The 121,042-nt window shown below is 50.1% G+C and overlaps 4 protein-coding genes across 12 annotated transcripts; all 4 read right to left on the minus strand.

Annotated features, from left to right (window-relative positions):
* Positions 1-794: 794 nt before the first annotated feature.
* IFFO1 (intermediate filament family orphan 1) lies at positions 795-20,346 on the minus strand (the record flags this gene model as incomplete). 4 transcript variants are annotated; one of them, XM_080705348.1, is made up of 9 exons in its annotated part: positions 795-897; positions 4,042-4,172; positions 11,232-11,327; positions 11,524-11,644; positions 11,712-11,869; positions 12,790-12,930; positions 14,618-14,713; positions 14,800-14,860; positions 19,480-20,346. In XM_080705348.1, the coding sequence occupies 9 exons, from the start codon at positions 20,247-20,249 to the stop codon at positions 795-797; spliced, it is 1,677 nt and encodes a 558-aa protein (XP_080561474.1). The 4 variants fall into 4 exon arrangements, with proteins under 4 accessions (XP_080561474.1, XP_080561473.1, XP_080561472.1 ...); XM_080705347.1 differs by having other exon boundaries at positions 11,232-11,324; positions 19,480-20,249; XM_080705346.1 differs by having other exon boundaries at positions 11,232-11,324; positions 11,712-11,893; positions 19,480-20,249.
* Positions 20,347-20,837: 491 nt separating this feature from the next.
* NOP2 (NOP2 nucleolar protein) lies at positions 20,838-31,395 on the minus strand (the record flags this gene model as incomplete). Its single annotated transcript, XM_080704971.1, has 15 exons — positions 20,838-21,499; positions 22,247-22,475; positions 22,574-22,696; positions 22,809-22,898; positions 23,035-23,174; positions 24,861-25,001; positions 25,077-25,164; positions 26,393-26,482; positions 26,608-26,792; positions 26,882-27,063; positions 27,179-27,234; positions 29,471-29,712; positions 29,894-29,979; positions 30,136-30,181; positions 31,290-31,395. The coding sequence occupies 15 exons, from the start codon at positions 31,393-31,395 to the stop codon at positions 20,838-20,840; spliced, it is 2,466 nt and encodes an 821-aa protein (XP_080561097.1).
* Positions 31,396-33,527: 2,132 nt separating this feature from the next.
* Positions 33,528-80,327, minus strand: CHD4 (chromodomain helicase DNA binding protein 4; the record flags this gene model as incomplete). Of its 6 annotated transcripts, none has more annotated exons than XM_080705315.1 (39): positions 33,528-33,545; positions 33,702-33,865; positions 34,456-34,651; positions 45,354-45,486; positions 45,594-45,702; positions 47,601-47,738; positions 48,016-48,087; positions 48,538-48,667; positions 48,776-48,873; positions 49,126-49,291; positions 49,387-49,531; positions 49,804-49,937; positions 50,038-50,126; positions 50,216-50,302; positions 50,387-50,567; positions 57,943-58,118; positions 58,262-58,499; positions 60,098-60,222; positions 66,902-67,019; positions 67,132-67,263; positions 67,354-67,495; positions 67,788-67,961; positions 68,081-68,202; positions 68,649-68,786; positions 68,891-69,091; positions 69,481-69,672; positions 71,767-71,863; positions 71,944-72,075; positions 72,387-72,592; positions 72,710-72,913; positions 73,666-73,905; positions 74,053-74,192; positions 74,367-74,502; positions 74,759-74,886; positions 75,120-75,361; positions 75,479-75,597; positions 76,379-76,573; positions 76,777-76,898; positions 80,228-80,327. In XM_080705315.1, 39 exons carry the CDS (start codon positions 80,325-80,327, stop codon positions 33,528-33,530), a joined length of 5,679 nt encoding a protein of 1,892 aa, XP_080561441.1. The 6 variants fall into 6 exon arrangements, with proteins under 6 accessions (XP_080561441.1, XP_080561438.1, XP_080561437.1 ...); XM_080705312.1 differs by having other exon boundaries at positions 50,387-50,564; positions 74,053-74,231; XM_080705311.1 differs by having other exon boundaries at positions 74,053-74,231.
* A 20,470-nt stretch (positions 80,328-100,797) lies between these two features.
* On the minus strand, positions 100,798-101,934 carry LPAR5 (lysophosphatidic acid receptor 5; the record flags this gene model as incomplete). Its single annotated transcript, XM_080705357.1, has 1 exon — positions 100,798-101,934. The coding sequence occupies one exon, from the start codon at positions 101,932-101,934 to the stop codon at positions 100,798-100,800; it is 1,137 nt and encodes a 378-aa protein (XP_080561483.1).
* Between the last annotated feature and the right edge of the window lie 19,108 nt (positions 101,935-121,042).

Here is a 121,042-nt window from a genome sequence, read left to right on the forward strand (position 1 = left end):
ACTACCTGTGCCTGGCTTTGCATGTCTGCGCTTGTAAAATGGAGGTGGAGTGCAGTACATACCCCAGGGTTAAGATCCTATAGTTAAGATCAAAGTGCTTGAAACAGTGACACAAAAGTGCTCCATAAATAATCGCCTCTTTCATTATTGTTACACATCCCGCTCAGCACAGCCCCCCTCACTGAGGTATTCAGAATCCATCTTCCTACTTTCTCCAAGCTTCTCCAAGTCAGCGACAGCTCAGCCTGTTGGTTCCGGTGAACAACAGACATGGGAGGCACATCTTCAGCTGATACTGGAGGAAACTTGAGACCCTGAGCAGGCGCACACACGCACACGTAGGCGCAGCACGCAGGCGGCTTCACCTTCCGCTCCGCCATTCACTCAGCAGCGGCCAGCCAAGCAGCGCTCCCCTCCCCTCAGGGTTCTGCTCCCGGGCCAGGGCACGAGGGCCCTTCGCACGTGGCGCCTCTGTGAGGAGCCACAGTCCGCAGGTGCACGGCCGAGCGCCCTGCCCATCCTTCCAGGAAGGGCAGCCGGTCCAGCCCTGTGCGGTGCACAAACTACTGGAAGCTTCCAGCTCAACCACTTCATACCAGTGCCTGGGCCAGTTAGCACCAGTACAAAATCACAGAGAGCAGGCCTAGGCCCAGGGATGGAGGACAGGTCCCGCACAGTGGAGGAGGAGACGCAGGAGGCCGCCGAGCCACCCAGGAAGGGCGGGCAGCCCAGCCGGGTCGGGCTTGGCCGGGTGAGCCGGGCAGGGGGCGCGGGAGCCCAGGCGGAGCTGGCCCCTATCTCATGGAGCTGTCAGATGAGACGTCGCGATCGGAGTCCTCAGCCTCGCCCGGCGGCGGTGGGTCGCTAGGCGGGACCGCAGTGAAAGCAGGAGACTTTCTAGAAAAGAACACCAGTTGTCACGGGGCAGGAGGGGCCTGGTGACCCCATCACCACACCTTGCTAAGCCAGGGTAGGTTAAGGGCAAGGAAGTGGGGAGGGGAATGAAGAGTCCTTTTCTGCACTGCCCTACGGGGGATGGCCCTGTTGTTATCCTGGGGGCTCTGCAACGCTCAGCTTAGAAATATCTGAAGTCACAGTACAGGAGATTCCACAGAGCCCGAGTTCACAGACCACAGGAGCCCGGCTTTATAGCTAGCTGTATTTTTTTTTCCTTTTTTTTTTTTTTCTGGTACTATGGAACTGAATCCAGGAGCACTCATTCTGAGCGACATCACCAAGCCTTTACTTTTTATTTTGAAACAGGGTCTTGCTAAGTTGCTGAGGCCGGCCTCAAACTTGAGATCCTCGGAGCCTGCCGAGGAGTTAGGCCGGTGCCGGGGCCAATGGCCGGCATCGGAGCCTGCTGTGAGGCAAGGCCACTACTGCGGCCTCCGAGGCCGGGATCGGAGCCAGCTGAGGGGTTAGGCTGGTGTCGGGGCCAGTGAGACCAGAATCGGGGCCTCCCATGAGGCAAGGCCGCTGCTTGAGCCAGCGAGGTCTGGATCAGTCCATAGGGTAGCCAGGCCACTACTGGGGCCGTCAAGAGTGGGATCGGTACTTGCAACGCGGCATGCACAGAGAAATATCACAGAAAATAAAAATCAGATGCTTCCCCTAATCAGCAATAACTAGGAGGAAAGGGGCAACAGGAAGTGGTTGAGCTATAGAAAGGGCCCTATAGTGAAGCAACTAATGTGACCAATCAGAGGGTATGGAATAGTGGAGGACGGAGCCTCTTTAAAACACAGGAGGTACATAAACAAATGTATCAAAGTTAATCACCATACAAGCATGGGATGGAGGGAGGGGGAGGAAATGGGATGGGGGCTGGAGGAGGGCTAATTGGATGATGTGTGCTTGTATATCCTCTCAAGTCTTGTACTCCAATGTGATTGATATATGACTACAATGCACCAATTAAAAAATAAATAATTTTTAAAAAAACCTTGAGATCCTCCTGTCTCCGCCTCCCAATTACTGGGGCTCCAGGCAAGTGCCACTGCACCTAGCTTTTTTTTTGTTGTTTTTTTGAAACAGCGTCTCACTATGTTGCTTGAACTGGCCTCAACCTTCTGGGCTCAAGTGATCCTCCTGCCTTGGCCTCCCAAGGCCCTAGGTCAGAGGCAGAGGCCACCACACTTGGCTTGTCTGTAGATTTTATGATCTTTAAAAATGTACTCTTCTGTTGGGGTATAACTTATACAAGGTCAAATGCACAAATCATGAAATCACGGCTCAGACTTTAAGTAAAAATGTGCCCGCTGTCCCCTGCCAGTTTGTTTTGTTTTTTGTTTTTGATTTTTGGTTTTTTTTGGTACTGGGATGGAACCCAAGGGCATTCTACCTCTGAGCTACTATTTTTATCCAGCCTATTTTTACCAGCCCTATTTTTATCCTTTACTTTGATAAAGGGGTCTCACTAAGTTGCAGAGGGCCTCACTAAGCAACTAAGGCTGGCTGTGAATGTAGAAGCCTCCTGTCTCAGCCTCCCAAATACTGGGATTACAAGCGTGTACCACCACACCCTGCTTTTTTTTTTTTTTTTTTTCAGTACTAGAGATTGAACACCCAGGAACATTCTAACTCTGAGCTACACCTCAGCCCTATTTTTTTTTTTTTTTTTTTTTTTTTGGTGATACTGGGGTTCTTGGAAACCCTTCTACCTCCGGCTACACTCCCAGACCTATTTTATATATTTATTTGGAAACAGGGTCTTTTTATCTGGAAACCTGCATGATCCTCCTGTCTCAGCCTCCCAAGCGCAGGGATTACAAGCATGCGCCACCATGCCTGGCTTCTCAGCCCTATTTTTTATTCTTTCTTCCTTTATTTTATTGTTTACTTTTATTTATTTATTTTGCGGGTCTGGGTATGGAACCCAAGGAATTCGACCTTTGAGCTACACTCCCTGCCCTGTTTTTTATTCTTTAATTTTTTATTTATTTATTTTGTGTGTGTGTGGGTCTGGGGATGGAACCCAGAGGCATTTGACCTCCGAGCTATACTCCCTGCCCAATTTTTTTTTTTTTTTTTTTTTGGTGGTACTGGGGTGGAACCCAGAGGCTTTCTACCTCCGAGCTATACTCCCAGACCTATTTTATATTTTATTTGGAAACAGGGTCTCACTAAGTTGCTGAGAGCCTCACTAAGTAGCTGAGGCTGGCTTCGAACCTGTGTGATCCTCCTGTCTCAGCCTCCCAAGCTCGGGGATTACAAGCGTGCGCCACCACACCCGGCTCCAATTTATTATTATTTTGAAACAGGGTCTCACTGAGTTGCAGAGGGCCTCACTAAGTAGCTGAGGCTGGCTGCAAACTGCAATCCCAGTTTCAGCCTCCGGCATGCTCGGATTACAAGTGTGTGCCACCACGCCTGGGTCTATTTTGAAGAAAGGCAGACTGCCACGTGCAGCGCCTCATTTGGATATGCTGGAGTCTCGGAAGCTTGACTACCCTAGGTTTTCCTACAGATGGACCTTGAGAGCTTGTTTGGAGGTTCTAACAGGGGAGCGCAACTATTCGTAAACCCTTGACCAAAGCCCGGTCCTCCTCCATTCGGGGAAGGTCGTCCTCTTCAACTGAGCGCAGAGTGGTAGGGAGGAAGGGGACACCCGCCTACCAGCCAGATCAGCTGAAATCAACCCTGGGAATCAATGAGGTGACAGATGTCGCAGCCAGATGGCCCTCATATCCTTAATTCTCTATTTTGAAACAGGGTCTCACAGTTGCAGAGGGCCTCACTAAGTAGTTGAGGCTGGCTGCGAACCACAATCCTGTCTCGGCCTCCACATGCTGGGATTACAAGTGTGCGCCACCACGCCGGGCCCCCTGCCAGTTTTTGAGCCACTTCTAACCATGGAAGCCCCGGAGCAGAGGACACTGGGAGGTCTCCTCCAACAGACGGCCCAGGGAGGAAAAGCTGTGGGTCAGGCCTGGTGACCCCCGAGGGCAGCCCCACCGCAAGGAGGGGTCTGGCGGGCTGCTCCACCGGAGGGCGGGTGGGGTGCAGGCTGTGAGCAGCCCACCTCCAGGCTGCGCTTACCGGTCTCCCGACTGGGTGATGAGGCGGCGGCAGGTCTCCATCTGCACGTCCAGGCCCCGCTTCATGCTGCACATCTCCATGTACTCGTGCAGGTGCCGGTTCATGTCATTCTTGGCCGTGGCCAGCTCCAGCTGCAACGGGCAGGGACACTGGGGTCACAGGGCACACCTGGGCGGCCGGGTCCCGGGTCCCCTGGCCTGGAGGCTGCCACGCCCAGAGCCAGGTGGAGCCAGGCCGGCAGACTTAAAAAGAAACCTGAAGCCGGGCGTGGCGGCGCACGCTTGTAATCCCAACATCTGGGAGGCTGAGACAGGGGGATCGGGGTTCACAGCTGGCCTCAGCTACTTAGTGAGGCTCTTTGCAACTCAGTGAGACCCTGTTCCAAAATAAAGAATCAAAAATAGGGCTGGGGGTGGAGCTCGGAGGTCAAATGCTCCTGGGTTCCATCCCTAGTACTGCAAAAAAAGAAAAGAAAAAGGAAAAGGAAAAACAAAGAACCCGAAACCGGGCGCGGTGGTGCACACTAACAATCCCAGCATTCGGGAGGCTGAGACAGGAGCATCGCAGGTTCACGGCCAGCCTCGGCGATTTAGTGGGGCCCTGTTTCAAAATAAAGAATAAAAGATAGGGCTGGGGATGTAGCTTGGAGGTAGAATTCCCTGAGTTCCATCCGCAGGACCACACACAAAAAAAAAAGAACCAAAAAAATCTGATGGATGCAGAAAGCAACACACCTACTACAATATCCTCTGGGATTCCAGGTTTGTTTGGTTTTGTTTTTCAGGCTAGAGATAGAAATCAGGGCTTCATGCACGCCAGCCAAGTGCTCCACCACTGAGCCACGCTCCCAGGTTTCCTGGGAATCTGTCTACAGCAAGGACACTGCTGGTGGCCAGGATTCTTTGTTTGTGTGTGGGATGGGGGACTGGTGATTAAACCCAGGGGTGCTCTACCGCTGAGCTACACTCCCTGCCTTATTTTTTTCTTTTCTTTTTTTTTTTTTTTTTTGAATCCAGGGACATTCTTCCTCCAAACTGTACCTCAGCCTTATTTTACTTTTATTTATTTTATTTGATTGTGGTACTAGGGATGAATCCAGGGGCATTCTACCTCCAAAATACACCCCCAGCCCTATTTTTGATTCTTTATTTGGAAACAGGGTCTCACTGAGTTGCAAAGGGCCTCACGAAGTAGCTGAGGCTGTCCTCCAACCAGGATCCTCCCATTTCAACCTCCCAAATGCTGGGATTACAAGTGTATGCCACCACACCTGGCTTATTCTTTTTTTTTTTTTTTTTAAAGTTCTAGGGATAGAATCCAGGGGCATTCTACCTCTGAGCTACACACCCTGCCCTATTTTTTATTCTTTACTTTGAAACAGGGCCTCACTAAGTAGCTGAGGCAGTTCGCGAACCACGATTCTCCAGTCTCAAACTCCCAAATGCTGGGATTACAAGCATGTACCACCATATCCGGCTCCTATTTTTTATTTATTTATTTTTTTTGGTACTGGGGATGGAACCTAGGGGCATTCTACCTCCGAGCTACACCTCCAGCCCTATTTTTTATTCTTTTTTTTTTTTTTTTTTTTTTTGGTGGTACTGGGGTGGAACCCAGAGGATTTCTACCTCCGGGCTATACTCCCAGACCTATTTTCTATTTTATTTGGAAACAGGGTCTCACTAAGTTGCTGAGGGCCTCGCTAAGTAGCTCAGGCTGGCTTCGGACCTATGTGATCCTCCTGTCGCAGCCCCTCAAGCACAGGGATTACAAGCGTGTGCCACCACGCCCGGCCATTCTTTATTTTTTGAAACAGGGTCTCACTGAGTTGCAAAGGGCTTCACAAAGTGGTTGAGGCTGGCTTCGAACCTGTGTGTGTGATCCTCCTGTCTCAGCCTCTCAAATACTGAGAATACAAGCGTGCACCACCACGCCCAGCATATTCTTTATTTTGAAGCAGGGTCTAAGTTGTGGAGAGCCTCACTAAGGAGCTGAGGCTTGCTGTGAACCTGCGATCCTCCTGACTCAGCGTCCCAAGTACTGAGATGACAAGCGTGTGCCACCATGCCCAGCTCTATTTTTTGTTTTGAAACAAGGTCTTGCTATGTTGCTGAGGCTGGCTTTGAACCTGCAGATCCTCCTGTCTCGGCCTCCCAAGTAGGGGGATTACAAGTGTGTGCCACTACACTTAGCTTATTTCTTATTTTGAAACAAGGTCTCACAGCTGGGCCTAGTGGCACAGGCCTATTATGTAATCCCAGTACTCGGGAGGCCATTACAGGAAGATCACAGGTTCAAAGCCAGCCTCAGCAACTCAGTGAGGCTCAAATCAACTTAGCCAAACCTTTTTTCCAAATAAAAAATAAGAAAGGCTGGGGGTACAGCTTGGAAGTAGAACGCTCCTGGGTTTCATCCCTAGCACCACAAAAGAAAGAAGGAGGAGGAGGAAAAAGAGAAAAAGGAGAAAGAGAAAGAGGAGAAGAAGAAGAGAGCTGGGCATGGTGGCACACGCTTGTAATCCCAGGACTTGAGAGGCTGAGAGTCAGGAAGGGCACAGGCTCAAAGAGAGACTCAGCAAGTGGTGAGACTCATCACCCCAGCAAGTCCATTTAAAAAACAGAGCCGGCGGGCGCGGTGGGCACGCCTGTCATCCCCGCGCTCGGGAGGCGGAGACAGGAGGGTCACGCAGGTTCGGAGCCAGCCGCACTGGCGTAAGAGACCCTGTTTCCAAATAAAAATATAAAATAGGTCTGGGAGTGTAGCCCGGAGGTAGAAGGGCCCTAGGTTCCATCCCCAATACCACAAAATAAAATAATAAAAAATAAAAAAACAGAGCTATAGACTGAACGTGGTGGCGCACACTTGTAATCCCTGTGCTTGGGAGGTGGAGACAGGAGGATCGTGCAGGTTCAAAGCCAGCCTCGCTGGCTTAAGAAACCCTGTTTCCAAATAAAAAATGTAAAAATAGGTCTGGGAGTATAGCCCGGAGGTAGAAGGGTTTCCAGGAACCCCAGTACCACCAAAAAAAAAAAAATTTTTTTTAAATAAAGAATAAAAAATAAGGCTGGGGGTGTAGCTTAGAGGTAGAACAGCCCTGGGTTCCATCCCCAGTACCAAAAAAATAAATAAACAGCTATGTAGTGTGGAGGTAAAAAGCCTCTGGGTTCAATCCCCAGCACCACAAAAAGAAGGAGGAAGAGGAGAAGGAAGAGGAGGAGGAATAGAAGAAAAGAAACAGGTATTTACTATGTTGTTGAGGGACTTGCTAAGACACTGAGGCTGGCCTTAAACCTGCAATCCTCCTGTCTCAGCCTCCCAAGTACAGGAATTATAGGCATGCCCTACCACAGCCAGCAAGTGGTCAGTGTTCTAAACTGCACAGGGCAGTGCCCTGGGACGGCCCGGCTTCCTCTGGGGGCTCCCCAGGGCTCAGCTCACCCCCATTCCCCTACAGTACTGGTCCCAGGTGACCTCCTTTGCTAATTTGTGAGTGTTGAGGGCTCATTTGGGGCAGTGCTGGGGATTGAACCCAGGGGTCTGTGTGTGCTAGGCAAGAGCTCTGCCGCTGCGCCAACTCCCAGCACCTGTGAGCGCCTCTGAGGGCTGCCAAAGGGTCTTGTCTCTCTACAGCACTCCCTCAGTGGGAGTTAACCAACTCTGTGAAGTGTCTATGAAACTCCAATTTTTTTTTTTTTTTTTTTTGGTACTGGGGATGGAGCCCAAGGGCATTCTACCTCCAAGCTATAACCCCCAGGTCTATTTTATTTTTGGGTTTTTTTTTTTGTTGTTGTTGTTGTTGTTGTTTGTTTTACGGTACTCAGGATGGAACCTAAGGACATTGTACCTCCAAGCTACAACCCCAGCCCTATTTTTTTAGTTTTTCAAACAGGGTCTCACTGAGTTGCAAAGGGCCTAAGTGGCTGAGGCTGTCCACGAATTGCAATCCTCCGGTCTCTGCCTCCCAAATGCTGGGATTACAAGCCTGCACCACCACGCCCAGCTTTTTTTCTCACTTATAAGGCATTCCCATATGCTAAAAGAAAGATTACAATATTGTTTGGTTATGGTGGCACAGCTTGTAATCCCAGTACTAGGGAGGCTGAGACAGGAGGATCATAGTTCATAGCCAGCCTCAGCTACTTAGTGAGGCCCTCGACAACTCAGTAGTGACACCCTGTTTCAAAATAAAGAATAAAAAAATATATATAGGAATAGGGGTGTGGCTCGGAGGTAGAATGCCCCTGGGTTCCATCCCCATTACCACACAAAAAAAAAAAGAAAGGAAGAAAGGAAGGAAGGAAGGAAGGAAGGAAGGAAGAAAGAAAGAAAGAAAAGTAAGAAAGAAAGACCATACTGAATGTCCTACTTTTTTTTCTTTTTTGGGGGGTACTGGGGATGAAACCCAAGGGCATTCTACCACTGAGCTACACCCCCCCTGCCCTATTTTTTATTTTTTATTTGGAAACAGGGTCTCTCTGAGTTGCAAAGGGCCTCACTAAGTAGCTGAGGCTGTTCACAAACCCAGATCCTCCCATCTCAGCCTCCTGAATGCTGGGATTACAAGTGTGTGCCACCACGCCCGGCTTCTGGAAGTCCTATTGAGATAAGAGGGGCCCTGACTTTAGAGTGTTCTGTGTGGAAAAGCGAGGGGCTGGGAATCCAGGGAAGCGAGGCTTCTTCCCAGAAGACTCCGAGGCAGCAGAGAGGCGGCCAGGCAGAAACAGATCTGGGCCAGAGACACTCCGGGCCTTTGTTTTGGGTACAAAGGCCAGAGGCCAGAGAAGCCAGAATCAAACTGCCCCCAATGATCTGCCTGACTGCCCGAGAGCAAAAAGAAAGAGGAGGAAAGGGCCCATGAAGAACGTGGTTTAGACAGAGGAGGCCACCCGTTACTAATCTGCGTTGGATGCAGAGAGGATGGGAACTGAAGAAAAAAAGAAATAGGGCACAGAGCCCGGTGTGGTGGTGCACGCCTGTCATCCCAGTACTTGGGAGCCTGAGACAGGAGGATCACAGGTTTGAGGCCAGCCTCAACTACTTAGTGACACTCTCAGCAACCTGGAGAGACCCTGTTTCAAAACAAAAACTTAAAAAAAGGGCTGGAGGAGTATAGCTTGAAAGTAGAATGGTCCTGGGTTTGATCTCAGGTACCACAAAATTTAAATAAATAAAAATTTTAAAAGCTGGGCATGGTGGCGCACGCTTGTAATCCCAGCATTTGGGAGGCTGAGACAGGAGGATTGCGGTTCAAGGACAGCCTCAGCTACTTAGTGAGGCCCTTTGCAACTCAGTGAGGCCCTACTTGAAAATAAAGAATAAGAACTGGGCGTGGTGGCGCACGCTTGTAATCCCCGCGCTTGGGAGGCTGAGACAGGAGGATCGCACAGGCCCGAAGCCAGCCTCAGCTACTTAGTGAGGCTCTCAGCAACTTAGTGAGACCCTGTTTCCAACAAAAATATAAAAAATAGGTCTGGGAGGATAGCCCGGAGGTAGAAAGCCTCTGGGTTCCACCCCAGTACCACCAAAAAAAAAAAAAAAGAAAAGAAAAAAGAAAAGAGTAAAAAAATAGGGCTAGGGGTGTAGCTAAGAGGTAGAATGCCCCTGGGTTTCATTCCTAGTACCAAAAAAAATTTTTTTAAAGAGCTGGGGGTGTTGCTTGGAGGTAGAATGCCTGGGGTTCAATCCCCAGCACCACATACACACACACAAAAAAAAAAAAAAAAAAAAAAAGAAAGAAAGAAAGAAAAGAAAAAAATGCAGACAGGGTGAGCACAATAGGAGCCACGCACTGGAAGGCCTGGAGAGGTGGTCGCTGGAAGTCTGTCTGTCAAGGGCCACACACTCGGGCGGAGACTTACGGGAGCCCCCCCCACCCCGGCTCCCGGGGAGCATCTTTTCTGTGTCTGCATGATCCCCAGTCCTGAAGGCCTGGCGTCTGAGCGAACGCACCAGCCCACCTGCTCCTCCCCAAGGTGCCTGGGCTCGGGATGAGAAAGGAGGCCGTCCGTGAGCTCGCGGGCTGCGCCGAGGAGGCAGGACCACCTCTGAGCGTCACAACCCCGACCAGGCGAGGGGCAACCAAACTGTCCACTAGGGCGTCCTCCCCGGAGCGGCTGCCCCAAGCTCTCCCGCTGCCCACGGGGAGGGGCGCTCAGATCCCCTTTCCCTCAACAAGTAACAGGCTCAGAGAGGACAGCTGGGAGGTAGAAAGTGAGAGCTAAGGTGTTTTTTTTTTCTTCTTCCTGGTACTGGGGATGGAACCCAGGGCATTCTACCTCTGGGCAACACCCCAGCCCTATTTCTTTCTTTTTTTTTTTTTTTTTTGGTGGTACTAGGGGTAGAACCTAGAGGCTTTCAACCTCCGGGCTATACTCTCAGACCTGTTTTATATTTTTTTATTTGGAAACAGGGTTTCACTAAGTAGCTGAGGCTGGCTTCGAACCTGAGTGATCCTCCTGTCTCAGCCTCCTAAGCGCGGGGATTACAAGCGTGCGCCACCACACCCGGATGCCCTATTTCTTTTAATTTTTATTTATTTATTTATTTTTTGTGGGTCTGGGTATGGAATCCAAGAGCATTTGAGCTCTGAGCTACACCCCTTGCCCTGTTTTTTATTCTTTATTTGGAAACAGGGTCTCACTAAGTTGTGAAGGACCTCACTAAGTAGCTGAGGCTGGCTGCAAACCATGATCCTCCTGTCTCAACCTCCCAAATGCTGGAATTACATGCCCAGCGCAGCCCTATTTTCAATTCTTTATTTTGAAACAGGCTCTCACTGAGCTGAAAAGGGCCTCACTAAGTAGCTGAGGCTGTCTGCAAACCACGATCCTCCTGTCTCAGCCTCCCAAATGCCAGGATTACAAGCGCGGCCACCAACCCAGGGGCATTCAACCTCCAGCCTACGCCCCTAACCCTTTTTACTTTTATTGTGAACAGAGTACTGCTAAGTTGCTGAAGGCATACCCAGGTTGCTGGGGCTGGCTTTGAACCTGTGATCCTTCTGTCTCAGCCTCCCAAGTACTGGGATGGCGGGGTGCAGCGGCACAGCTGGCAGAGCTGAGGTCTGAGCCCACATGTCTGCCCCCAGAAGTCACCTCCCCAGGGAAAGAGCTGGCCCTGGTCTCCAGGGTCCCATGGAGGGGTAAGCGCAGCCCGCTGTGACCGGGGAACAGGGCCCCTGGGCGCCTTACCTCTATTTGGTCAATGGTTTCCTGATACTCTTTCTCGCGGGTTTTGAACAGGGACTCGGTGTCTTTAATCACCTTCTCCAGACTGTCCTCCTGCTGCTGGAGGAGAAAGGGGAGCCAGGGAGGCCAGCCAGGGAGGGCCACGGCGGGAGAGAGAGAGGCTGTTAGAGGGAACGAGCCGGGGAGGCTGGAGGAAGAGGACACAGAGCAAAGACGAGGCACACAGGGGCCGAAGCGAGGCAGGCGGCGGGGAGGGCGGAGGGAGGGAGCGGCCGAGGCCGGGAGGGGTGGTTACCTCTCCCTGGGCCTCTGCAGCTGCCAGGGCATAGCCCGAGAAATCCTCCCAAAGCAGCAGGGTCTCCTCGGTCTCCTCCCAAGTCAGGCTGTCACAGTCGTCCTCAAAATCATATTCCCTCCTAGAGACAGGAAGGCCGCGTCAGGCCGGGCCGGGCGGGTGGGGGGGGCTCCGGCCTCGGCACTCACAGCTGGTTGAGCATGCGCTGCATCTCCTCGCTGATGCCCAGGGCGCCGCTCTCCTCCTCATCCCCCTGGGGCTGGCGGGGCCCGTCACTCTCCGACAGGGAGGTGTCCTCCTCCACCACGGCCTTGCGCTCCCGCTTCCGCCCCCCCATGGATGGGACCTTAATGGGAGACAAGTGCAGAGACTAGAGAGACGAGGCCGGGTGCGTGAGGAGAGAGGGCGGCAGGCGGGGGGCAGCGAGCGGGCAGCGGGCAGCGGGCAGGGGAGGGCGGACAGAGAAAAGACACGTTACACGACAAGAACAGAGTCACCGACACACAGGCAGACACACACAGAGGGCAGGGCAGAAGGCTGAGAAAGAAGAAATAGAGAAAATAGAGCCGTAAGGCAAGAGAAGAAATAGCTCGCTGTGAACACTTAAGCTGTGTCTACTGGCTAAGGAGGAATTGTTTCTTCTAAAAAGAAGGGAACAAAAGCCTTTCTGGTGAATTACGTGAACTAGAAAGGAGGTTCTGGGCTGGGGACATAGCTCAGTGGTAGAGCACTCGCCTATCTAGCACGCGCCGGGCTTGGTCCCCAGCACCACCGAGTGGAATTAAATTATGACGAGGTCAGGCTGTAAGGATGAGGAGTCAGGAGTATTTACACAGGAGAACTTGACTTACACCCAGGTCTGGAAGGCCAGCGGGAGAGGGGAGGGGTAGAAACGAAGTAAAGATAAAAACAGGGCAAAGAGCAAAGAAACAGAAAGGGGAGAAGTGTGTGCGAGGCGCCCCTGGGAACGCCCGGTGGCCAAGGGCCGGGGGCTCGGGGTCTGGGGCCGTGACAGTAACAAGCATGTTTGAGATCAAACTAACCAGCTTCTTCTACGGAGAAAGCGAGAAAGATGAGAGGGAGAGAGGAGAGAAGCAGACAGGAGAGAGAGGGAGGGAGACGGCGTTAGAGACAGCGCCCGACACTCGTCCCGAGGCCGCTTCTCACCCCAGCCCAGCAGGTCCGAGGAGGCGGCAGGCCGTGCTCCAGGCCGCCGCGGCCTCTCTGCCTGCCCACCCTCGCCCAGGGCTGGGCCGCCGGCCTCACCTGGAACATCTGGAGCACGTCCTCGCAGTTGCGCTGCTGGGCCAGGTCGCACAGCTTGGCAGTGATGTCGATGCGGCGGCAGATGTCCATGTCCACCTTCATGGCCTTCTCCTGGATCTTGGTGTCCAGCTCCGACAGGTTCTGTGCGAGGACCACGGGGAGCCGTGAGGAGGCGCCTGGTACCCCACTGCCCCACCACCACCTCCCCCTCCAGGCAGTTCCTGGCCCTGCCAACAGCCCTTTTCTGGGGCCTCCCCACTCCAGTGACTGGCTCCCTGGACAGATGGGAGCCCTGTGGGCACAGCTGAAGCCCGGGACAGGCGGGCTCCCTGGAACCAACAGCAGTCTTTACCCTCCTAGAATCTCAGTTTCCAGAGAGGAAGGAGACCACCGGGCATTAGGAAGTGGAAAACGTGCTGGGCAGAGTGGGGCACACCTGTAACCCAGCAACCTGGAAGGCTGCAGGAGGACTGCAAGTTCAAGGCCAGCCTGTAAAACCTTTTCTTTTTCTTTTGCAGTACTGGGGATGGAACCCAGGGACATTCGACCTCTGAGCTACACCCTCAGCCCTATTTTTTATATTTTATTTTGAAACAAGGTCTCACTGAGTTGCAAAGGGCCTTACTAAGTAGCTGAGACTGTCCACAAACCGTAATGCTCCTGTCTCAGCCTCCCGGATGCTGTGATTACAATCGTGGGCCACCACGCCCCGCTATGTGAAAACTTTTCTCAAGTTAAAAATAAAAAAGGGTGGAGCCGGGCGTGGTGGCGCACGCTTGTAGTCCCCGCGCTTGGGAGGCTGAGACAGGAGAATTGCACAGGTTCAAAGCCAGCCTCAGCTACTTAGTGAGGCTTTCAGCAACTTAGTGAGACCCTGTTGCCAAATAAAATATTAAAAAAAGGCCTGGGAGCATAGCCTGGAGGTAGAAAGCCTCTGGGTTCCACCCCCAATACCACCAAAAAAAAAAAAAAAAAAAGGGTGGGAATGGGGCTGTAGCTCAGGGCAGAGCACTTGCCTAGCGTGTGTGAGGCCCTGAGTTTAATCCCCAGCACCACAAATAAGTAAATAAGAGTTGGTAGTATAGCTCAGTGACAGAGGGCTTGCCTAGCATGAGTAAGGCCTTGGGTTTTAGCCTTAGGACTGAAAAAAAAAAAGGGGAAAAGAAAGAAAAGAGTAGAGAAAGTACTGCAATACTGATGACAACGGCTCGGACTTACTTAGCACTAACCATGCACACTGCCCGGAGCACTATAATCCTCACGATGACCCTACGAAGGACGCGCCTTTATCTTCCCCTTCCTCAGATGGCACTACAGAGGCTGAAGAGGACATGGAGGGGGAGGGACTGGCCCCAGGCCACCCTGCTAGCAGGTGCACAGCCACCAGAAGCCAGGCGGCCGGGCCCCAGGGGCTGTGCTCACTGCCTAACAGACCAGACACGCGGAGGCCACGCTGCCTCCATGACAGGACACAGCCTTCTGTGCGTGCGTGCGTGCGTGCGCTGCGCTGCTGGCAACTGAGCCGGGGCATTCTACCTCTGTGCTACACCCCCTCCAGCTCTTTTTATTTTGCAACAGGCTCTTGGTAAATTGCTAAGGCTGGCCTTGAACCTGCAATCCTCCTCCTGTCTCAGCCTCCCAAGCACTGGGATTACAGATGTGTGCCACCATGTCCAGCTTCTCTGTCTCTTGAATTAGGAGGTGGCCAGGGGAAATATAAAATGCAGAGGGCCAGCAAGGGGCGAGGAGGCGGTCAACAGGGCAGAGGCAGGCGGAGCCAGGAAGGCCACGGGAGATCAGGGGCCCCAGCACGAGGGGCTGAACTCACGTTACTCATGAGCCCCTTGAAGACCACCAGCTCGGCTTTCAGCTGCTCCACCTTCATGGCCAGCTCCTCTTGGCAGGCGTCGGCCTCCTGGGCTTCCTACCGTAGGAGGAAATGTTGGCGTGAGTGCCCTGCCCACGCAAGGAGTGGAGCGACCGGAAGGCAGGGGGCGGGGCGGCCCTCACCTCCTGCAGCTCATTCACTCGCTCCTGCAGCTGGATCCGCGCCGTGTACTCCTCTTCCCACCTGACGGATGTCGGGAAGAGGGAGAGACCATGTCCAGGGCCCTCCCGCCCCTGCCGCTCCCTGGCGCACCTCTCTGGCTGGGGCCTCTGACCCCGGGTCTGGCTCCCTAGATGGGGGTTTGCTGGGGACAGGAATGCCTGCAGACAACTGGTGGCCAGCTGCAGCTGTCGGGTGGCTCCACGCTTCCTGGCAAAGGCCAAGTCCACCAGCTGCCTTCCCGGAACCCCCGGGCAGTGCACCAGGAACTATATTTAAGAGCAACTGCAGCCACGCTGGCCCTCGGCAGTGCCCGTCCCACTCCACCAGCTGTGCGGCGGCCTCATCGCCCCCCTCCTGCCCACACCAGACCACCAGGCCCACCCGGCCGGTCCCCCACCTTCAGCGGCACAGATCCGGTCTCCTGCTCCTGCCTGCACCCGAACAGAGCTCGACTAGCCTGCTCCCTGCCTCCTGGGGAACCATTTAAACCTGCGAAAGTATCTGCAGGACACAGGCCGTATCAGCAGAGATGCTCGGGAGCCTGGGGGACACCCAAGGCTTTCCCCACCCAGAGCCCTCGCAGGGACGTCAGAAGCTGGCGATTACTAGGCACCCAAACCAGGGCTCCTCACTAGCAGGGAGCCTGAGAGTCGACAGTCTTTCCTGTGACCCACACTCCAGAGAGAAGCCCCCGAGGAGCCAGCAAGACACTGAGGGCCACAGGGCTGGGCACGAGGGGCACCGCCCAGGGCCAGGCATATCCCACTGCATCACTGGGGGGGGGGGCGCTCAGGACTGGCCCCACAAGATTGGCTGGAAGGACAGCACATCTCAGACCCTGTTCATATAAGCTCCTGCCACTCTGGAACCCCAGAGAACTGCTCTGTAGCCAGGACCAAGCCCCTTTGCCCCTTCCCCCATCTCTGCGGCTCTCCTAGCCTCCCTGATCCCATGTCTTCTTGCTGGCCGAGTTCCTCCCTCACAGCCGCACTGCAGCACTCCTAATAATAACTCCTGCCTCACCTCGGCTGCCCCTCCCAGCTGGGCTGGCAGAGGAGACAGCCCGCCAGCTGCCACCCTGCGGGCTCCCACACAGCCCAGCTCCTGGCCCTCCTTGCGCCTGCCAGTCCCTTCCCAGCCAGCCCCCCGCAGGCCCCCTCTCTGCTCTGGCGCCCAAGGGCTCTCGTGGCATGAGGCTATGTATTCTCTCAGATAACACTCCCATCTTCTTTGGGCCTGGTTTCTTCCTCTGCAACATGAAGGCCTGGGATATGGCACACCATGTCCCAGGAGCCCAGGAGTCCCTGGAGGAAGCCAGCAAGAGACAGGGGCAGTCACCCTGGACAAAATGCATAGGGGAGGGCAGGAAGTCCTGTCTGACAGTGTGCTCAGCAAACTCAGGTGAAAACAAAGAAGTTAATTAAAGGTGAAGATGAATGAACTCTTACAGAGCAAATAATCTGAGAGCCGGGTGTGGTGGCACAGGCTTGTAATCCCAGCGCTTGGGAGGCTGAGACAGGAGGATTGCGGTTTGCAGACAGCCTCAGCTACTACTTAGTGAGGCCCTTTGCAACTCAGTGAGACCCTGTTTTAAAATAAAGAATAAGCCAGGCGTGGTGGCACACGCTTGTGATCCCCGCGCTGGGGAGGCTGAGGCAGGAGGATCACACAGGTTCGAAGCCAGCCTCAGCTACTTAGCGAGGCCCTCAGCAACTTAATGAGACCCTGTTTCCAAATAAAATATAAAAATAGGTCTGGGAGGATAGCCCGGAGGTAGAAAGCCCCTGGTTTCCACCCCAGGCACTACAAAAATAAAATAAAATAAAGAATAAAAAATAGGACTGGGGGTGTAGCTCAGTGGTAGAATGTCCCTCGGTTCCATACCCAGTATCGAAAATTAATAATAATAATAATAATAAGTCTGAAAACAAAGCACCAGAAAGCTCACTGGGACGCTGCTCGCTTCCCAGTCAGACTTTTTTGCCTCCATTCAAAATAGCATATGAGCAATTTCTGCGTGTCTTGCATTGAGCAAACACCTCTCCTGTGAATAAATTGTATCCTGGGACTGAAGAGACAGAGAAAGCAGGGTCATTCCTATAAGGGAAAAACCGAGGCTTTTACAGCGAAAGTGGGGCCTCATAACAGAAGGCAGGGAAGAGTTGAAACCAGAAGCCTCGGCTCCTTCCCGGTTCAGTACTCAAGCTAGCCTGGTTCAGTACTCAAGCTAGTCTGTTCAGTACTCAAGCTAGCCCGGTTCAGTACTCAAGCTAGTCCGGTTCAGTACTCAAGCTAGCCCGGTTCAGTACTCAAGCTAGCCCGGTTCAGTACTCAAGCTAGCCTGGTTCAGTACTCAAGCTAGTCTGTTCAGTACTCAAGCTAGCCCGGTTCAGTACTCAAGCTAGCCCGGTTCAGTACTCAAGCTAGCCCGGTTCAGTAATCAAGCTAGCCTGGTTCAGTACTCAAGCTAGTCTGTTCAGTACTCAAGCTAGCCCGGTTCAGTACTCAAGCTAGCCCGGTTCAGTACTCAAGCTAGCCCGGTTCAGTACTCAAGCTAGTCTGTTCAGTACTCAAGCTAGCCTGGTTCAGTACTCAAGCTAGTCTGTTCAGTACTCAAGCTAGCCCGGTTCAGTACTCAAGCTAGCCCGGTTCAGTACTCAAGCTAGTCTGTTCAGTACTCAAGCTAGCCCGGTTCAGTACTCAAGCTAGCCCGGTTCAGTACTCAAGCTAGTCTGTTCAGTACTCAAGCTAGCCCGGTTCAGTACTCAAGCTAGCCTGGTTCAGTACTCAAGCTAGTCTGTTCAGTACTCAAGCTAGCCCGGTTCAGTACTCAAGCTAGCCCGGTTCAGTACTCAAGCTAGCCTGGTTCAGTACTCAAGCTAGCCTGGTTCAGTACTCAAGCTAGTCTGTTCAGTACTCAAGCTAGCCCGGTTCAGTACTCAAGCTAGCCCGGTTCAGTACTCAAGCTAGCCCGGTTCAGTACTCAAGCTAGCCTGGTTCAGTACTCAAGCTAGTCTGTTCAGTACTCAAGCTAGCCCGGTTCAGTACTCAAGCTAGCCCGGTTCAGTACTCAAGCTAGCCCGGTTCAGTACTCAAGCTAGCCCGGTTCAGTACTCAAGCTAGCCTCGTGCCTTCCACATGGAAGCAGGAGAGGGGCGGTGTTGCTCTAAGAGACCAGAATCAGGGAGGGGACAGGGGACGGGGTGGAAGGATGAGCCCTGCGCTGTCACCATACTCGGCCCACTAGAGGCATGCACAGCAGCGAGATGAGCTAATCCATCGCCGCGGAATAACTCTTTGCTGCCCTGGACAGCTGGGCCAAGGACAAACACTCTTTCAGTTAAGAAAAAAAAAAAAGAAAGAAAGAAAAGAAAAGAAACAAACAAACCCGGGAGAGCAGTTGTTCCTGTGGTCAGGGGTTATTCCAGAACTGTGTCCTGCAGCTGACTCCACTAATTAGCTCCTACAGGGGCAGGCTGGTTTGGGGTGGCCCCTGGATGATGGTTTTAGGACAACTAAAACTCCCTAGGATAGTTATAACATGGGCCATAACTAAAGCCAGCTCAGGGACAGGCCAGCCTCAGAAAGCCTGCTGGAACGGAAGCTGGTAGCCTCTAGCAGGCTCCCTGAAGGTCGCCCCCCAACCCAGTGACCATCTCCAGGACATCTGGCCCATCCTCACCCACTGCTAAACCACACACCAGTTCCTGCTGCGCTGAGCTGCACAGGTGGACCGGGGTGGCCCACAGACCTGGATGCCACCTCCTTCCTTCCTCCTACCAGGGCGCTGCTCTGCCCGAGCTCTGGGTGGATCGGCCTGGCTACCAATCATCTGAGGAACCCACTTGGATCGCAGCCGAAACACTGGCATGGCGTCCTCCCCTGGCTCCCTATGGACCCCGCTGGGGCAGGTTCCTCTCAGAAAGCCAAATCTTCATCTGCAGAGCACACGGGCCACCCCGGGCTGCGTTACAGCCTTAGGGTGTGTCCATATTTCTAACTTTTTCTTTCTTGGTCCCGGTGCTGGCTCAGCTCAGGCTCCTGCCGGGGTCCCCTCCTCTTGTCCTAGGGAATCCCCTTTACTCTTTGTGCCCCCAACCTTTTCCAAACCTATTCCAAGCCAGGCCGCCTTGAGGACCTGGAGCCTTTCATGTGGGGGCCTGGCTCCCATGGGCCTTCTGTGGGGAAACTCTGGGCTGGGATGGGATCACTCAGTGCAACCCCTCGGCTCCCGCACTACCCTCCAGGTTCACTTAATTGAGCCTCTCTTCAAAGCCGTTTCCTTTACCTCCTCCTTTTGATCAGCTAGCGGAGCCTCTGTCCTCCACCCAAGGCCTGAGGCTGGTAGGACAACCAGTGCCCGCGCCACTCATGTCCCCGCCACACCTCGCAAACCCCACAGTTAACACTGCGGCCTGCAGGAGACAGGGAGGCAGTCGGAAGAACAGATGAATCCCCAGTGCTCTGCTCCCACTACGCTTCCCGTCATGGGGCTGACTTCTGCATTCTCTGGACTCCTGTATCCAATTTCTTCCAAGCTCCTCCTTACGCAGCAAGAACTTCCCTCTTTCTTCTCTTTACCCTAACCCTCGGGCCTCGCTGCCAACTCCCAGGCCTGTCCCCACCTTCCCGGGCCCTACCTCCGCTTGTATTCGTCCCGCTCCCGCTTCACTTTGGCCAGCACGTTGTAGAGGGCGCGGATCTCGGGGGTGATGGTGTCGATCTGAACGCCCACACCGTCAGGGTGCACCCACGACAGGCCCGGCCCTTGCACCAGCGTGGGCTCCAGTCCCGGCCCGAGCCGGCGGGCGTGCGAGAAGGACCAGATGGTGCCGGGCATGAAGCGGGCGGACGAGGAGAAGGCGGTGGAGGCGGAGGCGGAGGCGGAGGCGGAGGCGGACGAGGGCGCCAGGGCGCCGGCGGGCGAGCGCGCGGGCGAGCCCAGCACCCGCGCCGCCGGGGCGCAGACGGCGGCCGGCCGGGCGCTCAGCGGCAGCCCCAGGGGCCGGATGGGGCTCACGAAGCCGGTCTGCACGGCCTGGTCGCGGCGAGCCAGGCCCCGCCGGCCCTGCTTACCCTCCTCCAGCGCCTGCTGCAGCTGCTTCTCCAGCAGCCGGTTCCGGCGCTCCAGCTCGTGCACCTTCGCCAGGAAGCAGCGGAAGCGGAGGTTCAGGGTCTTGAGCACATTGATGTTGGAGCCCAGGTCGTTGCGCAGAGCCATGGCGGCAGGGGGCGCCGGGCCCGGCCCTGGCGGAGAGTAGGCGGCGGGGCCGGCCGGGGCGAGCGGCGCCGGGCCCAAGTCCCCGCCCCCAGTGAAGTGTTCGCCTCCCAGCGGGTCCCCCAGGGGCCCCGCCAGGCCCTGCTGCTCCTGCTGTAAGAGGAAGAGGTTGGGGCCGAATAACGGATTCATGGCTGCGCCTTCTGCTGGGAGATGGAGACGGCGCTGCAGCGGGGATGGAGGGCGAGCGAGGACAGCCAATGAGGCGCCCGCGGAACACGGGCGACCAATCAGACAGCGGAGCTGGGGTCAGGGGGGCGGGGAGAAAGCAAACCAATGAGAAGGCCTGGGCGGAGAGGCTGAGCCTGGGACCTCTGGAGGGATCGGAGGACCTGGGTCGCCCTCACCTGGCAGCTCCTCCCTCGCGGGCATTCAGGGGTGGGAATAAAACCCAGGACACCAAGTATTCTGTGGGTGCTGACGACAGAAAACCCAGCTTTCCTACCCCGTTGCCTTCCTATCCCCAAGTGCCCTCTGACTCTATAGCTCTCCTTCGCCGAGGATGACTATGGAATGGAGAACCCTGAGACTTCCCTTCAGGGGACCTCTGCCCCACAACCTCTCACCAGCTGCAAGTACCCAGTCCCCTCAAAAACACACACAATGGAAAGAGGTGGCAAAATGTGTATTAAACTCATGAGTATGCACAGAAGGGAAGACATCCTCGCAGAGGCAAGAGTTCCAGCCCGGTGGTAATGGCAGGGCGCATGCCCAGTCCATTTAAGGCAGCGGCGGCTGGCTGCTGCCCCTGGACGCAGATTTCCTCCTCTTTGCTGGTGGGGGCCAGCTGGAGCTGAGGGGAGACACAGTGGGGGTCTGAGGTGCCTTGGGGGCGCCATTCTCTTTCTGGAGGGCAGCTTTCTTGAAAGGCCGCTCTGGTAACTGCTGCTTTCCCTTCTCAGCCCCTTTGGCCTTCCGAAGGGGCTGATGGCTGTCCTTAGGCCTTGGAATGGCCCGAGTCTCAGAGGAAAACAGCACAGCAGGTATTTCTGCACCCACACCCTTGGGAGGGGTGTTGTGCTTCCGCAAAGCAACTTTCTTGGAGGCCTGCAATTTCCTCTCTCTCCGTTTGGGCTTCCCGGATGCCTCTGGTTCCCTGACCACTTCAGTGTTTCCAGTGGGCTGGGCCTGGGGCCTGGGGGGAGCCTGAGCCTTTGTGACAGAAGCTGCTGCACATGACCCTGGGTCTGCCCTCTTGGAGATGCCATTCAGCTTCTGGAAGGCGGCCCTCTTCGGATGTAGCTGTTTCTGCAACTTCTGCTTCACCTTTGCGGCCCCTTTGGCTTTCTTGGCTGGCTGGCTGCTGGCCTGAGACTTAGGGGTGACCTGATTTTTCATGTTAGGCAGGTCTGGGTCTGTAGGGGTGGCTGTTTCTGAATTTCCTGGGTAGAAATTAAACAGGTGGTTTGAGAAAACAGGCTTTATTTTATTTACTTATTTATGGAACTGGGAATCGAAACCAGAGGCATTCTCCAAGCTACACACCCAAGCCCCAGCCCTATTTTTATTTGAAAACAGAGTCTCAATGCTTGCTGAGGCTGGCTGTGACCCTGCGCGCCTCCTGTCTCAGCCTCCCAAGTACTGGGATGACAAGTGTGCGCCACCACACCCAGCTTCCTACAGTTTGTACTTAGAGAAGCTCTTCTGTCTTCCAACTAAACCCAGAGTCATATCCAGCATGCAGAGTTCTCAACCTGTCTGGGAAACCCCACCCCCCTTCAAGATCCAGGCAGCCTCCTCAGGATGGCTGAGAAAGCAAGCTGCAATAGTGGAGCAGGCTCAGAGAGCTGCTGCTGATTCTTAGAGCCCGGTGCAACCCAATGCTGAGCACACTGGAGCAGCAAAGATGCAGGAGTCAGTCAACCCTGGGCCAAGAAGGGAAAGATGCCCGACGTGCACCGGAATGCCTCAGTGCTAGGCCACCGCAGGTCCTTGGAGGACTAGGGCAGGGCCCAGGAACACTTTAGCCCATTCAAATGTGCTGCAGAGCTCAGGGACAGCTCTGCTGGGGTGAAAGGGAGCTCCTGTGCAAGCCTCGGTCCTCCACCTCCCACAGTCGCCCCACAAAGCCTCCAAGTGGCACAAAGAGCAAAGGTGGTGACACGTGGGCCAAAGAGCAGATCACGTACCTGTCTGGGCCTGGGGGATAGAATTGGAGAATTTCTTGAACTTGGCGATAAAGAAACCGTCCATATTGTGGGTGTGAGGGTAGAAGCGCCGGGTGGAACGAAGGGTGGGGTGGAAGCGCCTTTCTCGAAAGCGGGTAAAACCTTCCTGGCCAAAGTCCAGGCCTGTGGGCACCAGCCGCACATTCCTCTTTTTAAGGGCATAGTCTACCACCCACTCGTTCTCTTCCACCTGGACAGTGGACAAGACAGAACCGGCAGGAGGAATCAGCACAGCTGGACCAAGGGCCTTTGGGGGATGCCGCCCGCTGCCGCCCGCAGAGGCCTCACCGTGACGGAGCAGGTGCAGTAGACCAGGTAGCCCCCCGTCTTGGAAGCGGCATTGACAGAGTCAATGGCACTCAGAAGCAACTCTTTCTGAAGGTGAGCACAGCGCATGATGTCCTTCTCATCCTGTCCCAAAGAGACGAGGGGTGAGGGCGCCTCCCAGGGCAGCCTCAGGAGCGGTAGGCGCCTCCCAGGCCACTCCGACCTGGCTCCAGCCCTGGCCCCTCACCATCCTCACCTTGTTGGTCTTCACAGCCGGGTCCTTTGAGATGACCCCCGTGCCACTGCAGGGAGCATCCAGCAGCACTCGATCAAAGCCCCCGACCACCTGGGGGGGGGGGGACAGTCAGAGTCATAATTTTTATACTACAACATGCAGCGGACCCTTTTCTCCTAGAGGAAAGTCTAAACATTCTGGCAGGAAGAGGAAGGTAACCCTCAAGCAGACAGAGGGAGAGCCCCACCTTGGGGAACTGGCGCCCGTCGTAGTGGCTGATGATGGTGTTGGTGACTCCCAGCCGGTGCAGATTGCCCACAACACTCTTCAGCCGCTCAGCATTGGCGTCATTGGCAAGGATCACACCTGTGTTCTTCATGAGCTGAGCTACAGGAAGGAAGGCCCCATGCTAAGCAGCCAGCTCCTGCTCTGCCTCAGTAAGTACACAGCACCCGCCAGCCTTGGAAGCCACAGGTGAGGTCTCGTCGCTCCAAGGCAAACTCCACTCTCCACCACCTTAGTACAGGTCTACCTGGCCCGTGCTGGCCCGCCGATGGGCCAGCCTGCCAGTGTGCGTGTGCGCATGCGTGCCTGCAGGTGCGTGTTTTACTGGGAACTGAACCCAGGGGTATTCTATCTCTGAGCAGCACCCACAGTCCTATTTTTTTTAAATAGAGCTCACTAAGTTGGGAAGGCCTCACTTGTGATCCTGCCTAACTTCCCAGTGCTGGGATTACAGGCATGCTCCACCATGCCCTGCTTGCTTTTCCATTTTTACTTAAGGTTTTTCTGGCCCTACAGACTTTTTTGCTTGTTAAGTGGCAACAGCTTATTCAAATGGTTTTAGCTTAGTACATATTAAACATCTCCAAGGACGTCTAAACTCTAGCAACCCAAGAACAGTATTACCCCAGTTTACGATAAATTTTATTGTTTTTTGGTTTGTTTGTGTGTGGTATTGGAGATTGAAGCCAGGGGCATTTTCCCTCTGAGCTATAGCCCCAACCCTTTCATTTTTAATTTTTTTTGTGTGCGGTACTAGGGATACTAGAGGTAGATGTCCTCAGGGACATTCTACCTTCTTAGCTACACCCCCAAACCAATTTTTTTATTTTTTGCAGTACTGGGGATAGAACCCAGGGGCATTCTACCTCTGAATACACCCCCAGCCCTATTTTTTTATTCTTTACTATGTATGAAACAGAGTCTCACAGAGTTGGAAAGAGCCTCACTAAGTAGCTGAGGCTGGCCACAAACTGCAATCCTATCTCAGCCTCCCGAATGCTGGGATTACAAGCGTGTGCTACCATGCCTGGCTTATTCTTTATTTTGAAACAAGGTCTCACTAAGTTGCAGAGGGCCTCACTAAATAGCTGAGACTGGGCGTGAACCTGGATGCTCCTGTCTCAGCCTCCCAAGTACTGGGATTACAACCATGCACCACCATGCCCGGCTCAACCTTTTTTATTTTTAAACAGGGTCTTGCTAAGTTATAGAGGGCTTCGCTAAGTTGCTGCGGCTGGCCTTGAACCTTCAAGCCCCCCAAGTACTGGGATTACAAGTGTACACTACCATGCCCAGTTTTGCATATATATATAATTTTTTGTTTGTGTGGTACTGGGGGTGGAACCCAGGGGCTTTCTACCTCCGGGCTATAGTTCCAGACCTATTTTATACTTTATTTGGAAATAGGGCCTCACTAAGTAGCTGAGGCTGGCTTTGAACCTGTGCGGATTCCTCCTGTCTCAGCCTCCCAAGCACAGGGATTATAAGTGCATGTCACCAGGCCCAGCCCAGCTTGGGGGATCTCAGGTTCAGGAACAACCTCAGTAACCTAGCAAGAAATACCGTTTCAAAACAAAATAAAAGCAGGACTGGGGACATAGCTCAGAGGTAGAGTGTCCTGGGAGCCACTAGCAAAGCTGGCACGGGAGCCCAGGCCAACTCCAGAAACCACTCCTCCTCACCTCTGTGCTCGCTGTCCCTACCCCGAGTTCCCAGGCAGGGAGTCACCTATTCTGTCTACCCTCAAGAGCCAAGAGCCTCACAAAGCCCAGCCCGCCCGTCGCATACCTATGTAGCTGGTCTTTCCTCCAGGGGCACAACACATGTCCAGGATCCGCTCGTGCTCCTGGGGCGCCAAGGCCATGACGGGCAACATGCTGGAGGCTCCCTGCAGCATGTAGTGCCCCGCCAGGTACTCAGGAGTCGCACCTGTGGGGGAGAAACCACCTGTGACGTGCCGGGACATGGACAAGGACAGAAGGGCCACTGGCAGGGGACACTTACCAATGGGCACTGAAGAATCATATATCACCAGTCCCGTTTTTGACCATTTGCCTAAGGGATCCAGGTTAACCCCACGATTGATTAGAGCCTGAAGATAAGAAAGATGAAGAGGCTAAGACTTCACAGGCCCCTACTCAGAAAACAAGCACGAACAACTGGTCCCACCAGCAGACCCACGGCCCAGCAGCTCCAACGGGCTCCAGAGAGCCAACAAGGACTCGCTAGGTAGATCCTCCCACTCCACCCACCCAGGAGGCCACTGTTTCTTATTTTCTTTTTGTCCAGAGCTGTGTGTCCGCTCAGGATCTTGCACCTGCTGGACAAGTACTCTACCGCCGCGCTCCGTGCCCAGCCCCGCCCTTCTATCTTAACCTTGGGCTCCTACCTCAAGGTCTGAACTCTCTCCCAATGGAGCACAACAGTACCTCCTTTTCCTCTTTTTCTTTCACTTCCTAGAAATGGACTCTGATTTTATCTGTTTTTTTTTTTTTTGTGGTACAGGTGATTGAACCCAAGGATGTTCCACCATTAAGCTACACTCCCAGCCCATTTCATTTTTTAAATTTTGAAACAGGGTCTAAATTACCACACACACTGGCCTCAAATCTGCAATCCTGTCTCAGCCTCCCAAGTACTGATATTACAAGTGTGCGTCACCACCCCTGGCTAGACTCTGATGGGAGGCGTCGCCCCTCCCATCCCAGAATTCAATGCTGCTGGTTATCGCATATTAGTGAATTATGGGGTTGTCCTTCTATCAGAAAACACAAAATACACCAGACCAAGATGCTAATTTAGGAACAAGAGTCTTTAATCTGAGATCCCTGTCTCCTCAGAAATGAGCTTATTTATTTTTATTTTATTCATTTATTAGCTATTTGGGAGGCTGAGACAAGAGGATCACAATTCAAGGCTAGCCTGGGCAACCAAGCGAGACCGTCTCAGAGTTCTAAAGAAGGCTGGGGTGCAGCTCAGGACAGCGCCCTGGATTTACCCCAGCGCCGGGTGGAGGACACAGCTGTGCTGCATCTTTCTCAGTACAGGGATAGGCTTCCTCCACTTCTCAAAGTGATCTTCCTCCAGCGTCCTCAGAGGGAAGCAGTTTACCCTGATGTAGCTGTCTATGGAGCAGAGGTTGGAAGGATGGATTTCCCTTCCAGACACGCAGGCCTCTCTAGGTTTGCCTCCTAGGACCACGCTTATACCAAGATAGACTCAGGTCTAAAACCCAGCCCCAGGGTGGGACAGGGCAATCCCCCAGTTAGCATAAACCGAGCCTCTCCCCAAAATGCACAAACTCAACACCAACCCCGCACCTGAGCAAGGTCTCGGCGCCGGGTTTTCAAGGTATTGGTCCGGAGGGTGATGGGTCGAGGCACCTCGTTAGCTTCTAAGAACTCTATCAGCTGAGAAGAGAGAGCAACATAAGCCAGGCCAGCCAAGACTCAGACCAAGAGCGCGAGGCTAATGTCTTCTCCACACCAAGCAGGAAGACAGGACACGGACAGGCCCCAGCCTGGCGGCTCAGTACCTCGGACAGAGGGAAGAGCTCCATGAGCTTGCTCAGCAGGAAGTCTCCATAGGAGTAGTAAGTGGCCAGGTCCTTCTGAAGCCGACTCAGGTACTCAGCACGAGACCGACCTTCTTCCCGCTGAGCCCCAAAGTCCCGCAGCACTCCCACTATGTCCTGGATCCGCTTGTGAACTCGCTGCAGGTCTGGAGCCTGGGCATGTGGGCCCGTTAAGGAACTGCGTGGTGAAGTCCTGGGGATGGGAAGCCCCTCTGCCCACGCGCCCTCCTCCTACCCTCACCCTGCGCTGGAAGGATATCCGGCTCCATCTCCCCAGCAGGGGGCAGCACAAAGGGCTCCTCCTCATCCACGTTGATCTGCAGGCCCCCGTCTGCCTCACCCTCCTTTCTAGTGCCTGGTTCGGGGGACACCTCCTCCTCCTCCTCTTCCTCAGTCTCCTCCTCACTCCACTGGCCCCTAGAAACAGGTCCAGAAACAGTGATTCACACACCAAAACAGACACCTCCTTCCTCGCGGCCGCCTCCACCCCAGCTGTTGCCTATGCTCCATCCTAACCGTTCCCAAAACTCACCCATTAGCAGCTTCCTGGGCCTTCTGCTTCAAGGCCGCTCTCTCAATGGGCAGCAACTGAAGAGGGAGACAAGCGGCTAGTAACAGCGGCAGGCTCCCCTGCGCGTCCCCAGTCCAACCTTGTCCCTGTAACTGACTGTTCCCTAACTGTGAACACGAAATGCTCTCAGAAGCAAATGCGGGCGCTAAAAAACAAGTTTGTTTTTAATTCTGTGGTACTGGGGATTGAATCCAGGGGAGTTCTACCTCTGACCCAAAATCCCATAATTTTTATTTTTTTGCAGTACCAGGAATGGATCTCAGGGGCATTCTATCTCTGAGCTAAACCCTTAACCCTATTTTTTTATTCTGTGTGTGTGTGTGTGTGTGTGTGTGTGTGTGTGTGTGTGTTACTGAAGGTGGAACCCAGGGGCTTTTCTACCTCTGGGCTATACTCCCAGATATATTTTATACTTTATTTGGAAACAGGGTCTCACTAAATTGCTGAAAGCCTCACTCAGTAGCTGAGGCTGGCTTTGAACCTGCGCAATCCTCCTGTCTCAGGCTCCCAAGTGCTGGGATTACAAGTGTGCGCCATCACACCTGGCTTTATTCTTTATTTTGAAAGAGGATACACCACTGTGCCCAGCCTAGAATTACAGAAACTTTTTATTTTTTTTTTTAATTTTTATTTTTTTGTTGGTACTAGCCAATAAAAGTTTTTTGGTTTTTTTTTTTTTTTTTTTTGGTGGTACTGGGTTCCTGGAAGCCCTTCTGCCTCCGGGCTACACTCCCAGACCTATTTTTATATTTTTATTTGGAAACAGGGTCTCTTAAGCCAGAGCAAGCAGCTGGCTTCGAACCTGCGCGATCCTCCTGTCTCCGCCTCCCAAGCGCGGGGATTACAAGCGTGCGCCACCACGCCTGGCTTACAGAAACTTTGTAAAGTTCTCAGATAACAACTGATTTATAAAAAGTGTTTACACACGTCAGGCATGGTGGCGCATGCAGGCTTGTAATCCCAGCATTCAGGAGGCAGAGACCGGAGGATCTCAGTTAGTGGAGAGCCAGCCTCAGCTACTTAGGCCCTTCGCAATTTGGTAAGATCCCGTCTCAAAAAACAAAAGACTAAAAAATAGGGCTGGGAGTATAGCTCGAAGGTAGAATGGCCCTAGGTTCCATCCCAGTACCACCAAAACACATACAACAACAAAAAAAACCCACAACTGTTTACACATGCCTACTCCTATCAGTGAGGAACACAAACATCTCTTTAAAATGTTCTGTTCATCAGGCATGGTTGCACACACCTGTAATTCCAGCACTTGAGAGACTGAGACAGAAGAATAGAAGGTTTGAGGCCAGCCTTGGCAACTCAGTGAAACCTTTATATTTTTCAATATAAAATAGGAGCCAGGAACCGGGAGTAGTGATGCATGCTTGTAATCCCAGCATTTGAGACAGGAGGATCGCGGTTCGCGGACAGCCATAGCTACTTAAGTGAGGCCCTTTGCAACTCAGTGAGACCCCATTTTAAATAAAGAATTAATATATATATATATATATATATATATATATGTGGCTGAGGGTGTAGCCCGGAGGTAGAATGCCCCTGGGTTCCATCCCCAGATCGCAAAAATTAAAATAAAAAAAATAAAATAGGAGCCAAGTGCTAGGTGTGGTGGCGCATACCTGTAATCCCAGAATTTAGAAAGCTAAGACAGGAAGATGGTAAGTTCGAGACTAGCCCCCGCCACTTAATGAGACCTAGTTTCCAAATAAAAAATAAGGCTGGTGTGTACTCAGAGATAGAATGCTCCTGGGTTCAATGTCTGGTACCAAAATAAATAGGCAAATATATGAGTATGGCAAGGAGGATGGCTCGGGGGTAGAATGCCCTGGGTTCAACACCTAGCACCACAAACATAAAAAAAACTCTTTCCTGTAGCTCTTTCCAACTTGTGCATGTGCTGAGATAGAGTGTAAGACAGTAGAGACGGTGATGGGCCACTGGAATCCCTTCACGCCTGAGACCCTGTCACTGTGGAACAGTCTCAAGGATCCGGAAAGAAGCTGGGCTTGGGGGTGCGCACCTGTAACCCCAGTACTCGGGAGGCTGAGACAGGAGGGTGGCAGGTTCAAGGTCAGCCTCAGCAATTCAGTGAGACCCTAATCCAAAATAAAAAGCAGAAAGGGCAGGGGGTGTATCTTGGAGGCAGAATGCCCCTCGGCTCAATCCGCAGCACCACCCACCAAGCATGGGAAGAAACAGATGTAAAGATCCCTTTCTGAACAACAGGGAGCAGACTCTCACCGTTTCACCTCCGTCATCCGAGTCGGAGTCCGCTCCATAGTCATCTACCATATCGGCATCACTGTCCTCAGAGCCCCAGACATCCTCCGGGGTCGCCACGCCCTCTTCTTCAGAGTCTCCCTCCTCCTCCTCCTCCTCTTCATCATCACTCCGATGGGTTGGTGCTGGTGCTGGGCGCTTCTTGCCTCGAGCAGTGTTAACTGAGGGCTGGGCTCCCTTCTTATCAGAAGTCTGGACCACTCCTGCAACGATCCCCAAGGGTTTAAAGAATCCTGGACTAATGGCCGCTATGCTCCTCTACCTCACACGCCTGGAGACATACTTTTTACCACTAAGACTGTCTTTTGGCCATACCCTTCATTCTAGAGATGCTCAGCGACCCACAAGACCCAAGTGCAGCTCCCCACTCCCATTTTCACTGACCTTCTGGTAGCTTTCCAGGCAATGGTTTGGCCCCAGACTTATTTGTCTTAGGGGCTTCAACAGACCCCAACCTCCTCTTGGCTGCCCTGAAAAGATATAAGAAAAGAAACGGGAACCCACCTCTAGGCTCTGCCACCTCCCATCACAGGGAAATGTAGCAGTTTACAATTAGTCCTCTCCCTTGACCTCTCCCATGTGCTAAGGCAGCATCAATTTAATTAAGTCTCAACATCCACACTTACCTCTTTCGAGCACGACTAGACAGCCTCTTGGAATTTTCATCATCAGCTATTTTTGAAAAAAAGGTAAAACAGGTTATTTATAGGAAAGGCCAATGGGAACCAAAATAAAAGCAGGAAGAATTAATATAGTGATTAAAGGTAGAAGAGGCCTGGGGCTCAGTGGTAAAGTGCATGTGTTTCACCACGACCTCCATACAGTGCCTCTTTTATAGGACTCTTAAGATGAACTGACATCGCATGCCCAAAGAGTTCAGGGGTAGTGCCTCGAATTTGCACTTTCTTTCTTTCTTTCTTTCTTTCTTTCTTTCTTTCTTTCTTTTTTTGGTGGTACTGGGGTTCCTGGAAGCCCTTCTACCTCCGGGCTACACTCCGAGATCTATTTTATACTTTTTTATTTTTGGAAACAGGGTCTCTTAAGCCAGCGCATCTGGCTTCCAACCTGCGTGATCCTCCTGTCTCCGCCTCCCAAGCGGGACCGGCTGCTCATACTTCTATATATTACATCTGCATCTCTTTTTTTTTAAATTCCATGCATTATAATTTTACATCAAATCGGGGTACAATATGTCAGAAAAATACATGCACAAAGCTCTTGGTGCCCCCCTCCCCCGCATATCTTTGAGATCGGAATTGGTAATTTTGTATACATTCTTAGCATTTCAACTGTTGGAGTCTTTTAGACTTCGCCCCCCCTTCCCCAGTCCCCCTCAGTCTCTCACACCTCTGGAGTCTTTTATCCCACACTCAATACCGACTCCCCGTGCAGCTGTCTTTTCCATCAGTCTTCCGGGTAGGATACTGCTACTGTGTGGGAATCAGACCCAAACTTTCCATCCTGTCCACGGGGCAAATTCAGCCACTGGCCGGTCCCCTGCCCACCAGGCTCTCACCTGGTACAATGTTACTCATTTTTCAAAACTCTCCTTAAAAACTCTCTAAATTCGGCGTGAAATGACTCTCTCTCTCTGAACACCCCCCCCTGGCGTGCGTACGCGGGTCGCTGCTGCACTTTCCCTCCCTCCTAGACACCGGTGACGATGCCTCCTTATTTCCCAGTAGCTAATACAAAAAGGATCCTCCTGGACAGAAGGTGAACGCGTAGACGAAAAAGGGGAGACGAGCTCAGAAGCCGGATCAGGGGCTACGACCCTCACCTGCAGGTAAGAACCTGACGAGTTCAGTCTCAGCACCCTTTTGCTTTCGGGCCTTTCGGCCCGGCCCGCGCTTCTCCTTCTTCGTTGGGTCCAACTTGCGCCCCATGGTACTGAGGACAAGGAAACGGGGGGAGGCGGCGTCGCGCGTGCCGGAGAGGCCCCGCGAAAAGACACCGAAGCCCCTGCAGCCCCGCGCCCCGGCGCCCTCCCCGGGCCCAGCCCAGCCCCGCACGTCCCCCGAGCTCCCGCGGCCCTTCCCGGGCCTCGGCTCACCCAGAGCGGGGTGCGGCGCGGACGCCCCTCGCAGCCCAGCGCCAGTCCACGTGCACCCCCGGAGCGCGGGCTGGCGACGCCCCGGAAGCGAGCTGCGCAGGCGCGGGAGGCCCCGCCCCGGAAGCGAGCTGCGCCGGCGGCCCCGCCCCTTCCGGCGCGGCACCGGAAGGAGCTGCGGGGGCGCGCGGGCGGCCGCCCTCCTGCCCCCGGGCCGCGGGCCGCAGGGTGTCGTCTGTTCTCCCTCCTCCCTCCCGGCGTTGGCTCACGCCGGGGCTCAGTTGGGAAAGGGAATTCTTGGGAGTCGCCCCGCCGCTCAAACCATGCCCGACAGTGGAGCGCCCGCCCTGCCGTCCTCCAGCCTCAAGACCGTGGAATCCCCGCCTTCTTCCCTCAACTCCCAGCCTGCTGATGAGGGAGCCCCCTTCCTTCCCTGTGGGCGCCAGATACCCTGCCTTAGGCAAAGTTCTCCTTTGCCAAAGTTCACAGGTTGATCAGGAAGACTGCTTGCGTTTTTTTTTTTTTAATTCCTTTTTTGCTGATACTGAGGATGGAACCCAGGGGCATTCTACCTCCGAGCTACACCCCCAGCCAAAATAAATTTTATTTTGAAACAGGGTCTCTCAGTTGCAAAGGACCTCACTGAGTAGCTGAGGCTGTCCGCGAACCGCGATCCTGTCTCAGCCTCCCAAATGCCAGGAATTACAAGCGTGTGCCAACACACTATTCAGCCTCTTTTCAGATTAATGCAGTGGCTGGTGGTGTTATCTCCATGGTAGAGCCCTTGCCTCTATTGCCTCTAACAATGTGGAAGGCCCTGGATTCAACTCCTAGCACCACAAAAAAAAAAAAAAAAAAAAAAAAAAAAAAAACAGTGAGTGTGGTGGCGCATACCTGCAATCCCAGTACTTGGGAGGCCGAGACAGATTGTAGGTTTGAGACCAGCCTCAGCATCTTAATGAGACTCTCGGCATCACAGTGAGACCTTGTTTTGAAATAAATTTAGAAAAGGGCTGGGGGTGTAGCTTGGTGGTAGTATCCCCCTGGGCCCAATCCCCAGAGCAAATAAAAACTGCTCCAAGCACTTCACTAGTTTTATCTTCACAACCCATGAGGTAATTTTATGCATAAGAAATCTGTGGGCCCAAAGTTAAGACAACCAGCTCCGGGTCAGAGGCCCATTAAACAGTGCAGGTAGGTTTGCAGCCTCCCACCTTCCACAAGTGGTCATCCCTGGTTGGAAGTGGAGTAGGGGTGCATGTGCACAGAACACAATTCTTCAGGACGTAGTCTTTAGTTTCCTTCTGACTACACAGTCCGCAGGGCTCCCGCCGTACACATTTATTCACCTGTGCCTATACCCACACTGAACCAGAGCACTAAAATACAAGGAAACTTTTATTTTCAATTTTCATCAAGAAATTTGCTGCGATTTTTTATGCTTTTGGTTCTTTTTTCCTTTTTTTTTTTTTCTTTCTTCAACTTTATTTCACTTTAGCCGCTCAGTGGCTGGAGCCGCTGGGTTCCTGGTATTAAAAAGATGCCAACAGAGGTAGCTGTGTCTTGCCCAGGGGCCCGGCCCACTCTGAATACCCCAAAAAGGGAGAAAAGAAAACACAAAATAAACGAACAAAATAAAACCAAAAGAAATTCAGATCATTTTCTTCAAGCCTGGCAGGAACCCACAACAGTTTGTGTGTAACAGATGTTACAGTGGGGGGATGCCAGGGTCCAAAAGGCCAGCCCGCCAGCTCCCTGCAGATGGCGCTGGGCTGCTGCTCCTCTCTCCAGCAGGAAGGGCACCCTGCCCCTCACTCCCTCCCCTCCCCCAGCGCTCAGGGCCGTTCTTGACAACGTGAAGATGGGCAGAAGGAAGGAGTCTCCCAGGCCCCCAGGGAAGAAGCTGGGACAAGAGAAAGTGAGGAAGGTCACTGCTCAGCGGTAGAGGTGGTATCATCAGTCCGGTCTTCACTGCTGCTGGGCTACCTACAAGGAAAGAGCCAGGCGTCACATTCCAGAACACAGGAATCCACGGGATGGGGGGACTCACTGGCAGCCCAAGAGTAGAGCTAGGGACAGATCCAGGCCACAGTTTCTAGAATGGTCCCGGGGGAAGTGCTGACACAATGGGAACAGCCCTACCTGCTGTGGGGGAGGCTCCGGCGCCCGGTTCGCCAGGCGGCTCAGGATGTTGCGCTCTGACATCTGTAGCCTCACGGCAACTGGGGGGATTCGGGCGATGGTGGCTGGGAGTCGAGTCACGTCAGCTTTCATGTCACTCAGCAGTTCTTCCAGCTGTTTCAGAACTGCAGAGGGACAGAAGGTGGTGAGCTGTGGTGGTCAAGACTGAGTCCCTGTACCCCATTTCCTGACCGTGATGTGCTGCTGTCTTGCCAGTCGATCCCCTGCCTGGCGTCCAGCCACGCTTAAGGTCCAGGGCCGCCCTCACATCCCTGGCTCTCCACTGTCTGCACCCCGCACTTCTAAGAAGCTCGTTCCGACCTTCTCCTTTTCGCACTCTTTCCCTGCCTTCTGGATCTGTCTCCCACTTCCTCACTTCACCCGCCACCTCCTCAGATAAAACGTCTTTAATTAGAAACATGTTGAAAAGGGGTCTAGAATTTAAAGGGATCTTAAATCACCTGAAGTCACCTCTAAGTACCCCACATATCACCCTATTATTCTGCTTTGCTTTCCAGCTCAAGAACCTGAATATTTTAAGAGGTAAGAGATAAAGAACTGCTGTCTTTGACTGCCTCTAGGGCAGAGATCCCCAGTACATCCTAAACTCCCAGACAGACAGGCTCTGACGAAGGTCTGGAGGCAGTAAGCAGGTGGGCGCCAGGAGGGGAGCGGGGAGGCACAGCCTGTGGGAGGCAGGGGAGCCACTGGCTACCTTTGTGCAGGACCGCATTGGCCGGCTTGTTTCCCGCCATGGACTCCTTGGACAGGTGCTGGTGGCTCTCCGCCAGACACTCCACCTCGGCAAAGCGGGTGTTCAGCGCCATGGAAGGGTGGGAGGGGTCCTCCGACATGTTCAGGTAAGCCGCCCTACGCAGCTGCTCCTCAATTACCAGGGCTTGTTCCAGGAGCTGCACAGGGGCAGAGAGAAGACAGAGTTGGCTGACAGGCGTGCGGCTCGGGCTGGCGCCTCTTAGCTCACCTCCTCCTCCAGGCAATGAGAACCCTCAAGGGCTGGCTCCTGGACACCTCCTCACACACAAGCAGGTCAATATTATATTGCCTTTTCTTCCCCATTAGAGGTCCATGTTTTACAACTTTGTTCTTTAAATTATCTTATACAGAAATGACAAAAACTCAATTTAGAAAATACAGAATGTATAAAGACTTAAAACCACAAACAATCCCACTTCCTAGAGCTTCTGCTAATATTCCAGTAGAGTTCTTTTTAAGTTGCTGAGGCTGGTCTTGAACCTGTCTCAGTCACCTCCAAAGTACAGGGACTATAGGTGTGTAGCACCACACCTAGCTCGTTTTTTTAATTTTTTCCCTCCTGTTATGGTATGGGGGGGCAAAACACAGAAGCATTCTATCTCTGAGCTATACACCTAGACATTTTTATTTGTTTGTTTGTTTATTTATTTATTGTGGTACTGGAGATGGTACACCAGGGGCCTGTCTGGGCTACACCCTCAGCTCTGTTTTATTTATTATTTACTTATTTATTTTGCAGTACTGGGGATGGAACCCAGGGGCATTCTACCTCTGAGCAACACCACCAACTAGCCCTATTTTTATATTCTATTCTTTATTTTGAAACATGATCTCACTGAGTTTCAAAGGACCTCACTAAGTAGCTGAGGCTGTCTGCAAACCCAGATGCTCCTGTCTCAGCCTCTCAAATGCTGGGATTACAGGCGTGCACCACCATGCCTGGTAGCTCTATTTTATTTTTTATTTGAAAAGAATCTCAGTAAGTTGCTGAGAGCCTCATTAAATAGCTGAGGCTGGCCTTGAATCTGTGATTCTCTTGTCTCAGCCTCCCAAGTACTGGGATTATAGGCGTGCACCACCAAGCCCTGGTTTTTTGTTGTTGTTTGTTTGTTTGTTTGTTTTTGTAGTACTGGATATTGAATCTAGGGGCATTCTACCTCTAAGCTACATCCCCAGCCCTATTTTATTTTTATTTTGAAACAGGGTCTAAACTGGGCCTGGTGGCGCACGCTTGTAATCCCAGTATTTGGGAGGCTGAGACAGGAGAATCGTGGTTCGAGGACAGCCTCAACTACTTAGTGAGGTCCTTTGCAACTCAGCAAGACCCTGTTTCCAAATAAAGAATTAAAAAATTAGGCTAAGGATGTAGCTTGGAGGTAGAATGCCCCTGGGTTCCATCCCTGGTACCAAAAATAAATAAACATACAGGGTCTAAGTTGCTGCGCTGGCCAAGAACTAGGATTGCAGATGTGTGCCACCATGCTCAGCCTTTTTTTTTTACTTTGAAACAGGGTCCACTAAATTGCTAAAGGCCTTGTTAAATTGCTGCGGCTGGCCTTACACCTACAATCCTCCTGTCTCTTGCCTCCCAAGTACTGGGATTACGGGCATACACCAACATGCCTGGCTTCCAAGATTTTTCTTTATCAAGATTTTTTTTAGTTGAGCATGGCGGCGCGTACTTGTAATCCAGGTAAGAAGATGGATCGTGGTTCACGGACAGCCTCGATAGGGCTGGGGATGTAGCTTGGAAGTAGAGTGCCCCTAGGCATCCCCAGTACAGCCACACACACACACACACACACACACACACACACACACACACACACACACAAAAGATTTTTCTTCTATGCCAGGCATGGTTGCACATGCTTGTAATCTCAGTACTTGAAAGGCTGAGACAGGAGGATCAGGGTTCGAGACAGCCTCAGCTATTTAGTGAGGCCCTCAGCAACTTAGTGAGACCCTGTTTCAAAATAAAGAATCAAGAATAGGGCTGGGGGCGTAGGTTGGAGGTAGAATTTCCCTGGCTTTTAATCCCAGTATCAAGAAGGAAAAAAAAAAAAAAAAAAAGATTTTTTTTCTATGCCACGCATAGTAGCACCGCTTGTAATCCCAGGACTTGGGAGGCTAAGACAGGAGGATTTCAAGCTCAAGGCCAGCCTCAGCAATGTAGTGAGACTCTCGGCAACCTAGCAGGAACCCGTTTCAAAACAAAAACATAAAAAGGGATAGAGGGAGTAGGTCTGGAGGTAAAAATGGCCCTGGGTTCAATCCTCAATACTGCTAACACACACACACACACACACACACAGATTTTTTTCTAGGCACATCTTTTTGACATAAATGAGGTCATATTATATATACATCTATGTTTTCATTTAGAGTCACACAGTAAGCAATTCCTTCATCATGAACTACTCTTCACAACACGAGTTTGATTGACTGTTTTCTAGGACACGGGATTGTGCTATGTGGCCCAGGCTGTCCTCAAACTGGAACTACTCCTGCCCCCGTAGCTCAAGTAGCAGACTGGGACTACAGGTAAGCACCAGTGTGCCCAGCAAAAGCCTCAGCTGCATGGTAAACTGGGCATGCTGATGCACTGTAATCCCAGTACACGAGACCGAGACAGAGGATCACAGGTCTAAAGACAGCTTCAGCAAGTAGTGAGACGCAGCAACTTAATGAGCCCCTGATTCCAAATACAAGAATTAAGAGGTGCCTAAGGGTCAATCCCCACTATCACACACACACAAAAAAAGTTGCATGGCAACATACCGGATAGATATACTTACTATATAACTTAGGGTCTTTTTGTTTGGGTTTAGAAGACTGAATGCAGAAACATCCTACCTCTGAGCTAAAACACGCCCCCCCCTTTTTTTGGGGGATACTGGGGATGGAACCCAGGGACATTTTACCTCCGAAATACACCCCAGCCCTACTTTTTTATTCTTTATTTTGAAATGGTCTCACTGAGTTGCAAAGGGCCTAAGTAGCTGAGGTTGTCCATGAACCCAGATCTCCCGTCTCAGCCTCCCAAATGCTGGATTTTCAAGCGTGCGCCACCACACCTGGCTTCCTTTTTGTATTTTGAAACAGGGTCTCACCAAGTTTCTGAGGCTGATCTCAAACCTGCAATCCTTCTGTCTCGGCCTTCTAAATACTGGGGTTATAGGCATGGACCACCAAGCCCAGCTTTCTTTTGCTTTTTAAAATATTTTTGTTAGGTCAGGCATGGTGACACACACTTGTAATCCCAGCACTGGGAGGCGGAGACTGGAGGGTTGCGGTTCAGACAGCCTCAGCTACTCAGGGAGGCCCTTCGCAACTCACTGAGACCCTGTTTCAAAATAAAAAGATTAAAAATTGGACTAGGAGTGTAGCTCGGAGGTACAATGTCCCTGGGTTCCATCCCCAGTACCGCAAAATAAATAAACTACACCGCCAAGCCTTTTTATGTGGAAACAGTCTCACTAAGTTGCTGAGGCCACGAACATGCGATGCTTTCGTCTCAGCATCCCAAGTACTGGGATGACAGGCCTTACACCACTACGCCTAGCTACCCTCGCCCTTTTAGTTTTTTGTTTTTAAGTATTGTAAAATTGCTGAGGCTGTCCTCAAACCTGCAATCCTCTTCTCAACCTTCCAAGTACTGGAATTATAGGCCTGTGCCAACACAACCAGTTTATTTATTTATTTATTTATTGGTACTGGGGGTGGGACCCAGGGGCTTTTCTACCTCTGGGCTATACTCCCAGACCTATTTTATACTTTATTTGGAAACAGGCTCTCACTCAGTAGCTGAGGCTGGCTTCAAACCTGTGCGATCCTCCTGTCTCAGCCTCCCAAGTGCTGGGATTACAAGCGTGCGCCACCACGCCCGGCTCAATATAGCCAGTTTATAAACATTTTTGTTGTAATTTCTATTATTTCCATCTTACACTCCCATTCCTTCCTCCTCCAAAAGGCAACTTTTCTTATACTTGTACTGTGCCTCTTGAAGACTGTGTGTTCTTGAAGGCTGAGTGGTATTGTTTCATATGCAAAACTCATTTACACATGTTGTTTATGTGTGTGTGTGTTTTGCTGGAGATTGGACCCAGAGGCATTCTACCTCTGAGCTGCACCACCAGCCCTACTTTATTTTTTAGATTTGAAACAGGGTCTACCTGAATTGCTTAGGCTGTCCTCTAACCTTTTATTCTCCCATCTCAGCCTCCCAAGTACTGGGATTACAGATTCTGCTGTCATGCTCAGCTTAGAGTGATGTTTTCGCTGGGCGTGGTGGCGCACGCTTGTAATCTCAGCGCTTGGGAGGCTGAGACAGGAGGATCGCACAGGTTTGTAGCCAGCCGCACCTACTTAGTGAGGCTCTCAGCAACTTAGTGAGACCCTGTGTCTAAATAAAGTATAAAACAGGTTTTGAAGTATAGCCCAGAGGTAGAAAAGCCCCTGGGTTCCACCCCCATTACCACACACACAAAAAAAACTTTTCTGTATGTATTAGATGGCTTTCTTATTTTTCCTACTGCATTATCTTTTTTTTTTTTTGGCACTACTGGGGATGGAACCCAGGGACATTCTACCTCTGAGCTACACCCCTAGCCCAATTTTTTATTCTTTATTTTGAAACAGGGTCTCACTGAGTTGCAAAGGGCATAAGTAGCTGAGGCTGTTCGCAAACCCGGATCCTCTTGTGTCAGCCTCCCAAATGCTGGGATTACAAGCGTGCGCCACCACACCCGGCTTGCATTATCTTTTTTTTTCTTTTTGGTGGTACTGGGGTTCCTGAAAACCCTTCTACCTCCGGGCTACACTCCCAGACCTATTTTATATTTTTATTTGGAAACAGGGTCTCGTAAGCCAGAGTGGCTGGCTTTGAACCTACATGATCCTCCTGTCTCTGCCTCCCAAGCACGGGGATTACAAGAGTGCACCACGCCCAGCTGCATTATCTTTTTTAAAGACATGCATTCTGTTGCTCGTTCTCTGAAATACATCCCTACAGGAAGAATGCTGATCTTGTTTGTTGTTGTTCTGAGGTTTGAAAGCAGAGGTATTCTACTACCAAGTTACACCCCCAGCCCTAATTTTTTTTTTTTTAAATATGGTCCCACTAAGTTGCTGAGGTTGGCCTCAAACCTGTGGTCTTCCAGTCTCCACCTCCCAAGTACTGGGACTACAGGCATGCAGCATCATGACCAGCAAGAACGCTGGTTCTTGAGTTATGAGAAGTATCCACTGGTTGTGAAAGAGTGAATGTAAATCCATTAGTGCCAGGAAAAGAGACAGAATGAGAATGGGCTGTTCTTTCTCTTACGACCTGGCTCAGATCACCAAACGGACCAAGTAAATCCTTGTAGCTGGGCATGGTGGCGCACGCTTGTAATCCCAGTGCTTGGGAGGCTGAAATAGGAGGATCGCGGGTTCATGACAGCTTCAGCTACTTAGTGAGGCTCTCAGCAACTTAGACCTTGTTTCCAAATAAAGTATAAAATAAGTCTGGGAGTTTAGCCCAGAGGTAGAATAGAAAGCCTCTGGGTTCCACCTGCAATACCACCAAAACAAAAAACAGAACAACTTATATACTTTGTCTTCTTCATCAATGCCTTTTTCCTGCCACAAACTATGAGCATTCTGCAGGTTGAGCCTTCGCTCACCACCATCCTTTTAAAGCCTTCTCCCATGAGACGCAAAGCCCCTCTCCTCATATAACCATCTGGTGCTTCTCCACCCACGTGCACGGCAAGCACTAACTGTTCTGATCCCGCTCGTGGATGGTGTTGGGTAGGGAGCGGGAGGGGTGTTGACTTGTGACAAACACCAAAACAGAATTCATCACCTTTTCTACAAACTGTTCCCTCTCTTCTTAAATGATCAGCTAGCTTTCTCAGTGACTCAGGTTCGAGAGAGCAGTGATTCTGAGAGTCTTGCTTACCCTTACACATTAAATCTAATAAGCAAGGAATTGGCAAACTATGGCCTGGGTCCAAACCTGGCCTACAAGAATGGATTTGTAGTTTTAAGTGGCTAGGAAAAAAGCCAAAAGACTACTGTGCCAGGTAAGGTGTTACATGCATGTTACGTGGGAGATTAGGACAAGAGGATCACAGGTTTGAGGCCAGCCTCAGCAATTTAGCGAGACCTTGTTTCAAAATAAAAAGGGCAGTCAGGCGTGGTGACTCATGCTTGTAATCCCAAAACTGGGAGCTGAGAGAGGAGGATCGCAGGTTCATGACAGCTTCAGCTACTTAGTGAGGCCCTCAGCAACTTAGTGTAAATAAATAAGCCAGGTGTGGTGGCGCAGGCTTGTAATCCCAGCATTTGGGAGGCAGAAACAGGGGGATCGTGGTTCGCAGACCGCCTCAGCTACTTAGTGAGGCCCTTTGCAACTCAGGACACCCTGTTTCAAAATAAAGAATAAAATCTAGGGCTGGAGCCGGGCGTAGTGGCACACATTTGTAATCCCAGCATTCGAGAGGCTGAGACAGGACGATTGTGGTTCACCTAGTGAGGCCCTTTGTAACTTAGTGAGACCTGTTTAAAATAAAGAATAAAAAACAGGGTTGGGGTGCAGCTCAGAGGTAGAATGTCCCTGGGTTTCATCCCCAGTGCCAAAAACAAAACAAAACAAAAAAACAACCTAGGGCTGGGAATGTAACAGAGGTAGAATGCCCCTGTGTCCCATTCCCAGCATTGCAATCAATCAATAAATAAATAAATAAATAAATAAATAAATAAATAAATAGAGCTGGGGGTATAGCTCAGAGGTAGAATACCCTGTCCAAAGATAAAAACAAAAGAAAAAGACTACTACATCCCATTTTATGAAAATTATATGGAACTCAAATTTTAGTGCTCATAAATGAAGTCTTATTGGAACACATCAAATACTTATTCATTTATGTATCATCTATGGCTCCTTTCACACAACAATGACAGCTTGTATTTACAACAAAAATATTTACTCTCTGGCCCTGTAACAGAAAAGGGGTGCTGACCTCTACAGTAAGCCCTGTAAGTTCTTTGGTATTTTTTTGGGGTGTGTGTGTGTGTGTGTGTGTGTGTGTGTGTGTGTGTGTGACTGGGGGTGGAACCCAGGGGCTTTTCTACCTCCAAGCTATACTCCCAGACCTATTTTTTTGTTTGGTTTAGTTTGGTTTGGTGGCACTGGGGTTCCTGGAAGCCCTTCTACCCTCAGGCTACACTCCCAGACCTATTTTTATATTTTTATTTTGAAACGGGTCTCTTAACCATCCAGGCTGGCTTTGAACCTGCGCGATCCTCCTGTCTCCACCTCCCAAGCACGGGGATTACAAGTGTGCGCCGCCACGCCTGGCCTCTCCCACACCTATTTTACATTTTATTTGGAAACAGGGTCTTGCTAAGTTGCTGAAGGCCTCACTAAGTAGCTGAGGCTGGCTTCGAACCTGTGCAATTCTCCTGTCTCAGCCTCCCAAGCGCTGGGATTAATAAGCGTGCGCTACCATGCCTGGCTTGTTTAGTTGTTTTTACGTTTGTTTGTTTGTGGTACTGGGGGTGGACCCCAGAGGCTCTCTACCTCCGGGCTATCCTCCCAGACCTATTTTATATTTTATTTGAAAACAGGGTCTAAGTTGCTGAGAGCCTCACTCTGTAGCTGAGGCTGGCTTCGAACCTGTGCGATCCTCCCGTCTCAGCCTCCCAAGCGCAGGGATTAAAAGTGTGTGCCACCACACCCAGCTTGTTTATTTTTAACCTTTCCATTTTACACCACAGCACGGACCCTTAATGTCTTATGAACTTATGATAGGTGTAACTTCATGGATACCGTTTCCATTTCCAAGGAAATGACTACAACTTTTCTATGGCCACCTATTAACAATAGGGCAAAATCAACACTTATTTGTACCAAACACCCACCCACTGACCTCCACCACCATTACCCCAATGCTATGTTTTCTTTTGTCAGTACTGGGGGATGAAACCAGGGGCATCACCTTTGACCTACACCTCCAGCCCTATTTTTTCTTCTTTTTGTTTGTCTTTTGCAGTACTGGGGATGAACACAGGGGCATTATTCTACTTCCAGAGCTACAACCCTAGCCCTGCTTTTTTTGTGGTGGTGGTACTGAGGTTCCTGAAAACCCTTCTACCTCCGGGCTACACTCCCAGACCTATTTTATATTTTTATTTGGAAACAGGGTCTCTTAAGCCAGCGTAGTGCGGCTGGCTTTAAACCTGCGTGATCATCCTGTCTCCGCCTCCCAAGCACAGGGATTACATGCGTGCACACCACGCCCAGTGCTAGCCCTGCTTTTTATTCTTTCTTTTGAAAAAGGTTTAGCAAAGTTGCAAAAGGCCTAAGTTGCTGAGGTTAGTAACTAAGGCTATTCATGAACCTTGATCCTCCTGTCTCCTATTTTGTTTTTTACTTTGAAACTGGAGCCTGCCGAGTTGCTGAGGCTCTCAGTGAGCTGCTGAAGCTGGCCTCAAACACACAGTTCAGTACCCCAGTGCAGGGGGAAAAAAAACTACTTCATTCCAATACCAGCATCTCCATAAGGCCACTGGTGACCTCCTTCATGGCTCTCCCATTCCCTCTGAAACCTGTACTCCTATGCAAATCGTTGCTTGGTATGTAACACCTGATGGTTTATTATATTTATTTATTTTTGGTACCTGATGGTTTATTATATTTATTTATTTTTGGTACTGGGGATTGAACCCAGGGGCATACTGCCTCCTAGCCCTATTTTTAAAGGGAGTCTCACTAGATTGTTAAGTGTCACTATTTGCTGAGGCTGTTCTCAAACCTATAATCTTCCTGTCTCAGCCTCCCAAGTACTGGGACTAGAAGAGCATGTCACCATACCCAGCTAGTTAAATTTTGTTGCTGTTTTTACAGTAGTAGGGACTGAACCCAAGGAACTATACCCCTAATTTTATTTATTTACTATTTATTTTATTTTTTGTGGCACCAGGACTTGAATCCAGAGGCATTTACCTCTGAGCTAAACCCCCAGCCTGATTTTATTTCTTATTTGGAAATAAGGTCTCACTAAGTTGTGGAGAGCTTAGCTAAGTTGTCCAGGCTGGCTTTGAACCTGCAATCCTCCCTTGGGAAGTCTCTGCTTCCCAAGTATTGGGATTACAAGTGTGTGCCACCATGCCCAGCCCATATTTTTATTTTGAAATAAAATCTCACTACGTTGCTTAAATTGGCCTTGAATCTGTGATCCTCCTATCTCAGGCCCCCAAGTAATGGGATTATAAGCATGTACCACCATGAACAAATCTTATTTTTTGAGGCAGAGTTTAAGTTGCCTGGGCTGGCCTTGAACTTACAATCACCCTGCCTTAGCCTCCCTTATAGCTGGGATGACATGCATGTCATCCCACCTCTCCCAGCGTAGCATGCTTTTTTTTTTTTTAATTATTATTATTCTTTATTGGTGTGTGTGGTGCCGGGAAGTGAACCCAGGCACATTCTACCTCCGAGGTACACCCCCAGCCAACTTTTTTATTCTTCATTTTGAAGCAGGGTCTCACTTCACATTAAGTTGTGGAGAGTCTCATGAAGTAGCTGAGGCCGGCCAAGAACCTGGATCCTCCTGTCTCAGTCTCCCAAGTACTGGGATTATAAGCATGCACCACCATGATGACGACTCTAGGTCTATTTTCGTGGTATTCTATTCAATGATCTACCCCACAAGGTACTCTCAAAACCCATCTACTGAATTTCTGAGCGAGACTCGCTCGGTGGACTGTGATTCTGAAAATGGAGCTCTACTAACGCGTCTTCTTTGCCTGCACCCCACACCTTATCTATACACATACTCTCTTGACCAGAGGAAAGGGCCACCAGCACACTAACTGCCCTCTCCTCAGGGACGCAACTCAGTTCCACCCCCGTCTTTCCTGAACACTCCAGCCTACAGTGTCCCCTCCCCACCCCGCTGCAGTGGTCTGTCACTCACTGGACACACAGTCAGCTCTTAGCTGCTGCTTGAGTTTTTTTTTTTTTTTTTTTTTTTTTTTTTGCTGGTATGGGGATGGAACCCAGAGGCATTTGAGCTCCAAGCCACACACACCCCCCCCCGCCCAATTTTTTATTCTTTCTTTTGAAACTGGGTCGCACTGAGTTGCAGAGAGCCTCACTAAGTAGCTGAGGCTGTCTGTGAACCGTGATCCTCTGGTTTCAGCCTCCCGAATGCTGGGATCACAAGAGTGCCCCACCACGCCCGGCTGGCTGCTTAACTTTTTTTTTTTTTTTTGGTGGTACTGGGGGTGGAACCCAGAGGCTTTCTTTCTACTTCTGGGCTATACTCCCAGACCCATTTTATATTTTATTTGGAAACAGGGTCTCACTAAGTTGCTGACAGCCTCACTAAGTAGCTGAGGCTGGCTTTGAACCTGTGTGATCCTCCTGTCTCAGCCTCCCAAGCGGGGATTACAAGTGTGCGCCACCACCCCGGTTCTAGCTGCTTAACTTTTAACTCTGTATGTCTTTATCCCTTTACTGAGGTGGCTGGGGAGCAAAGCACCATAGAATCACTGAATGCAGAAGCTGAGCAGTAGAGCTGTATGCTATCGTGGCCTTTAATCCCAGTGACGGGAAGCTGAGGCAAGAAGATGGCAAGTTTGAGGCCAGTCTGGGCAATTTAGGAAAACTGTCTCAAAATCAAGAGGGCTGGGGCTGTAGCTCAGTGGTAGAGCACCCTGTGTTCAATCCCAATACCACAAGAAAAAGAAAACAGTATGGCTGAGTGAAATGGACTCATCCCTTGGCAGAACCTTCTAGACTTTCAAAGTCCATCACCTAAGTACCGTGGACCTCCGCATTCTGCTCACCTTGAACCTCCGAGCTAGAAACTTATTCTTGATCTCTAAGAAATTGCCCCGGTTCATCTCGCCCTTGAAAGGCTCATTGAGGATAGCATAGCGTGGGTCGTTCTGGATGTCCTGCCACCGGGCATAGCCATGGCTATTGGGAAGTGTTCAGGAAAAGCAAAACGAAGGAAACGAGACCCTTAAACTAAGGTGCGCAAAGCTCGTCCCCAAGGACCCAGCCTGGACTCAGGCGAAGGATACTTGATGATGCCCGCCAGCAGCCAGTAGTCGTGCCGCCGATGCCAGATCTCGTAAGTCTTCTTGGTGACCGTGGCTGCCCGCTCCTCATTCTGCCAAAGGGAGTGCAGCTCTGAGAAGAGATTTGGGGAAAGTGAGAGGGGAAAAAAGCAAACATCTTGAGAACCCAAAAAAGCCATTCATTTTTGTCCCCAGCCCACCGTACAAGTTTGCCTCTGGTTCTCTATGAGAACCCAGAGAGGTACTTAATCAGCCTGCGCTCCCTCACCCTCAAGAGGAAGTCTCTGTACCCCGTTTCTATTCTCCTTTTCCTGCTTGCTGGGGATTAAACCCAGGGGTGCACTACCTCTGGCCTACACTCCCAGGCTTCTGCCTTATTTTCTTTATTTTGAAACAGGATCTCACTGAATTGCAAAGGGCCTAAGTACCTGAGCTAGCCTTGAACCTGCGATCCTCCTGCCTCAGCCTCCCACATTCTGGGATTACAGGCATGTGCCACCACACCTGGCTATGCTCCCAGCCCCTTATTTTATTTTGCAACAGGGTCTTACAAAGTTGCTGATGCTTGCCCTGAACTTGTGATCCTCTTGTTGCAGCCTCCCAAGTCCTGGGGTTAAATGGGCACAACCACCACGCTGGTTTTCTTGGTGGTACCAGAGACTGAACCCAAGGACATTCTACCTCGGAGCTGCACCCCCAGCCCTTTTTATTTTTGTGGCACTGGGGATTGAACCCAGGGGCAGTCTACCTCCAAGATACAGACTATTTTATTTCATTTTTGCTGTACTGGGGATTGAACTCAGAGGCACTCTACCTCCGAGATATACCCCCAGCCCTATTTTATTCTTTATTTTGAAACTGGGCCTCACAAGTTGCTTAGGCTGGCCACAAACCTGCGATCCTCCTGTCTCAGCCTCCCAAGAACTTGGATTACAAGCGTGCACCACCATGGCCAACCTATTTTTTTTGAAACAGGGTCTTGCTAAATTGATGAGCACGTCTCACTACTTGCTGAGGCTGTCCTCAAACCTGCAATCCTCCTGTCTCAGCCTCTCAAGTACTGGGATTACAGGTGTACACCACCATGCCCAGCTTTTTCTTGGGGGCAAGGGGATGGAGAGTGATCCCAGGGACGGAACCAAGGGGCACTCTACCTCCGAGCTACATTCTCAGCCTTGTTTGATTTTTACTTTGAAACAGGGTCACTAGGTTGATGAGAGTCAGGCTCCCAAATACTGGTATTATAGGTGTGTGCCACCATACCCAGCCCACACCTGGCTTTTATCTTATTTCGAAACAGGTTCTCACCAGGTTGCCGAGTCTCAATACTTTGCCAAGGTTATCCTTGAACCTGCAACACTCCTGTCTCAGCCTCCCAGGCACTGTAATTACAGCTGTGTGTATACCACCACACCGATTCCAGCTTCTATTTTTTATTGTTTTTTATTTATTTATTTATTTTTTCTTGGTGGTACTGGGGTTCCTGGAAGCCCTTCTACCTCCGGGCTACACTTCCAGACCTATTTTATATTTTTATTTATTTGGAAACAGGGTCTCTTTAGCCAGCGCGGCTGGCTTCGAACCTGCGCGATCCTCCTGTCTCCGCCTCCCAAGAGCGGAGATGACAAGCGTGCGCCTCCACACCCGCTGCTGTTTATTGCTTTTGTTGTCTGTGCACCCACGAGGGGACACCTACCCCAGGGACATTCTATCTCCGATACACCCCGATCTTATTTTTTTATTTTGAAACAGGGTTTCACTAAGTTGCTACGGCTGGCTTAAAATCTGCAATCCTTTTGTCTCTGCGTCCCAAATCCTGGGTTATAGGCATGTGCCACCACACCTGTCTGACAGGTTCTTACTAGGTTGCCCAGGATGAACTTAAACTTATGATCCTCCCGTCTTAGCATCCCAGGAAGTTGGACTGCTGACAGGAACTACCCCGCCACATCCAACTTCCGCACCTGGATGCAGAACCTTCCAGCCCCAGCAACCCCTGCATTTCTGTACCAGTAAAGCCCCCATCTGCAATGTTGAACATAAAACGCTGTTTGATGTTTTTCTTCTGCTTCTCATCACTCAGGTCCTTGGGGGTTTCTCCATTCTGAAGCATGACATCCTTTTTCTCCTCTTCCTCTTTCTTCTCTTCTACAAGATAATGTGGGGGAAAACGTAAGCTCCAGCACCATGGCGCTTCTCCAGACTACTGCATGCTACGAGAGAGCCCTCCCTCGCCACCAGTCCTCCAGAGGCATCTGTCAAGCCCGGCAAAGGGTGCCACAGCCCACCAACAACTCAATCTAGGGACAAATAGTCTTTCGGGGGATAATACGTATACATGGGTATGGACAGCGAGGCAGGAGCAAAGTCCTCGCATCTGGTTTGAGTCTCTTCCACACCCCAACCGGCGTCTGTGAACACCAACCTTTGTCCTCCACCACAACGGGGATCAGATCTATTGCTGCCTTCTCCTCCACCTTCTCCACATCAGCAACACCTGGGGACAGAAAGCATTGAAAATATACCTGTTTTGTTTTTTATGGCAGTACTGGGGATTGAACTCAGAGGAGTTCTCTCTCCAAGCCCTACCCCAACTCTACTTATATTCTTTGTTTTGAAACAGGGTCTCATTAAGTTGCAGAAGGCCTCACTAAGTAGCTGAAGCTGGCCTTGAACCTGCCTCAGCCTCCAAGTACAAGTAACTGGGATTAGAAGTGTGCACCACCAAGTCCAGCAAGAATATACCTAAGGAAAGGTGCTTGCCTCTGTTCCACACTGGTATTCAACTGGAAAGTCCACCTAATCTCTATGATCTAAGTCATAAAAGATGACTGGTGGAAACTAAAATTCTTCAGTGTGCTGCTTTCTGACACTCCCATAGCCAGGCTGATGTCCAGAAGCAACTATGGTTCACAGGGGCATTTGTAGTGCTTGAAAACGTGGATACCTTTGGGCTCTGTCTCCATGGGTTCCTCTGTTCTCTCCTTCACCTCTGCCTTTTCCACTTTCTCTTCTCCCTCAGGGGGATCCACATGGATCTTTTCATCCTCTGAGGCAGGGGCAGGGGTCTGAGTACACTTCAAAGGAAAGGAAGACAGAAGATGAGGCAGACGCGCTAGCACCTGTAGGGAGGAGGGGCTCATCTGCTCGCTGTTAGGACGGCATCCAGTCTCCTCATCTCTTACCTCAGCGGTAGCCTCAGGGGCTGCAGATTTAACCTCCTTCTCTCCTTCTGTGTTCTCTTCTTCTTTGAGGCTATTTTCCTCTATTTTTATCCCATCCTCTGCGGGCCAATAGGAGACAATCAATTAGGAAGAAGGTCCCAGATAGAGAGAAGGTCATGCCTTCCCAATTGAGTCTTATTCAATTGTCCTCTCGTGCCTTTAAGAGCCAGCCCTATTCTTAGGACAGCCCTCCTAAACTGAGAGGTAAATTGCTGTATGTCCTGCCAAGTCACCCTGTTAGAGCTGAGCACAGGGAGCAGAAAGGATAGGCCAGGACAAGAGGAGAAAGACAGAAAACGACAGAAACTTACCAGCAGGTGGGGCAGGTGCAGGAGTATTGGGCTGTGTATCCCCTGGAGTGGAAGGTGTAGGAGTCTTTGGCGAGGGTGACCCTGGCTGCGACATTTTCTTGTTTTCCTCTACTTCAGCCAGTTCAGGCATGCTCCAGCGCCCATTAACATGTTCAAATTCCTGAACCTGCAGCAAGGGATGAGAAGTCAAAGACTCAATTCTGGGCTCCTTTCCTGTTGGCTCCTGTTTTCCTAAAAACCTTGAAAAGTGGAGAAGCTCACCTTCTTGCGAATCAAGGACATGACACCGATCCTAGTAAGGACATGTTGGCGAGACAGGCCTTCTCGGGGAACACCGTCAGCAAAAGTCTCAGCCCCATCTGCCCCGGGCTCACATAAATGCCGCATAAATAGAGAGACATAGGCCCTGTGGCAAAGAAGGAGAACGAGGAGTTGAATGGAGACCGCTCTGACTCCTACCTCAGGTTCTTCCCCAACCACTAGGCATCACCACTGGCAGTGCCTACGGTTCCACCTTGAGGAAAGCCACCACCACGCTGGCAGGCCAGGCTCCAGGCCCACGCCGCCGCCCAGGCCCACGGCTCTTTCACTCCAGCTTCCCCTGCAAGCCCGGACTCGTTCTGTGGAGTGGCCACAGCTGAAGCCCTGCTCCAGCTGCTGCCCCAGCCCTCAACTTACTTGAACTCTTTCTCTGACTTGCCTCGCAGATCTCTCACAAGCCACTGCGTGGTAAAAGCATCCTGAGGGGGCATCCCATATCGCATAATCGCATTAAGAAAAGCTTTTCTCTGACGAGCATTAAAACCAAGCACCTAGGGGAAAGGAATCTCAGTGAGTGGGCGCGGGTCTCACTCCACCAAAAACCCAACATCTGACATGTGCTCACCCCCCTTAGAATCGAAGGGCACTTACTTCAATATTCCCACCCACTCGGGCCAACAGAGGAGGCAATGGCTTATCTTTATCATTCCGCAGGCCCTTGCGACTGGGCCTGCGGGGAGCTGCAAGAAGAAAGGGACTTGTGAGTACACTGGCAGGGCGGGAAAACAAAGCAACAGTTAGGAATCCAGCACAAAGGAGCAACCCTTACCTTCTGAGCGTTCATCAAAGTCTTCATCACCTTCCTCTGAGGCCACCGAGTAATCGGACTGGTTGTCGGACTGGTCGTCCTGCCAATCTGGAGGGAGAGAGGGCAGATGAGCGGGGCCCACTGCTCTAGTGGAGCGGCCCATGGGCGGGGGGCGGGGCCGGCCACACACACCTCGGTCCTCCTGGGAGCCATCATTGTAGTTGACCTGTTTACGGATTCTTTTTCCTTTGCCCAGATTTCGGGCTAGATCTTCCTGCTGCTGCTCATAATGGTGGCGCAGCAATTTCTCCCAGTAGTCAGGATCCACACTTTCTTCCTGTTTTATGATTTCCCGTTCTACCTCCTCTTCCTCCTGGGACAGAGGGAGGGCCAGGACTCAGGGATGCTGAAGTCAGCACCACCAGCTACCCCTGGTCCTCACAGTTCCCATCCTGCTAGCTCCTTTGCATGACTGGACTCTTAAAATACTCAGTGTGCCTGCTTGGACCTAAGAATTTAGAAAAAAATTTAATTGACAGGATGTGGCTCCTTAGAAGTATATGGATTAGCAGTCACCATAACTAAAAAAAAAAAATGTGGAATGGAGCTATTATCACAAGAAAAGATAGAGACATCATGCTTTCTTCCAGCCTTTTCTACTTGCGCACATCCAGGTGGGAGAGTACAAAAAGAGGAAAAAGGTTAGAGCTTTAGCAAGCAGAATGGAGGTGCTTCAGAAAAACTGCAAAAGATATAAAAACAAAGCCAGCTGGAAATGATGGCGCACACTAGTAATCCCAGCATTTGGGAGGCTGAGACAGGAAGATCGCGGTTCCCGGGCAGCCTCAGCTACTACTTAGTGAGTCCCTTTGCAACTCAGTAAGACCCTGTTTCAAAATAAAGAATAAAAAATAGGGCTGGGAGTATAGCTTGGAGGTAGAAGGGTTCCATCACCAGTACCGCAAAAAATAAAAAATAAAAAAATAAAAAAGCCAGGCATGGTGGTGGCACGCTTGTAATCCTAGTACTTGGAAGCCTGAGACTGGAGAATAGCAGGTTCAAGGACAGCCTCTCAGCAACCTAGTGAAACCCAATTTCCAAGTAAGAAATAAAAATGATCTGAGGATGTACCTCAAAGGTAGAATGCCCCAGTACCACACACAAAAGATTAAACAGATGGGCCAGAAGCCTTTCTAATCTTCATATCTCAAAAGTTTACCAACTGTACACTAAAAAAAGAAAAATAATATATACATCAAAAATTATATGTATGTGTGTATTTTCCCCTATGTCCCAGTAATTTGTTGGTTTTTTTTTTTGGGGGGGGTGGTACTGGGGACGGAACACGGGGATTCTACCTCCGAGTTACAGACCCAGCCCTATTTTTTATTCTTTACTTTGAGAGGGTCTCATTGAGCTGCAAAAGGCCTAAGTAGCTGAGGCTGTCCTCCAACCACAATCCTCTTGTCTCAGCCTCCCAAATGCTGGGATTACAAGCATGCACCTCCATGCCCGGCTCCTGGTAATGTTTATGCTTCTCTAAGTTACACACACACACACACACACACACACACACACACACACATATTTTCCTCCCTGCAGTACTAGGAATTAAATCCAGGGGCATTCTACCTCCAAGCTACACCTCCAGCCCTATCTTTTTCTTTTCCCTTTTTTTTTTTTTTTTTTGGTGGTACTGGGGTTGGAACCCAGGAGCTTTTCCACCTCCGGGCTATACTCCCAGACCTTTTTTTTATACTTTATTTGAAAACAGGGTCTCTCTAAGGTTGCTGAGAGCCTAAGTAGCTAAGGCTGGCTTCAAACCTGTGCGATCCTCCTGTCTTAGCCTCCCAAGTGTGGGGATTACAAGCGTGCGCCACCACACCTCGCATCCAGCCCTATTTTTGATTCTTTATTCTGAGTCTCAGTGAGTTGCAAAGGGCCTAAGTAGCTGAAGCTGTTCGCAAACCACAATGCTCCTGTCTCAGCCTCCCAAATGCTAGGATTGCAAGCATGAACCTTCACACCCAGCTCTGGCTCCCAGCCCTATTTTTTATTTTTTAACTTGAAACAAGGTTTCACTAAGTTGTGGAGGGCCTAAGTAGCCAAGGCTGACCACTACCCTGCAATCCTCCTGCTTCAGCCTCCCAAGTACTGGGATCACAAGCATGAGCCACCATGCCTGGCTCTAAATTATATATTTTCCTGCCACTTTCAATCAAAATTCACTTTCAATCAAAATTCACTACTACTAATATTAATAACAAAATGATCAAAATGCCCATCATTATACAACTAAGAAAATTACAACGTAAGTTGGACACGGATAGTCTTGAGACTCTGACATCCACCCAGTGCTCCAGAACATTTCTAATGCTCTGAAAATCAAAACATTCGATGAACACCGTGGTGCACATGTGTAATCCCAAGGAACTGAGAAGCTGAAGCAGGAGGACTGCAGGTTAGCGGCCAGCCCGGGTAACTGAGCTCGGTCTCAAAGTTTACAAACAAGCTGCAAATATTGCTCAGTGGTAGAGCGTCTGAGTGCAATTCCCATGACCGCAAATGAATACCTTCTGAACATGACATCAGCCCTCCAAGTTTCAGAGTTCAGATTTCTGGACTAGTGATAATGAATATAGCCTACGCAAACATTCCAAAATACAAAAAACAGGCAAATCAACAACCCTCTGGTCTCAAGCATTTCAGACAAGGGATACTCAACCTGTACTTCCCAAGGACGCGTTAAATGGTGGGAGGGGGAGGCTCTTTTATGTTCTGATTTAGACTGTATCTTTAAGATATACTGAGCACACAAAAGTAAGTTAGAAAACATTACAGATAATAACTTTTGTGCTTACAAAATGGTGGCAAGGCAGGCATGGTGGTGCACAAATGGAATCCCAGTACTTAGGAGGCTGAGACAGGAGGATGACAGGTTTGATAGCTTCAGCGAGACTCACTGACTTAGTGAGACCTTGCCTCAAAGTCAAAATAAAGCTGGGGTATAGCTCAGATGTAGAATGCTCTCCCCAGTACCAAAAAACAAACAAACAAACAAACAAAGGTGGCAAGCTGGGCGTGGAGACTCAGGAGGGTGAGCCAAGTGAATCGCAGGTTTGAAGCCAGCCTCAGCAACTTAGGGAAACTCTCAGCAACTGAGTGAGACACTGTTTCAAGCTAAAAATAGTAGAATAGGTCTGGGGGTGTAACTTGGAGGGAAAATAACCCCTGGGTTCAATCCCAAGTACCAAAGCCAATAAATAAAATGAAAATTGATAAAACAAGGCTGCAGCCAGGCATGGTGGAACGAGGAGGATCACAAGTTCGCAGCCAGCCTCAGCAACTTAATGAGACCCACCAAAACTTCATGAGACCCCGTTTCAAACTAGAAAAATATTAAAATAGAGTCACACATAGTGGCGCACACCTCTAATCCCAGTACTTGGGAGGCTGAGAGAGGAGGATGACAGGTTCAAGAACAAGTCTTAGCAAGTAGTTAGACTCTTGTCAACCCAGAGAGACCCTGGTTCAATGTAAAAATATAAATAGAGCCAGGGTGTAGATGGGAGGCCGAATGCCCCTGGGTTCAATCCCCAGTACGAAATAAAATAAGACTGGGGTTGTAGCTCAGAGATAGAATGCTTCTGGGCACAATTACTAGTACAACCACACACAAAAAAGGTTGCATGCACATAACGTATATATGTGCTTATATTTGCATATTGATACATGTATAATTAACATACAATGTTTTAGAAAAACATACAAGAATCCAAAACCGTTATCCCAAGAAGGGAACCAGATAGAGCACAAGAGGTTTTTTTTTTAAGGTACTAGGGATGGAACCCAGGGACATTCTACCTCCGAGCTACACCCCAGCCCTATCTTTTATACTTCATTTCTTTTCTTTTTCTTTTCTTTTTTTCTTTTTTCTTTTTTTTTTTTTTTGTGGTGGTACTGGGGTTCCTGGAAACATTCTACCTCAGACTATACTCCTAGACCTATTTTTATATTTTTATTTGGAAACAGGGTCTCTTAAGCCAGCAAGGCTGGCTTCAAACCTGCAACATCCTCCTGTCTCCGCCTCCCAAGCGCGGGGATTACAAGCGTGCGCCACCACTTCATTTTCATTTTTAAAACAGGGTCTTACTGAGTTGCAAAGGGTCTCATTAAGTAGCTGAGGCTGTCCGTGAATCACAATCCTCCTGTGTCAGCCTCCCAAATGCTAGGATTACAAGCCTGTGCCACCACGCCCGGCTAGCACAAGAGTTTTAAATGATACACCTTTGTATCATCTGATTTTCAAACCAGGTTGCTGTGGTATGGATAAGTGTCCCTGAAATGCCCAAAGGGCTTGACTGCCAGGCGATGGTGCACTGGGAGGTAGGAAAACCAAAGAGACAGGTCCTAAGCCAGACATGGGGGCACACACTTGTAATCCCAGCACTTGGGAGGCTGAGACAGGAGGATGGCATGGCAAGCTCAAGATCAGCCTCAGCAATTTAGTGAGGTTCTCAGCATCGTAGTGAGAGCCCGTTTCCAAATAAGAAATAAAATCAAAGCCAGGCATGGTGGCCCAAGCTTGTAATTCCAGACAGGAGAATCGCAAGTTCTCAGCTAGTCTCAGCTACTTAGTGAGGCACTCCACAACTTAGAGACACTTTTTCAAATTAAATTAAAAAAAATGCCAGGCGTGGTGGCGTATTCTTGTAATCCCAGCGCTAGGAGGCTGAGACAGGAGGATCACGCACGTTCGAAGCCAGCCTCAGCTACTGAGTGAAGCTCTCAGCAACTTAGTGAGACCCTGTTTCCAAATAAAGTATAAAATAGGTCTGGGAGTATAGCCCAGAGGTAGAAAAGTCCCTGGGCTCTACCCCCAGTACCACAATAAATAAATAAGTAAATAAATAAATAAAACAAAATTAATTTTAAAAATAGGGCTGAGGGTATAGTTCAGAAATGCCCCTGGGTTCAACCCCCAGTTCTAGGGGGAAAAAATCCATCTGGGGGTACAGCTCAGAGGTAGAATGCCTCTGAGTCCAATTCCCAGTACTACTAAACCACGTGTGGTAGTATACACTTGTAATCCCAGTACTTGGGAGGCTGAGACAGGAGGATGTCAGGTTCGTGGCCAGCCTCAGCTACATAGGCCCTCTGCATCTTAGTGAGACCCTGTTTCAAAGTAAGAATAAAAAATGAGAGCTGGGCATGATGGAACACGCTTGTTAATCCCAGCATTTGTGAGGCTGAGACTGTAGGACCGCGGTTCGCAGACAGCCTCAGCTATTTAGTGAAGCCCTCTGCAACTTAGTGAGACCATTTCAAAATAAAGAATAAAAAAAAGGGCAGGGGGGTGTACCTCAGAGGTCAAAAGCCCCTTGGTTCCATCCCCAGACCCTCAAAAAAAATAAAAAGGGCTGGAAGTGTAGCTCAGAGCTAGAATGCCCCTGGGATCTATCCCCAGTACTGCAAATGGATGAATGAATGAATGAGTAAATGAATGAATGAAGCATATAGCTCAGAGGTAGAATATCCCTGGATTATTTCATCCCCAGTAACACTGAGAAGACACACACACACACACAGAGGAGCTAGTGGAAAGAAATTAAGATTACTGGGGGCACACCCCTAAAGCCGTTTTTCTCCTTCCTTGAATGCAGGGGTTAGCAGTTCCCTCCACTGAGCCCTCCCCACCATCATCTGCTGCCTCGCTAACAGGCCCAGAAGCAACAGAGACCACTGACTATGGACTGGGAGTCCAGATAAACCACTCCCCTTTTTCAGTTTTTCTTTATTTGCTATTGTGAGGTTGAACCCAGACGCATTCTAACTCCAAGCCACATCCCTAGCCCTATTTCATTTTATTATTTTGAAATAAGGGCTCATTAAGTTGCTAAGGGTCTCACTAAATTGCTGAGGTGGGCCTTGAATGTGTGATCCTCCTTTCTTAGTCTCCTAAAGTACAGGATTCCAGGCATGCACCACCATATCCATTTCATTTTTTAGAATTTATATATCTGGGGGGCTGGTGGTACTGGGAGTCCAACCCAGCCTTACAAAAGATAGAGAAGCACTCTGCCAGTGGTCTACGTCCACAGCCTATTTTTACTTTTTTTCTTTTTTTTTTTTGGTACTGGGGATGGAACCCAGGGACATTCTACCTCTGAGCTACACCTGAGCCTTATTTTTTATTCTTTATTTGGAAACAGAGTCTCACTGAGTTGTGAAGGGCCTCACTACATAGCTGAGGCTGCCCACAAACCGTGATTCTCCCGTCTCAGCCTCCCAAATGCTGGGAATGCAAAAATGTACCACCACGCCTGGCTTTCTTATTCTCTCTTCTGAGACGGGGTACTGTGATTTCCCCAAGATGACCTGAACTCAGCATCCTCCTGCCCCAGCCGCTTTAATAACTAGGATTTTGGAAGGGGGTGGTACTTGGGATAGAACCCAGAAACATTCTACTTTCAAGCTATACTCCAGACCTATTTTTTTCTTTATTTTGAAACAGGGTCTCACTAAGTTGCGGAGAGCCTCACAAGTTGCTAGGGCTGGCCACAATCCTCGTGTCAAATCTTCCAAATACTGGGATTACAAGCATGCACCACCATGCCTGGCTATAACAAGAATTATAGGTGTGTATCACCATGCCCAGCCTTTTCTGTTTTGCTTATCTCAGGTATTTTTCATGATAAAGGAAAGATAACTACCATACATATGAATTCCTATCTATTCCAAAATACAACTCAGGATGGGGATAAAGCTCAGTGGTAGAGCACTTGTCAAGCTTGCGCAAGGCCCTTGGTTCAACCTCTAGCACCACAATTAAAAAACAGAAAAGGAAAGACAAGAAATATCTAAAGAAGTAAACAGTGGCTGCGGTCACTCGTGTAGTCGCTAGCACAGATTATCCACCGAGCGCGTGCTCTCCAGCCAATCGCTTCCACGCAACACTGCTAACAAAGAGAGCAGGGTCTCCTAGAGGGAGGGCAGTTTTTGATGGAATGAATACCAATGGTTTACAGACCAATTCTCAGCCAGTTCACTTCAACTCTGATTAGAACCATCACCTTCAAGAACAAAGAAAGTTAACTATGTTATCAGAAAAACACAGCAAGAGGGATAGTTCTGAGTTCCAGGGATGAGAGAAGATGGCAGAGCCCGCCAACACTCCAGACCGATCCCATCAACACTGAGCCAAGTGGATTAGAGGCCAGCAGAGAAAGCAAATCTCTTCTTCACATTATACCCCTCTATATTCACTTGGGGAAGGAAAATATTACACACAAAAAAATTACACTTCTTTTGTTATTTCATTTTTACTGTAAAAGATGAAAAAAGGAAAGAGAAGCAAAAGAGAAAGCATTCTAATATTTTAGAAAATGCAGGGAAATAGGTCATCTTAGTATGTATCTCATCTACCTTTCTCCAAAGAGACATTAGGTGGTATTCAAAAATCTACTTGTAGAATTAATAAAATATAAGAAGAAAGATCCTGGCAAAGAACCGATACAACTGCTATGAGTGTGAATTTGGCAATACATATCCTGAGAGCCAAAACAAAAATGAGAATAATTAGTCATGTTATAGTCTCTGTTTTCAAGGAAAGAGGTGTTATCAATTATTCACCAATGTTCTAGTTTGTCTACAGATGTTGTCAAACCCTTGTCTCAAACACCATATTGGTTTCAATTCTAATTTTTAAGGAACGTTCAAGCACAGCACCGCCTTGGATTCATACTCACCCCCATTTCTTCTTCGCGCACCACATACTGGGCCACTTTGAATGAGCTCAAATATTCATTCATGCCCTGCAATTCTGTGTCTTCGGTCTCGTCCTGATTACGGTCCAGCAGTCGTTCAATGGCTTTATCGTCATAATGGATAACACTGCTATCCTCTCCCTCTTTGTTGTCTCCTCCTACAAAGAATTAGGGGCCCATAACCCCAAAGTCAACTTCAGCAGCTGCAGCAGAAAGAGGAGGTTCCACAGAACCCCTGGTATCAAAGACCCCCTCCCCTTTGAGAAGCTCCACCCCAAACTGAAGTTCCTTCCTAGCTCACCTCCATCTGTAGCTTCATCTTTAAAGAGTTCCTCAGTGCCGAATTTGAGGATATCATCCAGCTCCTGTTTGGACATGGACCCAGTCTTGGAGCCCAGCCCAGGTCGCACCACTAGGTGGGTCAGCATCATCTTCTTCTTTGCCACCTGTGTGATGCGTTCTTCCACTGATGCCCGGGTCACAAAGCGGTAGATCATCACCTTCTTATTTTGCCCAATACGGTGAGCTCTACTGAAGGCCTAGAGTTGAACAAGAAATAAGAGTCAGGAACTATTTTCCTGCTGCCATACCTGCCATAACTTTCACTTAAGTTAAATCCAGTACAAGAACTAGACATGGTGTACACACTTGTGAACCTAGTATTTGAGGGGCGAAGACAGGAGGATCGCAGGTTCTCAGACAGCCTCAACTCAGCTACTTAGTGAGGCCCTCCACAACCCAGTGAGAACCTGTTTCAAACAAGAATTTAAAAAAATAGGGCTGGGGCATAGCTCGGAGGTAGAATGCTCCTGGGTTCAAACCCTATATCGGGGGGGGGGGGGGGGGATCCAGTATGTGGCTCTACAAAATTTCCTTTTACACCCCTGCACAGACACCACCCTGTATCACGTTACCAAAAATAGGACTACAGCTAACCTAAACTCTCTGGCTTACAATAAAGTAAATAAAGCTGGGTATGGTGGCACATGCTTATAATACTGGTACTTGGGAGGCCGAGACAGCAGGATCACAGGTTTGAGGTCGGCCTCAGCTACTTAGTAAGACCCTGTTTCAAAATAAAGAATAAAGCCGGGAGTGGTGGGTGGTGCACGCTTGTAATCCTTGTGCTTGGGAGGCGGAGATAGGAGGATCGCGTAGGTTCGAAGCCAGCCTCACTGGCTTAAGAGACCCTGTTTCCAAATAAAAATATAAAATAGGTCTGGGAGTATAGCCCAGAGAAGGATTTCTAGGAACCCCAGCACCACCAATAAATAAATAAATAAGAATAAAAAACAGGGCTGAGAGAGTAGCTCAGAGGTAGAATGTCCCTAGGTTTAATCCCCAGTACAAAAAAAATAAAAAGAAAAAGGAAATGGCATAAAAAGAATCTATTGTAGCCGGGCGTGGTGGCACACACTTGTAATCCCAGCATTTGGGAGGCTGAGACAGGAGGATCACAGGTTTGCAGACAGCCTCAACTACTTAGTGAGGCCCTCTGCAACTTAGTGAGACCTCGTTTCAAAATAAAGAATAAAATATAGGGCTGCAGGTGTAGCTCAGAGGTAAAATGTCCAAGTTCCATTCCTACCACACACACACAAAAAAACAAAAACAAAACAAAAAAAAAAACTGTGTTTCAATGCTGACCATGAACATGGTGTCACACACAGACAATCCCAGTACTTGGGAGGCTGAGAGAGGAGAATTATGGTTTGATGCTAGCCTCAGCAATTTAGCAAGACCCTGTCTCAAAATAAAAAAGGTTGGGGATGTAATTCATTGGCAGAGTATCCCAGACTCAATCCCTAGTACCAAAGGGGGAAAAAAAGCCAGGCATGGTGGCACATGCCTGTAAACCTGTAATCTTAGTACTTGGAAAGAAGACAAGAGTGAAGTTCAAGGCCAGTCTTAGTAATTCAGTGAAACTCTGTTCCAAGAAATTAAAAATTAAAAGGGCTGGGGGTATAGATCCGTGGTAGAATGCCCCTGGGTTCAATACTTAGCAGCACACACACACACAAAAATCAATCCGGTGCTTCTCACTTAAACAACTAATTCTAAAAGGTGGAGCCCTCAATGTAGAGCACCGTGCATCTGCAGTAAGCTCCCGGCTCCAGAGACGGCTACCTCTGCTTACCTGGATGTCATTATGGGGGTTCCAGTCAGAGTCATATATAATTACTGTATCAGCAGTCGCCAGATTAATCCCAAGCCCCCCGGCTCGAGTGGAGAGCAAGAAGCAGAACTGCTGAGCACCCGGTGCTAAGAAAGGAACCAAAAACACCATTAGAACTGCCCCCTGAATTCCAACTGATAAACAGAGAAGGAATGTTAGAAAAATACAACTCCCTAGGTAGACACTGAGGTAACAACTCTAAGCGAGGTCCGGATGGATACTGAAACCACTGAAAATTTAAGGATAAAAGGATGTTAGCATTCTCTCAAGAAAATATCATCGTGAAGGTATCTATCAATTATTATTATTATTTTTTTTTTTTTTGGTGGTACTAGGGGTGGAACCCAGAAGCTTTTTACCTCCAGGCTACACTCCCAGACCTTTTTTTTATATTTTATTTGGAAACAGGGTGTCACTAAGTTGCTGAGAGCCTCACTCAGTAGCTGAGGCTGGCTTCAAACCTGTGCAATCCTCCTGTCTCAGCCTCCCAAGCGTGGGAATTACAAGCGTGCGCCACCATGCCCGGCGGTATCTATCAATTAAAATGGGGAAAAAAATACATAACTGTCCTGTAGAGAATCAGCAGACATCACCTTAACTAAATGATCAATAATCACCAAAGCCGGGTGGTGGCACAGGCGTGTAATCCCAGCGCTTGGGAGGCTGAGAGAAAGGATTACAGTTTGCAGACAGCCTCACTTAGTGAGGGCCTTTGTAACTCAGTGAAACCCTGTTTCAAAATAAAGAACAGACCCGGGCGTGGTGGCGCACGCTTTTAATCCCAGCACTTGGGAGGCTGGGACAGGAGCACTGCACAGGTTCAAAGCCAGCCTCAGCTACTGAGTGAGGCTCGAAACTTAGTGAGACCCTGTTTCCAAATAAAGTATAAAGTAGGTCTGGGAGTATAGCCCAGAGGTAGAAAAAGCCCCTGGGTTCCACCCATAGTACCACCAAAAACTAAAGAAAGAAAGAACAGAGCTGGGCATGGTGACACACACTTATAATCCCAGCATTCGGGAGGCAGAGACTGGAGGAGTGGGGTTCGCAGAAAGCCTCAGCTACTTAGCGAGGCAGTAAAAACTGTTTCAAAAATAAATAGTCTAGCCCGACGTGGTGGCACACACTTGTAATCCCAGTGCTTGGGAGGCGGAGACAGTAGGATCGCGCTGGTTCGAAGTCAGCCTTGCAGGCTTAAGAGACCCTGGTTCCAAATAAAAAATAATAATAAAATAGGTCTGGGAGTGTAGCCCGGAGGTAGAAGGGTTTCCAGGAACACCAACACCACAATAAATAGATAGATAGACAGTCAGTCTAGAGCCAGGCGTGGTGGCGCACGCTTATAATCCCAGCATTTGGGAGGCTGAGACCGGAGGATCGCGGTTCACAGACAGCCTCAGCTACTAAGTGAGGCCCTTTGCAACTCAGTGAGACCTCGTTGCCAAAAAAAAGAATAAAAAATGGGGCAGGGGGTGTAGCTCAGAGGTTGAATGCCCCTGGGTTCCATCCCCAGACCCGCAATAAATAAATAAATAAATAAATAAATAGTCTAAAAAAATAGGGCTGGGGGTATAGCTCAGAGGTACAATGCCCCTAGGTTCTATCCCTGGTACTGCCCAAAAATAAATAATTTAAATAAATAAATAAATAAATAAATGTAAAATATAGGGCTGGGTATGATGATGTAGCTTGGAGGTAGAATGCCCCTGAGTTCCATCCCCAACACCGCAAAAACAAACAAAAAAAACCCACCAGAAATGGAACATAATTAACACCATGTCCACCCCAAGCAATGCATGAAAAGAACACAGCATCACTTCTGTGGTACTCAAAAAAGTCTAATCAAATCAAGAGAAAAAGCCGGGCGTGGGGGCGCACGCTTGTAATCCCAGCATTCAGGAGGCAGAGACCGGAGGATTGTGATTTACGGCCAGCCTCAGCTACTTAGTGAGGCCCTCTGCAACTTAGTGAGACCCTGTTTCCAAATAAAATATAAAACAGGTCTGGGAGTGTACCCCTGAAGTACCACCCCCCCCAAAAAAAAAGAAAAGAAAAGAGAAGAAAGGAAAAAAAGAAAAGAATGAAAAATTAGAGCAGGGCGTGGTGATGTTCCCCGCGCTTGAAAGGCAGAAACAGGAGGATCGCGCTGGTTCGAAGCCAGGCGCGCTGGCTTAAGAGACCGTTTCCAAATAAAAATATAAAATAGGTCTGGGAGTGTAGCCCAGAGGTAGAAGAGTTTCCAGGAACCCCAGTACCACCAAAAAAAAGACAAGATCACAGGTTCAACACCAGCCTCAGCAACTTAGTGAGACCCATGGCAACCTAGGGAGAACATTTCAAAATAAAAAGTAAAACAGGGCTGAGGGAGTAGCTCAAAAGTAGAATGTATCTAGGTTCAATCTCCAGTACCACAAATGCACAAAATGTTATCATCCCAAAAGAAAAGGAGAAAAACTGAAGACACACAGTACTAAATGCAATGTGGAATCTGAGATTGGCTCATGAAACAGGAAAAAGGGCAGTAAGGAAGAAACTGGTCACAATAACAATGTTTACTTGCTGGTTTTCATCACTGTACTGTGGTGATATATGTTGCTGTTATTAAAAAGTAAGGTGAAGCCAGGCGCGGTGGCGCACGCTTGTAATCCCCGCGCTTGGGAGGCTGAGACAGGAGGATCGCGCAGATTCAAAGCCAGCCTTAGCTACTTAGTGAGGCTTTCAGCAACTTAGTGAGACCCTGTTTCCAAATAAAGTATATTAAAAATTAAAAAAGGGGGTCTGGGAGTATAGCCCGGAGGTAGAAAGCCTCTGGGTTCCACCCCCAGTACCACCAAAAAAAAAAAAAAAGTAAGGTGAATGCCAGCCGTGGTGGTATAAGTTTGTAATACCAGCATTTAGGAGGCTGAGACAAGAGGATCGCAGGTTTGAGGACGGCCTCAGCTATTTAGTGAGGCCCTCTGCAATTTAGTGAGATGCTGTTTAAACAAAAATAATAAAAAATAGGGATGGAGATATAGCTCAGAGGTAGAATGCATCTTGGTTCTATCCTCAGTACCATAAAGAAGTAAATAAATTAATTAAAGTAAAATGAAAGCCGGGCATGGTAATGCATGCTTCAAATTCCTGTACTTGGGAGGCTGTGACCAGAGCGTTGCAGGTTCAAAGCCAGCCTCAGCAATGTAGCAACTCTCAGAAACCTAGTGAGACCTGTTTCCAAATAGAGAAATAAATTCAAGACCGGGACGTAGCTTGGAGGTAGAATGCTTCTAGGTTCAATTCCCAATACCAAAACAAGAGTAAGGTGAAGCTGAGCGTGGTAACTTAAACCTGTAATCCACATACTTGGGGAGGCTGAGACAGAAAGATCACAGGTTCAAAGCCAACCTAGTAACTTGGCAAGACTGCTTCAAAATCGCTATTAAAGAGGGACAGGGAGCTGGGTGTAGTGGTACATGGTTGGAATCCCAGCATTTTGGAGACTGAAACAGAAGGATGCAGTTCACAGCCCTCCTCAGCGGCTACTTAGTGAGGACCTTTGCAACTCAGTGAGACCCTGTGTCAAAGGGGTGTAGTTTGGAGGTGTAATCCCCCCGGGTTCCACCCCCAGTACCAAAAAAAAAAAAAAAGGACAGGAAAGCCGGGCGTGGTGGCACACACTTGTAATCTCAGTGCTTGGGAGGCTGAGACAGGAGGATCGCACAGGTTCGAAGCCAGCCCCAGCTACTTAGTGAGGCTCTCAGCAACTTAGTGAGACCCTGTTTCCAAATAAAATATAAAAACAGAACTAGGCGTGGTGTCACACGCTTGTATGCACCAACACTCCTAGCATTTGAGAAGCTGAGACCGGAGGATCGCAGTTCACGGCCAGCCTCAGCTACTTTGTGAGGCCCTTTGCAACTCAGTGAGACCCTGTTTCAAATTAAAAAATAAGGCTGGGAGTGTAGCTCAGAGTAGAATGCCCCGGGTTCCACCCCCAGTACCACAAAAAAATATATATAAAAATAGGTCTGAGAGTATAGGGTTGGGGTATAGCTCAGAGTAGAATGCCCCGGGTTCCACCCCCAGTACAGCAAAATATAAAGATAAAAATAAAATAAAATATAAAAACAGGTCTGGGAGTATAGGGTTCGCAGTGCAGCTCCGAGGTAGAAGCCTCTGGGTCCCATCCCCAGTACTACCAAAAGCAAAAACAGAAAAAAGTATAGGAAAGTAGCTCAGAGAGTAGAATGTCCCTTGGTTCACTACCCAGCATTCAAAAAGAGTAAATCGGAGGCTGAGACAGGAAGATCCCAGGTTCAAGGCCAACCGCAGAAACTTTGCAAGATCCTCAACAACTTAGTGAGACTTTATTTTTTTATTTTTTATTTTGCAATGTTGGGGATTAAACCCAGAGGCATTCAACCAAGCTACATCCCAGCCCTATTTTATTTAATTAATTTATTTATTTTTACCGGGGGTAGAACCCAGGGTCTTCTACCTCTAGGCTACACTCTCAGACCTAGTTTACATTTTATTTGGAAACAGGGTCTCACTGAGTTGCTGAGAGCCTAAGCAGCTGAGGCTGGCTTCGAACCTGCGCGATCCTCCTGTCTCAGCCTCCCCAGTACTGGAATTCAAGCATGCGCCACCAACTCCCGGCTTATTTTTATTTTGAAATAGTGTCTAGGTTGATAAGAGTCTAACTACTTTCTGAGGCTGCCCAGCTAATTACTGGGATTACAGGTGTGCATCACCATACTTGGCATCCAATATTTATTTTTATATTTTTGGTACTGGGGATAGAACCCAAGGACCTTCTAGCTCTGGGCTACACTCCCAGACCTATTTTATATTTGGAACCAGAGTCTCACTAAGTAGCTGAGGCTGGCTTCGAACCTGCTCAATCCTCCTGTCTCAGCCTCCCAAATACTGGGATTACAAGTATGTGCCACCATGCCCGGCCATGTTTTAATTTTAAAAGTTTCACTAAAAGCCACATGTGAGCCAGGCGTGGTGGCGCACGCTTGTAATCCCCGTGCTTGGGAGGCGGAGACAGGAGGATCGCACAGGTTTAAACCCAGCTGTGCTGGCTTAAGAGACCCTGTATCCAAAAAAAAAAAAAAAAAAAAGTATAAAAATAAGTCTGGGAGTTTTGCCCGGAGATAGAAGGGTTTCCAGGAACCGCTAAAAAAAAAAAAAAAAAAAAAAAAAAAAAAAGCCACATGTGGTGGTGCACACCTGTAATCCAAGTACTTGGGATACTGAGACACGAGGATCGACGTTTGAAGCTGGCCTCAGCAACTTAGTGAGGATCTCACCAACTTTGTGAAATCCTGTTTCCAAGTAAAAAATAAACTAGGGCTGAGAACATAGCTTGGAAGTAAACAACAAAAAATAGCCAAGCATGGTGGCACACACCTGTAATCCCAGTTCTCGGGAGGCGGAGACAGGAGGATCGCAGGTTCGAATCCAGACTCAGTAACTTAAGTGAAGCGAGACTATTTCAAAAGTAAATGAAGAGGCTCACGAGCCAGGCAGCGTTGCTGTCCTGGGGCCTTTCTACCCATTAAACATACGAGGCCAAAAAGTAAATAAACAAAAACAAAATAAAATAAAAAATAGGCTGGGAGTGTAGCTCGGAGGTAGAATGTCCCTGGGTTCAATCCCTAGCACCACAAAAATAAGAAATCTTTAAAAAAAAAAAAAATGGGCTGGTGAGTCTATCTTAGTGGTAGAGCACCCTCAGTCAGGTTCAATCCCAAGGAAGCTCACCCCCCACCCAAAAAAAAAGCTTAGACAAATCAGATTCCTCTCTTGGTCTCAAGATCCAATGAGGAGTAGGATAGATAAAGTGGTCTTTTTTTTTCCTACTAGAAAGAACAGACAGCCAGGTGTGGTGGCCTGCTGGCCTGCGCTTGTAATCCCAGAATTTGGGAAGCTGAGACAAAAGAAGAGCCGTTCATAGACAGCCTCAGCTACTCAGTGAGGCCTCTGCAACCCCTGAGACCCTGTTTCAAAATAAAGAAAAGGGCTGGGATGTAGCTCAGTGGCAAAGCGCCTGCTTTGCAGGTGTGGCGCTCTGGGTTCGATCCCCGGTTCCAAAAAAGACAAAAAAAAGAACCCTTTAAAAAAAAAAAAAATAAGCTAAGAACAAAATAAAGAAAAGAAAAAAAAAAGGCTGGGGGTGCAGCCTAAAGGTGAAATGCTCTTGTTTCATGATGTTCCATCCCCAGGACCACAAATAAATAAATAAATAATAAAAATAACAGGTAAAAGCCACATGTGGTGGCACACACTTGTGATCCCAGTACTTGGGAGGCCGAAACAGGAGGATCGCAGGTTCACGGTCAGCTTCAGCTACTTAGTGAGGCCTCTGCAACCCAGTGAGACTCTGTTTCAAAAATAAAAAACAGGGCTAGAAAGTCGTGTGTGGTGCTATATGATTGTAATTCCAGTACTTGGGAGGCTGAGACAGGAAGATCCCAGGTTCACAACTAGCCTCAGCTATTCAGTGAGGCCCTCCACAACTTACTGTTGCTTGGAGGTAGAATACCCCTGGGTTTAATCTCCAAACCGAAATAAATAAATAAATAAATAAATAAATAAATAAATAAATGGCTCGGGATGTAGCTCAAAGATAGAACGCCTCTGAGTTCAATCCCCAGTAACACACACACACACACACACACACACACACACACACACACACACACGGTAATAGGTAATTAGTCAAAAGATACAAGTGACTGAGGTTGCTGGAAGTAAGCCTCTCCTCTCCCTCTTTCTTACCATTGAAGCGGTCAATGGCCTCTTGTCTCATGTTGCCAGTGATTCCGCCATCAATACGTTCATATTTATAGCCTTCATGTTCCAGGAAATCCTCTAGCAGGTCCAGCATCTTGGTCATCTGTAAAAGGAGCAGGTTGGTCATGGAGGAGTCCGGCAATGGCCTGTCCCTCATGTGCCTGGGGGCTGTCTTCTGCGGTCCCCTCGAGCTCACAGCCCGGCCCACGCTATACCTGGGAGAAGATGAGCACCCGATGCCCACCCTCCTTAAGGTTCTTAAGCATCTTCTGCAGCAGCAACAGTTTCCCAGATGCTCGGATTAGGGCACTGCCATCGTACATGCCATTAGGCATCTTAGGGGCTTCCTGTGGATAAAAGCAAAGGAGACAATATTGAAAGAAAGCCCGTGGGGAGGAGCTGCGGTCCAGGCAGGACCACGGGGCGGCCAGACATACCATTGCCGCCACAGGGAAGAGGTACGGGTGGTTGCAGCACTTCTTAAGATCCATCACCACGTTTAGCAGGGAGACTTGGTTGCCGCCACCTCGAGCATTCAGCGCTTCAAAATTCCGAGTGAGGATATATTTGTAGTACTTCCTACATGGGCAAGACAGAAAGGTCAGACTCAAGAGCCTTCACCTAACACTGCGGCCCGAGAGCTTCCCACGCGTCTCACTAGGGGCTAAGGAAACGGTGGGCACCAGCGCTGACACGGTCACGTCGAACAGAGTGTGACTAAGGACCGCGGCTCCGCTCCGGCATCGGGGTTGTGTAGGCCCTGCTGCTCCTGCCACCAGATGCCCTGAAGCTGAGTGGGGGCGGGGGCGCTGCAGACTGGCAGGCGTCTAGCTTACAAAACGGAGCCGTGCTCCTGCCCCTCCCAACTCACTTCTGCATCGGGCTCAGCTCCACACGCACAATCAGCTCTGTCTTGGATGGCATGTTCTTGAACACATCAGCTTTGAGCCGCCGCAACATGTGAGGCCCCAGCATGTCATGCAGCTTTTTAATCTGGTCCTCTTTGGCGATGTCAGCAAACTCCTCCAAGAAGCCCTCCAGATTACTTCAGAAAGAAAAAGGGGGAAATTGTTGGAGAGGGAGGAAGAAAGGAAAGTGACATAGGATGTGGCAGCAGAAAGAATGAGAAGCAGGGATGTGAGGCGATAGAAAGAAGACACTTACTGGAACCGCTCTGGGGTGAGAAAGTTGAGCAGATGAAATAACTCCTCGAGGTTGTTTTGTAATGGAGTCCCCGTCAGCAACAGCTTGTGCTGGAGTGAGTAACCATTCAAGACTCGGAAGAACTGGGGAAGCAGATGGAGAGGTGAGACCCAATTAGGCAAGGGTTGCAGTGCATCTCTGCAGAATGCCAAGCTGTTCCACTGCCCAGGACTTAAGCCTCCCACCCACCATCATGCCTGCTTGATCTACTTATTAATTATTTATTTATGTCTGTACTCAGCACTCGGGTAGAGCCTAGGGCCTTGCACACGTGAACACACGCTTGTCACTGAGCCCTCAGCCCCTCGCGCCTGTCTGTTTTTGGTGTCGTGGGTTAAACTCAGCCTTGCAAATGCTAACCACATACTCCAGCCATCCTCCTTTTAAAGGCCTGGCCACCAAGGGCTGCCACACGAGGAAGGAGGCAGACATCACTTTTCCTTTTTCTCTCCTTTTAAGCTTTCCTTTCATGAGTAGGTGTTACTAGAAGACTAAAACCGAGGGCTACTACCTCCCCCTGGCCCCTTACCTTAGACTGATTGTTTTTCAGCCGATGGGCTTCATCCACAATGAGGCAGGCCCAATCAATAGAACCCAAGATAGCCATATCAATGGTGATCAACTCATAGGACGTCAGCAGCACATGGAATTTCACAGATGCCTCTTTCTGCATGTGAAGGCAACCTGGTCACTACTGGTCCACTCCTCCAGGACAAACTTGAAGCCCAAAGCAACAACCGCCTCTAGATGGCCTCCCTCCCACCGAGATACCTTCATGCGGGACGCCTTCTTGCCACCGCGAATGGCATTGTCTTCAAAAGAGAACTCATTTTCCCTGATGATGGCACGGCTGTCCTTGTCACCCACGTAGGTTACCACATACATATCTGGAGCCCACATTTCAAACTCCCGCTCCCAGTTGATAATGGTAGAGAGAGGGGCACTCACTAGGAAGGGGCCTTTGGAGTGACCCTAGGAAGGAGAGAGAGAGAGAGAGAGAGAGAGTGTGTGAGGACCAAGGACACGAACACGCCACACACCAGGGCCTGCCTCTGCCTTCTTCAGCAGATCTGCCCTGCCCTGACCTCATCTAGGAAGAAGCCATGGGCACCTGGACAGACAGCTGAGCCTCACTCAGCACATTCGTTCCCCAGAACTGAGGCCCGCACACTCACAGCCACCCTACCGGGCTCCGTCCACCCGCCAGCCTCCCACTGCAGACTCGCATCTGGCCTATCACCCCTCAACAGTGCTCCACAGGGCAGGGCCCGTTTTCCTTCCCTCTCCTTTCTCAGAGTGCAGGAGAAGACTCTGAACACAGAAGAGCCACGTCGGGAAGCTAACAGCCCGGCCTTGCTCACCTCCTTGTAGAGGGAATAGAGGAAGACTGCTGTCTGTACAGTTTTCCCGAGGCCCATCTCATCAGCCAAGATGGTGTCGGTGCCCTGAGCCCAGGAGAAGCGCAACCAGTTCAAGCCCTCCATTTGGTAGGGGTGGAGGGTCCCGCCTGTGGCATCCAAGTACTCTGGCTGTCGCTCGTACTTCACCGTGGGCTAAAGGACAAAACAGAGGAGTCAAGAGTTGGGAAGGAATCTCCCTTTCCTCTCTGGAGAGCGGCTGCTCCTTCCTCACATGTCCTCACTAAGTCCTTTCTGAGAAAGAGCCACAAAAAGTGGCAGAGAGGCGGCGGCCTGCATGCCTGGGGAGGAGAGCTCACTGCTTAGCAGAGCAGAGTTTAGGACACACGAGACTCTGGACTCAATCCCCAGCACCATCCCAGGATGATAAATTGGGGGACAAGATCTCCCCTGGTTACTGCAATCTTGTGCTTAACTTAGGACCCTCTATAACCAAGGCAGCCAACCTATCAGGCAGACCTGATCTGGATCCGTCATGGAATCACCGAGGAAAACACGTCAGGAATTCGCTAGCAACGTAAGAATCCTATACTAGTTAGGATCCACCAGGTAAATATCATGTCCCTCCTACACTCATTATTTTCTTTCTTTCTTCCTTTCTCTCTTTCCATGCACACACTGGGGATCAAACCCATGGCTTCACACATTTTCACACATGCCAAACACACACTACGGTTGAGCTACACTGCAGCCTCAGATTCATTTAACCTTAACTGCCCTTGCATTATACAGAAAAACCTACAGAAATTGAGCCATAAAATTAAAGGTCAGAAAACCCACATTAAAATATAAGTTTTATAAAAGCTTGGTTATGTGATATCTCTCTAGATAACACTTCCTTAATCATATAAAACATGCTTTCTAGCCAAGCATGGTGGCTCACATCTTTAATCCTAGTACTTAGGAGGCTGGAACAGGAGACTCACTGGTTCAAGAACAGCCTCAGCAAATAAGACTCTCATCAACCTAGAGAGACACTGTTCCAAAATAAAATAAAATAGGGTTGAGGGAGTAGCTTGGACCTAGAACGCCTCTGGGATCAATCTCCAGTGCCAAAAAAAAAAACAAAAAACAAAAAACAAAAATAAGCCAGGCATGGAGGCACACACTTGTAATCCAGCGCATGGGATGTTGAGACAGGAGGATGGCACAGGTTGGAAGCCAGCCTCAGCTAGTGAGGCCCTCGGCAACTTAGTGAGACCCTGTTTCCAAATAAAGTATAAAATAGGTCTGGGAGTATAGCCCAGAGGTAGAAAAGCCCCTGGGTTCCACCCTCAGTATCACAACAATGAATAAGTGAAGGAATGAATAAAATAAAATAAACTTTGTAGCTAGGCATAGTGGCTGCCTGCCTGCACAGTACTTGGGAAGCTGAGACAGGACTGCAGGTTCAAGGCTGGCCTCGGCAACTTAGTGAGGCCCTCTATAAGTTAGTGACACCCTGTTTCAAGGTAAAGAATAAAATAAGGCCAGGGGTATAGTTCAGAGGTAGAATGCACCTGGGTTCAAGCCTTAGATTAAAAAAATAAAAATAAAAATAAAAAAAATCAAGCTGGGCGTGATGGCGCACACGCCTGTAATCCCAACATTTGGGAAGCTGAGACAATAGGATCATGGTTCTAAAATAGCCTCAGCTACTTAGTGAAGCTCTCTGCAACTCAAGTGAAACCCTGTGTCAAATAATATGGGCTGGGAGTGGTGACACACCCTTGTAATCCCAACAGTTGAGGGGCAGAGACTGGAGGATCGTGGTTCAAGGACAGCCTCAGCTACTTAGCAAGGCCCTTCGCAACTCAGTGAGACCCTGTTTCAAAAATAAGACTAAAAAAATAGGGCTGGGGGTGTAGAATGCCCCTAGGTTCCATCCCTTGTACTGCAAAAAAATAAAATAAAATAAAGAAATAAAGAATATGCCACTGGGTTCCATCTCCAGTATGGAAAAATATATATATACATACACATGTATATATATAGACACACACACACACACACACACACACACACACACACATTTACATACACATATACTTTCTGTGTTTTTCTGTTAAGAGGAGAAAGCAATTTTATTTGTGTACAGAGAAGCAAGGAAGTGAACACCATGAGGCAGTATCAGCAGTTGCCAATATTACTCGCAGGTCCTTACACAGAGCACCTCATCAGAGCAGCGGGCCAGCTCCACTGTACCCTACCCAACAACCTGAGCCCTCCCTCCCCCTCACCCCAACTCACATCAACCGTTGGCGTCTCAGGCGGCCTCTCCAACTTCCTCAGCTTGACCTTCTTGAGCTTCTTGCCCGGCCGGCCTTCCTCGCCCCTCATCAACTCCCTAAGGAAGGAAGACATCCCTCAGCGGCCTAGGGTCCTCTTCCGATGGAAGCCACCGACTCCTCCCCTGCAGCCACTCACCTGTGATTCCAGTAGCTCTGCTTGAACAAGTCATAGTCCTGAATCTCCACATCCTCACTCTCCCACGATGCCTGATCATAGGGCAAGTCCCGCCACTTGATCAAGTAGTGGACGTGACCCTTCTTATCCACGCTACAAGGTCAGGAGAGAAACTCTCAGAGCCAGAAGTCAGCCCTCCTCCCCCACTCCCATCAGCCTTGCCCTCAAAATCTGACAATAATTTATGTCCCCAACATTCTGAATACTCTACCCCCCACAGGTATTCAGAGCCTCTGTAAGTGATCTCTAATCTATACTCTCCTATGGCTCAAATTCTAGGATTCAGGCACATGGCTCTAATACAGAATGTCCTCCAAGTATAACTAGCAACATCCATTTTGTTCTTCCTTTGGCAGGGGTCTCCCACAGATGCCCTGCCTACCGCCAGCGGGCCCTGCCGGTACCTGTGGTTAAGGATTCGGTGGATCATCATCCACTCGGGTTTTATCCCGTAGCGATAGAAGCGTTCCTCCATCTCTGCAAACTTAGGATCCTTGTTCTTCCTCTTTCGGCTCTTCTCTTCATCACCACCAAAGTCCCCAGAAGGTGGCTCGTCCATATCATTCTTCCGCTGATAGTTTCGGAACATCACTTGACAATGCAGTTCCAACTTCAAGCAGGAAGAGAAAACAGGCCACTAAGAAGCTGTGTCCATTCCCTCTGTCCGCAAGACTTTCCCACCACCTTCACCACGTGGCTCCAGGCCTGCAGCCTGTCCCAGACTCACCTGCAGCTCAGACACCCAGGAGCAGTGCCAGTAGGACATGCCTTGCCACTTCACAAAGAACTGCCGCTCGGGACGCCCCTCCAGGGGCTTCGGGGAGGGGGTATTGGGATCCGCATCCGGAGGCCGTGGCACTGGCGTGGGAGAAGGTGGCTGACCCCACTTCCAGATTAGGATCTTCTGCACTTTGCCCTTCAGGGCTGGACACTGAGAGAAAAAGAGATGACTCGGCTCCAATTCATAACCATAGGGAAGAAACGGTCTAGCCCAGACTCCATCTTATCAAAGGACGTGTGTGTGCGCGCGCGCGCGTGTGTTTGTGTGTGTGTGTGTGTGTGTGAGAGAGAGGGGGGGGGAGGGAGAGAGAGAACGAACCCAGGGGCCTTCTACCTCTGGGCTATACTCTCAGACCTATTTTGTATTTTATTTGGAAACAGGACCTAAGTAGCTGGCTTTCAAACCTGCACAATCCTTCTGTCTCAGTCACTTCTGGACTTCATCTGGGATTGTTTGACACTACTGCTCCACTCTGCTTAACAGAGCCAGTGGCTGGACTAATAATCCAGAACAAGCAGGTACAGAAAACCCACTGACCTAGATCCCAACACTCCCCTCTTAAGCTGCCTGAAAGCAGTAAGTGGCCCTTATTAACACTTTAAACTCCAAGACAGGCAGGGAGTCAAGACAGGGATGGATGTCCTGGGCTAGACACCACTTCACCCCTCTTACCAAGGCTGGCAAGACGTCAACTCCCCTACTCAAAGTTAGTTCTATCTTTTCCCAGAAAAGGGCAGCTTTAGACTACATGAGGAAGGAAAACACCTGCCTCAGGGCTAAAAAGCCTGCGGTTCTCTAGTGGTCTCCCTGTGCCTCAGCCTCGCAGGGCCTGCACTTGGGGGCAGCCCTCTGCCAGTCCCTGAGCCTCACACTGCCCGCCCTGGCTGAGGTCAGTTACTCACCGTACAGCGGGGACAGAGCCACTCGCCGTTGGGGATCTCTGGCAGCGGAGGGTTCAAGCAGTGGATGTGGTAGGAAGAAGGGCAGGTGTCACAGCAGAGCAGCTCCCCCCCATCCTTGCACACGCGGCAGAATTCCATGTGATGATCATCCTCCTCTTCAGGGTCGCCTCCAACCTCCTCCAGGATCTCCTCCCCCTCGGAGTTGTCCTCTTTGGCCTCCCACTGGATGCCCTCCTTCTCCTGTAGCGAAGGAGCAGACTCAGGTTACTACCCCCACCCCGCCCACGGCAGGACCACAGCCCAGTCCCTGAGGAGGCCTCCCAAAGCACCGCCATTTCTGTTTCCACCCAGGCCCATCCCCATCCCCATGGGTGTCCAGGTACTCACACAGTGCGGGCAGCTCCACTTGCCCTCGGGGGCCTTCTCCATGTCCGGATCCAGGCACACCATGTGGTAGGCTCGGGGACAGGTATCGCACAGGATGATTTCTCCGCCTTGCTGGCACACCTCGCAATAGTCCTGGTGGTCTGTCTCATAACCATCCACAGCAGTCACCTCCTCCTCGCCTGGGCAAGGAAGAGGGAAAGCCCAGTTATTAGAAAAAAACCACCTCCCGCCCCCACCCTTATCTCCTAAGGGAGATTCTTCCCCGGCCATGCCCATCTCAGCCCAACACCCATAGGTAAGGAAAAGAAACACACCTTTCTTTTTCTTTTTCGTAGTTCGGAGTTTCTTGCGGCTGCGGCTACTGCGGCTGGTGGAACCATCAGAAACAGAATAGCTATTGATACTGGCATCATCGAAGTCAGATTCCACGTCTAAGTCGTCATCCTCACTCTGGCAGAATGAAAGGAATAAGGTTAAAAGTTCAAGCCAAGGGGGAAGGAGAGGATGGCGGAGAGGGGCTCGCTCCCTCACTGGGAGCACCAGAACCCAGCAAGGAGAATGTAGAGGGGCCTGGTCACACCTGCGAGGGGCTAACTCCCCACATCCCACATGCCTGTTATCAGGACAGACCCTGACAGGCAGTAACAGCCTTTCTATTACACACAGCACCCCACCCCCCAAAAAAAGAGATGGGCCAGACTCTCACCGAAGATCTCTTACGCTTGGACCCAAAACCACCCAGCTTGATTTTCAAGGGAGCTACTTTCTTGGGTTTAGGCTTCTTGGCGTCAGGCACACGAGGGCTGCCCTTGGGCTTCCTCCGAGCATTGGGACCTAAAACCGGAATAGATCATAATATATATCACCAGGCAAATGACAGGGAGAAGAAAACCTTCACCTAAGCTTAATACATGATGGCCAGCCTCCCAAATTGCCCTCCTAAGTCCAAGACTCATTCCTCATTCCTCCCTCTTCCCTCCGGGCAACCACAACAGCATTCTCAAGCTTTCCCTATCCTTGACTTCTTAAGCCCACATGGCTCCCCCGCCCATTGCGCCACACTTCACCTTTGCCCTCCTTCGTCTTGGCCTTGCGAATCGGCACCTCCACAGGGGGAGGAGGCGGTGCGACCTCAGTGGCCGTCACCATGCTCTCCACCACAGCCACTGCTGCCGCTGCCGCCGCCGCCACCGATGCCCCAGAACTGCCTTTGAAGGGGTTGTTGGTGCTGAACTCCCGCCACTTCGCGCCCAAGACCATCATCATCTTGGAGACGGCGATCTTGGGGTTCTTAGCAGCAATGAGGGGTCTGGTAGAAGAGCAGGTGAGAACAGAGAAGAAAATGTTTAGTAAGAATAAAAGTAAGAGAAGCAAGAAGAGATTACACAGAACTCTCCTCCCTAACCCCAAGTCCCTCCAGGTTTACCGGACAAACTGGCTGAAGGCTTTGTAGTTGGTGAGGGTACGGTAATCCTCCTCTGAGAACATGTGGTCGATGTCTTCCATGCCCCAGTCTTCCAGGAGCTGAGCAGAGGACTTGGGCTCCTGCAGAGATCACATAGTCAAGGGGCTGCCACTCAGTTTCCAACTTGCAAAGAGAATTTGAGTTGAAACTATTGCTTACGAGACCAGGATAAAAGAACTAAGAGAAAGTAAGTATGAATAGGTGGAGAAAGCTGGGCACTGAGGCTGGGACAAGAGGATCACAGGTTCTAGGTCAGCCTCAGCAACTTAGTGAGATTCTCAGCCACCTAGTGACCTAGTTCATTCTTTTTTTTTTTTGGTGGTGGTAATGGAGATGGAACCCAGGGGCTCTCTACCCCCGGGCTACACTCCCAGACCTATTTTTTAATATTTTACTCGGAAACAGAGGTCTCACTAAGTTGCTGAGAGCCTCACTAAGTAGCTGAGGCTGGTTTAGAACCTGTGCGACCCTCCTGTCTCAGCCTCCCAAGATTACAAGCGTGCGCCACCATGCCCAGCTCCTAGTGCATTCTTGTTTCAAAACAAAAAGTCAAAAGGGCTGAAGGTGTAGAGCAGAGGTAGAATGCCCCTGGGTCCAATTCCCCATACTAAAAAAAAAAAAAAAGCTTGGTGGTACATGCTTGGAATCCCAGTACTTGGGAAGCTGAGACAGGAGGTTTGAGGACAGCCTCAGCAAGTGGTGAGACTCGAACCTAGCGAGACTCTGTTTTAATATAAAAACATAAAATAGGGCTGGGAGTGTAGTTCGGAGGTAGAATGCCTCTCGGTTCAAGCCCAATACAAGAAAAGGCGGAGAGGGTCTGGGAGGCCGGTGCTGAGATGAGGATGGAGGTCCAGGCACCTTTGAGTCGTCGTCGTCGTCCTCTTCCTCCTCCTCCTCCTTCCGCTTGGATCTGCTCTTTTTCTCTTTCTTGGGTCCCAGCTTCTTCTTCCTCCTCTTTCCAGGGGTGTAGTCGCTGCCCTCGCTGTCTGAGCGCAGAGCCACCTCCTCCTCCTCCTCCACAAACTCCGGCCCCTCCCCAGAGCTGTCCCCCAGCTGCCGGCATAAGAGCAAACGCTGGAGCAGGGAAGGGGCAGAGGGAGACAGACACACACATGCTACACACGTGCTGACCTCAGGACAGCCTGAGGGCCATCCCCAGGACCTGCCCACCGCTCGAGGAAGAAACACGCCCTCAGCCTTCCTCCAGCTCCCCCCTCCTTCCCCCTGCTCCCCACAACATCCAGTCACCCACTCACCTCCTTTTTTTGGCGCTTGCTCTTGGGGATTTTAGGGTCCCGAGGTTTCTTCGGCTTTTTCTTCTTCTTCAGTTTTGGAGTCTCTGCTTCTGACAAATCCTCTTCTGGATCCTCTTCATTGTCTACATACATTTGGCAAAGGTGGTAGTCAGGGAAAAGCTCAGTAGCAAAGGTGAAGCCTAATCCAGAGGGTTTAGATGTTATTTCCCACCTCTTGTCCCAGATTCCTCTGAAGAGAATTGCTATATTCTCTACAGAGGAAGCTGATACCCAGGACAAAACAGACAAAGAAAGCTGTAAATGCCCAAAATAGGCCTGCCAGGCCCAGAGCAGCCCACCTCGGGCAGCTGTCCAGGCCCCTGCCGCCTCTCCCCACCCCGCCAGCAGCCCTCTAGATGTTCACCATTGCAGCGGAAGCAGGCCGCCCCATGGCCACCAAGCAGGACAGCTAGACTCAGGCCTCCTGCCATTGCTCACCCCGAGTCTAGAAGCCAGGGGACAAGAATGGAGGGTCCAACCAGAAGACGACCCCCAGAGCTGATACCCTCACCACATTCCCAGAACAATGCTGAATTCAGAGCTCCCAGAAACCGCACCTTTCCCTAGGCCTTGGGGTCATCACTGCTCAAAACAACCAGAACCTTGCAGTCCCAGGTTCAGCTGCAGCCCAACCTCACGCCCACTCCCAAACTCGATTCCCTTTCCCGATCTCCAGCCCTGCTGTTCCTCCCCAGCTTCTCCTGGGTCAGTAGCCTCTTCTCCCTAGGGGCCCAAATCAGCCCAGCTGTCACTGTCTCCCCCTCCCAACCCTCCTCCCATCTGGCTCCACCTCTTCCCTGGCTGGAAGCACACACAAAGCCCAGGGTAACACTGACAGTGCCTGGGCACCGGGAGGTGGGAAGGGGCACTGAGGGGGAGGAGGCCAGGAGGCGGCTCCCTTTGTAACAGACCTCCACACCAGCTCATCAGCTCTCTCCTCCCTCCTCTCCCTCCCTCTTCCCAAGCCACCCCCGCCCAAGGGGGGGAGTGGAGAGTGGAGAGAAGAAGGGAGTGCCTCACCCACTGAGGAGAGGGAAAATGGCTCCTGACCGCAGAGCCAGCCCAGGGCACCCAGCTGCCAACATAGGACAGACAGGAAGTGGCAGGGGAAGGGGGCGGGGTTGACAGAGGTAGCCAGGGAAAGACGGCCCTCAGAGAAGACCGTCCAAACCATTACCTGGCCCCAGGTCCAAATGCCACCGACCTCTCACAGCTACTGTGGGATGACACCGCTCACAAGAGGTCATCCGAATGTCCTCGGCAAGGAAACCCAAGGAAACCAAGCCCAGCATGCAAGGTAATACCATGAGAGGGAATAGGTTTCTCCCTCAATCATAATTATGCTTTTCAAGTCATCACAACTAAGATTTAACAAAGGCTCAGTGGAGCTGTGGTCAGAGCATATAACCTTCTCCCCAAATTGCAGATACCCAAAGACTCAGCTAAGGAATGGGAGCCCACAAGAAGTCTCAAAGCTCAGTTTCATCACCCCCACCCACAGAGTCCTATCCAACATGTGGGAATCATGTCAGCACCAAAAAAAGTAGCAAGACCTACATAGGGGTGGAAAACAGTACATTTCCTTCAGCACTGTACATACTCTGAGCTCCTGACCACCAGCACTAGCCCTAAAACGCCTCTGGCTCCGCCCTTCCTGAGCTAGACAGTACTAGGGAATATGAGACACTAAGCTGGACAAAGCACCATCGGCCTCCCCTTCTCACTCGGCCCATCAGGCCAGGCACGAGAGCCCCTCCCATTCCCTCGGGAATGGAACACCACCCTGGATCTTGCCAGAAAGAATCTTTTTCTTAAGGGTTCCTTCCCAGTCATCCCGATGTCATCCCCCAGTCAGCTGCATCTTCGCTCTTCCTCTCCATCTCCATGTAGGCGAGAAGTGGAGACAGGACAAAGTCATGGAGCCAAAGGGGGCGCCCTCTCGTCCACACACCACCCCCCAGACTTCTCAGAAAATAATGACCTGAAATGGCAGCAAACCAGCTGAGATACAGAAGATTTGGGAAAGGGGCGGGAGGGTGTGGCAAGTGGAAAAACTGGGTCATGATACAACTTGGGGCAGAGTTCACCCTGGGAGCCTGATTAGCTCCCAGTCAACTGCGGGGGATGGCAGGGGAAAGACCCAGGGGCCAGTGGGACAGCAAGATGGATGGGGAACAACAGCAGAAAGACGGCACTACCACTTCTCAGGCTCCTGGCGGAAAAGATAAAAGAAAGGTGAGCCTTCCCCTTACCACCACCGCCACCTTGAGTAAGGGCACAGAGGTCTGCCACCCTCCCCTTCACCGTGAGAGGCTGAAGCCTCTGTTCTTTACCCCATGGGGAAGGCTCAGCAACAAGACTGCTGGCCCCGAAATGGCCTCAGGTTGAAGTGAAGAATTCCAAGTCAGAAATCGCTAAAAGTAAAAGCATTTCTCCCAAACCACCTCAACTTGCAGCTGGAGCTGAGAGAGAAGGCAAAAGTGAAAGATAATCGATGAGAAACAAAAACAGGACCAGCAAGCAGGCTCCAGAGTGGAAAGAGTGCAAGCAGAGAAGATAAAGAAGTTGGCATAGAGGCAGAAAAAGAAGGAACGGAAGCTAGGAGCTGAGAGGGAGAGGGGAGAAGGTCAAGGAAACAAGTAGGCGACTTCGCTAGAGGGCTCTGAATAAGGAAAGAAACCGGGAGGCAGCCGCTCACTTCCAAGATGACATCAACCATCATTTGAGGACAGACAGGGCCACTCCAATCGGGCAGGATGATTACAACCATACGGGTTTGGCCAGTCTGCGGAGCCACCCCAAAACACAGATATTGCAACCCCTAATACTCCTACAACACACGCGTCGCGCTGCCAGTCCGGACCTCAGGCTTCCTCACCCGGGCACAGCCTTAGGAAAAGCCGGGGCCATGTCCACTCACCAGGACTAAGAGGGGTGACCCCCTCCTCCTGCCCCTCCCCACTCGGCTGATCCGCCCTCCCGCAGGCCCCTCATCTCCCCACTCAAACATCCCAGCAATCGCCTGGCTTAAAAGCTCTCTAGATGCGCTAAGGAGCGCGATTCAAACTTCGCACAGCTGAAACAGCCCGGAAAGCCGGTAACTGATCGGAAGGTAAAAAATCATCGCGCAGAGTAACCAGCACTCCCTCTGGCCTTTCCACAGCAGCGACCGCCAGGGCCGGACTCGCACCGACGCCGGGCCGGGCTCTCCGACAGCGACCCCCACCTCCCCCGCCCGGAGTCGCCGGCGGCCTCGGCTACCTGCGCTCCTCGGGAGACGCACGCGGCCGAGCCCGCCGGGCCGGGGCGCTCCTCCACCGGGCCGGGGCGCTCCTCCAGCCCGCGGGTGCACGGCCGCTCCCTCGGCGCCCCGACGGCGCCCCTTCCCGCCCGGGCCCTCGGGGCCGGTTACCTGGGTGGGGTGGGGGCAGGCTGTTGTTCAAAAGTGCATCCATGTCCTCCTCGTCGCTGCCCGCCGAGCAGGGGGACGGGGAGCCCAGGCCCGACGCCATCCCTTCCGCCGCGGCCGGGGTCGGCCCAGCTGCTCCGGGGCCTGCGGGGGAGGGGGACAGTCGGCGGCCGCCCCTCCCCCGCCCGCCCGCCCGCAGCGCGGCCGCCCGGCCAACTTAGTTCAGCGTCCCGGGGCCCGGAAGCCGCCCGCGGGGGCCCGGGGGGCCGGGGCCGGGGGCCCGGGGGGCCGGGGAGGGGCCGGGGCCGGGGAGGGGCCGGGGCCGGGGCGGCGGGGCCGGCCGGCCGAGCGCGGCGCGCCCGCAAGGTCACGGGCCGGGCTCCCGCGGCTCGGCGGCGGCGGCGGCGGCCCACGTGTGCGGCGGCGGCGGGCGCCGAGCCCGGGGGTCGCGCCGGGCAGGGGGCGGGCCGCGGCGGGGCGCCCGGGGCCGCGGCTTGGGCGCCCGCGGGCGTCTCGGCCCCGAGGGGCGCCGCTCCGGGAACCCCGCGCTCTCCTCACCCCGGAGCCGCCGCGGGTCGCGCTGGGTCCGGCCGGGTGTCACTCCCGCTCCGGCTCCTCCTCACCGCGGCCGAAGGGGGGAAAATGGCTCCGGCTCCGGCGTCGCCTCTTAAAGGGCCCGAAACACCGGCCGGGAAATCCCACCGCACAGGCCCCGCCCCCCACGGACAGCCCATAATAACCTCAACCAACTCCAACCCCCCCACTACCGCCACCCTCCTCCCTAGGTCTCCCGGGCAACCCCCGCCCCCTCGTCGCTCAGGCAACCATTGGCCACGCCCCCTTCGAGCGCGCGCGTGTCACCCGGGCAACCACCCACCTCCTGGCCATCCCATAATACGCACGGACACCCCACAGACGCGCTCCCCGCTCCCCCACTCCACACACATTTACGCCCGGGGGGAGGGGGGCTACTGACATAATATTGCAGACCTTTTGCAACTAACCCTCTTCCCTCACACACATCCCATAATAACCATCCTTTGCCAACTTCTTTACTCTTGGCCCTAAGGCTAACATCCCATAATAATTTGTCACCCTTCCTTCCCATGGCCATCCCATAATAAGCGCCCCTCCCAGCACTTCAGCCTCATATCCCATAATACTCATCCCCATCCCCCACGGACATCCCATAATAGCCACCCTTCATCCACCCCCCAGTTTGATATCCCATAATAGTCAGAAACTCACCCCCCCCACACACATACTACAACGGACACTCGACCTCCTCCTACACATCCCGCAATAATCAGTCTCCTACTTTCTGTGTGGACATCCCATAATAACCACCCCCAAGAGCTGCCCTCAGTTCCTGCGGGCTAGGGTTTAGATGCTCACACTAACCCCATCCTTCACAATCTCCTAGCTCCGTGGCCCATAATAACCCACTCTTTCCCTAAAGAGAGAGCACTACAGTCGCCCCGCAGACAGATACCTAAATCGCCTTTCCCCCCAACACTGGAAAACTATCCCATAATAATTTTACTCAATACCCACACCCTGACATCCTAGAATAGTAAGGAGCCGTGGTCAACCAGACATATACCATAATACTCCCGGCACAACCCAGTGTCACATCCCATAATGCTTCATCTCCACTCCACCACCCCAATGCCTTGCCAGCCAGGCATCCCATAATACTCACATTCATACCTCCCCCATCTCCAGAAACTGCCAATCTATTCTGACACCCAGAGCAGAGGGTGGGGCCGCCTACCCACACTGCCCTGTCCCCGCCCCCACCTGCACACACCTTATTCTCTTTGTGGGCCAAAGCAGTGTCCTCGCCTAAAGTCTCTTGATGTCCAGGACGCCAGGTTCCCTCTATTCTGGACACTTGGAAACTTCGAGCCAACCTGGGGCCTCACCTAATCCCACCAAAATTCAGGTATATTCCAGATGCGCTTAAATTTTGAGTAAGAGCAACCAAATACTATGATAGCCAGATTAAACATTTGCATGATTTAACTTAACCTACAACATCCCATAATAATCACAAGCTTTGCTCCAAAAACTATTTCTCAACATTCCAGCAGTCCTCTGCTGACCGCCCCCCTCCACAAGTCAGGAACCATTCATCATCCAGTCTACTCCTGTGGATGGATATTCCATTATGATATTGACCAAGGATCCTGCTATATGCACTCCTACAGCGGGAAGCTGGTTCTGGTGGTCCATACCTGTAATCTCAGTACTTGAGAGGCTGAGAAAGGTAGATCACAGGTTTTTGAGGCCTGTGATCAGCCTCAGCAACTTAGACTCTCAGCAACCTAGCGAGACCTTGTTTCAAAGAAAAAATAAATAAAAATAAAAAAATAAAAAGGTCTGTGGGCATAGCTCAGAGGTAGAATGCCTCTGGGTTTCTTCTCTAGTACCACAAAAAGAAAAGAAAAAGATAAATATCTGGGCAGGCTTGTTATCCTAGTATTTGGGAGGCTGAGACAGGAGGATGGAAGGTTCACAGCCAGCCTCAGCTACTTAGTGAGGCACTACAACTTAGTGAGACTGTTGTTTCAAAATAAAGAATTTAAAAGGGGGGGGGCGTGTAAACTGGTGTGATGGCGCACACTTGTAATCCCAGCATTCATTCCAGAAGCTGAGACCAGAGGACCGTGGTTCGGGCAGCCTCAGTTACATAAGGAGGCACTTCGAAACTCAGTAAGACCCTGTTTCAAAAAAAAAAAAAAAAAAAAAAATAGGGCTGGGGGTGTTACTTGGAAGTTCCATCCCTGGTACCGAAACAAAAGAAATAAATAAAAATAAAAAGGGGGTGTAACTCTGAGGTAGAATGCCCCTGGGTTCCATCCTCAGTACTGCAAAAATAAATAAATAAATAAATAAATAAATAAATAAATAAATAAGACAATGACAATAAGGACCACCCAGGGGCATTGACAAGCATAAACAACTAATAAACTATGGTACAAGATAGAATGTCTGATGTCACGGGAGAATTACCAAATACCATTTACCAATGTCCTGTCAGAGGAAACAAATCCCCACTGATCTCGAGAGATCATATCCCAGTAGAGTCCTGTGTAGTCCTAGAAGCTGGAAGGTATTCCAAACGCATTTACAGGTATGGAGAGATGGTCAGATAATCTGTTTCCTCCATGCTAAAGGATTTTGATTGGCAAGCAGTGTTTTCCGATTTAGTGTTCCTGATACTGAAATCTTATATCATTGTGCCCTTCTTATTTTGAGGGGTACTGGGGGTGGGACCCAGGGATATTCTACCTCTGAGCTGTACCCCCAGCCCTACTTTTTATTCTTTTTTTTTTTTTTTTTTTTTTTTTTGCGGGTCTGGGGATGGAACCCAGGGGCATTCGACCTCCGAGCTACACCCCTGTCCTATTTTTTATTCTTTATTTTGAAACCGGGTCTCACTGAGTTGCAGAGGGCCTCACTAAGTAGCTGAGGCTGTCCGCCAACAGCGATCCTCCGGGTCTCAGCCTCCAGAATGCTGGGATTACAAGGGTGCGCCACCACGCCCGGCTTACTTTTATTCTTTATTTGAAATGGGGCCTCACTAAATTGCAGAGGGCCTCACTAAGTAGCTGAGGCTGTCCTGGAACCCCAATCCTCTATCTCAGCATTTACTGCGATCCTCCTGTCTCAGCCTCCCAAATGCTGGGATTCTCAGCCTGCGTCACCACGCCCAGCTGTGCCCTTCTTTCTTGAAAGACTCATCAGCATGCCAAATTGTTTGTTTTGTGCTGTCTGTTTATTTTGTGGTACTGAGGATTGAATTCAGGGGTATTTTACCTCTTAGCTATGCCCCTCCAGCCCTTTATGTGTGTGTGTGTGTGTGTGTGTGTGTGTGTGTGTGTGTGTGCATGTACACACACACACTTGTGATACTAGGGAGTGAACCTAGGGACATTCTGCCTCTGAGTCCCAGCTCTAATTTTTTTTTTTTTTTTTTGAAACAGGGTCTCATTACGTTGCTGAGGGTTTCACTAAATTGCTATGGCTGGCCTCAAACTCGTGATCCAGCCAGGCGTAGTGGCGCAGGCTTGTAATCCCAGCGCTTGGGAGCATGAGACAGGAGGATCTCACAGATTCAAAGCCAGCCTCAGCTAGTTAGTAAGGCCCTCAGCAACTTAATAAGACCCTGTTTCCAAATAAAATAGGTCTGGGAGTATATCCTGGAGGTAGAAAGCCCCTGGGTTCCACCCCCAGTACCACAAAAACAAAAACAAAAACAAATTTGTGATCTAGCAGAGGGTGATGGCGCATGCTTGTAAACCCAGCATTTTGTTTTGTTTTGTTTTGTTTTTGGTGGTACTGGGGGTGGAACCCAGAGGCTTTCTACCTCCGGGCTATACTCCCAGACCTTTTTTTATATATATTTTTTAGAAACAGGGTCGCACTAAGTTGCTGAGAGCCTCACTAAGTAGCTGAGGCTGGCTTCGAACCCGTGTGATCCTCCTGTCTTAGCCTCCCAAGCGCGGGGATTACAAGCGTGCGCCACCACACCCGGCATTAAGCCCAGCATTTGAAAGGCTGAGAAAGGAGGAGAAAGTTTGAAGCCAGCCTCAGCAACTCAGTGAGACCCTGTTTCAAAATAAAGAATAAAATAGGACTGGTGATGTAGCTCGGAGGTAGAATGCCCCCGGGTTCCATCCCTGGTGCCACAAAAAATAAAATAGGGCTGAGGGTGTAGCTCTTGCCCCTGGGTTCAATCCCCACTACCAAGAAACAGGGTAAGTGGAGTCTGGCCATGCTTCTCTCCTCAGCCTTTTCTTTTTTTTTTTTTTCCAGTAGGGTTGGATTGAACCCAGGGGCATTCTACCTCTGAACTACAACCCCAGCCCTATTTTATTTTTATTTTGTTTTTATATTTACTTGTTTGTTTAGTGCTACTGGGGATTGAACACAGGGCATTTTACCTCTGAACTATACCCCTATTTTATTTTGTCATTTATTTATTTATTTATTTTTGTATGTATGTGGTACTGGGGATGGAATCCAGGAGCATTCTACCTCTGAGCTTCACCTCCAACCCTTTTTTTTTTTTTTTTTTTTTTTTTTTGTGGTACTGGGGGTGGAACCCAGGGCTTTTCTACCTCCGGGCTATACCTCCAGACCTATTTTTTACTTTATTTGGAAACAGGGTCTCACTAAGTTGCTGAGAGACTCACTCAGTAGTTGAGGCTGGCTTCAAACCTGTGTGATCCTCCTGTCTCAGCCTCCTGAGCACTGGGATTACAAGCGTGCGCCACCATGCCCGGCTCCAGCCCTATTTTTTATGCTTTATTTTGAAACAGGATCTCACTGAGTTGCAAAGGGCCTCACTAAGTAGCTGAGGCTGTCCGTGAACCGTGATCCTCCTGTTTCAGCCTCCCAAATGCTAGGATTACAAGCATGTGCCACCACTCCAGGCTCTTTAATTTTTAAACAGTGTCTCACTAAATTGCTGAGGCTGGCCTAGAACCTGTGACCCTCCTGTCTCAGCTTCCCAAGAGACAGGAACCCACTGTCAACTTTGAAGTAGGGGTGTGTGTGTGTGTGTGTGTGTGTGTGTGTGTGTGTGTGTGTGTGTTTGGTGGTGCTGGGGTTTGATCCCAGGGGCATTCTACCTCTGAGATACACCCCCAGCCCTCTTTTATTTTTTATTTGGAAACAGGGTCTCACTAAATTGCTGACAGCCTCACTAAGTAGCAGAGGCTGACTTCAAACCTGAGAGCCTCTTGCCCTAGCCCCCCAAGTACTGGAATTACAGGTCTGTGCCATCATGCCCATCTTACTTGTATGTTTTATTTTCCAATATTCATTACAACTCCCCAGACTACTCTCTTTCTGTGTATTTTATTTCATTTGTTTTATTTTACTATTTATGGTACTGGGAGATTGAACTCAGGGGCATTCTACCTCTAAGCTATACCCCAGCCCAATTTATTTTTATTTTGAAACAGAATCTCAGGTTGATGAGTCTCACTACTTGCTTAGGCTGTCCCGGAACCTTCAATCCTCCTGTCTCAGCCTCCCAAGTACTGGGATTACAGGAGTGCACCACCATGCCCAGCTTTATTTTACATCCTGGTATTGCAGACAGAGACATTCTAACCTCCGAACTATATTCCCAAAGCCTGATTTTATTTCTTATTTGGAAATAGATTCTCACTGGGTTGCTGGGAGCATCGCTAAATTGCGGAGGCTGGCTTCAAACCTGTGATCCTCCTGTCTCAACCTCCCAAGTACTGGGATTACAATCATGGGCCAACACACCTGCTTTTCGGTGCTCTCTTTGGGCTGGCCGTTTCCCCCATTCTGAGGCTGTCAGAGTCTCCCTTATTCACCCATATCTATCTATCTATCTATCTATCTATCTATCTCTCTCTCTCTCTCTCTCTCTCTCTCTCTCTCATTTTTTTCCGTGTGTGTGTGTGTGTGTGTGTGTGTGTGTGTGTGTGTCTTAATGACGATTGAACTCAAAGATGTTCTACCTCCAAGCTTCACCCTCAGCCCTATTTTATTTTTTATTTTTGAAGCAGGGTCTCACTAAGCTGCTGCAGGTCTTGCTAGGCTGCTGAGGCTGGCCTTGAACCTGCTCTGCGCCCCTCCCCCAGCCTTGTAATGCTGGCATTACAGGTATGCACCACACCCAGCTCCATTCACTTCTCTCTCTTTTTTTTTTTTTTTTTTTTGTGTGTGTGGTACTGGGGGTGGAACCCAGGGGCTTTCTACCTCCTGCTATACTCCCAGACCTATTTTGTATTCTTTATTTGGAAACAGGGTCTCACTAAGTTGCTAAGAGACTTACTCAGTAGCTGAGGCTGGCTTCGAGCCTGTGCCATCCTCCTGTCTCAGCCTCCCAAGCGCTGGGATTACACCAGGCCCACTTCTCTCTTAACTCTGTGTGTGTGTGTGTGTGTGTGTGTGTGTGTGTGTGTGTGTGTGTGTGTCATATACTGCGGACCCCCAGCCCTTTTTTTGTTTTTTTTTACGGTTTTGGGGGTGGAATCCAGGGACATTCTACCTCTGAGCTACACCCCCAACCTCATTCTTTATTTTGAAACAGGGTCTCACTGAGTTGCAAAGGGCCTCACTAAGTATCTGAAGCTGTCTGCAAACCGCAGTCCTCCTGTCTCAGCCTCCTAAATCCTGAGACTGTAAGCATGCACCACCACACCTGGCTTCCCAGGCACTATTTTATTTAGAAGTGTCTCACCTCACTAAGTTACTAAGGGCCTTGCTAATTTCCTACTACGCTGGTTTTGAGTCTGAGATCTTCCAGTCTCAGCTTCCTAAGTACTGGGATTTCAGGTGTGCACCACGTACCATACCCAACTTCATTCACTTTTTTTTTTTCCCCCTTTGGCACTGGGGATTAAATCCAGGGGCATTCTACCTCCAAGTTACACTCCCAGCCCGATTTTATTTTTATTTGGAAACAGAGTCTCCCTATTTGCTGAGGCTGTCCTTGAACCTGCACTCCTCCTATCTCAGCCTCCCAAGTACTGGGATTACAAGTAGCCACCACGCTCGGCTCTTCTCCTGCCATCAAGACTGGAGCACATTCACGAGTCCATATGCTCCCCCCTCCCATGCTCATTCTGATGAAGTCTGTGTTCCACAAGAAGGGTAGAGGAGGAAGCTTTTTTTTTTTTTTGGTGCTGGAGACTGAACTCAGGGACATTCTACATCTGAGCTACACCTCCAGCCCCCCCTTTTTTTTTCTTTTTTGCGGTACCAGAGATGGAACCCAGACGAATTCTACCTCCGAGCTACACCTCCAGCCCCCCTTTTTTTTTTCTTTTTTGCGGTACCAGAGATGGAACCCAGACGAATTCTACCTCCGAGCTACACCCCCAGTCCTAATTTATTTTTATTTATTTATTTATTTATTTATTTATTTATTTATTTATTTATTTTAGGTGGTACTGGGGATGGAACCCAGGGCCTTCTAACTCTGGGCTACACTCCCAGACCTATTTTATATTTTTTTATTTGGAAACAGGGTCTCTTAAGCCAGCAGAGGCTGACTCTGAACCTGCAAGATCCTCCTGTCTCAGCCTCCCAGTTGGGCGCAGGGATTACAAACCTGTGCCACTACGCCTGGCTCCCAGCCCTGATTTTTATTCTTTATTTTGAAACAGGGTCTCACTGAGTTGCAAAGGGCCTCACTGAGTAGCTGAGCCTGGCTGCGAACCACGATCCTATTTCAGCCTCCTAAATGCTGGGATTACAAGTGTGTGCCACCATGCCCAACTACCTCTAGCTCTTTTATTTTTTGTTTTGAAACAGGGTCCCAGTAGGTGGCTGAGAGTCTTGTTAAATTGCTGAGGTTGGTTTAGATTATAGACATGGGCCACCATGCCTGGCAGAGGCAGCTCTCGTTCTCTTATATTTATTTATTTATTTTTTGCAGAATTGGAGGTTGAATCCAGGGGCATTCTACATCACCAGCCCTATTTTTTTTTTTTTTTTTATTCTTTATTTTGAAACAGTGTCTAAGTTGAGGAGGGCCTCACTAAGTAGCTGAGGCTGGCTGTTAACCTATGATCTTCCTGTCTCAGCATCCCAAGTATGGGAATTACAAGTGTGGGCCACCATGCCCATTAGGCAGCTATTTTAAGATACCGTAACATGTACTGGGCATGGTGGCCCACACCTGTAATCCCAGTACTCCTGAGACTTAGACAAGAGGATTGAAGGCTCAAGGCCAGATTCAGCAATTTATTGAGACACTCAGAAACTTAGTGTGGTGGTGCATGCTTGTAATCCCAATACTTAGGAGGCTGAGACAGAAGGAGCTCACAGGTTCGAAGCCAGCCTCAGCTACTTAGTGAGGCTCTCAGCAACTTAGTGAGACTCTGTTTCAAAATAAAATATAGTGGTGCATGGTGGCACACACTTGTAATTCTAGCATTTGGGAGGTGGAGACTGGTAGATCACAGTTCTTGGACAGCCTCAGCTACTTAGCAAGGCCCTTCACAACTCAGTGAGACCCTGTTTCAAAATATAAAAAGTCTAGCCGGGCGTGGTGGCGCACAGTGGGCTTGTAATTCCCGCACTTGGGAGGCTGAGACAGGAGAATTGCACAGGTTCAAAGCCAGCCTCAGCTACTTAGTGAGGCTTTCAGCAACTTAGTGAGACCCTGTTTCCAAAAAAATATATTAAAAAGGTCTGGGAGTATAGCCTGGAGGTAGAAAGACTGGGTTCCACCCCCAGTACCACCACCCAAAAAAAAAAAAAAAAAAAAAAAAAAAAAAAAATATATATATATATATATATATATATATATATATATATATATATATATATATATATATATATAGTGTCTAGCCGGGCATGGTGGCTCATGCTTGTAATCCCGGCATTTAGGAGGCTGAGACAGGAGGATCGCAGTTAATGGACAGCCTCAGCTATTTAGTGAGGCTCTCTGCAACTTAGTGAGAACTTTTTTCAAAATGAAGAATAAAAATTAGGGCAGGGGTGTAGTTCAGAGGTCGAATGACCCTGGGTTCCATACCCAGACCTGCAAAAAATAAAAATAAAAATGAATAAAAATAAATAAATAAATAAAAAGACTCAAAAATAGGATCGGCGGTGTAACTCAGAGATAAAATGTCCCTGGGTTCCACCCTCAGTACACCAAAAATAAATAAATAAATAAATAAATAAATAAAATAGGTTTGGGTGTGTAGCCCAGAGATAGAAAGCCCCTGGGTTCCATTCTTAGTATCATTTAAAAAAAAAAAAAAAAAAGGCCTGGCATGGTGGTGGTGAGTTGTGGACAGCTACTTGGTGAGGCTGTCCACAACTCAGTGAGACCCTGTTTCAAAATAAAGAATAAAAAATAGGGCTGAGGGTGTAGCTTGGAGGTAGACTGCCCCTGGGACCCATCCCCAGTACCGCAAAAATGAATAAATAAATAGATAAAAATTTAAAAAATAAAAAATGAAAAGAACTGGGAGTATAACTTAAGAGTAGAATGTCCCTAGGTTCAATCCCCAGCGCAAAAAATAAATAAAAAAAAAAATGATACCCCCAGGCGTGGTGGGGCAGGCTTGTAATCCCCGTGCTTCGGAGGCGGAGACAGGAGGATCGCACTGCTGGTTTAAGAGACCCTGTTTCCAAATAAAAAGTATAAAATAGGTCTGGGAGTGTAGCCCGGAGGTAGAAGGGCTTCCAGGAACCCCAATACCACCAAAAAAAAAAAGATACAAAATGAGGGTGTACCTCCTTTCTAGGAACTTTCTCCTTCCTACAGAGAGCTGCTAGATGCCTATTAGGCTTTCTTCTATCCCCATTTATCCAGGGGTAGAATGCCCCTGGGTAACATATATATATATATTCTCCTGGAACCCTTTGTCCAGGACATCCCCCCTTCCCTTCCTTTGCTTACTTCCCACCTACCCCTAATAGCACCACATAGAGATGGTTAAGTCCTTTCTCCTCTTTTTTATTTTTTATTTATTTACTTTTTATTATTTATTTATTTATTTTTGCGAATTTGGGGATAGAACCCAGGGGCATTTGAACTCTGAGCTACATCCCCTGCCCTATTTTTTATTCTTTATTTTTTATTTTTATTTTTTTTTTGCGGGTCTGGGGATGGAACACAGAGGCATTCGACCTCTGAGCTACACCCCCTGCCCTATTTTTTATTCTTTATTTTGAAACAGGGTCTCACTGAGTTGCAGAGGGCCTCACTAAGTAGCTGAGGCTGTCTGTGAACCGCGATCCTCCGGTCTCAGCCTCCCGAATGCTGGGATTACAAGCGTGCGCCACCACGCCCGGCTTATTTTTTATTCTTTATTTTGAAACAGGGTCTCACTAAGTTACAGAGGGCCTAAGTGGCTCAGGCTGGACACCAACCGTGATCCTCTGGTCTCAGCCTCCCGAATGCTATGATTACAAGCATGCGCCACCACGCCTGGCATATTATTTATTTATTTATTTATTTATTTATTTATTTATTTATTTATTTTGCGGTACTGGGGATGGAACCCAGGGGCATTCTACCTGCGAGCTACTTTTTTTTTTTTTTTTTTTTTTTTGGTGGTATTGAGGGTAGAACCCAGGGGCTTTCTACCTCCAGGCTATATTCCCAGACCTGTTTTATACTTTATCTGGAAAGAGGGTCTCATCAAGTTGCTGAGAGCCTCACTAAATAACTGAGGCTAGCTTTGAACCTGCACAATCCTTCTGTCTCAGCCTCCCAACCACTGGGATTACAAGCGTGCACCACCATGCTTGGCTTTTATTCTTTCTTTCTTTCTTTTTTTTCTTTTTTTTCTTTTTTTTTTAGGGTCTGGGATGGAACCCAGGGGCTTTCGACCTCCAAGCTACACCCCCAGCCCTATTTTTTATTTTTTATTTTGAAACCGGGTCTCAGTGAGTTGCAGAGGGCCTCACTCAGTAGCTGAGGCTGTCCCTGAACCGCGATCCTCTGGTCTCAGCCTCCCAAATGCTGGTATTACAAGCATGCGCCACCACACCCAGCTTTTTATTCTTTTTTGAAACAGGGTCTCACTGAGTTGCAAAGAGCCTCACTAAGTAGCTGAGGCTGTCCTGGAATTGTGATCCCCCTGTCTCAGCCTCCGGAATGCTGGGATTACAAGTGTGTGCCACCACGGCTGGCTTATTTTTAATTTAATTTAATTATTTATTTTTGCGGTAGTGGGGATGGAACCCATGGACATTCTACCTCTGAGCAACACTCCCAGCCCTACTTTTTATTATTTTAATATATATACATATATATATATTTGTGGGTCTGGGGATGGAACTCAGGGGCATTTGACCTCCGAGCTACACCCCCTTCCCTATCTTTTATTCTTTATTTTGTTTTTGTTTTTGTTTTTTTGTTTTGTTTTGTTTTGTTTTGGTGGTACTGGGGTTCCTGGCAGCCCTTCTATCTCCGAGCTACACTCCCAGACCTATTTTTACATTTTTATTTGGAAACAGGGTCTCCTAAGCCAGCCTGCGCGGCTGGCTTCGAACGTGCGCGATCCTCCTGTCTCTGCCTCCCAAGCGTGGGGATTATAAGTGTGCGCCACCACGCCCGGCCTTATTCTTTATTTTGAAACAGGTTCTAAATTGCGGAGGGCCTCACGCAGTAGCTCAGGCTGGCCACCAACTGTGATCCTCCAGTCTCAGCTTCCCGAATGCTGGGATTACAGGGATTACAAGCTTGTGCCACCATGCCCGGCTCCTACTTTTTATTCTTTATTGGAAACAGGGTCTCACTAAATAGTGGTGGGCCTCACTAAGTAGCTGAGACTATTAACAAACCGTGGTCCTCCTATCTCAGCCTCCTAAGTACTGGTATTATAAGCATGCACCACCATGCCTGGCCATTTTTTATTTTTTGTGGTACTCTGGATTGAACCCAGAAGCATTTTACCTCCAAGTTAAACTCCCAGCCCTATTTTATTTTTTACTTGGAAATAGGGTCTCACTAAGTTGCTAACGGCCTCACAATGTTGCTGAGGTTGGTCACAAACCTATGATCTTCCTGTCTCAGCCTCCCAAATTTTGTGATAACAAGCATGGGCCATGGTGCCCAGCCCTTCTTTTTTTTTTTGGTATTGGGGAATAAGGGGCATTTTGAATATAAATAAGGGTCATTCTACCTCCAAGTTACACCCCCCCCCCCCGGCTCTATATTATTATTTTTACTTCGAAACAGGGTCTCGCCAGGTTGATGAGAGTCTCAATACTTGCTGTGGCTGACGGCGAACCACCATCTTCCTGTCTCAGCCTCCCAAATACTGGGATTACAAGCAGAGGGCCCCACGTCTAGCTCCCTTCCCCTCTTCTTAAACCCAGAGAGCATCTGTGTGTAGCATCTATGGTCTTCATGTTTCTGTACCTCCTACTCCCTACTCTGGCCCCAGGCTACCCTCCCAGATAAATTATAAATAAGTCAGTAGCATGATTGGCCCGCAGAGACTAAGGGTGGCATAATCTCCTAATTAATGCACCCAAGGGGGCAGACTCTCTAGCCAGTTGCCTTAGAGTTCAGTTTCCATCCCAAGGTACCAAAGGACCTAGAATAACACTCTGAGGGGGTTGTCCTGGAGTTTCAGCACCCGTGTTGTAAATCCTCTCCTTACACCTCTGTTCTGTTTGAGCCGGAGACACTGTTCACCAGACGTCCAAGGGGCCCGCAGTGTTTTCTGCTTGGTCAAGGCTGGGAGGCTGGGAAGACAACAGAGGGGAGGAAAGCGGCAGTGTCGGCACTGCGACGGCTTGACAGGGCGCTTGGGGGTGCCTTTTGTCCCTCAGGAGCCAACCCAGCATCTGTTCTTTGGATGGGAGCACCCCGGCGCTCAGCCCCCATCAGACCAGGAAGGCCAGGATGGAGCGGACCTCCGCGTCCTCTGCACTGCAGACCCGGACTCAGCAACCCTACAGCACACTCGCTGTGAAAAGGACCCCGGGGGTCCAGGGTTCAGATCTGGCTAGGTGGAGCTGTCCCAGGGGCCCCTTCAAGCAGCTGTCACCTAAGAAACCTCTCCAGCCAGTTACTCCTGCCAGGCCTCAGGTCTAGCTCCAGGGCTCACCCCACCCTGGGCTCACCCCACCCTCCCCAGCTCCTGCCTTCGTTCTTCCGTCCTTTCCCTTCCCCTCCCCCCTCCCCAGAGCTTCACCTACCCAGGACAGCCCCACCCAGCTGTGCAGGGCACATCCCATAATAATCCTCCTCGCTGGCCCCCACCCCCCCAAAAAAAGAGAGGCGGCCATCCCATAATAGCCACCCACAAGAGACATTCCGCGGTGACCGCCCCCTCCCTGCAGAGCTGCTGGGAGCAGCCATCCCATAATAGCCGGCCGCCTGTTTTACTGGTTACGGCTGTGGAGGGAGCTGGAGAGGAAATGGGGGAGGGGGAGGGGAGGAGGATCGAGGGTCCCCACTCTGAGGGAGGGTAGGAGACTGACCCGAGGGGTTGGGGGCACAAGGGGACGCGGAGCAGGTGGGCGCCACTGGCCGTCACACTTGCTGTGGGCTTTCTCCCATTCCCCAGGGGCTACCTGTCCGCCTGGCTCCCGGGAGGTGGCTGCTAGTTAGGAGAGGTGCCCAGGATGGGCTGAGGTGCGCAGAGTGTGCGCGCCTGTGGGTGTGTGTGGGGAGATGGGCTTCAGGTGTTCCCCTGGGGCCGCGGGAGGGAGGACGCTGACCTCAGGATGGTGCGAGGGTAGGGGATGGGGGGGTGGGGGGGCTGAAGAGCTCCACAGGCCCTCCCCATTCTGCACCACCATCCCATAATAATCCCCCCAGCCCCACTCCCCCTCCCACACACGACATCCCATAATATCTTCTGGAGAAGCAGTCCCCGCAGTAGGTACAAAGAGCTATCCCATAATAAGCTCCCCCACCCCCACTCACCACCCCCCCAACTTGGCCCCCCCTCAGTCACATGCAGCCGGTGCCATCCCCCGCTGCTCCCCCCTCTGGCCACCGAAGGCCTTGCCAGCCCATAATACTCTTGCCTCTGGTCGCAGGAGGCCTCCAGCCCATAATACTCCCTTCCACCACCACCCCCCTTCCCGCCCCGCACCCCTTCCTCCCGCCTCCAGTTGGAGCCGGGCCTCACCAGCCCATAATATTCCCCAGTCTCCTAAGGCTGTTCCAGCCCATAATACTCTCCCTGTCTCTTAAGGCCTCTCCATCCCATAATACTGCCAGACGCCTGACCTGTGGGCCAAACCCCAGCCCGTTCCACACATCGAGGCTGTGTCAGCGCCGCCGGCCTCCCGGCCTGTCCCTCCTCCCTCGCTCGGAGGCGCTTCCCTCCGGGCCCGCCCCGCCCTGCCCTCGCGCCCCGGCCCTCTCCGGGCCCCACCCGGTGCCTGCCTGGCCCCTTCCCCATCTCCCGGTTCTCCGTCCTTCCGTGCGGTCCCCTCCTCTCCCTTCCCTGCGCTCCTCCACCCACTCCTTCGTCCATCTGTGGATGGACATCACCTCCGGGACGAGAGTGCCTCCAGAGGCACGGGCCAGGCCCTGCCCTGAGCACTGCCTGCTTGACCCAGCACCATGGAAACGTGCCCAGTCTGCCTGCTCACCAGCTCCCCTGGCCCTAGTTCTGATTCCTGGCAGGGCTCCATCCCGCAAGGATATACCTGGAGCCCTTGCAGTCTTCCAGAAGCAAGGGCCTGGAAAGCTGCCTCTGGGCCCCAGCTCCGGCTGGGAAGACAGGGCCTTGGAAGCACCTTTCATGGGTGCTTCATCTCAATAAAGAGATGTCCTGAGTCCCATTTCACAGAAGACCAGAGGCTCAGCGCGCTTACTTGACCAAAGGTGCTTTGCCAAGACCTGACAAGGCTGAAATCAGTGTCCAGGTTTGCTTCGATCCAAGGTTCTGGGAGTCTTTGGTTTTCCCTGAAGCCCATGTGAGAATCTTGTTTCTAATTCTTTCCGGATAATTCTGGAAAGGATAGTGTGGTGACAACGACCCCACTTCTCCTGGTCCTCCGGAGCCTCCTGAAAGAGTGGAGGAGGTGGGGGTGAGGTTCCCCTCCCCTCCCCTCCCCCACTTCTCCCATGGGACCCCAGGTGGCAACCAAGCTCCCAAGGACTTAAGATGCTTCTGGATCAAGACCAAAGAACCTCTGGGCCTCCTTTGGAATCCTTCCTCTGTCCAGGTCCTCCTGGATTTGTTGTATTTCAAGACCAGAGGTTGACACTCGGCCCCAACTCATCTCGCCATATGGAGGCGCCATCCTATAAGGAGACAGACTTTGAGGGACCGAGAGATGGTCTCCTCCTCCAGTGAGGGGGTGGACCGTGGAGAGTGCTGCCCTGGAGATGCTGAGGAAGCCGGGGGCTTGAGGAGAGGGGTCGTGGCCAACTGCAGAAGTCTAAGCCACCCTACTTGTGTGCGCCCCTGACAAGTGGCTCTGTTCCAGAGCCCTGGGCGGGGTGTGGCCCCCAGTTGGCCACGCTGTGTCTAGTGCTGGGGGTGGAGGCCGGTTGTGGAGGGGCCAGCACATGGAGCCAAAGGAGAATAGAATGCCCTGCTAGGAGGGGGAGGAGGAGAAGGAGAGAAGGAAGAGGAGGGGAGGGGGGGGAGGAGTTGTTTGGGAATCAAAAAGAGACTCGGCTACTTCTGGGTGTGTGCCCTCGAGACTTCAGATACTCCCAAGCGTTTTGTCTGGGCAGTGGGGATAATCATCCCTAACTCAGAGGGTTATTGGAATAATTAAACGAGATTAAACGAGGCATCTTAAGCGCTATTCTGAAATCCTGGCATATAGAAGACAGGACTCTGCTGCCCGGGGCTGGCTCAGGCGATCATCCTGCCTCAGCAGGCTGATCTGAAGTTTCTCTGCTTCCTGGGGAGGTTCCTAGACATTAGACGGGGTCACCCCAGAGTATGGATGTGGGCTTTAAGTCTCCCCACCCCTGTCTTATTGCCCATTCGGGAAGTCAGGTGAAAACAGTAGCGGCTATAGGTGATCTCACCGCGTAACCTGCTGCCTGTTGGATTCTGATCATTCCCTTCCACCTGCAGTATCTCAATCTCTCCTTGCCTCTCGTGGTGGAAACCCGTGGTAGGTGAACGTGCGAAACGGCCCACCAGAGCTTTGCCACCAGGTACGTGTCTCAGGAGACGCTCCCATTTCCATCTGCTTCTTGGGTCCCAAAGCTCTCTTTCATTTCCTTAGATCCTCCCCTACTTCCCTTCTCCTGACGGTTTATCCCACACAGTAGGTCAGTGTGAGTAAAACCTCACTGAGAACCTTCCGGGCTTCCCATTCCCACTAAATGAACTGTCTACCCCGCGTCCCGCTTCCTGCGTCTCCTGTCTTGTGTTACAGCTCTTCCTGATCCCTGGTCCCTGCTAGACAGTCAACTGTTTCACCACCAGATCTGACTGTTTGTTCATTCGACAAGTATTTATTGAGCACGTCTGCCACACCAGGCACTCTTCTAGATGCTAGCAAATGCAGCAGAGAACCAACCAAATAAAAAAATCCCTGCCCTGTGATAGGGCTTCCATTCTACATAGAGATGGGGCAGAGGCAGACAATGAACATAAAATTAGAATGAATAAATAAATAAGCAAATTACATGGTATGTTAGAAGGTGATATAAACTGAGCTTTTACTTACTTTGGAATTCACTTTTGTACCTGCATATAAAAATATTCAAGTATTTTACTTTTTTTTTGGAGTATTGAGATTGAATCCAGGGGCATTCTACCTCTGAGCTATACTCCAGTCCTACATTTTATTCTTTATTTTGAAACAGGGTCTCTATTATTTTACATCTTTTATTTGAGCATTTATTTAGTTTCGTGGTGCAGGCAGGGAATCAAACCAGAGCACGCTTTCCTTGGCTGAACTACACCCAGAACCCCTCAGATAATTTTTTAAAATGTTGTTCATTTAAGCGGGGTATAGTGGTGCATGCTTGTAATCCCAGCATTTGGGAGGCTGAGACAGGAGGATCACAGTTCCCAGGCAACCTCAGCTACTTAGTGAGGCTGTTTGCAACTCAGTGAGACCCTGTTTCAAAAAAAAAAAGAATAAAAAATATAGGGCTGGGGGTGTAGCTCGGAGGTAGAATGCCCCTGGGTTCCATTCCCAGTACTGAAAAAAAAAAATTGTGTTCATTTGGATAGGGCAAAATTCTGAGATTTGGGACTATAAAGTTTGGTGCTGTTGGCACCCTCCAGTCAAGAAAAGCCAGGGTCTTGAACTCTGAGGATGAAGTAGGAGTGGGTAGGTGCTGCCCCAGGGCTCCGGAGCAGCAGGAGGTAAGTAGCTGGCCACAGGGCTCTCTCCGCACAGGTGGAGAAAGGCCTGGATTTCAAGGCTATCGCGGGGAATCTGCGTCAGTTCTCCATTTTGGCCACCAGGGGTCATTTTACCCCTGTAAATCACCAACTGGTGCGCCGGCATAAAGACACACAAAAGGCTTATTCCCACCTTGAACTCAAATGCACACTGCAAAACCCTGACAGCAGTCTGTCTCTGTCTTACACGCGCACGCGCCACACGCGCGCACACACACACACACACACACACACACACACACGCACAGAAATTACAGTACCGAGAGGCATAGGGACATAGACGTATACTGGACACAAAGGGCAAGAACTCTAACATCAGGGTCTGAAGATGCCAGGATGCCAACTCTGCAGCCCCTCCCAGACCCCCACTGGGTGAAGAGCTTGTCCCCAGCTGGCCACGAGCACTGTGTCGGCATCTCTTCTCTGTAAACCGTCCCTCCTGGCTTTGGCAGTTCCTTTTGCCGTCCTTGGAGACACCCCACCCCTCCCCCTGTGTGCATCTGGTCTCACACCCCCCCCCCCGCAGCCCTAGGGTGCTGCGTGTACCACTCAGTGTACAATTACTTGGCCCCCAGAAAGCTCTGAGCTTTAAGAACTAACTTGTTCAGCACTGCTCTCCAAAGTCCAAAAAACAAAAACAAAACTGTAATATAATGCCCTGGGAAGAAGTTAAATGTGAACTCTAACACTTTTTTATTTATGTGTGTGTGTGTGTGTGTGTGTGTGTGTGTGTGTGTGTGTTACTGAGACTGAACCCAGAGTCATTCTATCTTTGAGCTACACCCCCCCAGCCCAATTTTATTTATTTGGAAACAGGATCTCGCTAGGTTGATGAGAGTCTCACTACTTGCTGAGGCTGTCCTTGAACCTGCGATCCTCCTGTCTCACCTCCAAGTACTCAGATTACAGGCATGAGCCACTATGCCGATTTAACCCTTTTTTGTGTGTGTGGGTACAAGGGATAGAACCTAGGGACATCTACCTTTGAGCTACACCCCCGGCCCTATTTTTGATTCTTTATTTTGAAACAGGGTCTCACTGAGTTGCAAAGGGCCTAAGTAGCTGAGGCTGCCTGCAAACCCGGATCCTCCGGTCTCAGCCTCCCGAATGCTGGGATTATAAATGTGCGCCACCACGCCCAGCTTGGACGAACTCTTAACACTAAAATGATAAGTATGACTCCCACAGTGTGATCCGGGGACCAGCTTTTTGAAAAAGTGCACTAGGTCAAAAATATTTTCATAATGCTGCCAAGATGTTCTTTGTCCTTCTCCCTTTCCTACAAGTCTACGGTGGGGTTTTCCAGAGGCTTCATGAAATGTGATGACATTACCACTCTCACAGCTAGTGGAATGTGTGTGCGTGTGTATTTCTGTGTTTCAAAACCAGCTTTAGTTTCTTTTTTTTTTTTTTTTTTTTTTTTTGGTGGTACTGGGGGTGGAACCCAGAGGCTTTCTACATCCGGCCTATACTCCCAGACCCATTTTATATTTTATTTGGAAACAGGGTCTCACTAAGTTGCTGAGAGCCCCACCAAGTAGCTGAGGCTGGCTTCGAACCTGTGCAATCCTCCTGTCTCAGCCTCCCAAGCACGGGGATTACAAGCGTGCGCCACCAAACTAACCAGCTTTAGTTTCTGATACGGTTAAGTGTCAAAAGAACCAAGAATAAGCAAAAGCTCTTCAGGATCCTCATTTCTATGAGTGTAAGGGGGTCAAAGACCAAAAAGTTTGAGAACCAATGCTCAGTAAAAGAATGTTCTTTCTCCAGGCAAGGGTATGGGGAGGAATATTAAGGATCTAGAATGGAGGAGGTCTTGAAAGTGGTGGAAGAAGAAATGACCTAAGAAAGGGGACCGGGAACTAGGATTTGGAGGGGAATTCTAGCTTATAGTTTAGGCCTGCTCCAGCTGTCCTATACTGGGTGTTGGACTTAAACTGTTCCAAGTCACTAATAGGCAACCTGGTTCTGACGGTATAAAGTAAGCCCCTGAGTTAAGCCTCCCTGCTGGACAGAAGGCCGGGTGGAAGGGTGAGCGGTGGGGCTGGCACCGAACTCAGCAGATGCACACAATTCCATAGCATGGTCCAAGGAGGCCTGGGCTCTTCAGCTCAGAGCCTTCAGTAGTTGAAATCCAAGCTGTCCATTTCCTGTTCCATCTACCAGCTCTTAGTTATGGTCAGACTGTCCGCATCACTTCCTACTGGCTGAAGAAAGGGGCTTCTACTACTACCATTTATTTTTATTTTTATTTTTGGTACTGGGGACTCAACTCGAAGCTCGATGTTTTATTTGGAAACAGGGTCTCACCAGGTTGCTGAGAACCTTGCTAAGTTGCCGAGGCTGACTTTAAACCTGTGATCCTCCTGTCTCAGCCTCCCAAGTACTGTAATTGCGTGCGTGTGTGTGTGTGTGTGTGTTACTGGGGGTGAAACCCAGGGCCTTTCTACCATCTGGGCTATCCTCCCAGACCTATTTTATATTTAGAAACAGGGTCTCACTAAGTGGCTGAGAGCCTCTCTAAGTAGCTGGGGCTGGCTTCGAACCTGTGCGATCCCCCTGTCTCAGCCTCCCGAGGACTGGGATTACAAGCGTGCACCATCACGCCCAGCCCAAGTACTGAGATTATAAGCATGCCTCCACTACAACCGCCTTCTACCACCAACTGAAAAAAGCGGCCGCCAGAAGTGCTCTTCCTTTCCTGTGACCTCCTCTTCAGTCTCTATACTTTGTTCTCAGTACTGAGAGCACCGCTGGCGTTCAAAGGGCAGAATCCTGGGGGCACTGGGTGAAGGGTGTCTTGGCGTTAGGGGGCCCGAGTAGCTCCTGGCTGGTGGCGTCCAGGCCGGTGGTGTGGGTGGTCTCTGAGAGCCTTTCCTTGGCCGCCCCCTGAGCTCCGTTGGTGGCCAAGGTCCTGGCCCGGAGCGGGGTCCCCAGGTCGCGCAGGGTGTTCCGGAACCCCTCGGCGCTGAAGTAGTACACCAGCGGGTCCAGCACGCAGTTGGCGCCAGCCAGCAGCACCATCACCATCAGCACCCCGCGCACCTGTTCGCGCGCCTCCTGGCTGGCCACCACCAGGTTGCCCCGCAGCAGCCCATAGACGGCCAGCGTGGCGTTGTAGGGCACGAAGCACAGCAGGAAGATGACGAGGTTGGCCAGCAGGAGGCGCACCGTCTTGCGCCGCCGCTGGCTCTGCGTGGCCTCGGGCCGCGCCAGGGTCCAGAACACCCGGCCCGAGGAGTAGACCACGGCCGCCAGGGGCAGCAGGAAGCCCAGCGCCTCGGCCAGCAGCAAGAGCGGCAGCAGCCGGTCCTTCCACAGCCCGTCACTAAAGCTCTCGAAGCACAGGTGCAGCTCCAGGTCCCGGTAGCGGCAGGGCGAGGGTCTGTGCACGCGGGCAGCGGGCACGGCGAACACCAGGATGAGCCCCCACACGCCCAGGCAGAGCATCCGCGCCACGCGGGGCCGCCGCAGGTGGCGCAGCCGCAGCGGGTGCACGATGGCCACGTAGCGGTCCACGTTGATGAGCATGAGGAAGATGCAGCTGCCGTACATGTTCATCTGGAAGATGGCGCCCGAGGTCTGGCACAGGAGGTGCGGGAAGGGCCAGTAGTGCAGCGCGTAGTAGGAGATGCGCAGGGGCAGCGAGAGGGTGAAGAGCAGGTCGCTGGCCGCCAGGTTGCACATGTACACGCTCACCACCGAGTGCACGCGCAGCACGCGCAGGAAGATCCAGAGGGCCAGCGTGTTGAGCGGGAGCCCGGCCGCCAGCACCAGGCTGTAGACCACCATGTGCAGGCGATGGGTGCCCCGGTGGTCTGGGCAAAAAGGGACAGAGCTGTTGGTAGAAGAGGCGTTGGCCGAAGAGTTGGCCAAGAGCGAGGAGTTGGCCAGCATGGTGGCAGGCGCCAGGGGAGCTAGGCTGGGGGCGTCATGGCGCACACCAGGGCCCCCACATCATTTTCACCTCCAAGGCGGTGCTCTGGAGCCTGTACAGAGACTGTCCCAAAACAAGCAGGGGTAGTGCATGAGAATGTGGGCACCGGCTGCAGGGGCAGGTCCTTGCCAAGGGTGGGAAGACTGGAGTCACAACTTCATCGGCAGTGGGGACCTGGAGGGGGAAGGCAAAGCCACAAGTCAAAGTTAGGCAGGGAAAGCCGGGCGCGGTGGCGCACGCTTATAATCCCTGCGCTTGGGAGGCTGAGACAGGAGGATTGCACGGGTTCAAAGCCAGCCTCAGCTTAGTGAGGCTCTCAGTAACTTAGTGAAACCCTGTTTCCAAATAAAATATAAAATGGGTCTGGGAGTATAGCCCGGAGGTAGAAAGCCTCTGGGTTCCACCCCCAGTACCACCAAAAAATAAATTAAAAAAAGTTAGGCAGGGAAAGCCAGGCGTGGTGGTGCACACTTGTAATCCCAGCATTTGGGAGGCTGAGACAGGAGGATCGTGGTTCTCGGACAGCCTCAGCTACTTAGGCCCTTTGCAACTCAGTGAGACCTGTTTCAAAATAAAGAGTAAAAAATGAAAATAGGGATGGGGGTGTAGCTCAGAGGTCAAATGCTCCTGGGTTCCATCCCCAGACCCCCACACCCACACACACAAAAAAATAGGGCTGGGGTGTAGCTCAGAGATAAGTGCCCTGGGGTTCCATCCCCAGTGCTGAAAAAAAAAAAAAAGTTAGGCAGGGACAGACACCATGCTTATCTAGTTAAGCTGAGCTGCCCAGTCTTTTCTCCGCCGCAAGCCTTCTCCTCTCTCCTTCCATCAGTCCAGAATAGCATCCTGCAGCAGGACTGTATTGCACAGTGTTGACGGCCCAAGTTCTGCAGTCAGGGAGTCCACACAGTCTGGCTGTTGTGGTCCTGTGTGCCTTCCCCCACTGGAGACAGCTCAGGGCTGGTGCATGCTAGGAAAGTGCTCTACCACTGTCTACACTGCCAGCCCCAGGGTCTCTAGGTTTTTATCCTGGCTTTGCCACCATCCCTGCCATGTCACCTCATAAAAGTGAATCTCAGGAGCAGGGCGTGGTGGCTCATGCTTGTAATCCCAGTATTCAGGAGGCTGAGACAGGAGGATCGTGGTTCATGGACAGCCTCAGCTACTTAGGCCCTTTGCAACTCAGTGAGACCCTGCTTCAAAATAAAGAACAAGCCGGGCGTGGTGGCGAACGCTTGTCATCCCAGCATTTGGGAGGCTGAGACCGGAGGATCACGGTTCACAGACAGCCTCAGCTACTCAGTGAGGCCCTCGGTAACTTAGTGAGACCCTGTTTCAATAAAGAATAAAAAACAGGCTGGGCGTGGTGGTGCTTTCTTGTAATCCCAGCATTTGGGAGGTGGAGACCAGAGGATCATGGTTCAAGGACAGCCTCAGCTATTTAGCAAGGCCCTTCGCAACTCAGTGAGACCCTGTTTCAAAAGTAAAAAGACTAAAAACTAGGGCTGTTGGTGTAGCTTGGAGGTACAATGCCCCTGGGTTCCATTCCCAGTACCGCAAAATAAATAAATAAATACATAAATACATAAATAAATACATAAATAAATAAACACAGGACAGGAGTTGTAGCTTGGAGGTCGAATGCCCCTGGGTTTCATCCCCAGACCCACAAAAAATAAATAAATAATTTAAAAAAAGAATAAAAAGTAGGACTGGGGGTTTAGCTCGGAGGTAGAATGCCCTTAGGTTCATCCCCAGCACCAAAACAAAATAAAACAAGCAAATCGCTCTCTTTCTCAAAAACTGAGAGCCTAGCATGGTGGTGCCATTTGGGAGGCTGAGACAGGAAAGATTGAAGGTTGGCAGCCAGTCTTAGCAATTTAGTGAGGCCCTCCGCAACTTAGTGAGACCTTGTTTCAAAATAAAGAATAAAATAGGGCTGGGGTGTAGCTTGGAGGTAGAATGCCCCTGGGTTCAATCCCTAGTACCGCTAAAAATAAAGAAAAAGCATACTGGGCCTTTAAAAGGGTTCCATGCATTTTCCCGGCAGGCCTGGCAGTTCTGGTTGGCAGGCCTGGCAGTTCTGGTTCCGTGGGAGGGAGGAAGATGACAAAGTGCATGTAAATCTCCAGGCCAGATGCTAGCCCGGCTCCCTATTATCTAAGGGATAAAGTTCAGACTCCCAAGTCCAGCATAAAAATCACCCAGCCTCTCTCATACCCTCCACCCTTCCCCCGTGTGGGCTGGGTTTGGGGTCAGAGTGACCTGGGTTCAGCTTGTTGGACCGCTTTAATTCTCAGTTTCTTCATCTATAAAATAGGAATAATAAACCGGACATGGTGGCGCACGCTTGTAATCCCAGCACTTGGGAGGCTGAGACAGGAGGATCACGTAGGTTCGAAGCCAGCCTCAGCTACTTACTGAGGCTCTAGGCAACTTAGAGACCCTGTTTCCAAATAAAATATAAAATAGGTCTGGGAGTATAGCCTGGAGGTAGAAAGCCCCTGGGTTCCATCTCCAAATCCACAAAAATAAAATAAAATAGGAATAAGAATGTATTAGGCTGCTGGGTGTGGTGGTGCACGCTTGTAATCCCAGTACTTGGGAGGCTGAGACAGGAGGCTCACAGGTTCGAAGCCAGCCTCAGCAGCTTAGTGAAGTCCTCTGCAACTAAGTGAAACCCTGTTTCAAAATAAAATATAAAATAGGTCTGGAGGTATAGCTCAGAGGTAGAAGGCCCCTGGGTTCCATCCCCAGTAACACACACACACACACACACACACACACACACACACACACGTCACGTTTTGGGGCTGAGCATGGTGACACGTCATCCTAGTATTTGGGAGGCCAAGGCTGGGGATCACAGTTCTGGGGCCAGCTTCAGCAGCTTAGCAACACTCTCAGCAACTTGGTGAGACTGTTTCAAATTAAAAAAATAAAAAGGGCCGGGGGTGGGCCCATGCCTGTAATCTCAGTATTTGGGCAGCTGAGACAGGAGGAACACAGGTTTGTAGCCAGCTTCAGCAATTTAGTGAAGTCCTCTACAACTTAATAAGATCCTGGCTTTTTGTTTTGTTTTGTGGCACTGGTTTTTGAACCCAGACGTATTCTGTCTCCAAGCTACACACTCAGCGAGCCGAGATCCTCCTGTCTCAGTCTTCCAAATGCTGGGATTACAAGTGTGCACCACCATGGCCAGCTCCTATTTTTATTTATTTATTTATTTATTTATTTATTTATTTCTTTATTTATTTATTTATTTGGTGGTGCTGGAGATGGAACCCAGGGGCCTTCTACCTCCAGGCTACACTCCCAGACCTATTTTATATTTTTATTTGGAAACAGGGTTTCTTAAGCCAGCTGAGGCTGGCTTCGAACCTGCGCGATTCTCCTGTCTCACCCTCCCAAGTGTGGGGATTACAAACGTGTGCCACCACGCCCGGCTCTTTATTTTTATTTCTATTTATTTATTTATTTATTTATTTATTTATTTATTTATTTATTTATTTTTGTGGTACTAGGGACAGGAGTCAGGGGCATTCTACCTCGGAGCTATACCCCAGCCCTATCCTCTTTTCTTTTCTTTTCTTTTTTGTGGTACTGGGGGTGGAACCCAGGGGCCTTCTACCTCTGGACTATCCTCCCAGACCTATTTTATACTTTATTTGGAAACAGGGTCTCACTAAGTGGCTGAGAGCCTCACTAAGTAACTGAGGCTGGTTTTGAACCCGTGTGATTCTCCTGTCTCAGCCTCCCAAGAACAGGGATTACAAGCGTGCACCACCATGCCCAATTTATTCTTTTTTTTTTTTTTTTTTTGAAACAGGGTCTCACTGAGTTGCAAAGGGCCTCACTAAGTAGCTGAGGCTGTCCGTGAACATGTGATCCTCCTGTTTCAGCCTCCCAAATTCTGGGATTACAAGCCTGCATCATCACACCCTGCTCTTATTAATTTTTTTATCTTTTATTTTAAAAAAAGGGTCTTGAAGGCTGGGCATGGTGGCACATGCTTGTAATCCCCACACTTGGGAGGTGGAGACGGGAGGATCACGCAGGTTCGAAGCCAGCCTCGCTGGCTTAAGAGACACTGTTTCAAAATAAAAATATAAAAAATAGGTCTGGGAGTGTATCCTGGAGGTAGAAGGGTTTCCAGGAACCCCAGCACCACCAAAAAAAAAGGGTCTTGAGCCAGGTGTGGTTGCACATGCTTGTAATCTCATTACAATCTGAGACAGGAGAATCACAGGTCTGTGGCCAGCCTCAGCTACTTAGTGAGGCCCTCTGCAATTTAGTGAGACCCTATTTCAAAAATAAAGAATAAGCCAGGTGTGGTGGCACATGCTTGTAATCCCAACATTTGGGAGGCTGAGACAGAAGGATTGCAGTTGGAGGACAGCCTCAACTCCTTAGGGAGGCCCTTTACAACTCAGTGAGACCCTGTTTCAAAATAAAGACTAGCCAGGCGTGGTGGCTCACACTTATAATCCCCCGTGCTTGGGATGCTGAGACAGGAAGATCGCACAGGCTCGAAGCCAGCCTCAGCTACTTAGTGAGGCTCTCAGCAACTTAGTGAGACCCTGTTTCCAAATAAAAATATAAATAGGTCTGGGAGTATAGCCCAGAAGTAGAAAGCCTCTGGGTTACACCCCCAGTACCACCAAAAAAAAAAAAAAGACTAGCCGGGCGTGGTGGCGCACGCTTGTAATCCCCGCGCTTGGGAGGCGGAGACAGGAGGATCGCGCAGGTTCGAAGCCAGCCGTGCTGGTGTAAGAGATCCTGTTTCAAAAATATAAAATAGGTCTGGGAGTGTAGCCCGGAGGAAGAAGGGCTTCCAGGAACCCTGGTACCACCAAAAAAAAAAAAAAAAAAAGACTAAAAAATAGGGCTGGGGGTGTAGCTCGGAGGTAGAATGCCCCTAGGTTCCATCTCTAGTACCACAAGTAAATAAAAATAAAAATTTAAAAATAAAGAATAAAGCCAGGCATGGTGGCACACACCTGTAACCTCAGTACTTAGAAGCCTGAGACAGGGGGATCGCAGGTTTGCCTCAGGTACTAAGTGAGGCCGTCTACAACTTAGTGAGACCCTGTCTCAAAATAAAGAATAATAATAATAAAAAATAGGGTTTTAGCCAGGCCTGGTGGCGTACGCTTGTAATCCCAGCATTCTGGAGGCTGAGACTCGAGGATCGCGGTTCACGGACAGCCTCAGCTACTTAGTGAGGCCCTCTGCAACTCAGTGAGACCCGGTTTCAAAATAAAGAATTAAAAATAGGGCAGGGGTGTAGCTCGGAGGTCGAATGCCCCTGGGTTCCATCTCCAGACCCACAAAAGAAAAAAAGAAGCCGGGCGTGGTGGCGCACGCTTGTAATCCCCGCACTTGGGAGGTGGAGACAGGAGGATCGCGCAGGTTCGAAGTCAGCCGTGCTGGCGTAAGAGACCCTGTTTCAAAAATATAAAATAGGTCTGGGAGTGTAGCCCGGCGGTAGAAGGGCTTCCAGGAACCCCAGTACCACTAAAAAAAAAAAAAAAAAAAAAAAAAAAAAAAAAAAAAATAGGGTTGTGGGTTAATTAAAAAATAAGATAAAATAAAATAGGGCTTGGGGATATAGCTAAAAGGTAGAACACCCCTGGGTTCTATTCCCAAATCCCCAGTACCAAAAAAAAAAAAAAATGTATTGATACACTCACAGGCCTTGGGCAGAGGCTCATTGGACTCCCAGCATATGGGAGAAGTCCCTGAGGGTTGTAGACATTTTTCAGGTGGTCCCCTAGAAGGTCCAACTAGACGGCTTCCCAGAGAGCCTCAGAAGTACTGCCCCACCCCTGCCAGAAACAGCAGCAGACCCCAAGACTGCAGTCAGGAGAACCCAGGGGCCAAGGGTGTGGCCAAGGGGTCGAGTAGCAGAACACAGGATGTGGTATGAGTGCGCCACCTTCCTGGGTCCCATGAGGCCACAGAAGCTACCCCTCCAGGCCGCCCCGGAGCCCATCTATGTTATGTGTGGGTCCTAGAATATCCTGCCTTAAAGGTCATCATCGAGAGCCGGGCGGGGTGGCACACGATTGTAATCCTAGCATTTGGGAGGCTGAGACAGGAGGATCTGGGTTTGTGGACAACCTAACCTACTTTGTGAGGCTTACTCAGTGAGACCTTGTTTCAAAAATAAAAAGACTAAAAAATAGAGCTGGGGGTGTAGCTCAGAGGTAGAATGCCCCTGGGTTCCATCCCCCCTACCGAAAAATAAATGTGTGTGCCCCAACCATTACCCTTTTTCTTTTCTTTTTCAGTACTGGGGATGGAACCCAGGAGCATTTAAACCTCCGAGCTACACCCCCAGCCCTATTTTTTTATTCTTTATTTTGAAACAGGGTCTCACTGAGTTGCAGATGGTCTCACTAAGTAGCTGAAGCTGTCCATGAACCGTGATCCTCCGGTCTCAGCCTCCCGAATGCTGGGATTACAAACGTGCACCACCACGCCCGGCTTCTTCTTTTTTTAATTTTTTTTTGTTTTTTGCGGGTCTGGGGATGGAACCCAGGGTATCGACTTCCAAGCTACACCTCTTGCCCTATTTTTTATTCTTTATTTTGAAACAGGGTCTCACTAAGTTGCGGACAGCCTCACTAGCTGAGGCTGTCTGCCAACTGCGATCCTGCTGTCTCAGCCTCCCGCATGCTGGGATTACAAGTGTGCACCACTATGCCCGGCTTTTTTTTTTTTTAATTTTTATTTTGAGACACGGGTCTTTTTAACTGGAAATTTCCATCCTCCTGTCTGGGCCTCCAGCGTAGCTGGGATTCCGGGCATAGGCCACCACACCCGGCACCTAACATCGTTTTGAAATGTATTACTCTAGGTCCTTAAGTACATAAGCAATGATGCAGCTCTCTCACCACTAATGACTTCCAGAAACAAAACTTTTTTTTGCCATCCCCAAGAACATCTCTATACCCATTACACAATACTGCCTGCCCTGTCCAGCCCCAGCCCCAGCCTAAACCCTGACAGCCTCTATTTTATTTTCTGTTTCTCCAAATTGCCTGTTCTAGATACTTCCTATGAGCGGAATTGCACAATATTTGTCCTTAGCATGTTCCCAAGGCTCAGCCTCATCGCAGCATGTAATAGATTTTTTTTTTCAGTACTGGGGATTGAACCCCAAAGCCCCACAAATGCTAAACACATGACCACTGAGCTACACCCGTAGCCTACATAGCACATCACTTTTGTGTGTGTGTGTGTGTGTGTGTGTGTGTGTGTGTGTGTGTGTGTGTGGTACTGGGTTCCTGGAAGCCCTTCTACCTCCGGGCTACACTCCCAGACCTATTTTTACATTTTTATTTTGAAACAGGGTCTCCTAAGCCAGCGCATGCGGCTGGCTTCGAACCTGCGCGATACTCCTGTCTCTGCCTCCCAAGCGCAGGGATGACAAGCGTGCGCCACCACGCCCGGCTTCACTTTTTCTTTCTTTGTTGAGTAATACATCCCATTTCATGTATACAATACATTTTGCTTATCTGTCTGTTAGCGAATGCGCAGGGCTGTTGTGATTAGTGTGCTCTGAACAGTGTTGTCTAGATGTCACCTTAGGGAGAGAAGTTGTCTGAGATCCTGAGCAGTTATCCTAAGATATAAAGCTATTCCTTTTTTTTTTTCCTGTTCTGGGGATGGAACCCAGGGACATTCTACTTCCAAGCTATCTCCCCAGCCCTACTTATTTATTTATTTATTTATTTATTTATTTATTTATTTATTTTGTGGTACTGAAGTTCCTGGAAACCCTTCTACCTCCGGGCTACACTCCCAGACCTATTTTATACTTTTTTTCTTAATTTGGAAACAGGGTCTCTTAAGCCAGCTTCAAACCTGTGCAATCCTCCTGTCTCCGCCTCCCAAGTACAGGGATTACAAGCGTGCACCACCATGCCCGGATTAGTCTTTATTTTAAAACAGAGTCTCAGCCAGGCGTGGTGGCGCACGCTACTTAGTGAGGCTCTCAGCAACTTAGTGAGACCCTGTTTCCAAATAAAATATAAAAAAGGTCTGGGAGTATAGCCCAGAGGTAGAAAGCCTCTGGGTTCCACCCCCACCCAGTACCACCAAAAACAAACAAACAAACAAACAAACAAACAAACAAACAGAGTCTCACTATTATCATAGTCAATCGTGAAACCAAGCATGGGAAGGAGGGAGGGGGAGGGAAGGGATAGGGATTGGGTAAGGGCTAATTGGGTGATGTGTGCATATGTGTCTTCACAAGTTTCTGACCCCATTAAGATGTATGACTACAATGGACCCATAAAAATTTATTAAAACAAAATAAAACAGAGTCTCACTGAGTTTCAAAGGGCCTCACAAAGTAGCTGACATGACTGTGAACCATGATCCTCCTGTCTCAGCCTCCCGAATGCTGGGATTACACCACCATGCCTGGCTAGCTTATTCCTTTCAAAAGGAACTTTTTTGTTTTGTTTTGATTTTTTTGTTGTACTGGGAATTGAACCCAGTGGCATTCTACCTCCAAGTTATACCCCCAATACCTCCAGACTTACTTTCTTTCTTTCTTTCTTTCTTTCTTTCTTTCTTTCTTTCTTTCTTTCTTTCCTTGTACTGGGGGTGGAACCCAGGGGCATTCTACCTCTAAGATATACTCCCCAGCCCTATTTTTTATTCTTTACTTTGAAACAGGGTCTCACTGAGTTCCAAGGGGCCTCACTAAGTAGTTGAGGCTGTCCATGAACCATGATCCTCCTATCTCAGCCTCCCAAATGCTGGGATTACAAGCATGTGCCACCATGCCCAGCTCAATTTTATTTCTTATTTGGAAACAAGGTCTCATTAGGTTGCTGAGAGCCTCACTAAATTGCTGAGGTTGTCCTCAAACCTGTAATCCTATCTCGGCTTCTCAAGCACTATGATTATAAGCGCGTGCACCACCATGTCCAGCTCAAAAGAAACTTTTTTGTGTGTGGTACTAGGGATGGAACTCAGGGGCATTCTACCTCCAAGCTATACCTCAAGCCCTATTTTATTCTTTTATTTTGAAACAGGGTCCCATTAAGTTGCAGATGGCCTAAGTTGCAGAGGCTGGCCACAAATCTGCAATCTTCTGTCTTAGCCTTCCAAATACTGGGATTACAAGTGTGCACCACCACCATGCTGGGCAATATTGTACTATTTTATATAAGGGACTCGAACATTCATGAGTGTGTGTGTGTGTGTGTGTGTGTGTGTGTGTGTGTGTGTTACTGGGGATGGAACCCAGGGGCATTCTACCCCCAATCTACACCCCCAGCCTGATTTTTTATTCTTTATTTTGAAACAGGATGTCACTAAGTTGCATAGAGCCTCACTAAGTAGCTGAGGCTGGCCGCAAACCACGATCTTTCTGTCTCAGCCTCCCAAGTACGGGGATTACAAACGTACACCACCATGCCCAGCAACATTTATGAGTCTTGATGTCCAGTGAGGGCCCTGGAACCAATCCCCCGGGAACACCAAGGGACAAGTGTCATACAAAATAGGACTTAAACATGACGGAAAGCAAAAAAATACAAGTAAAATCAATTTTGTTTTTAAGTACGCCTCCCACCCCTCCCCATGCCTCTTTGCTCCATTCATAGGAGCTAATACTGAGTTTCACACACCTCTGGCTTCCAGACTTCTGCCTTTACACACGCAGTTTCAACTCAGCCCTTCCTCCTACTCTCCGCCTGGTAAACAGAGACCTTTGTCAGAACTCAGAGATTCCTTTCCAGACCCTGTCTCCCGCTCAGGGCAGACGTCCTTCCCTACCTTGTGCTTCCCGGCTGCTGGCTGCACAGTCTATCAGCTGTTCCCCTCAGTAGGAGATTAGCTGTACTTAGCCATCCCCTCCCATTAGACTGTGAGCTTCTCCAGGAAGGGGCTGTGTGTTCTGTGGCCACTTCATCTCTGTATCTACCTCAAAAAACAGAGACTGAAAAACGACAGCCGTTACTTACAGATGGGCCACCATGTCCCAATCTATGTGACCTGCGTCATCCTTAGTTCTTCCAACAGGCCGGTGAGGTAGGCGTTCGTCCCCATTTTTATAGGAAACAGAAGGCCAGGAGCTGGTCACTGAAGGAGATCAGGATCCAAACCGTGGACCGCCCAGCTCCAAAGTCCAGCTAGACGGTGCTGCTTCTACTGGGAGTAGACGGTTGCGTGTGTGGACAGAGGCTGGAGAGAACACCCCGTCTCTCACACTAGCCCAGAGGAAATCTGTGCCCATGGCTAACTTCTTTTACTTCTCCATTTGTCCAATTGAAATACATTTTAATAAACCACTTCCTTCTTGCTCCCATTTTGCACAGAAACGCATCATCTGTCTTTCACACACACAAATATGCCTCTTTACAATTTCCCGTAAGTACTTAAGCACTTAAGCTAGGCACAGGGGTGCGCGCTGCGGCTCCAGCTACTCAGGAGGCTAGGCAGGAGGATGATTTGAGCCCAGGAAATCCAGGCCAACCTGGACAACATATTGGGACCCAGTCTCAAAAACAAAACAAAACAAAACAAAACAAAACAAAAAAAATGTAAGCACTTAAGTTTAAGTTTGCCTAAGCTGCTTTGGAATTCCCAGTTGTTTCATGCATGGGTGGGGACAGTGCCCTGCAGATACACATTTCAGTCAGCACTTAGCGGGACCCAAGTGGTATTCATTGGGTGGCAGACAGGAAAGCTTTATAACATATATACATATATATGCATATATATAATTTACTTAATTTTTTTGTGTGGTACTTAAGATTGAACCCAGAGGCATTCTACCTTCAAGCTAACCCCACCAGGCCTGTTTTATTATTTTATTTTTACTAAGTTGCTAAGTCTCTGTAGGTTGCTGAGACTGTCCTTGAACCTGAGATCCCTCTGTCTCAACCTTTCAAGTACTGGGATTACAGGTGTGTGCCACCATACCTGCCTCACCCCTCGCACCCTCTTTTTCTGGGGGGCCTCTCTGAGTGGCCATACTCTAGCCTCAAATCTGCACTCCTCCTATCTCAGTCTCCCCAGGACTGAGATTACAGGTGTGTACCACCACGCCTGGTACCTGGCCACCTAACCACTTTTTAATCACACTTTGACTTTGACTAACTGGTCATTTAGTAAGATACCATGTCTCTTAAAATACCTATTTGGAAACAGCTTGCATTAAGATACTATAATTACCCCCCCCTTTTTTTTTTTTGGTGCTAGGGCTTTATGCATGGGAGACAAGGGCTTTACCCCCGAGCTATACCCTAGCCCACACTTTAGCTCTTACAATTGGGAAGAACATACTAAGCACTGAATGCATGGATTCTTCCCCAAGAATCTCAAATCTTTCTGTTAGAAAAGTGACAATGTCAGCCTCAGGTACTTAGTGAGGCCCTCTGCACCCTAGTGAGACCCTGTTTCAAAATAAAGAATACAAAATAAGACTGGGAGCAGGACATGGTGGCGCACACTCGTAATCCCAGCATTTGGGAGGCTGAGACAGGAGGATCAGGGCTTTATTCTTGATTTTGAAACATGGTCTCACTAAGTTTCGAAGGGCCTCACCAAGTAGCTGAGGCTGGCTGCAAACCACGATCCTCCTATGTCAGCCTCTCAAGTACTGGGATGACAAGCATGCGCCTATTTATTTATTTATTTATTTATTTATTATTTGAAAACAAGGGCTTGCTAAACTGCTGAGGGTTTTGTTAAGTTGCTGAGAATGTCCTCAGACCTGTGGCTCTCCTCTCACAGCCTCCTAAGTACTGGGATTACAGGTGTGTGTTAACCATACCCGGCGGTTGGCTTTTGGACAACTAGGCTCTACTATTTGTAAAAAATAATAATAATAATAAAAAAAATAAAGAGCCACTTCTTTGGCTGGGGATCTGTGACTTGGTGGTAGAGCCCTAGAGCCCTTGCTTAGCATGTGTGATCCCTGGGTCCACGCCTAATAACACACACACACACACACACACACACACACACACACACACACAAGCACACACACAAACGCACACACGCACAGAGCCCTCTGACAGCCGAGCACTGGGATTCGGCGGCCCCTGCCCTGGTCCCCACCCCCGCTTCCCTGAGCCCTGGGGCGCCCATCTGCAGAGCCGTGTGGGCACAGTGCCAGGCCAGATGGCAGAGATGGGGGGAAACTGGGAAGGAGAAGGCAAGCAGGAAATGGGAAGAGGGCGGGGGAGGGGCGGCGCAGCCCCTTGCCCAGAGGAAGCGGCCAGGTGGTGGGGAAATGCAGAATCCAAGGAACAGTAGCTGCCTCTGAAAAGAGGGAGCTCTGGGTTTTCACTTCACCGGGGAGAAGGAAGGAGGGCCACAGGGCACACACGAGGGCCACAGGGCACACACACGGGCCCAGCAACACAGATCCACACCGATGTGGTAAGAGAAGCGTGCCACCACACATACGTGCAAGCTCAGACACACTGAGGCATTCATACGCCCGGAGGTGTGCACCCGGATCCCCACTAACAGAAACGTACATACCAGTGTACACGCCCTGTAACATACAGGCACGTGTGCACTTGAGCCCTGGCAGGGAGAGGAGGTGGTACCCTTTACACAAACAGATGCAGGGTCTCACACACTTTGAGGATCACGTCCCTGTGTTGACGCACACAATCAGATCTGAACCCCAAGGCACGGAGGGGCCAAAAACCGCCATCCACATAGAGACACCCCAAAACCGCCTGCCCAACCCCCACCCGCCCACCATTCGCGCAGCCGCCTGCCTGCTCCCTGGTCTCTGACCTTCAGCCCCCCAAGCTCATGCTGCCCACACTGGGCCGGGGTCCTTACCTCCGCAGGGACTCTGGGGCCTGTCCCATTGCCCTCTGCTCTGGGCTGGGCTCTGTTCTGGGCCGAGATAAGCCAGAGGGGCAGGGCTATTTTTTGCCACAGGCAGGAAGTAAGAACCAGGGAGTAAAAGTGGGCAGAAGGCTCGGTATGCTCACCCTCGTGCGTCCACATCCCCTGTCCTCCCCGGCACCCTCCCTGCCAACTAGTCAGTAACGCAAAGGGAGGCCGAACAGAGGGCCAGGTGATTCAGGACGATGACGGGACGGGATGCGGCAGAAACACCTCTCCTCTGTCGAGCTGCTCTCAGCCTCCCCCTCCGTGCCTCCCCGCCTCGCCCTTCCCACGCTGGCACCTTTGTCTGCTCTTTTTTTTCTTCCTTTTAGTGGTACTGAGGATGAACCCAGGGGTATTCTACCTCCAGGCTGCACCCCCAGCCTTTTTATTTCTTGTTTTGAAACAGGGTCTTGCTAGGTTGCTAAGACTTGCAGTCTTGGCTACTTTAAGGATGCTGTCCTTGAACCTGTGACACTCCTGTCTTAGCCTTCCAAGTCTGAGATTAGAGATGTGCACCCCCATGGTTCCTCCTCCTCCTCCTCCTCCTCCTCCTTCTTCTTTTAGCATTCTACCTCTGAGCTACACTCTTAGCCCTATATTTCATTTTTAGTTTTATTAATTCATTTATTTAATTTTATTACTTTTTTTTCCGGTATTGGGGATGAAGCCCAGGGGCATTCTACCTCCAAGCTACACCCTCAGCCCTATTTTTTGTTCTTTATTTTGAAACAGGGTCTCAATGAATTGCCAAGGGCCTCACTAAGTAGCTGTCCGCAAACCGCGATCTTCCTGTCTCAGCCTCCCAAAGCTGGGATTACAAGCGTGTGCCACCAGTGCCTGGCTTCATCTTTATTTTGAAACAGGGTCACACCAGGTTGATGAGAGTCTCACTACTTGCTGAGGCTGTCCTCAAACCTGTGATCCTCCTGGCTCAGCCTCTCAAGTACTGGAATGACAGGCATGCCAGCCCTCCTCTTTATTATTCAAATCCTCCGGCCTTCTTCCTGGAATCATCTTAAAAAGGGCCCTCAGACCTCCCTATTCTTCTCTCCCATGAACTTCAGCTAGGGGAGCGCCCCAAGCTCATTTTAGATTCTTACAGCCAATCAGTGTCTCATCAGTGACACAGGAAGTACTCCTTAGGAGCAGAGGTCCCACCCGCTAGTTAAAAGAGCAGAGCCCACTTCTGCTTCTGTGTTCAGGCAGCGCTGGGAGGGCACACACCTTCCCCTCAGACAGGATTCTTTGTAAGGGGCCCTTCACATCTATATATTCCAGCTTCCCAAACAGATCCGGGCTCTGCTGAGCCCCCAGCGGATCTCCACGCAGACTAAACGCTTTGTGGGACCCGGAGCTTCCTGGGGGCACAACTGAATCCTGCTCATCAGCCTATCTTGGTTCAGAGGTGCAGGGATAAGATGGGAAGGCTGGGGTGCAGAGATAGCTCAAGGTCAGCAGGATGGTGGCACTTCAGGGGCAACCATCTTTCCTAAGAGAGAATCTTTGTGTGTGTGTGTGTGTGTGGCACTGGAGATTAAACCCGGGGCATTCTACCTCCATGTTACATCCCCAGTCCAATTTTATTTCTTTTTCTTTTTTTTTATTTTTATTTTTCGGTACTGGGGATGGAACCTAAGGACATTCTACCTCCAAGCTACACCCCAGCCCTATTTTTTATTCTTTATTTTGGAACAGGGTCTCACTGAGTTGCAAAGGGCCTCACTGAGTAGCTGAGGCTGGCTGTGACCCGCGATCCTCCTGTCTCAGCCTCCCCAGTGCTGGGATTACAAGCGTGCGCCACCATGCCCGGCTTACTTTCTATTTTTGAGACAGAGTCTTGCTAAACTGCCCAGGCTGGCCTCGAGCTTACCATCTTCCTGCCTCAGCCTCGGAGCAGCTGGGGTTACAGGTGTGCCCCACAGGTGTCCTGTCTCCCTCCCTCCTTCCCTCCCCATTTCTTCAGCCAGATCTCCTGTCGGGCTTCCCCACCACACCCCATCCCAGCAGGGCCTGTCTCTTCATGCCTTTCCAACATTATCCTCAGCCATCTTTTTTCTCCCTCCCTGGGCACATTAACCTCATTCCTTCCAACAGTTTTCTGGGGAAAAGGCAGAAATCAAAGGCAGCCTAGAGTTCAATCATTAGTTTCTCCAATGTGTGGATGACACGGTGCCCTGCCACATACACGCCTCCCTCCACCCGGCTTTTTTGTTGTTGTTGTACTGGGGATGGAACCTAGGGGAGTTCTACCTCCATGCTACACCCCCAGCCCTATCCTTTATTCTTTATTTTGAAACAGGGTCTCACTGAGTTGCAAAGGGCCTCACTAAGTAGCTGAGGCTGTCCTTGAACCGAGATCCTCCGGTCTCAGCCTACTGAATGCTGGGATTACAAGTGTGCGCTGCCATGCCCAGCACACTGGCTTTTTTTTTTTTTTTTTTTTTTTTTTGGTGGTACTGGGGTTCCTGGAAGCCCTTCTACCTCTGGGCTACACTCCCAGACCTATTTTATATTTTTGAAACAGGGTCTCTTACGCCAGCACGGCTGGCTTCGAACCTGTGCGATCCTCCTGTCTCTGCCTCCCAAGCACGGGGATTACAAGCGTGCGCCACCACGCCCGGCTCACACTGGCTTTTAAGAGAAGAAAATCGGAAATAAAGTCCCAGCGGAGAGAAGCCACGGCAACGGGTCAGCCCCTACTTGTCCTGTACCTTGTAGGCATCCCGCCCTTGCTTCAGGCCTGGCAGGTCCTGCCTCTTCTGGACAATCTCCCAGAGCTGCTCAGCCTCGGTGACCTCGCTCTGAACTTGTGCGCACCACAGGCTTCACCCTTCACTTTCCACACCCCTTAGTGCTGGGCCCCAACCCAGAGAATCACATGTGCTAGGCGGGCTTTACACAACCACAGCCTCCAGAATCCTTATCCTGTCCGCTGTCTCCTTCTCCTTCTTGGCTTTTAACATTGTTGTTGTTTTTTTTGTTTTTGTTTTTTTTTGTGGTACTGGGTGGGGGTGGAACCCAGAGGCTTTCTACCTCTGGACTATACTCCCAGACCTATTTTTTTTTATATTTTATTTGGAAACAGGGTCTCACTAAGTTGCTGAAAGCCTCACTAAGTAGCTGAGGCTGGCTTCGAACCTGCACAATCCTCCTGTCTCAGCCTCCCAAGCGCGGGGATTACAAGCATGCGCTACCATGCCCAGCTAACATTGTTTTAAATTTTATTTTATTATAATTTTTTTTTTTTTTTTTTTTTTTTTTTTTTTTTGCGGGTCTGGGGATGGAACCCAGGGGCATTCGACCTCCGAGCTACACCCCCTGCCTTATTTTTTATTCTTTATTTTGAAACCGGGTCTCACTGAGTTGTAGAGGGCCTCACTAAGTAGCTGAGGCTGTCTGCGAACCGTGATCCTCCAGGTCTCAGCCTCCTGAATGCTGGGATTACAAGCGTGCACCACCACGCCTGGCTCTGTTTTAAATTTTAAATTAAATTTTTTTTTTTTTTTTTTTTTTGTGGTACTGGGGGTGGAAACCAGGGGCCTTCTACCTCCAGGCTAAACGCCCAGACCTATTTTTTTTTTTTAATTTGGAAACAAGGTCTCACTAAGTTGCTGAGAACCTCACTCAGTAGCTGAGGCTGGCTTCGAACCTGTGCAATCCTCCTGTCTCAGCCTCCCAAGTGCTGGGATTACAAGGGCGCACCACCATGCTGGCTTCCTTGGCTTATTTTATACCCTTGGGCATAAAAGGTCTCTGGATCATTGCGGTACAGACTGTGGGCAGCAGGTGGGGAAAGATGACAGCATCACACAACACCTACTGAACCAGGTCTTGTGTCTCTGGGTGGCTGGGAGGTAAGGACGCACGCACGCACGCACACACACACACACACACACACACACACACACACAAAATTAAGTTTCTTTTTTTTTTTTTTTTGGTGGTACTGGGGTTCCTGGAAGCCCTTCTACCTCCGGGCTACACTCCCAGACCTATTTTATATTTTTGAAACAGGGTCTCTTACACCAGCGTGGCTGGCTTCGAACCTGCGTGATCCTCCTGTCTCCGCCTCCCAAGCGCGGGGATTACAAGCGTGCGCCACCACGCCCGGCACAAAATTAAGTTTCTATTTCCCCTCCATCCTTGCCTCTGTCTCCACCTGGGACTACAACTTCAGCTCACCCTCAAGAGATTTTTGGAGATACCATTTGCTGGCGACCCCCTTCTTGCCATGAAGTTTCCCCAAAACATAAGTGGTCCTCACTGGTGTAGCTAAAGGTCCCAGAAAAGCCAAGCACAGTGGCACACACATGCCTGTCACCCCAGGACTTGGGAAGCTGAGACCAACGGGAGGTTTGCAGGTTCCAGGCCAGCCTCAGCAATTTAGGGAGACCCACAGTAACTTAGCAAGACTCTGTTTCTTTTTTTCCTTTTTCTTTTCTGGTACTTGAGATTGAACTCAAGGGCGCTCTACCTCTGAGCTACCCCCTCAGCACTATTTTTTTTTTTTTTTAAAGCAGGGTCTTGCTAAATTGATGAAAGTCTTGCTAAGTTGCTGAGGTTGGTCTCGAACCTTGCGTCCTCCTATCTCAGTCTCCCAAGTACTGGAATTACAGGTATGCACCATCGTGCATGGCTTGAGACCTTGTTTCAAAACAAAAATAAAAAGGGCTGGTGGTGTAGCTTGGAGATAGAATGCCCCTGGGTTCAATCCCTAGTACCAATAAATAAATAAAAAATAGCCAGGTGTTTATACATTGGTAATCCCAGTACTTGGGAGGCTGAGACAAGAGGATCACAGGTTCAAGGCCAGCCTCAGCTACTTAGTGAGGCCCTCCACAACTTAGTGAGATCCTGTTCCAAAATAAAGAATAAAATATAAGTCTGGGGGTATAGCTTGGAGGTAGACTGTTCCTGGGTTTCATCCCCAGTACTACAAAAAGTAAAAATGCAAATAAATACATAAATGAATAAAAATTAAAACAATAAAGGTCCTATGAAGCCCTCCACATATTCCCCCATCTGTGTTCAGTATCTAACATTTTCTCCCTCTCCTGCTCCTCATGAGCCCCAACCTTTTGCGCCATGGGGTCATTAGAGATGGTTTAGCCCAGTCCCCTTAGAGAGATGAGCCCTTTAGACTGAGGCTGTTTTTCAAGACCCTTAAAACACACCTCGCGGGCTGAGGATGTGGCTCAGTGGTACAGAACTTGCCTGGCATCCTTGAGGTCCTGAGTTCCATTCCCAGCAGCAGAGAGAGAGAGAGAGAGAGAGAGAGAGAGAGAGAGAGAGAGAGGAGAAGGTGGAGGAAGGGAGGAAGGAAGGAAGGAAGGAAGGAAGGATGGATAAACTAAACCCTGGTTAAGTGGGAAGGGTAACAATAAAGCACATCTGTGCCGTGAACCCAGTGGTAGAGTTTGGGCACGTTAGCTCACTGTGCTAGATAGAGCAGCAGGCCCGTGGGTGGGTGGGCTGAAGGTAAACTGAGAGTGGGAAAAAGTTGGAAGGTGACCCCAGAGGGTCCTCCTTGGGAAGCCCATGGATCGCATGAGAGCGGGAAACTAAGGAGAGAAGGGGGACCGTGGAGATGCCCCAGAGTGGGGACCTAAGCTTCAGTGGGGCGCTCCGGGTGCGTCAAGGCTGCTAGTTGCCCCATCAGGCACCCTCTGAGAAGATCTGCCCACCTGAAGGAGGCACCCCCGCCACTGGCTTTTTACTCTATTCAAAAAAAGCTTGCCGGACCGCAGGACCCACCCTCCTCTCCATCCCAGCCCAAGCCCCCATTTCTACCGGGGGCTACTGCCCCTTGCGCCCTCTGGGCAGTTCAGCCCCACTTGTTACACACCCCCATACCTGCGCTCCTGGACCACTCTGCAGATGCCCCCAACTGGCTTCCGGGTGGCTTGCTGGGGCTGGGCTGGGCTGGGCTGGTAGGACCTTCTCCTGGGCAGCCAGATCTCAGCACATCTCTCCCGCTTCTTAGGCTCCCAAGTTCCGGGAGCCAAGGCCGGTGAGAGAGAAGAGGAAGCATTGACCTCAGAGGCCTTCACAGACCTGCCAGGGCAGAACCCCCCACCCCAGCAGCCGACGATCCAGCCTCAACTCCTGCCGCCCCGGCCCAGGTGTGCACACTCCCTCAGCTTCCGGGAGCTCTTAGGGGCACACCCACCCTGCGGTGCGGTG

Source organism: Muscardinus avellanarius (genome assembly GCF_963383645.1).
Source record: "Muscardinus avellanarius genome assembly, chromosome: 11".
Taxonomy (NCBI): Eukaryota; Metazoa; Chordata; class Mammalia; order Rodentia; family Gliridae; genus Muscardinus; species Muscardinus avellanarius.